The sequence below is a fragment of the Syngnathus typhle genome, linkage group LG16 (genome assembly GCF_033458585.1).
Source record: "Syngnathus typhle isolate RoL2023-S1 ecotype Sweden linkage group LG16, RoL_Styp_1.0, whole genome shotgun sequence".
In the NCBI taxonomy this organism is placed as follows: domain Eukaryota; kingdom Metazoa; phylum Chordata; class Actinopteri; order Syngnathiformes; family Syngnathidae; genus Syngnathus; species Syngnathus typhle.
The window spans coordinates 2,496,594-2,598,823 of NC_083753.1; the positions used below are offsets into that span (position 1 = coordinate 2,496,594).

The window sequence follows — 102,230 nt, forward strand, 5'->3', positions numbered from 1 at the left end:
ACGGAGGATGATGCGTCCTGTCAGCTGGCAAATGTCATTGGACAATGTCAGGGTCTATCATCTCAGCACTAACTTGTTTTCCGCTCGATCCTGTGACATCCCCCCCCCCCCCCCCCCCTCCATGTCTTGGTCTGGCTAACCGTTCAGCTTGAAACTGCCTCTGTGAGGTGCGGAATGAGAGGCAGAAGGCCTGCGGGGTTTGTGCAGGGCAAAACTTTTATCTGGACTTAAATTTTAAATCTTGACTCAGACTCAAAACTTTCAATTGAAAACCTAACCATCAAAACCGTGATTTCAGCTAATATGTCTTGAATCCCAAGCCTTGCTTAGAACCCTAACCTTGGTTTTATACATCTCTCCCGGTCTTAGAACCTTAATTTGAAACCCTATCTGTTCTTTGAAAACGACTCATTGTGTAAATCAATTTATCTAGTCAAATCGTGTTTGTGGACTGTGTTCTAGTGATGAGAAAAATGTCAATCATAGGCGCCCCTGTCCAATTATTTGTTGTTGCTTTTCCTTTGTCAATAAAGTTTTCTGAAAAATCTCCTTGACTTGCCCACCCATACTTCACGCCGCCTCGGCTCCTTTTATGACGCCATCAACCCGAAATAGACTATCGATTCCACTCAGATTGCATTCTGCGAACTGACCGGGCCAGAGCATCCCGTCCAGGTGAGCACCCCCCCCCCCCCCGAAATAAAGGGAAAAAAAGAGCGAACGCGTCGAGGAGGAGCGGCGGGAGCGCGCAGAGGCACGCGCGCGCCAGTGAATCATCCGCAGTTTCCACGCGGAGCGGCGCACGCAGGTGGCGGGGAAGGCAAGGCAAAGAAATTCAGTTGAGGAATTTGCAGGGATGCTGAAGGAAACCTTTTAAGGCCAAACGCATTCGCGAGCTTTTTGTTGGGTTTTGTGCCTTTTGGTGCGGTTTTGCCCCCTTGTCCAAAGTTAGTTGAAATCCCCACGATGCTCCCCTCCACGGCTGCTGTCCTCCTCCTCCTCCCGCCGCCGCTGCTGCTGTTGCACTTACGTGGATTTACCTCATCCGCCGCTTTTTAGCTTCACATCGTTCCACGCATACCATCATGGACCTCCTCCTCCTCCCCCTCTTTCTCGGACCCCTGCAGCTCCTCCTCGCCCTGCTCGGTAAGTTGGCTAAAATGAGAGGGGGAAAAAAACTCGTGGAGAAATTATCACGTTAAAAGTTGTGCGCGGACCCAATTGAGGTGCAGCGTTAAGTTGTAGACGGGCTCGCACGCACACCTGATGCAAGTTGAGCGAGACAGTGAAGAAGCGCGTGCGCGCACCTTTCCAGCGGACACTGCGTGTAGGCGTGTGCGTTAGTGGAGAAGTGCATATGTGCGCTCATGTGCGGCCTTTGGTGGCAACAAAACATGTGCATGAAAACGCACGCGCGCGCACGCAGATTGAGACATGGCTAGTGCGAATGTGTGTGTGTGTTTGTGCGGTTACACACTATTGTCAAACAAAGATCTAGATATTAGAGTGTAAAAGTGTGCGTGCGTGTGCGTGTGTGTGTGTGCGCGCGCGCGCCAGTTGGCATTATGAGGACACACATGGACAACGATGCAATGTTGTATTCAACCTGTTTGTGTATTTGTGTAATGCAACAAACACGATTAAGAAAGCACACACAGTCGGTTAATGCAAGTGTGTGTGCATGTAGGAACGCACCACCCACACATTAGTCTGTGCTTGCCAATGGTGTGTATGTGTGTTTGCATAATTAAGACACAACAATCTTTCCATCCCCAACAACACAATGTTGTACTGATCATGTCAGTGTGTGTGCGTGCAAGGCATGTTGTCAGGCGCCTCTGCATCCGTATGTCGCGCTTACGTAGGTGTGTGCGCGTCTTAGTGGATGTGCTGTGTTTGCGTCATTAAGATTTATGACAAACGCTATATATATATATATATATATATTAGGGGTGTAAATCGCGGGTTTTGTCACGATACGATATAATATCGATACAAAGAACTACGATACGATATTTGCCGATATCTTAAAGCCTGCTGCAATTCATTCACGATATATCGCGATATAGTGCTCTACGATTGATTCTTTTTTTGATAAAAAATATAGAACAATATCCTGATTTATAACAATTCATACGCAAAATCAACAAGTTACTGCAAACTCAGAGTATTGCAGTATACAAAGTGCTTATTTTAACACTGAACTTTGATATCGTGTTTTTTCTTTATATGTGCGGCGAGATTTGTGCTCCCTGAATATTTGATCACCGCATGGCAGGATTTACAAACTGCACGTGTCTTGTCCGTTGAGCCATCTTTTCTTTGGAATCCAAAGTGCTTCCAAACGAATGACTTGAAGCCTAAAGGGGAGCAAATTTCTTCGTCTTTTTGGACACTAGCAGCCCAGGAGCCGTGTACTAGTTGTCGACTCCCCTTTCACGTGCCTGCTCTGCTCACAACACAACGCCGCGCACTGCTCCCGGAAAGAGGAAGCAAGCAACAATGAACTGGATTTCAAAATAAAGTCGCGTCTAATGTCCGAAGTCAAACACGGCGATATAAATCGATGTTTACGTTTAGCATCGATGCCAATAAATCGTAGAGCATTATATCGATTAATCGATGTGTATCGATGTATCGTTACACCCCTAATATATCTATCTATCTATCTCTCTCTCTCTCTCTCTCTCTCTCTATATATATATATATATATATATATATATATATATATATATATATATATATATATATATATATATATATATAACAATGTGTGTGTGTTTGCCCATGTGTGTGCGTGCGCTTGTCGGTCCGCACCTTGGCAGCTGAATCTCACGCTTACGTACGTGTGCGTTATGTCAGAAGGTGATGCTGCAACAAAAGTACAAGACAATAACATTACGAAATATTTTGTCCTTTGATCTTTGGCTATTGTATTGGAAAGGGTCCTAAATCCATTAGCACATTTTTCTCTATGGTAATAATTGAAAATGATTCAAAACATCCAAATGTATATGGCTTAGCTATTTATGCATTTTATGGGGTCATACCCTTTGATCTTGGGATGTTTTTTGGGGGGCGGGGGTCATACAAGAATCTGCCTGTCCTGTAATCTTGGGGAGTTGTTTTGGTAAGGGCGTCATGAATCAACCAACAAACACCCGCCTGATTAGGGCAGACTACATCATGTCTCTCTTTAATGTTACTCCGCTTTGGGAAGGAGGGATTTATGGGCTACATTGTTTTTCTGTTTCATCTTTTTTACGTGGTGGCAGGGGGGTCATAGATCTTCGGTCACTGATGGTCAGATGAGTCATAAATCCATCAGCACATGTCCTATTGGGCATAATTTGATTCATTATCCTCTGCTGTGAACCGAAGCATGCTGAGTAAAATGCAGGCCTTAAAACAACAACTGTTATGTCCCAATTGACGGTCAGAGCGCATTGATTTGTTGGTGACAAAAAGCTTTCCAAAGGTGGGGGCATCTGAGAGCCTAGCGTGTTAAACTGTTTTGGGACCTTTGGGATCAATTTATCTCTGCAGGTTAGGGGCTCAGCATAAGTGAGGTGTACCAATTGTGATGTATAAAAGCGACAAGGTCCAAAAGAAAAGCTGGTCTAAGCTAGCAATCATCAATCATCCCTGTCCCGTGTCCGCGTAATCTCACCATCAATAGAGCTGCAGCAAAATGTCGAGGTGGCGTTCAAAAGGCAGCTGAAAATGGGCACAAAATTACCCCCAAATTCCTGCTCCAAATCAAAATGGCTGACTCACTAGAGAGGCTCCTTGAGACTTTTTGGTGCTTAGTGACAAAAACAACTCATTTTATGTAACAAAGTCGAACAAGCTTTGCTGGCGGAATTTTCAAAAACATGACAATGAACATGCATGTATGTATGTCTCTTCATAAATTACTAGCATATTAGCTAACACTGAATCGTGACGTAAAACGTTAGCTTTGTATTTGACTTTTTTTTTTATACATAATGACTCAGTGTAAACAAAAAAAAAAAAGATGCTTCTTTCTGTGCATCCACTTGATGCCTTGTGCTGTGCATGCTATCTCCTTCGGGCAAAGCAAAAAGAACATCGGCGATTGCGTCCAAAATGACGGCCCGATATGGAGAAATACATGTGTGGCAGAGTGAGTGAATCAAAGTGCAGCAGTGACAACGGCGGTACGGGAATTACATTTTTTTTCAGTTTTTTTGCTCGGCTGCTTATTATGGTAAAACCCTGTCATTTTCCACCGGCTTTTATCAAAGGACAATTATGTCATCAAGAGAATGAGGCTGCCCTTGCTAAAGGATACGGCATTTACTGGCAGAGCCCCGCATTTAACTTTGTCACCAAAAGGCTGCTGGCTGATTGTGAGATGCCGAAAAGGTTGCAGTTAAGTACAGTACGCGCGTGGGAATATTTTGCGTGTGAATGGACGTAACTGGTGAGGCTTCAAGGCTCAACTTGTACTTCCAACGTCCGCCGTCTCATAGCAACAAGTCTGGAAAAGTATTAGCCGCAGTGGTGTCATAAACGCTTCTGTTGTGTGAGCCTGGATCATCTTCTCCACGCTGTATAAAGTCTTTTGTAGTCGGAGATCGTCGAAAACGCCTCGGTGGAGTTTTGCCTAAGCGAATGTGCATGGACAGATCCACTCCCACCAATTGACAAAATCCGGCAGCTTGGCAAGTGTTATGAGCGAATGAATAGTTTTACCTTTTGGAACACTGTGCTTGAAAGTCAGCCAGCCTACAATCCAAATGCAGGTATGGCTATTTTTGTTGTTGTTTTGGAATAGTAGACTCACTACAAGATACATTTTCAGAAAGAGGCAGATTAAAAAAAATAAAAGACAGAGACCAAACTACTATGCAAATGGACTAATTGTATTAAAATGTGAGATTTAAATCTTGATCTCTTGGGTATTTTCAAGAAAGACTTTTTGTTTTAATGAAAACACATGGGAACTGTTTCAATTTGCAGAAAGACTTCTCGCTCTGTTTTAAATGTAAGACAAAGGCCAGAAGGAAATGAGACGTTGAAAGGAGGTACAAATCTATTTTGGTAGTATTCAGGCCAGGCCACATTAAAACGGGTCTTCCTTGATAAGTGAGGCGAGTGTGAGGTGTCCCGATCAGACCTTGAACACGTCTCCCCTCCGCAGGAAGAATCTAGAATCAGGTCAGGTTCTCGTTCCTTCAAATCACTAATCATGTGCAGCGTGCCATTTCCAAAGGGGCCACGAGATCGCTACGAAGCCAATCAATCCACCTCCGATCGTCCATCCGAATCCTCAAAATGCTTAACACCCCCTCCCCTTGACGCAGAAGAGAAAATGGGCCTCCCCATGTTGGCGGGATTTAACTCCTCACCGCATGTCATTTCTGTCATATTGCGTTGCGGCTGCAAAACCTATTCACCGTTGCGCCTTTTGATGTTTTCCCGCTCCTTTCCTGGCATCCCTCTCAAGGATAATCGTCATTCTTGCACAACAAATCCCTCATTTGGTCTTTTTACCCCCCCTCCCCCCGATGGTTACTGTCACGATAGTTGCTCATGAATTCAGCTGGTGATACGAGTACGACCCCTTGATGGGGTCCTTCATCTCGTGTTTGGCAATTTGACTAGGGGTGATAAAAAAAAAAAGAAAAAAAAAGACTCGCTTTGATGTTGCCTCAACCGCCGGTCGCCGGTGAGTGATGCGTCCGCAGTCGCAAACAAAATGGCAGCGTGTAAGGAAAAACCTCTACAACAGGTGTCATGAAAGCTCAGGGGCTTGACTTGGACCTCCCTCTCCTAATCGGTATCTTTTATCAGACAATTCTGAATGGCGTTCCTCAGGGAAAGGTCTGTTCATCTTAATGCGAAAGGCTCTTGCTGTCCATGCCGTTAAGCACCACCTTAAGACCGACGCGGCCGGCGAATAACGATCCGCTGGCTTTGGCGTCCCTTCACTTAAACCGGCACTAAGACGGGCGGCAACTCCTTCTTACTGGAGCCGCTCGGATCATCTCCCTTTTTTACTAAGCCCCTAAATCCTTGGCGCCGAGCTCTTTTTTTGTTCCAGCGCCGCGCTTCTGCTTGAGCTCGGATCCAAAGCGAGCGACGAACGTTATTAGCGCGCTGACATTGGCTCTGGAGTCAAGTGCTGTGTGACACCTGAACTTTCAATTGACATCAGATTCATTAAACAGGTGGAACTTTCTCAACAAGATGGAGAGATTACCCCTTTCTCACTAACGAAGCTTAGCCAGAAGAAAAAGGCATGTAAACACAATTGTGGAAGACATAAAGTCCAATTAAAATCTCCTCGGGCACCACCTTCGTCTTCTTCGGCGGCCGCCCGCTGACGTGTGGGTCAATGCACCGAGCGAGCGCAGCCAGATGCTTTCTGGCAGAGAGACACTTGATGGTAATATCAACGCCTCATTTAGCCGATGCACGGAACGGTGACGGCGCGCTTTCGTGAGCGGCCAATTAACGGCACTCTATAAGACAAATTGAACGCGCAGCGCAACATTTCAAGTCCAACAGCAAAGGTCTGGTGGTGGCTGTGTATCCCCTAAAAGCTGTTTGAAGTTTTGTGTGAAAGGTATTGACTGGAATGAAGCGGAGCCACAAATTTTCACGGGTGTAAAATTCAATTACCATAATTTTCGGACTTTAAGTTGCGTTTTTTTTCATAGTTTGGGTGGGGGGGCAACTTATACTGAGGAGCGACTTATATGTGAATTTTTTCATACATTTAAAAAAAATCCGCGATAAACGAACTGCGATGTCGCAAGGGATTACTGTAATTTGAATTTCAAGTGACGGTGCGGCGCGGCGGTTGTTTACATAAAGGACAAAGATTCGATCACGGGATGACGAACGGCTTTGTTTGTAAGTGACACGGAGGACGAAGAGTTTGAAGGGTTTAATGATTTGGAGTGACACAGTAGGTTTGAAAAACTATTATGGCTTTTACGCAAGCCCGGTCCTACTCTACGGAGCTCTCGTTCACCTCCGTGGATGGAAGTCGGGGGCCGGCGCTCGGCCGGGTGGATGGGGCTCGGACATGGCTTTTACGCATGCCCTGTGATGTCTCGTCCCCAGTTTTTTTGTGTGTAGATTGTCATCGTCTCTGTGTGTCTGTGTGCTCGCCCCCTCCCATCCTGTGTCCCCATGATTTAGTGTAATCATACTCACCTGCCTCTTGTTACCTGTGTTGTATTTAAGTTCTGTTTGTGTGCCACTCGTTGTCGGAGCATTGTTGATGTTGAAGTCTACTGTCATGAGGTTCATTTGGTTCCTGTCTTTTTGTTCCACGTCTTTGTCGGCCAGTCCTGTTGTTGGTTTTGTGAGAGAGTTATGTTAGTCTACCAAAGTCTACCTGCGTTTTGAGTTTGCTTCAATAAACCCTGGTCCAAGCTGCACTTGGCCGCCCTGCTCCATTTCCACCATCCGCTCGTGACATGCCCGATCCTACTCTACAGAGCTCTCTTTCACCTCTGTGGATGGAAGTCAGGGGCCGGTGCTCGGCCGAGTGGCTGTCCGGGGACGGTGGATGGGGCTCGGACATGGCTTTTACGCACGCCCGGTCCTATTCTATGGAGCTCTCTTCCACTTCCGTGGCTGGAAGTCCACGCCGCCACACGCCTGAAAGTTTGTTTTGTTAAATAAAGAGCCGTTTACCAAACCCACGTCTTTCCTTGTACTTTGTTAATGCTACAATATAGTTATATACTAGATCTGTGGAATAACGACGAAGTTGATGTCAGGGCGCATGCGCGGCGTTGTTGACGAAGGACGAGGAGTTTAATCGATGGGTTTAATGATTTGGAGTGACACAAATGGTTATTTGATATATAATTTATATATCGTTATATGGGCCTGTGGAATATTTTGAAGTGCAAACGCCGTCAGCGGCGCGCACCCATTGTTGACGTAAAGGACGATCGATGAATTTAATGAATTGCAGTGACACAGATGGTTTTGTAAACGTGTTACTCAAAATGTTACGTCAGGCCCGTTCTCAGCGCTTCGTTTGTGTTTATGTCACAGGTTTAGCATACCTATCGTTGAGCCTGTTGTTGCTCGTTCCTGTCTGTTCTTGGTGTTGGATTTTGTCGAATAAATTTCCGCCAAAATGCGACTTATACTCCGGAGTGACTTATATATGTTTTTTTTCACCTTATTGTGCATTTTATGGCTAATGCGACCTATATCCCAGAGCGACTTTTAGTCCGAAAAATACGGTCGTTAATTTCGCAACTTTGCGGTCTTTTCCTCCCGTGTCATCAATGTCAAGAAGACCAAATGGGGTTGAAGTCGACCCTTGAGTCTCCAGCTTCCTTGGTCGAATGCGCTCCCCGAGAGTTTTCATCTCAGGTCCGCCTGACGACCCGTGGCATACACCCGTGGTTTTGAAAGAGAGATGAGGAAGTCCAGGGTGACCCGTCGGGCCAGGAATCGATCACGTCCTTCAAGGCTGCTCTGAACTTGACCAGCAAGCAGAACCAACTAAGAACATGCCAATATTTTAAGCAGCAGATTGGATCAAAGCCTCCGAGACTTCGATAAGATTGGGGAGGCTGCACCAAGCCAACAACAAAGTGACACGCTTCACCTTGTTGAGATGAGTGAAATCCCGTCACACTTTCACTGATGTCATTGTTTATATTTGTCAACCAGAATAAAGTTTGAATGCCCTTTATTGGTGTTTATAAAGGTAAGAAGTGTGATATCATCGTGGTCCATCGTTGTTCCCGTGTCACTATTTCATGTGAAAGTACACAGAGAGGGGCTTGAAGTCAAATTTTACAGCATCCGAGGTGGAATCAGCAGCCTGACAATAACGGCAGCTGTGTTGGCCCTTTCACACAAACCGCCTTTGATATATTCCCCGATCACTCGAACAAATCAAGACGTACGGGGATCACCTTGTTCAAGGTGGACCCCGACGATGTTCCGCAATTCCCGCGCTCTCCGGGTAGCGTCCCACCGAGATTGCCTCCTAAATCCCGCCAGTCAGACTCGTTCGGGCGCTGGTACGCTCGGCTTAGCTCCCCTCATCCGTCGCTTGGCCGACTGACGCTTTTGTCTCTCGTTAGCGAGCCCGCTGAGCCGCAAACCTACCGGAGGGGGGGAAATAGCTGCGAGTTCTTGAGGAGGGATAAAGTGGAGGGAGAAAAGTGGACTCCTGCAAATGGACAGATGCTTTTGAGCAGACAGCAGTGCACGCTAATAGCACACATCTGGCAAGCTAGCAAGCTAATCTACCATCTAGTCAACGGCTGTACACACCGACCGACCTACCTACCACCCATCAATCTTCTCTGCCCATTGATCGTCTTACCTGCGTTCATCTACCTAGCTAGCAGTCTATACAATTACCTATCAACCTCTACCTTGCAAGCTAGCCACCTCCACAGCTACCTATCTATCCGAGCGCAAAGAGACAGATGCTTTTGAAGGGAGCGCAGTGTGCTCTAATACCGGCTAAGTAATGGTCCGTGTATATATTGCGCCGTAAAAATCAATGAAGCGTCACCTATATAATGCGCAACCGTTGCGGTTTTAATATCCCGCCATGTGCAGGTCGGTTTCCCGGCTATCACCATAATTAGCCCTGGTGGAATCTGGTTTGTTGCTGACGTTGAACGGACAGAACTGGGGAAACAAAAAGACGGATCGGACCTGCTGGGAAATCTTCACAAGATCAACGATGTTAATTATTCATGCCTGAATCCCGCTTATTTTTATTTTAGAATGCAGCTGCGTTAGTGCATGCTCTGCACATGTGAAGATGTTTTCTGATGACCTGCTGGGTTGAGACGCACTGTCCAATTACAATGCTGTTTATTTAAAACCAAGCTACCTCCTACCTTTCATCTTGTTAGTTAGCCAACTACTTAACTACTTGTCCAATATCAGTAGCTACCTACAATATAATCAACTGACTGATACATTTTACTGAGATCTACCCACCAAGCCATCTCCCTATTTATTTCGGTTGACTGACCTACCTACCTAGTAGCCAAACATATTGATGTTCATTCTGAAGGTGTGGCTAGGAAAGCATGTGTCGTTTGAGCCGCAGTGCCTCACGAGCAGCGGTTCTGCAGCGGTGCAGAGATGACAATGAAACATTGATTAAGATGTCTTTTCAAGGTGAAAAGATCTCACTCCTTCTTCACATCCTTGCCTGCTCACTCCACCTCCAACTCCTCTGGGGAGATGGAGGGAGGTGAGTTAGTGAGTGAGTGGGGGGGGAGGGGGCGAAGCAGCGGGAAGTTCTTAGAATGAAAACCAAAAGCTTTTCTCTCACTGAGCAGGTTTTTCACGATGTAACTGGAAACACTTCTCACTCACAAAAGGTCACTTGTACATTTTACTTGCTTGTTTACTATGTCACACACATTTACCTACCTTCCGTTCATCCAAAAAGTGATCTCAAACCCAATCTTTCTATCTTTTCATAAAATGATATGTGTAGGTGTCCCAAGACTTTTATCCATTCACTGAGTAGTGCAATGTGAGCACAGCAGGGCGCCATCCAAATTTTGACCCTGGTAGACCAGTTCCAATTGCTTCACAATAATCACCACAGATAAATCATTTGCACTTGTGTGCATCCGCGGGTGTCCGTGTGTGAGTTTTGGGGTTTGTGTGTTCCCGGTTTGTCAGCTCTCACGCAGCAGGTGGACATATAGTGCTCTCACGTTGCTACACTTCTGTTTTGATAGACATTGTAAGTCGTTTAATTAGAACTTTATTGACATTACTTTACAATGATTATTATTGCTGTGACCAGAGAGACATATTTAGAATGATTTCAAAGATTAGATGGCTAGATAGTTGGCAAGTACATAGATCACAGGTGGGTACAGTAAATACTACCGTTTTTTTCTGACTAAAAGTCGCTCCGGAATATAGGTCGCGTTAGCCATAAAATGCACAATAACGTGAGAACAAACATACATAAGTCGCTCCGGAGTATAAGTCGCATTTTGGGGGAGATTTAATCGACAAAATCCAACATCAAGAACAGACATGAACGAGCAACAACAGGCTAAACGATAGGTATGCTAACGTGACATAAACACAAACGAAGAGCTGAGAACGGGCCTGACGTAACATTCAGAGTTATTCAAAAAACTATTACATAAATAACACGGCCGGTAAGATTATTGGTGCTTCGCTCCCCTCCTTGAAGGACATTTACACCTCCCATCTCACCCACAAGGCGACCACGATTGTGAGTGATGTGAGTCACCCCGCTCACTCTTTGTTTGAGCTTTTGCCCTCTGGGAAGAGGTACAGGAGCCTGCGCTCCCGCACCACCAGACTCTCCAACAGCTTCATACTCCAGGCTGTTTGGATCCTGAACTCGCCCCCCCTTTCTGTGTAGCGTCCTGTACTTTGCGCTATGCTTACTGTCTGCTGTACGCACACTGACTCAGTTTTGCTCCTCTTATTTATTGGGTTGTTTGTTTATTATTTATTCATCACTCATTTTATTTATTTATTATTTATTAGTTATTGTTTGTGCCTTCTTGTTTTTATTTTGTGTCGTCTACTTGTATGTTTATCGTGTACTGTGTCTCGTCACCGTGGGATGGAGGAAATGGAATTTCGGTTTCTTTGTGTGTCTCGACATATGAAGGGATTGACAATAAAGTGACTTTGAACTTTGAACACGTTTATAAAACCATCTGTGTCACGCCAATTCATTAAATCCATCGAGCGTCCTTTGTCAACAATGGGTGCGGCGCTTGCACTTCAAAATATTCCACAGGCCCATAAAACGATATATAAATTATATATATATATATATATACATAAAGTGCCTTGCGAAAGTATTCGGCCCCCTTGAACCTTTCAACATTTCGCCACATTTCAGACTTCAAACATAAAGATATAAAATTTTAATTTTTGGCAAGAATCGACAAGTGGGACACAATCTTGAAGTGGAACAAAATTGATTGGATAATTTAATTTTTTTTAATAAATAAAAAACTGAAAAGTGGGGCGATCTCCAGTTCAAATTTACAGTGAACAACTGAGGAGCAGTCGTCCATTTACTTCATTTTCCATTCGTTTTTTTTTTACATTTCATTTTACAATGGAGGATTACATATCCAAACGATTTTCAACTATGGATGGTTGAAGCAGGAGGTCATCGGTAAAGGAAGAGCAACTCCGGAGTTAAAAGGTTTGATTCGGACAACTAAACTTCGGAACGAAGAGGTACGCACAATCGAAAACAAGTTTTTGATTCCATGTGCTTTATTGAGGGTTTTTATGTGTGAAGACTGCTGATATGAGATTTTAATTGAAATAGTTCAAATTAAATAATGAATAAGCCACACTAGAGTAGCGTTCCCCAACCTTTTTTGTGCTGAACAAATTATACCTTGGGGGGGGACGTCAGTGCTTCCCCAGTCATGACCCTCACCGCACGTCACTGGTCCATACAGTAGATATTAGATAGATAAATAGTAGATAGGTAGGGAGATGGATAGGTGGGTTAGTGGCAGACAAATGGATAGTCAGTAGAAGGTTAGATCGTAGATGGAGGGTAGGTGGTTAGATAAAGGGATAAATGGATAGGTCCGAGATATATGGGTATGTCAGTGGCGAGATAAGTAGGAAGATAGGTGAGAGACAAATATATAGGTGGTTAGGCCGTTGGGTATATGATGAAATGGGTGGCCTGCTAGGTAGATAGAAAGGATAGGTAGGCTGACAGATGACGAGGGAGCTACAAAGTCAAATGGATAAATGGAGGGTAGGTAGATGCTGTAGGCACATGGCTAGAACGGTAGGGCGTAATTAGACAATGGGTAGCGCAGTAGATGGATAGAGTGCAGGAGTTCTACATCATTCCTTAGAAGGGGAACGAGAGGTGATCACAAACTGAGTGAGCTACGGTGCCTGTTTTAGTTTCCTAAATGTTTTTATGTAAGTTGTCAGGGATCAAGCCGCAGCAAAGCTTTCCGTGAGTAATCCTGGCCACTGGAAGGCGCTCATTTGCATATTTACCTGGCAAGGGATGACACGTGTCAAACCTCCCAGACGACAACGCCGGCGACGCCGTGAAACCCTCCGCGTCGACACTTTGCTGCTTTCACTTAGCTGCAACGTGACTAAATCTCCGCCTTAAGTGTGTTAGCCAACGAGTAGCACCTTTGAAGTCGCTGTGCTGCTTATTCACACACACACACACACACACGAGTATGTGCACACCTACGCCAAGTTCAAAGAGTCAGACATTTTTTTATCTGCTTGTTGTGAGTCTGTTTTGAGGCCTTTGAACCACGTTAGCTTAACTTAGCATCACAAAAATGGCAAATATCTTTAATGCTCAGGATGCTAAAGCAAACCTGATGTCAAGTTCGCATCGCAAGACATTAACTGTTAGTTAGACACTCTTAGCTCAACATTTGCTAGTAAATGGATTGATTTTAGCATGTATCAGTTGTTAGCCATAGCTTACAGTTTTTAGTTAGCTCGACATTTGAGACAGTTATATTATACGCATTCGATATTAGCTAGATATTAGATGTTGGATAGACATCAGCTGGATCCGCTACCTAAAGAAAAAATCTGACATAGAAAACAAAGACTGTTGAAACAATAAATAACATAAAATAGTAAACAGTAAAACAATAAAATAATGACGAGTCTTACACTGAGAGGAAGGCCAAAGAATAAGATGTGTGCTACTGACAAGCTGGTGTGTTGTGCTTAGTGGAAGTAAAATTTAAAAAAAGGTCTCCACCGATATAAAAATGTCTTAACAAGATGTCATTACAAAGAAATGCAATCAGCCTTGACTTCATCCATTTTCCATTTTCTATACCACTTGTCCCCACAGGGGTTTGGAGAAAACCCACGCAGGCACATGCAAACTCCACACAGGGAGGTCCGGAGGTGGAATTGAACTCGCACCCTTGTAACTGTGAGGCGTACGTGCTAGCCAGTGCCCCACCGAGCTACCCGCCATGACTTCAGTTAATTCCTTTTCTATTTATGTCTTTTTCAACATTAAGATGAAGACGCGACAGATCGCTTGGCGTCCTCGTTGCAGCTGGGAGGTCTAACTATCGCTTAGGTGGAGAGAAAAAAAATCTGACAATAGCACTTTCCCCCCACAAGGACCTGTCATTCATGATTAAAAACCACAGACGTGTTCCCTTTGTGGACCCGAGGACCTGTCTTTCATGATTAAAAACCACAAATGTGTCCTCTTTGATGCACGACGGCCATAAAATTCCATGTTAGAATTTCGGTTGTCACCTTGATCTAAGGCTATGGCTAACAATTAACATGCCAACCAAACATCTGTCTTACTACCAACTATGGTGTAGCTAAGAGCTAAAATCTAGTGAAAAAAACAATTCAATCCAAGCTCATATCGATTTTACCACCAACAATTAACAAACAACTAGCTAATATCTAGCTCAACCAATCTAGATGGCAAATAACTAACGAGTAGCTAACGACTTACTCCTAACTGTCAATGAAGGTGGCTGACTCAAGTAGAATTTCCTGTCTGGTTGAAAAACCTCTCCGGAGACACCGCATTTAGGACAAAGATGGCACTTTCTGTTATACCGACGAGTAGTGTATTTGTAGTTTTGTCCCAAATAAAAGCAAATGGATCTCTTGGTGACCTGTTTATGCACTTGTTTTTGTTTTTCTTTTTGTTTTTTTGTCGAGTAGTTGCAGACAAAAACACCCGAGGGCAGAGAATAAAAATAATCAGTCTGGCATGTTGATGAGGGAAGAGAGGAGGCAGCACCAGATGGGAAAAGACAGACGAGAGAAGACGGAGAGACGGGAATGACACTCACATAGACGCATACACACTTTTCATGGCTTACGTAGCATAGCATGGGAATGTTGCGGCAAGCATTCGGCATATTCATCAGTCCAGGACAGAAAGTGGGCCACCGACATCCCAAACGGTCGCTGTTGCCCGTCGCTCACTGGCCGCCAGACAATAACAAAGCAGTGAAAAAGAGGAATAAAACACTGACAGTTTGATTGACAGCAGCCCCGGCACTTGGGAAGAAAACTTGAACAAACTAAACTTAGTAGCTAAAATTTCATTCATTCCATTGGACGGTCTCCATACTAACATGAATCCAGGACCGCTGACGTAACTGTGTTCCTATTTATTTGACAGGCTTCATTTTAAAGGATGATTATTGAGGGTGCTACCAGGGGGGCTTCCAGTGGGGCTAGAAGGAGGCTGCCAAGTGGACGTGATCACCTTGATGAGGATGCTCAAGGTTTGATGCATTTTAGCTAGCAGGCAGGAGTGCGGCTCCTCCATAGAGCTACACTAATTGGCCACATTGGACCCTCTGTTGGGATTGGCCTACTCTGCCAGCTCCCTCCCCACGTCAGCTGCAGTTAGTTCTAAGCGAGACTTTAGTTGTTGGCTATATGTTACTTTTTACTTATGTTGGTAATAGTTAGCGAGGCTTTTTTATTCGAGATTTTAGTTGTTAGCTTCACATTATTTTGAAGTGTTAGCTAATGTTAACGTTGATGTTAGTCGTTCACAAGTCGATAGCTAAAAATCAGTTTTTTGAGTAGATGATTGTTAGATATTTGTTAGCTCGTTTATAGCTATATGTTGTGAGTTGTTTGCCCGATGTGAGTTTTCACATCGATATTTGTCATTAGTTGTTAGCTTATTTGTCATTAGTTGTTAGCTTCAGGTTAGTTGTTTATTTTTTATTTTTTTGCTAGTTTTTTACGGTTTTTAGTTGTTAGCTGTATCTTAGTTATCAGCGTCACATTACTTTTAGCTATGACCTTACTTGTTGGATGAAATATAGCTTTTACACCAGTTGTTCCTCGACATTAGGTAATTATACCCATGTTTGTAATTAGTTGAATAGAATTTCCTACTAACGTTTGAGGGTTTATTTTTCTTTTCTTTTCCATTTGGCTTCCAACGAGGAGGAAGGAAGCTTCCCCATTCTCTTCTTCAGCGTACGGTACCAGGCAATGCTGTACACACTTGTAATGATTTGTCAGGGAAACACGCATAAACAGGTATCATCATGTTTCATTTTACTAACAGCCTGCTCGACGCTACTCAACACAGCCAGCTGGACATTTTTTAGTTGTTAGCAAGACTAGTTGCTAATTGGATATTAGTAGTTCGTTGTTAAGAAGATAGTTTGTTTTAGTTTGACATTTACCGCGGGCTAAATGTTGTGAGGAGAGAGAAGCAAAGGTAGACAGTTTCCTCAGTAGCCATAGATGCAAATTCTGAGCTGTTGCCATTAAATAACGAGGATAACACTGGATAATGCGTCGCAGCATATCATTGCATTCCTTAGGTAGCATGCAAATATTTCCTCTCAGTATTCATCAATGAAGTTCCCAATCCGAGTCGGCCCATTAAAGGGAGAATGGACCCGTGGGAGCACCGTGTGTGCTCCCTGGAGATAATTGGGACCTTTTCCCAAGTGATTACCTTTCCCAGGGAGTTAGCATCAAAGCCAGGACGCCGCGGTGGCCCGTGCGCTAATCTTTACGGATCAAGCCAACTCAGAGAAACCTCCCTTTCGTGTCGCCTGCTTCCCCCGAGGGGTTCCGACCCACCCAAGTACGATGCGATTCTCAATTGCCCTCGCCGCTTCAATTAGATTGCAAAGATTAGATGAGCGTCTCTGTGTGGGCTACCGACGTCGATCAATGTTCATGTGGTGGGATTTTCCCGCCGGGGAAAAATAAGATGCAGGTGTATGCATTGGACTCGGGAGCAGTCAGAATAACGATTGTTTGTTGATCTGCTTGCAGTAAGAGACGAATATTTCTGAAACGACAAGTACTCCGACGCGTTATTTCACCTTTGAACGAGTCGGAATCCATTTGCCAGAACGTGTGTTGTAAAAAATTCAATGAAGAACAATACCAATTAAATTTCCCTCTGTAATTGAGATGATCAGATGGATGTGTGGTGTTTCAATGAGGGAAGAAAAGAGCAGTGCAGAGCTGAGACAGAAGATGGGAGTGGAGGCCATAGTGGATGTGGTGAGGAGAGGCAGACTGCGATGGTACGGACATGTAGTGAGGAAGGACGAGAACGACTGGGTGAAGAAAGTTATGTCGTATAACGTAGAGGGAACAAGACCCAGTGGCCGACCTAAAAAGACCTGGCAGCCGACATGGAGGCACTCGGCATCAACCACGAGATGGCCATGGACCGTTCCCGGTGGAAGAAGGCCATATCGAGAACCCAGTCCAACCCAGCGGCGCCTGGAAAGCGGACTTTAAACCGATGATGATGTAATTGCGTATGAGGGCACATGTATAAATATTTCATCGTATTTCTTTTTGCCAACAACTAATTCCACACTGACCGATAATATGGGTTGTCGGTAAATTGAAATCCGCATAGCACAGGCGTTGCTATTAAATGCAAAAACAAAAAGAAATACTGCTAATCATAACAACCGGAAGAATATGTATGTCCTTGTAGTGTAGCGCACCTTTAATGAGGATGTACATAACAATATATTCCCGGCAGTTGTTAGCCATCCGAGCGCTACCGCAAGGTTCTGTCTTTGTCATTCTCGTCGTATCCCGGCTGACATCTGCTCACGGACGCCGCGCTTTGAATGCAAACTGTCCGGCTCAAGGCCGTTTCCCGGTGCGCCCGCCTCTGAAGGGAACGCCGCAGCCAGGCTGCATTATTCACCGGCGCGATTGAAGCAGAAGCCTCACGAGAGCCGGCGGCCCATCGGAGGACGTGCACCCGACCTGGCCTTCTGCTCGGCGAGCACATCCTTTGCCGTCGATAAATCCCGCCGCCGCTGAGGCGCATGCTGAACAGCTACCCGCTCGCTTGACTCCGGGTAGGCTGTGAGCTCACTTTAAAGGCATGCAAGCGGTAATACAGTAATAGTGTGCAGCCACGTGGTGATAAAAGCGGCGGCAATGTGCCCTTGACGTGGCGTTTGCCCTGATGCTGGAGGAGCTCAACGTAGAATTTTATACACATTTACCGCACGGCTGCAAGAGAATGGCTCCGTATGTGGCGTCATTACCTTTCTGTCTGATGGGGAAACAAAACTGCGGCGGGAAATCATTTTGAAGGTGGCGGCACGTGGCTCGTAATATGACATCTTCAATTAGGAGGAACATGCTCGAGGCAGCGAGACATCAAAGATTTTTTTGGGTGCGTTTGAACTGAGAGAAATGAAAAACGAGCAGAACTCGTTCGCTTCTGTGAATGCGCTGGAATCGGTTCGGCGGTGTCGCCCCGATTTAGAACGAAATTGTGAAATGAGTTCAAACTGAACGTACTTGTAGTATCAAAACATCAAAGAAAAATAAGCGTAAATAGAGAAAAATGCCACAACAGCCTGATAGAGGCACACATTTTGGTTTTTGATTGCGCTGGACTTCATTTTGCGATGCTAAGAGCATCGTTGCTTTATCGACACAGCAAAGGAAACGATTTATGTTTGATCACAGAAAAAACAAAACCGATGGCACACATGCCCTTATTTGGTGTTTGATTGTGTTTCAATCCGTTTAATGACGGTGTGGCCTTTTAGCTCAAATTGAATTTTCATCGTAAACAAAAGATGAAATGCGTTTTTTTTAAATCAAAATAACATCAACAAAACATCAAGAGAAAATAATGCACATTTGAGCTTAGAAAAACAAAAATAATTGAATGCACGTACTAACTGAGCCAGACATTTTGTTCTTTATATGTGTTTGAATTTGTTGAGCAATGGTGAGATCATATTACGAAGAAGTAAAATAGCAGAAATGGCAATCCGTCTGAATGCTGAGCAAACACGTCATCATCACAACATCAAAGCTTCTCCGTCCAACCAAACGTTACGTTCCAGGATTCCGCAAGAGTAAAACCGAGGCCGGATTGTTGTTTTTTTGCTCAGTCCACAAGTGTCCACTGTGTGATGGACGTGCTTGAACATTAATTTGAAGCGCCTGAGAAGGTGGCAGCTCCTCGCGGAGGACGAGCTGTCAGCACTCAGGCACTCAGCGGCGCGCCGACGGGGCGGGCGTGGTGCACCGTCTGCAAAAAGCAGCCAAAATTCACACACACACCCTGCAAGTCGATGCTGGAATGCTAAAATGCGCGGTCATGCAGGATTAAAGCACAGCTGTTTTGGGGATACTTTAAAGCCCTAAAAAGACAAAAAATAAAAAATAAAAAGGTAACATTTCGAGACTTTTCTCCGCAATCACTGGGCGCTGATGAATAATTACTGACGTCAAAATTCAACCACCCCGCACATGTTGCGTTTTTTCTCTCTCCACCCATCCCAGCCCAGGGTGACTGGAGTAATATTTTATTTAGCTTGTTTATTATTTCATGTTAAGCACACAGCCTGGAGATACACGCGGTAACAAGCGAGGCTTACCGCCTCTCCGCCCTAAAAAGTTTGAGAAGGCCTGTTTCAAAGTGTCACGTTTAAAAATACCGTAACAAGAATCCAGAGATTTGTTTTTAAATACCGTTTTTTTCCATGTATAATGCGCACAATTTAACTAATTTATTGTCCAAAATCTGGGGTGCGCATTATACATGGCTACAATTTTTTATTTTATTTTATTTTTATCCGGATTTCATACGGAGGCCGCCATTACAGATGCGCTTTCTTCTCTGCTGTTCACTTCAAACACGCTCCATACGAACACAATGCTCTCGTATCATACGCTTGCTCGATCACCTGCTCGTTTGCTGTCACAATGTACCTACCCTACACAAATCCGAAACATTTCTTCGCTATTGAGTTTGCTAGTCCATGCGCAGTGATACTGACCGGCAGAATAACATCCGGTTGTTCCCAAAGATGATCTTTTTTCTGAAATAATTTTACGTTTACTGACTTAAGTAGGAGTTAAAATTTGGGTGCGTATTATACATGGGTACAGGCTTTTTTCCAGCATCAACATGCCATTTTTAGGGTGCGTATTATACATGGGGGCGCATTATACATGGAAAAAAACGGTACATTATGCATGTAGGTTTTATTTTACCTGCCGAGGCACTATGAATGGAAATTAGTCGTATGCTAACATTGGCATATTCACGCAGGCATTGTAGTAACAGAACTCACAAACCTGCATTGTCCCTTTCAAATAAATAATTAAAAAGACCAAATCCTTCCTGGGCACAACACAATGCAAATGTGTAATTATACTAGTCCACCATTACACTTTTAATCTTGCGCACCCCCGGGGGTCCACTCACGTCGGGTTGGGGGTTCTCGGTTTCAATTGCATTGTTATTTGGAGAGAGAAAAAAAATCACACTTGGGAAAAACTGTAAAACTGCAATTGTTATACAAAACTGCCATTACGCTGTTAGCCTGGCGCACCCCCTGGAGGGTAAGCATCCTACAGTTTGACAATCCCCGGTGTTGATTCAATTTGAATTGCTTATATGTATAAAAAAAATAAAATAATTGATAAACAATGAAAACATAAAACTGTTACAACCGCCACTAGACTGTTCGGCCCCCCTTGAGGCTCCATGTGCACCCCACTGATTGGGAATCCCGACAACCTATGTACGGATAAAATGTTTGCCTAGCGGCAATGTCACAATTTTGGAGAGAAGGGGAACTTTTGTGCGGCTCGGTGGTGCACTGGGTAGAACGTCCGCCTCACAGTTAGGAGTGTGCGGGTTCGATTCCACCTCCAGCCCTCCCTGTGTGGAGTTTGCATGTTCTCCCCGGGCCCGCGTGGGTTTTCTCTGGGCACTCCGGTTTCCTCCCACATCCCAAAAAACACTCCACTCCACTCCAAATTGTCCCTCTATAGGTGTGAGTGCGAGTGCAAATGGTTGTTTGTCTCTGTGTGCCCTGCAATTGGCTGGCAACCGGTTCAGGGTGTCCCCCGCCTACTGCCCGATGACGGTTGGGATAAGCTCCAGCACACCCGCGACCCCCGTGGGGACTAAGCGGTTCAGAAAATGGATGGATGGATGGGGAACATTTGTTTTGTGAACTGCAGTTGAACTCTGAATCTTAATTGAAGGGCGGCAAGTTGAGCCGACAAGCGCCCACTTGCCTCCCGCGCCTCTGTTCTTGTATGGCGCTCAAAAAAGAAGGTTAAATCTTCAGGCCGCCGGCCGCTTGTCGAGTACACCGTAACCTCCGACACGCAGTTTGATGTTGCATTGTGTGAGCCATCGCTTTTCATTGCTCTCGTGCTCGTACAGAGCATCTCCAAGAGCTTGTGAGTTAAAAAAATCTGTCTGATGACTCTGCATGTCAAGGACCCCTTGAAATGGTGAAAATGACCATAAAATGTCTGCTGCTTCAGAAAACGGAGGACTTTCTGTATCTTTTGTTTGGCACGGGTTTTTGACGCTTGTGTGTGGGTCTACTCGTGCGTTTTCCGAGTCACATGTTGAGCTGCTTTTGCAGAGTCGTGATTCTTGGCACAGTCACATGATCATGACGACGCAACTTGTCCCGTCCCTAGCGAGGGCATTGAGACACCTGTCAGACTTCATTAGCATGTGAGCTAGTCCGGACGGCTTCCCTCCTTGTCAGACGTGGCCACGATGAGTTGTATTATCCCTCATTTATTCTGTGCTAATATTAGCTCCAATTGCTAACGCTATGCACCTGGCGTGAAGCTCGTTTGTTATGCTGTCGTCTGGATTGCCAGTCAATCAAACACGTTGCTCTGCTCCAAGGTTAGCAACCTTTTAGTCTCGGGAGTCTTTCGAAAGGGTGAAAATTGCTGGTCTAATATTTGCCCGCGCGTTTGTGCAGTTGACCAGATAATTGTGGGTTGTTAGCGAGCAGGCCCTATTTCGCTTTTTCCGACCACAAATTGTCAATTTAAGCAAAGCGAGACAAGCAGTGGTCCCCGCACGGGGTCTCTCACCTTCAGTGGCGACACCATCATTGCGCTTTAGTCACTTTTAATGAGCTTGACATTTGATTTCTACACATCGTTTGTCTTGTTAGATTGTCTGCACTTCATGCTTGGACAGATTCGGAACGTCGAGCTGTATTTCTATTTGTACATATTGAGTGATAGGACGAGAAAAGACAAAGCAAAGAATTATCATAAACGTTTTATTGTTGTCATTTGTAAAGAAAAAATACATATTTTGCAAAATGAAAAAAATGTAAATATGTCTTTGTTTCTACAAACCGGATTCGATTGAATTTGGGAAATTGTGTAAAATGAAAATAAAAACAAAGTACAACGATTTGAAAATCCTTCTCAACCCATATCCACTTGAATACACTACAAAGACAACATATTTAATGCTCAAACCGATAAACTTAATTGTTTTTTGCCAAATAATAATTAACTTCGAATTTCATGGCTGCAACACGTCCAGTAGAAGTTGGGAAAGGTGGCAAAAAATACTGAGAAAGCTGAGAAAAGCTCATCAAACACCTATTTGGAACATTCCACATGTGATCAGGCTAATTGAGAACAGGTGGGTACCATGACTGGGTATAAAAGGAGCCTCCCCAAACATGCTCAGTTATTCACAATCAAGGATGGGGCGAGGTTCACCACTTTGTCCACAACTGCGTGAGAAAATAGTTGAAAAGTTTAAGAACAACATTTCTCAAAGCAAAATTGCAAGGATTTTAGGGATTTCTGTGAGAGATCGGACAGTACAGCCAAATGCAAGTGAAGCATTTTTTCATTTGCGCATTTTTGTCCGATCGCGCAACTGCAGCGCACCGCCGAACGCCCAACCGTATAGCGCATCGCCGACCGCGCAACCGCACCGCGCAGGTCGCATTATTGTGACAGAGCCGTCGCTGAAATTTAGAAAATATTTTTAAAGTCGTCATGTACTTTCCAAAATTTAAGTAGACCTCAGTGCGCAGGGAGCTTAATTTAGTCCGATCGCGCAACCGCAGCGCGCCGGGCGTTCACTGTCCCATTGCTTTAGGAGCGTCTTTGTGTTTTAGGATGGCTTTACTGCTCCCACTTGCTTCCTTTGGAGGCATGATTAGAGTTGATGCAATCCTCAGAGTAACGAGAATGTAATAACGAACGGAGTCAGTTGGCATGCGGGTCTTTCTCTGCTCATCTAGCGTGGTTCGACAACCGAATTTCGTCCGACATCCGAAGCAAAAAAATCTCGAATATTTAGTTCGAATACCGATTTGTTCGAGAACCGGGACGTTCGAAAACCGAGGCTCCACTGTATTTTATTTTTATCAACATTTTACACAACTTCCCAACTTCAACCGAATCCGGTTTGTATAAAAACATTTTACTTCACCGCTTGCCATATATGACATCGCGCGATCGCTGCTCTTTCATTCAAGGATTCCTCTACAAAGGAAAAAAATAGTTGCCGCAGATTTTTCATCCTACAGCGAAAAATCTTTGCTGCATTTTGTGTTTATAAATAGTCATTGAGGGCTTTTGACACCTCCTTTTGTTATTTGGCGGATGGGGTATTTGAGTGTGAAACACTCACAGAAACAGCAACAGCAGGTAGAACAAATTCCAAGTATTAAAAAAAACAAAAACAACAACAATCACAATGAAAGTGCATTTGAGCGCTGACGCTGAAGGAAAGCAGCAGAGCTGAAAGGAGTCGGCGGCGCAGAGCCGGGCTGGAAATGGAGGTCATCGATGTGTTTGTTTGGGGATTAGAACCAGATTACCACTCTAATTCCCTGCTAGAGTCTGCATAATTGAAAAAAAAGATGCCGCGAGGAAGAAAAAGAAGAAGGAGGAGGACAATCAGTCCAAGTTCAACATCAGGATTCTGCCTGGAGGCTCTGAGAAAAACCACGTTGTTAGTCGTGCTCGCATGTTTTGTTATGGCAGCATTTATCTCCTTGCTACAGCCAGAAAAAAAAAACTAGCCGAAAACCGAATTTAGTACTGAATGGTACTGAATATAGGCCAAATACGAAAAAGTCAAAATGAGAAAGCGGGCTTCCCCGATTTAACCGGCGCGGGCAACTTGATGGATGGCTTGAGTTTCTTTCCACGAGCCGCATGAGATTTTCAAACGGTGGTGATGTTAGGAGAGATTAGCTTCAAATTGGCGCGCTCGTGGCGATGCGCGCCGCCGCAAATATATGCGCAAAGAGAATAAACGCCTCTCGTGAAAAGTGCACGCGTATATAACGGCCCGGGGGTTCCTTCCGAGTGCCAAGGTGGCGTTTTCAGCTGTCATTTAGAAAAATGGATTCTTGTGGGACTTGATTATTGTTGCTCACGGCGCCCTCGAGCATACCGAAAAAAAATGTCGTACGGACAATAAAGTCATACGTCTGAGCTAACGAGCTTGTTTTTTGAGAATGGGGGAAGAATAGTGCTGTACTTTTTTTTATTACTATCATTAGTTTTGTTACTTAAAGGAAACACACATTTTTGGGATTAAAATGAGTTTTTACGCTATAAATTCCGTAGGCCAGATGATTGATCGTCATATTAGTTGTCGTTAACATCCCTCAGCAGTGGCGTAGCCAGGAATTTTTCCAGTAGGGGCGCGCGCCCACAGGAAAAAAAACGAACATCACCCACGGCGTTCGCTGATCACTAAAACAACATCCGGGTCCGGGAGGCAAACGGTGAATGGATAACATCGCGCACATAGAATAGCGCAAGCACATTCGCGCAAGACCGAAAGAAAAGAACGGCATGAACATGAAGAATCGAAAAAGCTAAATTTTTTTTCAACCGGGGCGCAGGGAGTCCTTACCGGGGCGCCGCCCCGGCTCGCCCCGGCTTGGCTACGCCACTGTTCCTCAGGTGGAAACATTTGACAGCTGGCTACTTGCAATTGAGGGGCGGCAGAAAGCGAGACGGACTGACGCGGTCGCTCTGATCAATGGCGACAAACTAATTAGAGCGCCAGTGATTAAGCTCCTCATCGATTGTTGCACTAAAATGCCGGCGCGCGGCGCAGTTCACCAAAACGCACGCAAAGATCAAAACGTCAACTGTGAGACTGCGAGAGACGTTGGGACCAGAGGCGTAGCCAGGAATATTTCCAGTAGGGGCGCACGCCCACAGGAAAAAAAATCGAACATCACCCACGCCGTTCGCTGATCGCTAAAACAACATCCGGGTCTGGGAGGCAAACGGTGAATGGATAACATCGCGCACATAGAATAGCGCAAGCACATTCGCGCAAGACCGAAAGAAAAAAACGGCATGAAAATGAAGAATCGAAAAAGCTGGATTTTTTTCAACCGGGGCGCAGGGAGTCCTAACCGGGGCGCCGCCCCGGCTTGGCTACGCCTCTGGTTGGGACGCACGTCTCCAAACGTCCCCGCTGTTATCGTCTTCAACGGGGGCATTGCAGTGATTCGGCCATGTGCAATCTGGCAAGTATTGCGTCATTATTGTTTCCCGAACACTATTGATTTTGCTTTCCCACAAATGGGTCCAGAGGTATCACAGTTTCACAGTTCAAAGGTCGCTCCACGTTCTGCGCCGCTGCCCTCAATTTTGAAGCCACTTTCTTCCGGATTGTCACTCGTCCACACGGGGCGGCTGATTGAATAGATTCATCCGATTCCCGTTTTACTGAGCGTGTCCTGCCTTTTAATAACGTGTTGCGCTGACTCATAGCTCAATAAAGCAGGGAATCAGGTCACGAGTTCAGCGACCGTCATCTGTAAGCGTGAATGTGTGTGGTGGTGGTGGGGCGTCGGTCTGTGTTGGCCGCTTTCCGGACATTTCAGGGATGTGGAGAATACCTCGCAAATTGGCAGCTGCTGTGAAAAGCGCTTAGCGGCCTGACAAACATGTTTAGCGCGAATGTCGGCACACCGCGAGTGCTCCATTAAGAGTGACGGCTGCTAATTCACATGAGGATCGCTGCTTCTCCAGACAGCCAAAAATCAATCATGGGAAGAACTTCAATTCAAAGTCATCCGACACACCTAAGATTCTAAATTGGACTCCTGAACATCATTTTTCAGTACAACTTGAAATTTTGAATTTCATGGAAATTAATAAGTTAAGGAAAGAGTTAGCGTAACCCCACCCCTATGACCAGTTACATTATTTTGAAATAAAGGACCGGAGTCATATGTTCGATCGCTTTGTTCTGGTCAGGTGAGCTGCAATGTGCTAAGTCAGCTGGGCTCCTGAAGAATTTGAACCGAGGATAACATATAGAAACAGAACAGAAAGGGCTCAAGGGGTGACCCGGGAGGGACTCCATGTCATGACCATGACGAATTCAAAACTTCCAATCATCACAAAATAAATCTCTTCCTCTTTGTTTAATCATTAAACAATTCTAAATAACCTGGGGGTGATTTATGTATTAACCTCAAAGAAAACATTTCTACCCAATTATTTGAATAATTAATGAAATAATTGATCAAATAATGGATCCTAAAAATATACAATACTGTACACCCAAAATAAATAGCAGATAAGAACCAAATAGTTCTAATGAGTACCAAAAAAAAATCTCTGTGTCCCAAATGCTCTTGGTGGAAAGCGACATGGCGTGGTCTTGGATGCCCTCGATGAATCTCGGCTAGCGTTCCCCGCTGAAGTCATTTGTAGCTGCAGAATTGGGCCAAGCGATGACTTACATGGAGAACATCCTGTTCCACTTCAACACAAAATCACCGCTTGCCGACAAATGACACATACAGTCGTCTCTTCAGTGGCTGGAGAGTAGACACATGTACACACACACAAGAATTCCCCCACCTGCTTAATTTTTCATCAGCACCGGTCTCACAATCCATCACGCACAAACGACAACACTTAGACACCGGCTGGCGGTTCTTTGATTTGGACACTGCAAGGCCACATAAGTCGTCCTCTTGAGCTTTATTTGAATAAAGCAAAGCTTGGAGGGGGGGGGGGGGACACTCAGCTTTATCCACCTTGTTGCAAACTCAACCTTGACTTTATAAACTTTAAATAATGTTTGACTTTTTTTTTTAAATTATTTTTATGGATTTTTTTTCCCTCGCTCCAACCTCACAGATAAGCTGTGATGAAAAATCTGGGCTGTTCTAACCCTTTTTCTCAACATAAATTGAAAACATTTGTCACCCTCGCGGACCTCTGTGGCATCATTTGGATCCACGGCAGCACATGCATCGTAGGTTAAAGTTGCGCTTGCTTACATTCAGCATCTTGCACTTCAATTGGAGAAATAGAACATAAACACATTTCCTTTACACAGAAATGGGAACTTAAACGCTTATATTAAATTAGATGTAAATTGATCGTTGTCTGCGTAATTATTGGGTAAGAGGCTGGGCTAAACATAGATGGACGTTTTACACGTCAAAATCAACTTTTCATACATACCAACTGCACATTAAATTCACAAATTTATTTCGTTTTTCACTCGAGTTGAGATTGTGACACGAATGAACATATGTAGGAGTAAAACTGTTTTTTTGGTCTAGTTTCTGTTACGTAACTAGCACAAAAAACAGGTGGCAACTACAGGGACTGCAGCTAGCAGGTGGCTAGCTGGTGGCTAACAAAGACAAGCGACCCGTGTGGGTGGCAATGTTTGCTGTACACCAAACTGTGAGAATAAATTGTGAAAAACAAGTCGTATGCAATATTTACCGACAACAGGCTGGAAGCTTACAAAGGGCTGCAAGGGGAGCGATTCAGCCCCAGGCTTACTTTACACACACGCACGCACACCCACACACTCATCCATCCATCCATTTTCTGGACCGCTTAGTCCCCACGGGGGTCGCGGGTGTGCTGGAGCCTATCCCAGCCGTCATCGGGCAGTAGGCGGGGGACACCCTGAACCGGTTGCCAGCCAATCGCAGGGCACACAGAGACAAACAACCATTTGCACTCGCACTCACACCTAGGGACAATTTGAAGTCTTCAATCGGCTTACCAAGCATGTTTTTGGGATGTGGGAGGAAACCGGAGTGCCCGGAGAAAACCCACGCAGGCCCGGAGAGAACACGCAAACTCCACACAGGGAGGGCTGGAGGTGGAATCGAACCCGCACCCTCCTAACTGTGAGGCGGACGTGCTATCCAGTGTTCCACCGAGCCGCCCACCCACACACACACACACACAATCGAACTAAATTTTCTCTCCTCCCTATTCTGTTTTCAAGCGTCAAATAGCTTTGTGCTACCTTCAGGGGGAGACATTTCCTTTTATTTCAATAAGAAGCATATCTTAACAAAGCACATATTATCGACTTGCTTGGATTCCTCAAATACAAGCAGATTATTGGCGTGTGGAGAAGTTAGCAGACGTTTTGTTTTATGCACACCAACTGTGTCTAGCGCTCATTGTTTTATTTTTATTCCATTATCGCCACCTATAGGATTGGAGGGAAACTAGTTCCAAAGGAGAGGGTGTCATTTAGTCTCTCTCGCGTGTTACTTTTATTCGTGTTTAACCTTTCAATTCTTTTCAAGCTTACTAATGTGTTGGCAAAATTGAGCTGTAATGCAGCCAAGTCCGTTTGAAGCTCTTTGGAGACAGTTTTGGCTGATGTGCTTGCGAGGTACTGTATAACGTGAATATTTGTTGTTTTCAATTCAAGCAAAGAAATGGCGCCAACAGAGACTTTCTCAGTATGCTTGGACACGCAGAGAAGCTTTTTTTTCTCTATGGCTCGCTCTGCGTACGGAGCCCAGAAATCCACAGACGAATCCGCCGATCGCTTCTGACATCCAAGAGAGAGAGGCCGGACCAGTCGTTTGTGTCCAACTCAGTTTTCCTCTGCTGGGGCCGTTTTGGCTCAGCTTGCCCAATGCTGACAACCCCCCCCCCCAATACCACCCTCCCCTCGCTCGTTAAAACGACGCCTCCGGCTGCAAAGGCAAGACCTGCCAGTGAAACGAATTAATACCCTCCTCTTCCCCCTCCTCCTCCTACTCCTGTAGCGGCACAAGACCTGGACAAAAACGCCCCAACAATGGACAGAACGGCCGCAACGAAGTGTTTCAATTCATTTCAAAGTTTAGTGCTCACGTATTAGGCTAGTCGTCACTTGGTCGATTTTTCTTTCAGCAACTATTTTGATAACCGATTAATTGTTTTGAAACATTATCTAGATTTAAATTGTCACAAATTCAGCGTCTTAGCATCTTGACAATAAATATTCTCCAAATTTTGTAGACCCCCATGAAACACAACATATCTTAGATAATATGTTTCAATTTGAAATAAAGTCCACTTTCTGAATAAAAAGGATGGAAATTAAAGATGATTTTAATTTCACTGTTCAATTCAATTTTGATTCAATGATTTACAAAACTGTTCCGCAAAGAAAGAAATATCAGTTTGAGCCTTGGGCGTGTGACTAATTTAACGAATATGTCAATACGCATTATTATCATCATACAAAGTGGAGATAAACCTAAAAACCAGCCGAGCGTCGAGGAATCTGCTTGCCCATGTCACCGTCAAACATTGGCCAGAGGCATTGTCAAAGTCAAAGCAACATCAAAGTCTATTTTTATCTCTTGCCAACAACACCCGCTAATTAGCTGCTAATCGCTAATGAATGCAGTGTAGATGTCTGAGCCTCGCGCGGCATCATGATAACTCACTAATGATGCGGAGTTGCGCCGGTTTTATCGGTTAGCGGCCTGTGTCAAGGTTAGCGTGTTCGCTCGTCTAAAACTTTTAACCCCGCTAATTGTCAGCTGACGGACTCATTGCAAGCCCTCCGGGTCCAAAAAACCACTTTGTCGGAATTTTAATCGGCAGCTTTTTGATGCATTCAATTGACAGGAAAAGCTAATTTTCAGGGGAATTAAAGACGCGACGAATTGCAGACGGCAGAACGAAATACTAATTCGCACACGCACGGGCGAGCGAGCGATAGTCAACATATCATCTTTGCACTTTTTGTCACCACAAAGTCGTTCAAGATGTTTTGTCAAAACTTTTGACACATGCGTCAAACATCATCCCTCTTTTCCACCTAAATTATTACCCAATTTACATTTGAATAACTGATAAGAATAGCAACCTAAAAAGTTTACAAATATCCGTCAAACTGAGCAAGATTGGATGAACATGTCACGCATATTTACAACGGGCACAGTTTGATCTGTGGTTCAAAATAGATGAACTAAAAGGCTGGAAAATGATTTTTTTTTTTGCTTCATACCTCAACACTTTACAATGAAAATCAATGCAGGGTTTTTTTCAGGTTGTCCTCTGTCATATTTTAGCAATTGCCAGAAATGTAACCTGAGATCAACTCAAGCCGATTATTTACAAAAAAAGCTCTCCAAAATATTTTGTTGTCAGTCAGAAGCGGGGGTTGGCTTACTGCTGTGTTGGAAATAGACGCTGACACCGGGATGCCAGCGGGTGAGTGCTGGGTAAAATAAATAAATAAATAAATAAATAAATAAATAAATAAATAAATAAATAAATAACTCACAAAGCACATTTGGCTCAAAGAAGCGTATTCAAACAGGCATGCAAAAGGCAATTGCGCATCCAAATGCATTCAGCCTTTTTATTCTCCAGAAGGAAGGTAAAGTGCGAATGCAAGGTTTTGACAGATGCAAAAAAACGCATTTCTCTCACCTTTTAGTCCAAATGTTTCTTGTTTACGCTGACTGACTAACTTGCTGAATAATCAAGCAAGTGCGCATTTAAGCAATAAGTTTGTCATGTGTTACCTTGATTCAGCTCTTTCATTCATATAACTTTATCAATCTAATTAAATGATCAGTGATTGCATTATCTTTGCCGCTTATCCTCACGAGGGTCACGAGCACCGTGGAGCTCATCCCCGGTGGCAGGACACCAAGAACCGGTTGCCAGCCAAAGACATTTGTGTTTGAGAATAAATTTGTAATTTTAGTAAGTCATTTTATAATGAAATAGCAGAAATAATGCAGTACAAATAATATTTTGAAGTGAAACATTTCAACTAAATTGTTTTTTGATCATGCATGCAAAAGTGGGTTACTTATCCGAAGCTCTGTTCCAGGTAAACAATTGCCTGTTTGTAATCTCTACGGTAGCACATGTTTGCCAGTGTTTATTAGTGTCATATGGAAAATATTGCCAGGGCACAAATCGTATTTTAGTCGAAGAACAAGCGCATGTCAGCTGATGAAAGACTTCCAGTTCGCTAACTTCTTCTTCCACTTATGTCAGTGAAATGACGTTGTTGTAATAATGAATGAGCTCATAATAACGATGTCGGAATGCACAGTCCGCTTATCATTTTTTAATCGGCGCTTGCAATATTCGCAGTCATATAAGCGCTTCTTCATTGCTCCCGGGTCAGATTTATTTCCTTCCAAAATATCCGTAATTATCGGGTAATTTCATTTCAACCGCTCCACGGCACTAATTGGGAGTCCGCCAGTTACGTCTTTTGTTTTTCTTCTGAGCCACTTGTCAAATTTCAGCCTCATAATTGCATCATTTTCCAGAACGGAACAGCACAAAATCAACTTAGAGAGCTTGCAAATCATAAAGGCTCGACTGGTGTTGTGGCGATATTTTCTCCAATATGTCAAGTGAAACAAAATTGGAGAAATGAACTGCCTATATCTTAGCTCGGATTTATTCTGATTTTAGTGAGTTTTTATTCCACGTTAGGCAGCTCTCTTTAAGCAAGCAGCTTAATGTGCCTCACCTATGTAATTAACAATAAGTCATTGATAACAATCATACAAAGTTGCTAAGATTCACACGCACCCTCAAGGCTACTGGGTGGGTGGTCATTCAAATAGAAGAGCTTGGCACCGACCAAGTCATCGAGGAATGTGTTGGTTGTTGTTGGTCTGAGCCCAAAGACGTCTTAAGGGTCTCAACAGTGTTTTTCCATTAGTGCGAGTGTGCGCATCTCTGTGGCGACCGCAACGCAACAAAACAACGCAGCTTCCAGCAGAGCCACTGAGTCACCGCGGTTAAAAAATGCACGCTAATAAGAAAATGCAACAAAGGCATTCTAAACCACTTTGAGCAGTCAGACAACCTTCATTAGCTTAGTGCTAACTAGAATGAAGCTAGTAGCAACAACAATGGGAGCAAAGAGAAGCCACTTCCTTTGTTGTGCCACTATGTCGTGGCACCGTGAAGGCTAAAGAAAGTTATTTGAAACTAAAAACCTTCTTGGGTGTTGATATGCTGTGTCCACATGCCCTTTGGTTTGTTTCAATGAGATCAGTCAACATGCCATCAAGATTGGGTGGCACTATAGTCTGCAAGTGCACGCCATTTAATTTTTATGCCAATCTGAGCTCCAGTATTTATGTGTCTATTAAGAATTTACATGCTTCCCAGCCTTGTAACAGCTTGTTGCACTTAATACATATTAAAGATTGAACTTTCTGAATGGAAAATTGATGAGAAATATAGCAAGGTACACCCGCAATATGTCTGGTCACAATTGAAGAGGCCCTGATGGACTGAAAGAGCAGAGTTGGGCCAGAGTTGGTCACCGGACCCCCCAAAATAGTTTAAGCTGCCCTTCATAAACAGGACGATTCCTTGCAAAGCGTATATGAGGTGACACGATGTAACTCGTTTTGCATGCAAAGCAGCTCCTTCTCCTCAACCATTGTTTATCCGCTGTGGGTGGCGTGAACGACGTGTGTGGGTGGTTGGCATAAGATTCACCAGATTGGGTTTGAAGACGAAAAGAAATCTGCAAGGCAAAGCCTCCTTGAGTCCAGATCACATGTCATGAAGACCACTTTGACTTTGCCACGTGAAATTGCCTCAATGTGTCAATTATGAGTAGAGTCACAAAAATGGCTCACAGGAAGTCAGCCATTTTGATCGGGAGCAGATATCCTGCCTCGCTAGTGCCCTACGGAATTCTCTTTTCAGTCACTCACCAAAGCCAGTTTCACTTGAATTTTGGTAGGCATGTCCAAACCCACCAAAAAAGTAGTGCTCTAGAAATATACAGAAAGTCTGCCGTTAGTTTTCAACGTTAAGATTATTTGGCGGCATCCTTCAAAAGAGGACTTCATCACCAGCAAAGCCTGTTTTGCCTCACCAAATGAAATTTGGTAAGCATTTCCATCTTGGGTAGAGCCACACAAATAGTTTCAAGAAGCCAAAACTTAGGAAGTCGGCCATTTTGCTTTGAAGGTGACTTTTGAGGTTGATTGTGGACATTTGCAGGAGTCTTTGAAAAGTAGACAGCTCGGATTTCTTCTAATTGTTACCAAGTTGGAACCTCCAAACGAGACAGATGGGCGACGGTAAATGACAAAAGCCTCAAGTTTTTATCCTTGAGCGTTGGCGGCAAAATATGTGCATCGCTGTTTGTCGGCAAAGGCAAAAAGATATTCTTGTTGGAAAGTTTGCTTAAAGTTTTCTAACCCCAGGGGAAAAGACAAAAATGATTAATGACGACGAAAGAGGGAAGAGGCTGATGTTATGAATGATAATGACATTTAAAAAAGAAAAAAAAGAGTCAGACAACCTTCGAGCTCAATCACTGTCACCCAAAACCTTAATAAACGTCATCGGCTTCAAGGTTGTGAAATGACCACAAGGAATCCGCAAAGAAAGCCAGTAAGAGTCTTTACTTTTTTTGCTTTGACAAATAACATCATCAAATTGCCTCCATTTTCATTGTTTTGGAAATCATCATTTTGAAATGCGCCAAACACGCACAGACGCTTCGGGAGTATACTGGCTCATGGCGTTGTGATGTCGTTGCAGGTCCCGCATGGGCGTCGGCGGGCGAGGGCAGCTGGGACTGCCTGAGCGCGGGCGACGCCTGCTCCGGGGACGAGGCCTGCAGCCCACGCCTGCGCACCCTGCGCCAGTGCGTGGCCGGCGACGGCAGCGTCAAGCTGGGCCCCGGCGCCCGCAACCAGTGCGAAACGGCCATGACGGCGCTCATGGCCACGCCGCTGCGAGGCTGCCGCTGTAAGCGCGGCATGAAGAAGGAGAAGAACTGCCTCAGCATCTACTGGAGCCTGCAGCAGGCCATACTGCACGGTCAGACCGCAAGCCTCCTTCTCGTGGCTCGCTTAGATGAGACTTGCCTCAGGCGCCCCGCCCTCCCCCTGCACATCAACACCCTCTCCATTAATGTGTAATTGTTTCCAAGTTTGTTGCTTCCCTTTCGTTTATTTTTCGCCATAAAACTTTAATTGTAGAAAAGCCCACTTTGAAAGGCGAGGATTAATCAATAATTGTTCATTTTCTGCTGACGGCCCAAGGAAATTTCCACAAATGGCCAGTCGCCAAGGGTGGGTGATGGCAAGACAGTTTTTACCTTTTTTTTGGGGGGGGGGGGGTAGCAAAAAATTATTGTTGCTGTGGAAATGGCTAAAAGAAGAGGAGGGAGGAAGCATAACGTTCCACCCACAGCCGTGGCGGCCGCATTCATCAAACGTGCGCCAGCGCAGGAAAACGACTCTCAACAGGATGCGTGAAATGCCCAAGATGACTCTGAAGGCGTGACAAACGACACACTCACACACATTTTGCTTTTGGCTTCCCGCTCTGCTGTTAGCAGTGAGCTGATGAGCTCCTGCGGACAAATCGAGAAGACCTCAACTCCTCAGGTAGGTGCCGGGAGGGATTGCTGGCAACAAGTGGCTGTGTCCTACACGTAGCAGCAATCTACCATTATTCTTTCAAATTAGTGCCAGAAGGCAAAGTGTCTAGCTAGGGCTGGGATTTCGAATTCGACTCTGGGTCAAGAGTTCAAGTTTCCAATTTAGGATTTGAAACTCTGGTTGAGGTCTTCAAAGGTCATCTTGCATGGTCAGGCTTTCCCGCCTGCGCTGATGTCACAGTCGTTGCGCAAAATCTACTTTTCCTTTGAGCTTCATTTTCACTCTCTCGCAGTTTTTTCTCTGTGGTCGCCGTTGTGTTGCCATGGCGATGTGACCGACGGGCTTTCTTTTTTGCAGGCCTGAGACTGGTGGAGGACTTCCCATACGAACCCGAGGAGAGGGGCTCCGACTACGTGCGCTTGGCCTCCATTGCCGCCGGTGAGTTTTCAGGCCACGCTTGCGCCTCGGGTGTCATCATTTATTCCAAAAAGCAAAACAAGAAAACGCACACACACACACACACACAAGGCTCACATAAATGACTGCTTTCCTGGAATGTACGTACGAGCGGCGCAATGGACACTTTGTTTGCTCTGATGAGATCATGTGACGTCCATAAGTATTGGGACACGATTGCAATGGCTCAGGAGTATTTACATCCAAATCACGTGTAGAAATGAGACACATTATTGGTGATTAGTCGATCAATTGTGACAGTGCCACTCTTGGGTTGATGAAGCAGTATGTGGCTCAAGGTAACACTCTATTCCTGCTCTCAAGTGGCGACCTGAAATTGTTTGCACTGGAAGGAATGTCCGCTCTTTGTTAGGCGTGTTGTTCACGGCCAAAACCTATTTTTCAACCATTTCTTCAGTTTATTAACGCTGGAGCGTCAAAGTAATCATCAAGATCCGCCACTTGACTAGTGACGGCTTTTGCTAATTAGCCTAATGACTCGTTAAAAACGTCTTTGGTGTGGAACAGCGCTTAGCGACATTAGCGTGAGCGATGAATCAAGACAAAGGATGACGGAACAATGCACACAAATATGCTGAGGAGGCAATGCCAGCGAAATCGCTGACCTCCTGCCGCTATGATTTTATCACACCCAAATAAAACGCAACTGCTTTTTTTTTTCTCCTACGTATGACCTTTACTTCGTGGCTTGATGCAGGTGATTGTGGCAACCATAAACATTCAAACTAAACTCCTCGTTGTGTACAAAGAAAGCTGATTTCATGGGCACATTAGACACATTTTGCAGGAGTGGAAATGAAAGGCACAGGACGGTGAGGCAAAGGGCAGCGGTGGCACGTTGCTAGGCAAGTTCAGCGGGCCTGCTGTTATTGTTCAACAGCTGCTTTAGATTGGAAAGTAAATCTGAATGCTCAAATGAAGCTGCATCCTTCTGACCCCTTAGAGTCTAAGGGTTAGGGTTAGGGTTAGGGTTAGGGTTAGGAATCTTCCCTTCCTGCGTCTAAGGCTTAGACGCAGGAAGGGAAGATTCCAGTAGAGTCGCTTAAGCCAATAAAAAATATGGGGGACAAAATTCCTCCCGCTCTACGTTTTAAAGTCGTCGCCAAGCGTAAGAATCTATTTCTGGCATTTTTGTGCAGACTTGGTGGCCGGCTGGGTCTTGGAGAGCCCAGTGAGAGTCCGCCGTACACAAGTCAGCAGGAAGAAGTGACGGTGCGCGTCGGGTTGTTAGCTGGCTCTCCGTGGCCCATCCATATTTTATACGACAGCTCCGAGAGCGCCCCAGTGCAGTGGCTGAGGCGGCCGCGGGCACTTTGCACACTAATGAGCGGCGCTATCTGCTATTGTGGCCGGATTGACAAGCGGGTCACTCGGGGCGAGGGGTGAGCGAGGCAGGTCACGCCAGCTGAAATTAGTTTACGTAGCAGGGTGGCGCTGGGCACGGAGGTGGGTTGCTGGCTACAGGGCGAGGTCTTGCTTCCCCAAAACATTCTGAAACCACTCAGGCGGTTGTGCCTCGAGGCTAACGATAAGTTGGTCTTTCCTCGTGGCCCAAAAGCAACGACCGCCACCGTGGCGATCTGTCCTCTTGACCTCTTTGTTGACGCTGTCGCTCATCAGCAGCTGACAGGTGTGTTTGTCCGCCATTTGCGATAAACGTATAAAAAATAACACCATTATTCTCCCGGATAGTACGATATGGCACACATAGTAAGGCACGATGGTTGGGGGGGGGGGGAGTAATTCCGGGCAGGAGCGAGGGAAGAGCCACTTTTCTCTCTGGATTAACCCAGCAGAATGATGTATTCCGCCATTAGAGGTGTCTCTGAAAGGTATCCAGCCCGGCCGCCCACTAGCTCGCGCTGTGCCTGGCGCATGCAACATTTACCCGCTTTTCATCTTCTATTCATGGCTGAGCACGGCCGTTATGTATAATCAAGTTGTTGGCTCACTTTAGCATGCAGAAGGTGAAGAGTGTCAAGTCAACAACATCTGCAGCCGCACACTGGAGTCATTGCTAAACATTGGCTGGGATTTCACCCAGCGCTCTCCAGAGATGAGAGCTTCCCCGCCGCCGTTTCCGTTTCTGTTTGTGACGCTCTTTCAACAGACGACTCTGGCCCCGACATTTTGTGTGCAAGGAAGTCTGGCGGCCAAGTTTGATGACTCGCTGTCCGTTTCCTCATCTCCCCGGCAGAGTCGGAAGTGACGACGGTCAACCGCTGCTTGGACGCCGCCAAGGCCTGCAACATTGACGAGACGTGCCAGAAGCTGCGCACCGAGTACGTGTCGTCCTGCATCCAGCCATCGGCCCGCTCGGGCCCGTGCAACCGGCCCAAATGCAACAAGGCTCTGCGCAAGTTCTTTGACCGCGTGCCAGCCGACTACACGCACGAGCTGCTCTTCTGCCCGTGCACCGACACAGCCTGCGCCGAGCGCCGCCGCCAGACCGTGGTGCCCGGCTGCTCCTATGAGGACAAGGACAAGCCCGGCTGCCTGGCCCAGCTCAGGCTCTGCAAAGCTGACTACGTCTGCAGGTCATTAGCCATTTTGCCTCTTGAATAGTTTTTTTAGCAACTTCCTGTAATCCGTATCAGGGAGGGGCTCGACCACCGAGCTCACGCTAATCTTGTTTAACAACAATGAAGATCCTTGTGGCCTTGGGGAGCCACGACGCTGATGAATTTGTTCTCTTGTCTCAGGTCCCGCTGGGCTCAGTTCCAGTACGACTGCCAGCCCTGGCACGGCAGCTCCAGCGGGTGCAAGCAGGAGAACCACGCGGCGTGTCTGCTGGCCTACACCGGCCTCATTGGTAAGAACACGCGGCAGACGGACGAGTGCTGCAAGCGTTTGGCCTAGTTATTACCATATCATAGTTTGCGGGCTGACAATATGTCTGCAATATGACAATGTGCTGCTGCCACTTTGTACTCAACGTGCGAAGAATAAAAGCGAGATGTGTCAAGTCATGGTCTTGACTTATTAAAGCTTTCATTATCGGAGCCCGATGAGGCAAAAGCTTTCTGTGCATGTCAAGCAAAAGAGAAGCGGCGGCGTGTTGCCATCGATCCGCCGTCAAACAAAACACTTAGATCAAAGAATGCCGAGTCAGTAAAACACACCCTGGCGGCAGATGATGTCGGCAATAATGAGCCGTCGCCGCGGATCACACGATGGCTTCTGATGCTCTTTTAATCATTTTTCTATATTTCGCCCGTCTGGCCAGGCAGCACCATTACTCCCAACTACCTTGACAACTCCACCTCCAACGTGGGACCTTGGTGCTCCTGCAGTACCGGCGGCCACCAGCGGGAGCAGTGTGTTGGATTCCTGGCCTTCTTCCACGACAATATCTGCCTCAGTGAGTAAAAAGGAGACTAAGGGACAAAGGAGAGCCAAAAATATGCACATCACCTGATTTTAGTTGGTCCAGTACAAAAAAGATAACATTATCTGCAAGTACTCATTTTGGGCTTTTTTTTGCCCTCTAAATGTTCATATTAAAAACCAATTAGGCCTATTACGTTAATTACAGACCAAAAAAAAAATCTGAAAACTAGTGCAGCAGCATGACACTTCGCCGCAAAATTTGGCAGCGTGGGCAGCAGGCGTCCCGGGGGACGTTCATGCCAACGGCGCCCCTCGGCTCCTTTGCTCACTCCAACGCCTTCACTGAAGTGACTTTGATGGCGCGTAATTAGCGTCAATTGTTCTCAGCCAGAACAACGAATGCTCACTCGTGTGGTCTTTAGTCATTTGCACTGACCGCAGCCCAAGAGTGGCAGCCATTTTAGAGCCTTTGGCCAGATTGAGATTCAATGTTTGTTTTAATGTTTTAAAAAGTTTCATTTAATTCACCAAATGAAACTTGATCACTTGATAACCTGAATGTTTTGATTCCAATTGGTGACTGAAGTCATTCTTGGCAATTGAGTTAAATGAAACGTGGCCATGGAAGGAAAGCGTACACATTTGCTACTTTTAATGATATTTTTTTACGTTTGACATTCATCTGTGAAGTTACACATTAAAGTTGACGCCAAGTGAGCTTCTTTTAGTATGATGATGGTGATGACGATGATGGGGAGAGACGAACAGCAACAAGCGGTTCGTACGTCACGTGGAATTTTGCAGCCATTATTCATCTTTTGCTGCAACACACTTAATGAGGGTTTAATGGCCTCCTGGCTTTTTCAACGACGAGCACGCTAAACGACAAGCTCCTCATTCATTTACCTGCAGACTGGGACCTGATGGTAATGCTTGTAAATGGCATTTTGAAAACTTGTAATATGTCAAAAACACACATTGCTAATCGCCTCAAGCTCAACCGGGGTGGGGCTCTCATCAGAATCCGCTAACTAAAGTGCACCTTGTTTTTTCAGAGAAGGCTATGTTGGCTTTTGGCAACAGCTCGGACGTGAAAACGGGCGGCATCGCCCCAAGCCCGGCTGCCGATAGTACAAACGCTCCCCGGGCCACCGCCGTTCCGGATGTCTCCATGGAAACTGCTCTGAGAGCACATATTCCCACTCAGGTGGGTGACAGTATCAGCATTCTCCACTTGAAATGACCCCTAAATCCTTATTAATTCACCCTGATCTCAAATCTAACCCTAAACCTTAGCCTTAACTCGAAACCCCTTCAGACGTGTAAAATGGAAAAAGAATGAAAATATCGCCTTAATGTGAGCTGTGGGGTATGCATAACCTTGCGGCTTTGCCTTGAAGGTCAACGGCAATGAGCGCTTTTGGGGCGACTCGAGCGATTCGACGCTGGTGTCGCCCGACCTGTCAGAGCGCGGCGGGGCGGCGGCCCGCCCTCTCCTACCAGCGCTCCCACTAGCCCTCTGCTGGCTTCTGATGACGCCGCTTCTCCTCCACCACCATTAAAGAGCGGTGCATCGCCTCGCCGCCAGCCAATGCTGACTTTGCACTTTTTGCCCACGACCAGGAAGTGCACCACAACATTTCCCGCTTTACCATGTGACACACGGAAGAGGACGGTTAATGAAAAAACACTTTTATCAGAAACAAATTATTTTTGTTGTCGTCGTGGAAAGATGATTGACAATGGTTAGCGCCTGTCGCTAAAGAGCTCACGTTACATGTCGTCGTTATTGTCATGTTGCGGAAAAAAAACAAAAAACTAAGCGCAACCTTTTGTGGACACTTTTTAATGGACAAAAAATGACAAGAATTTGTGTTTGTGTGGCTGCTATGGATATTTTCTGTGTTCTTGGCGTGCTCAGCCATCCTTCCTTCTCATGTTAAAAAAAAAAAACATTTTTCTGAGGGCATCTTGGTCCAAAAAGCACAACAGCGCTTCAGGTTGCAAAATAGCAGGAATTGTTTAAATGGAAACTTTCCATGGGAATTAAATGAGAATTGACAAAATTGAAAATCTCAACTAAACGCAACCAGATTTCACACAAACAATGTCACTGTGAAGTATTTAATATTTATAAGTCAATGGCCTTAGTTTGGGCCATTTTTTTGCTTTGTGTTGCAACGCACAATTTGTGCAGTGATCTTAAGTAATAAATAAATAAATAAATAATGGCACAATCAAGGTCCTGTGATGCTCTTGCATGTTGGCAAAGAGAGCAATCTATTTTGCATGGAAAACTAAATGTATGTATTTATTGTATGCCTTATTTAAGACATCTTTCCATAAAACTGTCTTTAATTCCTACTTAATTCCCATTGAAAATTTCCAATTTGGAAGATTTAAAAAATTACCCAGCTAAAATTCACATGAAAATTTATTGCAAACTTTTTGGAAATTTTATTAGTATAAGTTTCCACCCCTTTGCAATCCAGAAAGAGTTCTGCCGCTTTCCAAGAGCACACTGAGAAGGGGGGGGGAAAAAAAAAAAGAACAAACTCGTTCGTTAGCTTGTTAGCGTCACAAAATGGCCACGCTGAAGCTGGAACAAAAGACTATGTTGGCTGTCACATGAGATTTTGGTTTTGGGATATTCAAACAAATGTTGCTGCTGGTTTGAAAAAGATTTAGGTTGCCACGACAACCCCGAGGTGATTGACAGCAGATCAAAAGCAACGTGAAGACTCTCACTCTTGTGTTGTTCAACACTTTCACTCAATAAAAGTCAAACAGACTGGTGTCACCGTTGTCCAGTGTTATCAATTTGATTTTGTTTGTAATGTTGGAAATTTTTAATGCATATTTTTTGGTAATTGAATTCAAATATTTGTAATTTTTCAAACATTAAGTTTTCTTTTGTTGTTGATTGCATTCATAATATTTATCGTTCTCCCTCGTTCTCTCCCTTTCCCTAATAATTCCGCGTCAACTTGTTTCATAAAAAAATGACATAGCATTTCTTTCTTTCATCTTTAATTTCCACACATATAATCATTCCAAAACATTCTCCTCCTTATGTACAATCAGTAAATTACAAGCTCTCTAGTTCACTTTTACAACATTAGCATAGCAGCGTAACTTAACTTGCCGTCTTTATATACAAAGGATGCTAATTAATAAACGCTAGTCATGACATTATTCTTTTTTTAAAGGCGCATAAATTACTCTTGGTGTTTAAAAGCATTCAACAACAGATCATTCACAATACTTTCCCATTATGTACAAAAGACTTATTGGCAATCATTATACATATGAACAAACTCGTAATGCCGCAACCAAATGGAGGAGACGTTCAGCTGCTTCAACCAATGTGTTAGCGTTTAAATACGTGTTTCTATTTTAGAATATAGAGCGCAGAGAACACAGCCAGTGTTTTTCACTAAAAATCTCAAAATTATCACAAGTTGTTAAATATTGTATATATGTACAAGGACATTTGCCCACCCCCCCACCAACAACAAAAAAAAAGTTTTTTTTGTCTCTTCCTTGGAAACATCTTGGAATTATGCTCCTTCTACGTTGCTTTTTCTTGTCATCATAGATGACAAATGACAAAAATGAAATGTCTGTGCCTATACAGAAGCTTCCAAGATGGGACGTTAGCATTTTAGTTCACAGCTAATCGCTAACTTCTACAGTATGTCTGCATTTCCTCGCACAACGTTGAGCTTTGAAAATTGAACCACTACGCATTATTATATGAAAAGCTGCAGGTAAATTCATAAAAAAAAAAACAGATGTAAATGTAAAAAATGGCTTATGATGCAAGCGACGCAAAATTTATTTTGATATTTTATTAGAAAAAAATGAGGCTTGGCTAATTTAAAATAATTCAGTCGAGCACAGACTACAAAATTCACTTGTGCATAAAATCAGCCATTCCTATTATTCTTGCGTAAAGGGACAAATATCGTGCATCAAATTTTGCAACAAGTACAAAACAGTGAAACAAAGATTTGAAGAAACCAGGGTTCAATTTTGTCGTTGATATTTTTGCACTGCAGTATTGATGATTTTTTAACTGGAATTGCGCTTATCAAGGACAATGTCAAGGACGATAACACTTGGATTAAAAATGTTTTTTTTTTAAACTTTCAAGCATTCCCAGTGGTTGGGAAAAAATCCAGATGGGAAACCCAGCTAAAACAAGACAAATACGTCCGGATAATTAAAAAACTTAAGTGTTCTGACCTTTGCCACAAAATTTGTAATCCAACGTTTTGCTCAAGGGCAAGATCTGTTATTTTTAGTGTTATGAATTTGTTTGTTTTATTGACTTGTTTTCTCTCAGGGTGAAAAGTGAATAGCGTCATGTTTGGAGTCATGTTTTTTTTGTTCCAAGCCTGCACCCGATGTTTGTGCGTGCCATGATAAGGATGTTGGTGGATAAAGAGGAAGAAAAAAATTATCTTGGGAACACGCTAATAAATTAGATAATTGAGTATTAAAAAGAAAATTGCATTTAACAATGGAAAAAAAAAATGCCAAGCTCAAGATTTGGCTGGCGAGCGAAACTGGGGACCTGACATTACCTATAATCTTGTTTTACATGTGAGCAGGGAAGAAAAAAAAAAGTTTTAAATGTGAAAACCTATTTGAAAAAAAATACTCAGCTTACATGGAAAAATGTGCTGTGTTTTTTAACTATTAAAATAAACAACAAGCAAGTTAAACAGTCACAAACAATTTCAGCATTTCGACAGGTTAACACAATTATCCCCAATTCCGCTTCCTAATTTTCCGTGCGAAACTCACATTTCTTTGACAGGCAGCTTTCAAGCGCAACCTAGTGTGTCAAACTGGAAATGACAACCGAGCAACGGTTCAGCTTTCCAATGTGTAATCGCCGTTACAGCAGAGCAGTTTTACGCAACCACATTTCCCCAAATGGACACTCCCCAATTTACGGGGTCCTCCAGACATTTTGTGAGCTAGTTCCGGCCATATAAAAACGGTGGCAAAAAATGAAAAGTGCAAACAAAACAAAAGATTTGTCAACATCCCATTGGAAGTCTTTACGAGTGTTTTTTCTCGATTAGAAAAAATGTTGTTCAAAAGCTAACGAGCAAAGCTGGTATTGAAGCTGAGTCGCGTTGAGATGCTTTTGCCCACAAAATATCTGCAATTGCAACAAAATTGGCCAAATTTCTATATTTTCTTCCTTTAAACCAACAATGAGGAAGTGGAATTTGCCTGAAGTACCAAAGAATAATTATATAAAAAAAACAACGCTCAACATTAACTGGTGAGTTGCTAACGAGTTAATTCAGCTTATTTCCACACACACACTATTTATTTCCTAAGCCAACAAACAATGTGTAAAATTTGCATGGGAGAAGAACTGGAATCACATGAGATGCTAAAATGTGAGTTGTTGTTTCTCCACCCCGAATAGAATCAAGCAACGCTAATATTGCTACATTCCCCAAAAAATGCCGAACCGCGCTGGAGCAATCGCAACGGTTACCTCTGATCCGGTGGTCCGTCTGTCGCAAAGCGTCCGTCCTCCAGATGTCTACAGCTAGGAACCAAATGGACTCTGAGGAAGCTTGCGAGGAGGTCCCGGGATTCCTCGGGGATACTCCGTTGAGTCTTTTTGCCAAGTCCACCGTCACAAAACGAGAAGAGGAAAGCGAGTGGTCTTGGACGGGATGAGATGAACATCTGTTCTAGCAACATGAAAGTGGGGACAAAAGGTTTGGAATCCCATGTCCCAGCATGCACCTCTTCCAGGTGAGAAGTCTATGAAGAAGGGAGGAGGCGGGACCATGCGAGGTCAGATGCAGGTGGAAGGCTGAGCACTGGGCTGCTGCTTACGGCTTCTCAGGCCACCCGACTTCTCCTTGAAGCCCAAACACATCTGCTGCGAAACGTCTACCAGTGCGCTCGCCACCGCCAGACCTGAGCAAGAGGAAAACCGGATGAATTTCAAAAGCAACATTTGCGAGGCATTAATGGGTGTCATCCTCTCGCATGTGTTACCCGATTGTCCCGGTGGCGGAATTCCTCCGCTGCCTCGTGGTAGACGAACAAAGATGGAGAGGACGGCCGCTTTGTTTCCGAAACACGGCTCCAACGCGATCGGCTTCGGGACGCACTGGAGACCAACGTAAGAAGGTTAATGGGAGGAAAAGGTTTGTGTTACACACTCGCAGGTTCCCATCATTCACTGATTTTTATTTTTTTCCAATGTTCAATCGCAGAAAACGCTTGTTAGAGGATTAGGATTTGTCAACCCACAGGACAACCTTCACATATCGTGCAATGCGATTATTGGAGCAGAATTCTGCTTATCTTGGATGCGGGATTCATTATTTGCCATATTTGAGCTTGGCCTAACGTGATTCGAGTTGTTCCATCAGCGGCAAACACCCACCCACAAAGTAGCAGGTGCCGTAATGTTATTCGCGTTTGACCTATTTCACTCTTTCCCATATTCCGTCTGTGTTGATGTTTACTTTCACCAGCAGCAGTGAAAAGTGTGCGTGCGTGTGAGTGTTATAAATGTGTTTGGTTTGTTTTATTAGTCTTGCCTGAAGGCAGCAATAAAGAAAGGACCAACTTGTTGCCTGTGAATTATTCAACGATTGCCAATCATATATTATGTGGTTTGATTCTATTTTACCACTGGGATTTCTTTCCATTTTATTATTTGATGCGGGTTTTTGTTGTTGTTGGGAAGGGGGGAGGGGTCTACTATAATGTTTACTCTTCCAGTGCATGCCTAAAGGTGTGCTTCTGCATCCAACTCATCCAGGTATGCAGTGTGTGCGTGCGTGTGTGTGTTGCTCTTCAGGTTGTTTGGAAGTGACCTCAGCCCAACAATGTGATTTATTGTTCAAATGCAACACTGTCAGCATGGATGATGTGAGTGTATTTGCAGCCAGTCAGCCAGCGCTTGCGGCCATAATCTCATTTGTCTGCACTTGAACTCGTTTAGCCTCTGTCAGCTATCAGACACACGCACACCCTTCCTCCTTCTCACGCACTCATTTATTCTTTCTTCACCCACTCTTTCTTTCTCACTTTAACTCACGTCAACTTGCTCACTCATTGAATGTTCACTTGCTCCCCGTCACTCACTCATTCATTCACTCACTGGCAAGCAGTCAGTTGTGTTTCCCTCTGCACGAAGGCTCAGTGAAGTTTCTCCCAACAAATTTATTTACATCTTTCTTTTGGAGCGCCCGAGTGGGTCGGCCGCCTTTGCTGCCACAAGCACGCAAGACGCAGGAAGCAGACTTATTATCTGTCGGGCGCAGGCCGAGCGACGCGTCCTACTTCAATTAAGCTCCAGTTATTAGGCTCCCCCCGCATGCACACGGGCCGCTGCACCGCTTTCATCGCTACCCGCTTAAAAATGAGCATCGGGAATGGCGACGAGGTGTCGAGCGATGATGACTTCCCGTTGCTACAGTTTGTCAACACGCATAAATGAGGAAAAAAAAATGGTTTAACCAGAAGCAACTACAATCGTTGATTGAAATCTGTTTGTGCCGTTGGCTAACCAAAAGAAGAGCGCAAGGATAAGGCCGGGAGGACACGATGATTCATCAAATATTGTTCAAATCGCTTAGGTCAGTGGAATTTAATTGAATTAATGTTGATATAAACAGCTCAATTAAATGCCAATTTTGGCTGTTTTGACGCCTTAACAAAGAGATCAAAATGTTTCCTGATTGATATCTGGAGTTAATATACGCAAGCAAAATGTTCACTTGACAATTTTTAAGACACAAGGTGTCGCTTAAAACATTGCAAAGGGCAACACCCTGCCAAACTCGCTAAAATGCTGTCATGGAGCACAAACTTGAGTGGCTTGAATGCTAAGTGCTAATGGTAATTTATCTCAAGAACAGAGTTCAAGTGTAACCGTTAAATTGAGACCACTGACACATTCTTTTCAATCCCGTGTCGTCGTGTCAGTTGTGTCACCTCAAGAAGCTTCCGCCGCCACTTTGGACGGCCATTTAAGGCCACCAACAACTTGTAATGAATGCGAGCGGGCTTTGCATGGCGTCGCCTTTCAAACGCCAGCGCAGCAGTGGCCTGATAAACGAGCGGCAAAACAAGGCCGACGAGGCTCCGAGAAGCTCAATCTGAGCCGCCGTGCAGATAGGCCGGACGCACAGACGCCGTGTGCCCCGGCGGAGGCACGGGCGGGCGGACAGGACCATCTAAATTGGATCTTGGCTGGCGCGAGAGCGGGAGAAAGACGAGGAAAGCGCGGGCGGAGAGAGAAGAAAAGCCAACGCGCAGATGGAGCGGCGGCGGAGGAGTGGGCTGATAGCGGCAGCGAGCTGCTGTTTTGACTCAGAGCTTGTAGAATACACACACATGCAAGAAAGCAGATAAGGCCCACACAGAGGAGCAGATGTCACTTGATAAGATCAGCAAAGGGTCACTAAATTTGAGGGAAACACCAAACACGTGTGACACCAGGCTTGGTGACCACAGTACAAACCAAACAGAATCATTCAAATGCTTGTTTCAAGCCAAAATGGCAACTATGGCTATGGAGTTTTTTTAATATATATTTTTTTACGCTCATGGCAAACATTTCCCGGTTTAACATTGACACCTGGGGCAACTCACTTTTGCATCTCTGTTCAGCAATTTTTACCACTCTCCAACAAACATCTGCTACGGGGCATTTTTAGTGAAGCGGCACGCAGCAGTAACAGACAACATCGCTGACATCCGAGACTTGTTTGTTTGGATGAACTTACAGTGACATCTTCAGGCTCATAAACAGCAAGAAGAAAAGGACGAAATAAACACTAAGAACAGAAATAACCCACCGTCCCAAAAAACGGCCCTCTGCACGTGGTTCACAATGCCACCTGGAGAAATGAGCCCACCTTGACATTTCCTCCAATCAGGTCTGGCGGCTCCTCATCCATCTCCAAGGCCACGTTGATGGTGGCGAAAGGCCGGCTGGCCATCTGCTGCATCTCCCTCAGCAGTTGCTATGGCGACAGAGCAGACAGTCTATGGTTAGCCAAGGCCGCTAATCGTTAATATAAACAGTTCGGTAATGTCATCTTATTTTAGCCACAGTATATCATTTTGGGCCCTGTTAAATTACCCTGGAACTCAACTGAGAAAAGAGCTCTTGCTGTCAAGTTTGATGTATTTGTGCAGGTACACTGGTTCCTGGAATCCAAACATCCTGAACAAAACAAGAACCTTAGTTCTCCTGGTCCAGCACCCAATAATCTTTCAATGTTCCAAGTTCTAGGATGCTCAGGGACAGGTCCTGGAAATATCAGGTGTGAATTAGACATGCAGTCCCAAAGGTTCCTGAACTTCCTGAGCCTGTGACCTTATCTGAATTTCAAAACTGAATTTAGACAACAGCTTCTGTGCTCCAAAAGTTCCTGTCTCAGAGGTAAAGCCAGATAAAAATCTTTATCTGGTGCTGACAAATCCCGCTCTTGGATGAGCGCAGATTTCTCCAGATCTGCACTGAAATGTACCTTTGCGTAAGGGTGTTATTTTTTTGTGGTCTTTAATTGAATCTCAGCTGCCTGCCAGTCAAAAACTGATAAGACTTTCTCGCATGTCGACCCTAGCAGTTAGCTTATCTACTAGCGTTGATGTGTAGGTTGGGAATGGGGGGGGGACGCTCATCCTGCCTGAAGGACCAGGGATTGGGGAAGAGCTTCGTTGTGGGTGAACGATGGCTGATGATAAGTCTAATGAAGTAGCAGGCCGGCGAGCGGTCAACACGTGTTTAACTCGATCTCACGTATGAGAAAAAAAAAACACGACTGGGAACTAAGTTCCAGGAAAAAAACTACAGCGATACAGTACAAGGGTTCACCCTGGGGATTCCAAGATGCATGAGCCTCTGGAGCATGTCCGAATGTTAATGATATGCTACATCAACTAAGTGAACGAGATCAGCAGGATTAAGATGCATCATGGGAGCCGTGAGAGACAAAAAGAAATGCGTTCACACGCGTCTCGCTAACGTCAATCATGCTAACAGACACTCGTCAAAATGAATGAAAAGGAATGGGAAAAAAAATTGGAATAAGCTAAAGAGTTGAAAGCTGCGTGTTGTGACGGCAAGCTCTTGGGGGCTTCTGTTGCTTGCTACACTACAGTTTTTTTTAAAATAATCAAAGCCACATGAAGAGCTTCAGGAAAAAGGGTAGCCATTGGTTGGTGGGCCAAAGTGACGGAAACATTTCCGTGGACAAAAAGCCAGAATTCAATTGTAGTTTTTGCGCAGGTCATCCTGAATGAGTCCTCGACAGGCGAGGGGGCGGCAGCGAGAGGCGACCGCTGAGAGGCTCTCCACGCCACGCGGCGCGCAAACAAATCGAGTTCACCACACGCTGCATGCTACTGGATGACCCCCCCCCAAGCAAGCGGTCACCTGGCCGGCTTTGCTTTTGCCACGCGGCACTCTGACGCTAAATAGATGGCGTGGGACAAACCTCTCGTCTCCGCGACGCCCAGCAGCTCTGCTTGATCTTCCAAACCACGGCGGCCACCAGCAGCAGAGACAGGAAGCAGCTGCGCACACACGAGAAGTCACGTCACTGACAGAAATCCAGCCAGTGTGCACGAACCAATGCTGCAGGTGGCGCTGTTGAGCACAACCCGAGCCCCTTTCTAAAGCATGGGAACAGTTTACACCAATTAATCAGCCAAAACTAATACTGGTTATATCTAAATTGCACGAGTTGAATGTGTAATATGTTGGCTAAAAAAATAATAATTGCAACAACACGTTTGACAGGCAATAATACGTCGACATTGACGATGATGTCACTTGTCGAACAGACTCTAGGGCGACACCGACAAACCTGTCAAACATGAAGCACTTGAAGAAAAAAAAACACCTAAATACATTTTTAAATAAATAATAAAAACGAACAACGTTTTGCACTTTTACACCAAATCCCCCAGAGGTGGTGTGACAGGTGATGACGCATCATGTCACCTTCTGTGTCAGCAACACACACACGCACGCACACCCAATATGTGCCATGTCCAATCCCCAAAAGATGTTGAAGCATTTCCATTTTGATGAGAGCACCTTTCAACTATATTGCACAAATAAATTCCCTCAGTTATGACACATCAGAAGTGCGAGCGTGCGTGCGAGCAAACGCATCACAAGCTTCGGCATCTCTTTGCGATTCCAAACTCATTGGGCGAGCGTCACGCCTTGATTCCCTGTCACCAGTTCCCGCCGTGCCATTCTCGCAAGTATTTTCTACAACAGGTTTCTTTTGGATGCATTTACAGGAAGAATAAAAACTTCTACTTATGACATTAATTCATTACACTACAGATTAAATTATTTGTGGAGGTAAAAAAAAACATGTTGACGAAAATAAAAATGAGATTCTTGACATGGCCTTTGATGTGAAGCGATATGTATCTGTGTGTCTTGAGCTCGAGGGGATTTCAAGTGAGCTTGCTCCCCAGCAGAATGGGCAGAGCGAGAAGAAAGTACAGCACTGCCGAGAAGCCTGTCGGGATGGGCCGACAGCTGCAGAACAGCCACGGGGCAAACGGTAACGGAGCAAGTACAGCGAGATACCGAAAATCGTCCGACTAAGATACTATGCTGGGTGGGCAGGGTCAGCACGACCTTCTCTGCTGCTCTGTGCTGACCTACATTTCCAAGCTACATTCTAGTATTTAACGGCGTTGTATTATTTATTAACAGCCCCCCACCCCGAAGACCCAAGTACCAAATGCAATCCCCCGCCGACCCCCACCCGCCTGTCGCAAAGTGTTTGAACAGTGCATCTTCAAGTTGCTATTTGCTGCTGTTTTCCGAAGATTGCTTCTCCTCTAAGCGCCCTCTCGCGTCGCTAATTAGTCTAGCGCCGGCCGGCGTGACACCTGACAAGAAGGGAGGGGCTTTGTCCGCCCGCCCGCCAACTGCTATCAGAGTTATATTAAAAAAACTTTTTCTTGAAGACAAACTACTTTAGAGGGCAAAGAAGTGAGAAGAAAAAATGTCTTCTGGAATGGAATAATTTGTTTTTAAATACTTGTCATCTTTCAGAAATTTGTCACTTTGGTGCCATGAATAGCAAATAGGCAGTGAGGTTCACAAATACGTGTAGATTTGGTTTGTTGGAGACCAGCTGACAGTTTGTGACGTCATGTGCAGTTCGGATTCATTCAAAGCTGAGCTTGAACATTCGCGTCATTAAAGACATGTTCAGAATCATGTTCTCAGACGTGTGTGTGTTTAATTTAGTGCAATGCGTTAAGGGTTGTGTGTGCACGCGTGTTAGAGGAGCACCAGGCTAACCCACTGGGACGGCGTCGTGCTAAAAATACTGAGTCTCCCAACCGCACCTTTTTCTTTTTTTTCCTTTATCTCGCTCTCTTTTTTTTTTAATGGCAGCCGCAGTGCGCCACGACAAGTTTCACTCTCAAGGGAAGAAGAAATGAGAATTTTCTGGAACATCAGGCCTCACCGCAGGATGGAGTTTGAAGGAATCAACTCAGCAGGTGCAGCAAAGACAAAAACTCACACTTCACCTGACTGCTAATTACGACTCTCCAAGCACAACAACACCGACGCCGGCTGCAAAGCGCATTTTCAAACCGCGACGTGATACCTTCACATGGCCTTTCAAGCTTACTTTGTGAAGCCTTTGCCCGTCTTGAAACCAGACTGTGCTACCCAAATTTTATGGGACAGCCACATTGCAAAGCATCATATCGTCATTTTAAAACCCTAACTAAAAGCCGGGCCCTGGGAAGACGAATCGGAAAGCCGATGCAGAAAGTTACACCTGTCTTGACAGTGAATTTTGGATCTCATTCACTTGTGTCCAGTGAGTGAATGTCCAGGGACATGGCTTTTCCTGGCGGAGGCACATAAAGGTGTGTGTGCGTGTGTGTGTGCGCGTGCGTGTCGAGCTAGCTACTGCACATGCACGCAATCAAGCACGCAGTGGACACACCTCCACACTCAATCTCTTGTAGTCATTTTTAAAATCAATAACACATTAGAGCACTTCCTGAAGAGATGCCACGCAGATCACTGAGCCTTCAACACATACGTGCCTGCCCGCCCGCACATTCACACACTCCAACTCTCAACATACCCCCTCCCCACTTGTATCGTGTGCTTGTGCGCTAACCTGAAGAAGGTGACAAAGAACTGAACAAGGTCCATGAAGTTGCTGTGCTGCGAGAAGGCGATCTGCGGAGGAAAGGGAAGATGACATCAGCACGTCTGGAGACCAAATTGTGTCGGGATGACGAGGAAAACCATGCAGTCATTTGGAAACTTTTTCCACGGTGAATGTAAGCTATGAGTCGAACAGCTGACTGCTGACATCAGGTTTGAGTGACCTGCATAATTGCACTTGTGGTGGTCAGACGAAAAGTCACTCCTGATACAGGTAGTTGTATGAACTAGCTCCTTAATCAACGTTGCAGTTAGTGTGCCACTAATCTCCAGCCCCCTCTCCCTCCCAAAAAAGAAAACCCTGCTCCAACAATGACACCGCAGCGACCCATTCTGGCAGCCTTGTGCCCCTGCGCCCCCGCTAAATCGTCCGTACCGGTGCTTTTTATTCATCAGCATCGGTGGGATTAGCATAACGTGTGGGATTAACCCATGAATATTTCATCTTTCATAAAGGTTTTTAGGGATGCATTTATGTGGAGTTCAGAGTGCGCCGTATAAAAGGAACAGGGGCTGCAGTTGGACGCCGTTCAATAGCTTGATGACGAGTCCCAGTGTTGACAGTCTCGGATTTTAGAAAACAAATTTCCTCTCCAAAAAAAGGACATTATTTGGACCGAAAAGGCAGAAAAATGGCGAGGAAAGTCACAAAATCGTGCAGAGAAACTGAATTAGATAAAGTTACGGCCACAAGGGAAAACCCGCGATTGAGTGAGGCTGCAATTACGAACCGTGAAGTAGCAAGGAAACACTGCACTGTTATTTTGCTGGATGATAACTTTGTTAGATTGGTAAGGGAGAAAAAATAAGAGGGATTTGCCGACCATAAACACTAAGCGGGAGGGGCGTTGCTGGACCAACACATCAACAATCATTTTGATAAAGGGTCCCAAATGAGTTTATTACTTTTCAACTAAACATAACTCAGATATTTGACCAGCTATCGGTGAGCTAGACTGTGACGCTAATGTAGCATACCTGTCGTCATGGAATTTACGCTGACGGAGGCCGTTAGTCAACGAGTCGCAGTCAACGAGTCGCAAACCGCTCGCTGCTGTTCTTGCATTCCCGATTTGATCCAAAACATCCAAATTCAATAAGCTCCAATCCAAATTCAATAAGCTTTAAATCTCTGCTGGAAAAGCTAACCTGTCCGAACCTGCTAAAAGCCCGCCGTGTTTGGACTGAACCATGGGTGCCTGACTGACTTTGTCGTTGGCAAACTTTAAGGGCGGAGGGCGGATTTGCTGGGAATGTCAACGGGCCGAGCGCCGCTAGCCGCCGGCGAACACGCAAAGCGCTTCCGCCGAGGCATGAAGACGCACATTCAAGCCGGACCGACCGCACGGTGCACCAGCGCGGACAAGAATCCTATTCATGCGCTTCAGGTGGACCTTCCGACCCAAAACAAACAGGCCCGCCAGCAAAAAAAGGAACCAAGGTCGTTTGGACGCTCGCAGGAGACAACATTCCAAGAGCTGTCCGAATTCTAGATTCGTTTTTCTGGCATTTTCTGGCAAAAAATAATAATCTGGTGGCTGTGCAGTGTTGCAGGTAAAGAGCCATCTTTGTCCAGTTGGCTGCTAAACAGCTCCTTCATTTTAGATCAACATTGTAGTTTTGGGGGTGGGGGGGGGATTGGAGGTCATTTTGTTTAAATTTCAGTGTCAATTTCTTTATTTCTGTTCTAGTTTAATTTCCTTATTTTACCGTCAGATAATTTTCCTTTGTTTCATTTATGACATTTTTATCTTTTTGTAATTGTATCTTTTTATTTGTCTCATTTGGCCAAGATCAATATTAAAACACTGAGATCTGATAAGGATTATTGTACTTGAAACCATTGTTTTCATCTTCGTTATTGTTGCTAGAGGTAATTATTTAAGGGAAAACAGAATTCTGATATTTTGTTGCGGAGGTCGCTCACACCAAAGAAGTCGGAGCGTGAGCTTCACGGTTACCGTGAAGCTGTGATGCTAATGCTAGAAACAAGTTTTGGGGACTAACGCTGCGACGTCCTCACATGTATCTTGATGGGCCAGGTGAAGTTGCTGACGTAGACAAAGAAGGTAATGTTGGGGCTGTTGCGAAAGTCAAAGTTCTCGTTGGAGAACCTGTCCTTGAAGTCTTTGATGTTGCTGCGCGACACGATGGGGATCTCCTCGCCACTCTGCGTACCTGCTGGATGACAACAACAAACGCAGGTCAGCCATTGCCCAACTTGTCAACAGATTCTCCAAGGGCTCACCTGTGAAGCTGGTCGCCCAGGTGATGTTCAAGTTGAAGTTCTTGGACGCGTTGATAAACATGTCTAAATCTCGGTTGGGCTAAAGGGAGAAGAGATGAGATTTTTATCATGAAACACTAAGTGGCGCAAACGAAGGCCTAAGCCAGACTCACCTCCTCCGGTGTGGCCACAAAGTTGATGGCGGTGTAGTAGCGGTCGTCCTCCTGAGACAGGCTGAAGGTGAACTGGTAGTCGATGAGCAGGGTGTCTGTAAGCAGTCGGTTTTAAAAAAGAATTTTGAGTCCGTGCAAGTGTCAACTGTCGTTACTCTAATTGCAAAGATGAGGATCCTGAAGCTTTAAATGCTGAAGATTTGAACATTGACGAGGGTTGAATTATTCTTTTGTTTCAGTGACCGCGGGAAACTTAGCTTCAAATTAATGAGCATGTCAAAGTTGAAATGTTTGCTTCTTTTTTCGTTTGCCTGGCTGTCAGACCTTGCATTATGTTGTGATTTTTCTTTTCTACATTTGTCATTTACTTTTTAAAAAAAGTCTTTTCACTCTTTCATGTGCATAATTTTGGTGTTTTTGTTTTTTGCAGGGCTTGCAGTGAGAGTTTATTTTAATGGAAAATAGGCTGGGTGACCACCACCCGCCTGTCACTACTGTCGATTGTTCTCTACGTCGACCCTTGGGCTTAATGAGATGCTTGATGCTAACCTGCTGCTGCTGCTGCTATAAAAAGAAAATGACTAGCCGGGAAGAAAACCCAGCTAAAAAAGTTTAATTGATTGACTTTCAGTCGAACTTTGAATGCAGACAAGCGCCATCTGCTTCTTGTCGCATCTGCCTGACATCAAACCCAACGAGACGCTTCGATTCAAGTGGAGTCTAAGTATGTGTTAGCATCGACCTTCGTGCTCCCCAGATAGCGACGTATGAATTTGCTCTTCCCCTAAAAGTCACAACACACCATAGCCGTAAATCAGGGGTGTCCAAACTACGGACCGCAGTTTTTATTGGACCGCAGCAAATTCTGAAAACATTTCACTCTAAATATCAAACTATGCGTAGGTCAATTATTTGTATTAAGTGAAACTGGATCATTTGCCGGCACAAGTGCTTAGGATTGAGCGCTCTGGCGGGTACTTACAATAACATGTGCCTTTCAAAGGGTTGCCTTGGTAGCGGTTTTCCAGCTCGCACCTGGAACACAACATAAAAACCGATGAACAATCATGAGGTTATGAAAGCTTACTTCATTCTGCTCCACTGAACCAAAACGCTGAAGATGGCCGTTAACTGCATGTGTGTGCGTGTAAAAGTAATCACAATTCATCCACAGGCGTTAATGAACAGATGCATAATGTCCAGCATACTGCGCGTGAACGTGGTCTTCTCGGCGTGTGGTCGAGAAAAATCATGCTGGGCCTTGAAATGGTGTGCCGCCGTCCATTTGATGGCACTTATTAAATGACAACGCTGTGCCACAACTGGCGTGCGAGTGGGCGCGATGACAATACGCAGGACAGAAGGACTCACGAGGGCAGCGCTTCTCATTTATTGCCGTGGTGGATGTGCAATTGTACTTTACTTGAGAACAGCAATATGGTGGCAAGTCAAAGGATAGTGAAGCTATTTGTGTTCTGGTTCTACTTACAGGTGACAGCGGTCTCCTTTGATGCCCTTGGTGGTACAGAAACATTTGCCGTTGTTGGGGTTACACATGCTGGCGTGGCCGTTACACTTGCACGCTGTGCCAAAAGGGACATTGGAGTTAATATCAACTCAAGCTGACAGTGCTGTTGCTAAGATGTTGTTTTCAAAGCAATTGCAAAAGACTGACGCTGGCAGCCTCCGCCGTTGGTGGGGTCTCCGTAGAAGCCCGAGATGCAGCTCTCGCAGTGGCGGCCGGTGGTCAGGTCTTCGCACTTCTCGCACACGCTCTCGTTGACGCAGCGGCTGTGCCCGTTGCACTGACATGCTGACAGCAAAAGGGACAATTATTGCCAGGATGCAAAAGCATCTTGGTACTGCAGAATTATGTTGGAGTCAGTCAGGCAATAGCCCTGTCTAAAGTAAAAGCATTTCTTGTGACATATTAGTGTCAAGCTTCATTGAGCCTTTGCCACCATCTTACTGGTTGAACAAATCTACTCTAAAATTCAATAAAACTAAATTGGATACGCATTTTTTGTGCTACTTGTTAAATTGAATTACAAGTGGGGATTTTTGACTAGAAGTCCAGCAGCCGGTCCTACCTGGGCAGTGTATAAAGGACCAGTTATAGAGAGCCTCGCTGGGGCACATGCTGGCGTTGAGGGCGGGCGGCGGGTTGGCAGGCAGGCCCGGCAGAGTGGAGGGCGCTGGCACGGAGGTCTGGAAGGGTCCCCGGTACGAGCCCTCCATGCACTGGCCCTTGCCCGTGTTGCTGGCATCTGTGCACCAGCCGCAGCTGGGCTGCTCCAGACATTGGCCACACGTGCGGTGCCCGGAACAGTTCTCCGCTGCCGGCAAATAAGAGAATTCACAATCCAAGACGCTCCTTCATACTGGTGACTTATTCATGTGCCGTTGCTATGCTCGATTTACATTGTTAAACTAGATTATTTACGGTTTGGCGAGTCTTACGCGGACACGTGCTCATGGTGTACCACTCCATGCACTGGCCGAAGGGGAAGGAGGCCACGTAGGCGTTGGAGTCCACGCACTGCTTCATGTTGCTGCACCACATGCACTCCGAGCTACCGCTTGTGCACTCGCTGCAGGTGGCGCGCGTGGCGCACGGCGTCCGGCACTGCTTGGCGCTGTGGTTGGCTGTGGGAAAGCGACACGGAGCCGTTGACTCACATGAACACTCACCACACTAACTTAACACTTGATCGTACTAAATAATGTTGCAAAGTGGTCCAGTGTTTCCTGATACATTTGCGATGAAAAATACCGAGGGTCCAGTTTTAAACAGAACAGTGTGTATAAATAATGAATAAATGGTCTGCAGGGGCCTTAAAGCAAAGAAGAGAACACGCAGTGTCATGTGGAATCATTTTAGCCAGCATGTGAGTGACCCATTTGAAAGGCGTCCATTCCAATCAAAGGAGGGAATGATTGCAACCCTCCTGACCACTTGCGTTTGATGAGGCAATTAGTCAACATTGTTGTTGGCAGAGTAGAGCACTCGGCCCCCAGCTAGCCAGTTGCACTGAGTCATTAGCAATTAAATAAAGTCAACGTTGTAAATGGATTGTTTACAAATCGAAAAAAATGAAACGCAGTCAAGTATAAATAATATTTATACACTAGCTAACACACACACAGGCCTTGTCGGCTATTATTCTACTGCTTTTAGTGTTGTTTTAATTTCTGTAGTGGTATCATTGCAGTATTTTGCAAAGTTATATTATCCAGGTATTGTGGACGGAATTTTGATGACAACACAATCCACAAGGGACAATTACCGGCTACTGAAAACAAGCGTTTGACATTTATGCTGTTAAGGGAAGCATTTCCACCGTGTTGTTTAGCTTGGTTCAAAACAATTTAGTAATGGTGAATCCTGTCGCATCGTGTGCTTGTATGCAGAATGACCCAAGCTATGAAACTTTTACTGTTTGGTGGATATTCGGTTTTGGGTTCGCCACTGACGCCGTCAAAATTCATAATACGCTAGCCTGCAAGCATTGTCGTGCGTGCCGCGAAGATTGGGTACCAATCGGTCAGCGGCGGTCCTGCCTAATTTTGCACCCTGGGCGAACCATTCATTTTTTTTTTTTTCTTGAGAGTGCTCGTGCGGCCCACGTGGATTGCGTCCTGGGTGGTCGCTCATATTGCCCACAGCAAAAACCGGCACTGCAATCGGTACAACTTGGGGCTGATTTGATAAATCATCATTTCAAATGCTAGTTTCCAGGAACTAAGCCGCTAACGTAGCATGGCAAGGTTCGGTGGACTTACCCAGGCGCTCGCAGAGGCTTCCGTTGACGGGGTTGATGCAGGTCTGTGCCTTCAGTCCACTGGAGGCGGGCTCCGCCAGGTAGCCACAGAACCCGGCGTCACTTGGCTCACCGGGCAGCCACTGCAGCGACGTGTTGGTGAAAGGTGACATGTCCTCCCAGCACCAGTACGACACGTTGATCTTGCGCAGGCCCACCCAGGGAGTCACCATCGCCTTGTACTGCAGCGCAGGGATACAAATGCCTTTTGTAAGTTCAAGTTTCAAGACTCTCTTCCAGAATATCCCAAAAATATATTCACGTTGGTTTGGTCCAGTAACAAACCACCACCACCACCACCACCACCACCACCACCACCAACAAAAGGACATGAGAGGAAACTTCGCCACGCCATCAATTTCACAGACTGGGCCAGGTGCAGAGATAAAAGCTGGCTATCGGCCAATCATGCCGTCAACAAATCAATTTCCATGGACCCAAGCTTGGCGCGCGCAAAGAATAGAGCTCCATCTCTCTCAAACACCGCTCCAATTGCACTTTCTCCAGCACGGTGATCTCGGTGCAATTCTGGGATTGATTGATCGTGTCTGAAGGGGGGCTCGTGACATCAATAGCCTTGATCCTGCAAGCCCAGTCTACAATCTACAGACAGCTCCAAGACTGACATTTAGACTATTTGACTTCAGAACGGCTTGCTGAAAATTCAAATTATGACAGACGTTTCAAAGGTTTAAAAATGGTAATCCATAGACTATAAACAGTGCAACGAGGTTTCAGTTTTTTAAAAAATACATCTATGTAAGAGTTGTGTAATAAAGACAGCAGAAACCCCGTCTTGAAGTTTTTCAGACTTTTCAAGAGTGACTGATCATGTCTGGCTAAACGCAGTGTCAATCGGCCCATTCTCACTGCCCTCGTTGCATCAATGCCTTACCACCACACTCATGATCTGCAGCTCCTTGAGGACAAAGTCGACCTTCTTCTGCGTAGTAAGGGAGGCCAACACGGCGTTGTGGGTGCGACATGCCAGCTTGGCGTTGTCGTAGGAGTCCTTGGCCGTCAGGAACTTCAGGCAGGAGTTGCCCACCAGGTGCCAGCTCTCGCCGCACACGTTCTCTGCAAGGCGACGATTAAACTTTCTCGTCACAACTTTTGCACCGTGCGTTAGCGACAATTAGCATCGTTAGCTTTGTTAGCATTACTTGGTGCTAGACTTTAGCCACGTCAACACAGTTACCTGGCAGCGAGATGCACTCCTGGTTGCGTGGTTCCCACTGGCAGTTTTGGTCCACGGCACAGCTTTTGCAGCTGGTCTTCTTGTTGCAGACATAGGATGGGTTGTCTTTAGGGCAGCTGTCAAAGTCCACCACAGGGCCCTCAAGAAAAGAGCAAAGTGGCATAACTTCAGCATCACAGCGCTGGCGTCGGCGTGGAGCGTTGCGGTTATTACTGAGACGGCGGTGCAGTTGCTTCCCAGGGAGACGCACTGCACAGAGCACCATTGGCACCCGTTGGTGTTGGCCGTGCAGCTGAAACAGTCCGTGTACTGGTCGCAGCGCTCGTTGTCGGCATCTGGGAGCCAAGTGCATCAACGCATTCGTATTCATTTGAGTAGTGCAGAGTTTAAAAATATGTTACGCAATCACGTGGTAAATTTCGAAGACAAAGTGATATTGGGAAGGGTAACAAACACAGGCTCAGTGGCGCCACCTACAGGATCTGCTGTTGCAGGATGCGGGCGTCTGCTGCTGCTCGGGGTTTGCGCTGCCCTGCCAGGGCAGACAGGAAGCCTGGCTGCTGTTCCACAAGCAGTGCAGGCCCACGGCGGCCCGAGCGCACGAGGCGGCGCTGGAGAAGGCCGAGCAGCGCGGAGACGTGTACGCTAAAACGTCGCTCAGAAGGAGACTGTTGAAGCCGCCCAGCACGTACATCACCCTGCAAGCATGATGCATCAAAATCAATTCAAATAATTCAATTCTAAGTACATTTAGGATTGATTTTTAACGTTTAAATTTTATGAGTGAAATGACAAAAAATTATATAACCATGTCCATTTTCTTAATAATGAATTCAGATCTAAATGCACGGCTGGTCGACTGAGTCCACGCCATCTGGCAAATTTTGTGTGCGACTCACAGCTGCGAGGGCGCAAAGTGACGAGAAGAAAACGACCTTGGGGTCGTCACGTCCAGCTGAGTGCTAATTAGCCTAGCCACAATCTTGAGAAAATGTGCAGTCGACTGTCCTCAAAAGGTCACACGCAAGACAAATTGATGCCCTTAAAACATGACATGACTCACATTACAAGTGAAAAATCAAGACCCTGTCACAAAATTTCAACTCTGTGTGCCAAGTTTAAAGACATCTGAAATCCTAACGGGTATGCTTGATGATTAATTTTCAAGATACTGTGATGAAGTTTGATGGCAATGAGCCAAAGTTTCACAGGTGATGGTTTCAAATTTCCAAGATGGCATGATTGACTTCTCAAGCCTGAATGAATTTTCACCGCTGCCTTTTAGGTAATTTAGCCAGAAGGCTGCGGCACAGATGTCGCCGCAGCCCAGCGTCAAGTCCTCTGGTGTGAAATATTGATGTTCATGGAGGAACCGCCACGTTTGCATGGCATGTTCATAGCGTCCTGTACTTTTACTGTCTGTATGCACACTGGCTCTTATTTGTTGTGTTATCTGTTTATTTATTATTACTCTTATTATTTATTGTTTGTGCCTTCTTGTTTTTTATATTGCGTCGTTTACTTGTATGTCTATCGTGTAATATGTCTTGTCACCGTGGGATAGAGAAAACGTAATTTCGATCTCTGTGTGTCTCGGCATGTGAAGACGTTGACAATAAAGCAGACTTTGACTTTGATGTGTCGCAAAATGCCACACGTGCATTATTCACACACACTTTCGACCTCATTTATACTTACACACGTTGAAAAAAAAAAAAAAACCAGCAAGAACACATACATGACATGAATATTCTATTATATGTCATAAAGATTTACCCATCACTGGCGACCGCCGTATGACCGAAGCGGTTTAGGTCATGGAAAAGATCAGGCCGGGGCAGTGGGGTCCATTCGTCGCATGCTGGAAAGAAGAAAAATGTTCATACGTTTTCTTTTATGGCTAATTGTCGGCCGCTAAATTCAAGCAGGTATCGCTGCACCATCAACTGTACAAAGGTAAACAGTGACACCTGATGTAGAATGGCAGAACTGCAAGGAGGTCTATGACGTCATTGGTGCAAATGCAGCAATCTGATTGGCTAGCAGTCAGTTGACAGTGATGACCCACAATGAATATTTTAGGAAATCTGCTCGTTGTTCCATTGCACAGACAAAAAATGACTATACCAACCCAGGCTGTAGGCCATAAAGTCAGACGAGAAGCACTTGGCGCCATGACTCATGGAGGTGTCGTTGTGCGTGTTTCCACCAAACACCAACATGGTCCCGCTCACAATCACGGCCGTGTGGAGATAGCGGAAGGAGCCGCTGTCCTTCAGGATGGTCCTGCCGCAAAAGCAGCCATCGTCACATCACAGCACGGCACGGCACAGCACAGCTTGGACACCTCGCCGCCGTCCACTCACCACTTCTTGGTGTCCACGTCCAGCCGGTAGAGGTCTCCGGCCAGGCCACACTTACTAGCGCTGAAGGCCTTGTAACCTCCGTGCGTGTAGATGGCTCGGGTGGCGTCGTCAAACACGCTGCTGTGGCCATAGCCGCCCTGGATCAGGGCCCCGTCAGTGGGCACCAAGCTCCACTGGTTGCGCTCTGCAACCAACCAAAGACACTATGATGAAGTTTCAGAACTGTATGGCAGTGTTGCAAGGAACTATCCTGCATTTCAAGACGCCATGTCAAGACCGCAACTGACAGCGGTTGAAATTTTAAGACCGCGTGAACGGGTTCCAAAACGGTCCAGCTCGTTTAACTTACGAATGTTGTACTCCTGAACCAGGCTCATGTATCCGTAAAGAGGACAGTGTCCAAAGAGCACCAGCATGACGGGACTGTCGCCCTCCTGCAGGGGGGGCACGACGTGGGCCGAGTGTCCCACCACGGCGTACTGCTCCTTGATGCGCGGGCTCAGGAGAGCCCAGGTCTGGTTCTGGACATGGAACACCCACAGCTGGCTGGACACGTTCCCCGTGGAGTCCATCTTACCACCATACATGTACACTTTGCCCTGTGGACCAGAAAACATTTCACTTTTTTTTTTCTTGCCATCAATAATCTTGAGAACATCAAATAGAAAAACAAGTCATCTTTGATAACTTGGGCTTACCTCGTACAGCGCCACCGAGTGTCCGTATCGAGGCGGGACGATGTTAACGGACGGGTCAAGCGTCAGCCACGATTTGCTGCTTAAATTAAAGCTAGGAGAACAAGAAAATCACTTCTTATCACCACCACGCTGACCATTTTGAAGTGGAGGATCGCGACTCACGCTTTGACCATGTGATAGGCGGAGGCATTGAAGACGTATCCCCCGATAACCCACATGACGTCCCGCTCCACCACCGCCTTGTGCGAGGCCCTGGCCAGGCCTGGCTCGGAGGGGAAGGCTTCCCGGCTCCAGAAACCCGAGTCCGCTGGGACAGACACTGAGCAGTCGGGACCTGGAGGCCAAAAGAAAACCGAGGGCTCGGATTTGGATCACGGGGGCGGGCTGGTGCACACGAGCCGAGGGCTTACCTTGCCACCCGCGCAAGCAGTCACACATCTTGTCCCGGCACCGTCCTCGCTCGGGGAACCCACAGTCTTCACGGCAGTAGGGCATGTCGCAAGCGTCGCCTTTCCAGCCGTGTCGGCAGCGGCAGCGCGGCGCCCCCGTGGCATTGGCCAGGCGGCACTCGCCTCGACCCGAACAGTCGTTGGGACACGAGTTCACCCTGCGAGGGAGGACGCAATTGCACGTTGCTGGAAAGCAAACTCTGAATAAAATATCACAGGGCGTCTGATGAATTATTGACGGTCACATCTGCTCTTGTGGAAAAATCTTGGGGCTGCTTTTGAAAGAGTGCAACACACTAAAAAAAAGAAAAGGCCACAGGGGGAATCGTGAACATTTATTTGCTCACAACAAAACTCAACTTTTGCCCTCCAGCATGAAAACAAATCTCGTTCGCTCGGGTCAATAATTAACTGTGCGTGTGCACTTCATACACAACCTTTACAAATATTTTAAGGAACCCTCCCACGCAGCCATTTTTTATTCGTGACTTTGTGTCCGGGGAATCTTCCACCATCAGCCTATTTCCTTACTTTGTCTATTTTTTTTTTTTAAACATTTCAACGTTCTATAAAACTATTACGCAACCACATTCATGTAATGACCATGTTAACATCGCCAGGCCAGAGGTTAACGGGCTCAGGAGTAGAAAAGATTTTAAGTCACCATGGTAACCTTCAGTCAGAGAAATATTCAACCGAAGCACACGACTAGGCTCCAAAATGCCTTCGATCATCACCATTTGATCATAGAGTAGGAATGGCATTTGTGTCAAAATGGAGCGCACCGCCCAGCGTCCATAGTTTCTCACCTGTATGAGATGTTGAAACCGGTCAGGTTGTAGGCGGCGTCGCTAAAGAAGTGCAGCAAGGCGAAGCCAGACTGTGAGGCCACCTCAGGAACCGTTTCGTTGCTGGAAGTCTCGGGAATGATCAGACCGCTAAAACAAATAAAGTCGGTTAGCGGAAAAACTTTCGTCGACAGCGGTTGCCATACCTAAAGGCGGCAAGCAGGGGGGCGTAGATGGAGTCTCCGTCATAGATATAAAGGTGGTCCCAGCTGCACTCGGTGGCAAAATGCTCAAAGCGTAAGCGAAGAATGGAATTTGGACTGAGAAAGAAAGGAAGGATCACTGTTAGCATCCCATTAGTAGTTTGGAGGAATGTGCTAGCTTACCATTAGCTCCCTGGCAGCGTATGTTTGTCAGTTTCCCTGACGAGTATGCTAGCTTCCTGTTCATTCATCCTCAGCAAACAACTTGAGATCACTGTTAGCTTCCACCTAGCTTCCTGGCTGGCTATGTTAGGTTCCTGTCAGTTTACTCAAAGAATATATTAGCTTTCCATAACTTTAACATTGGTAGCTTCACTTTAGCTCCATGGGGAAACATGGTTAACCTTCTGTTAGCTCCCCAGAAAGGTATGGTAGCTTCCTGTTAGCTAACTGACTTGCTTATGTTAGTTTCCTTTTGCACCACTGATCTAGAATCTATTCCTCAAAGGCAGAAACCAACCATGATAAAACACAAGTGGATAAAAATAGAGGGAAAAAACAGAGTGAGAGAATTGAGTTCTCAAATTTGTGTTACTATCTTGTTTTTTTTTTAACCGCCATTTCCTCATCCCTCAATCAGTTCGCTTCTTGATTCAGCGAGTCGTGACTCAGGGTAAGTCGGCTTTCCCTTTCTCATGAAGCGGTTTGTTGGTAATCATTGAGCCCATTTCAGCTTCCAGATTTCTGCCATTTTGGATGCCACTATCAACACCAATCCACTCTTTAAACAACTTCGGACAACAAGACAATCTTATCGGGCATATAGCGTTTAAAACATCAAATCAGAAGTAAAATGGCTCCTGTACTTTTTCTTGTTTTTTTGACTTCATGTTCACCCCAAGAAATGGACATGGGCTCTGTGGAAGGGATTGCTAAAAAAAAGTATTTTTCCTTTAGCTTCCAGGACAATGACATTAGCTTTTGTACTCATTTTAAAAACCAAACTTGGACATTAAAATGTGTCCGCAGTGTAGTGTTGTCTTTGAAACGCACTGCAGGTTGATGATTAACTGATTTATAGTTTTGCATGCGGGCGGCTCGGTGGCGCAATGGTTAGCACGTTCACCTCACAGTTTGGAGGGTGCGGATTCGATTCCACATCCCCGCATGGAGTTTTTTATATTCTCCCCGTGCTTGCGTGGGTTTTCTACAGGCACTGCGGTTTCCTCCCACATCCCAAAAACATGCATGGTAGGCCGACTGAGCACTCCAAATTGCCCCTAGGTGAGAGTGTGGATGGTTGTTCGTCTCTTGTGTGCCCTGCGATTGGCTGGCAACCGATTCAGGGTGTCCCCCGCCGACTGCCCGATGACTGCTGGGATAAGCTCCAGCACATCCACGACCCCAGTGGGGACAAGCCATACAGAAAATGGATGGATAGATGTTTTGCATGTGCAGAATACTTCCACAACAACCTCAATCTACCTTTGTCAATTATTAGACCAGGGGTCTCAAACTCCAGTGCTCGGGGGCCGCATTCCTACATGTTTTCCTCGTTAAACACACCTGATTCAATTATCAGGCTCCTGCAGAACGTGAGGATGAACTGATCATTTGAATAAGGTGTGTTAAACAAGGGAAACTTGGAAAACATGTACGAATGCGGCCCCCGAGGACTGGAGTTTGAGACCCCTGTATTAGACTATCAAACTATCCATGTATCAAATCAGTGTTAACACTCAAGATTTTAGGTTGCCAGTTGAAAAGGGAAGGTACGGCGAAGCGAGACACCGATTGGCCTGCCTGCGGGACTCACCGTCCTTCAATGAGCCAAGTGCACTTGGTCTTGTATTTGTAGTTGCCAGGTCCGTCTGACAGGAAGCCAAAAGGAGCCGTCAACCTGGAAGCCAAAGACACAAGGCTTGTGGGAAGAAACATTTACCCAGTAAAGGTTTGAATCCATCGATTATCGATGCCATCAGGTAATGATGATGTTGTCATCTGCGCATATCATATCTGTTTCATGACGTCTCCACAGTTTGCTTCGTCTTCTAAGGAAGATGTCTTGTAAACAGGTTGCGCCTAAGTGATCTTGCAGTCATTTACAGTTTTTCTTTGAACGTTAGCGTCTTCTTTGTCATTGTCTTTCCTGGGTTCAACAGCTAGTATATTCTTCATATTTTATGTAATTTTCAAAGAAATAAACCCAAGGCTCCCGCTCCACCCAAAAATGGAACCACTTTCAGCATCCTGATTGGAAATGTATGCTTGCCCCCCCCCCAAAAAAATCATCAATGAATTCAGTCACACATTTTAAACAAAGTTGCATTTAAAAAACAAGCCAAATAATTGAGGGAAACTTTTTCAGGATTACAAGAATAGGGTCGTACTCTTCCACCGATAATTTTTTTAATTCAACGATGATTAGAATGCAGCGAATGTTACTTTTACGTGCTTAAGGTGATAAGAAAGCGCCGCCATGTTGCTCAGGTAAGACAAGCGGCGCGTAAATCCCTTCAATCGGTAGCGGTACACCTGAGCGTCTCGCGGGCGCGCGGTCTCGAATTCGCGTGCCCGCCGGTGCGAATCGCGTGCGGAACTCCCTACCTGAATCTTCCTCCGCAGTGCTGGCACTGGTCCCCGACCCAGCCGGGGGAGCACACGCAGCCGCCCGTCGCCGCGTTGCACTCGCCGTTCACACAAGGCTTGTCGCACTCCTTCTCCTTCGCCGCCGCCGAGCGTCCGGGAATCCCCGCGGCCGCCACGAGGACTACAAGGAGGCCAGCCGCCAAGCTCCGGTCTGCGGGGCCGGTCAGCGAGAAGGCCCATCGCCGAAGTCGCGTCGTCCCGAACATTTGTCTGTCTAAAAGATGGCTGCTCGAGCCCCCAGACGCTCCGCTAGCTTCGCGGTGGGCGCCGCTACCGCCGCCGTTCGATGCCCCCGTCGGGGTAGTGGAGCGGGAACGCGTCGGTCGTGGAGGTGACGAGGCGGGCTTTAACATTCCATTGCGGGCTTCATGTTACATGTTGTGACTGTTCGTGGTGGCCAGCTCGCCGCCGCACAGAGATGCATCTTGACGACCAGAAGTGACGTCACGGCGGCGGAAGTTCGAGAAGTGGAGGTGGGAGGGTGGAGCAAAAAAGGGGGTGGAGACACATTGCAAGTTGTTTTGTTTTTTTCAGTTTTATTAAAGTCAGACTTGTAAGAAGTCATATTTTCTCGTTAATAAACGCCAACCACAAACGGATTGATCAACAGCGTAGAACATAAATAAAAAGCTAAATCAACATATTTACATTTCTGTATGGACAGAGAAGAATGTGTGCCTTTTCAACCCTTTTTTAAGCACTTATGCCTTCACATTTTTCCCCTTCTCTGTCAGAGCCAAATAAACGGCAAAGAAACCTCCGCAAACAGAAGAACAATCAGTGACGACTCGACTTGGACTTGATGTGGTGATTGTCCGCAACGCAGTGTGCGTGCGCAGCGCAAAAGGCCAGCCCGTGAACGGCACTTGACTTTCCACGCTGGATATCAATTAGAACAAGAATAATGACAAGATTAAAAAAAACGCTCTTATCTCCAAAACGTTAGAAAACGACAATCATGTGACTCACAGCACTTGACCACGTGACCGACCTCAGGTCCAAAATTGAGGGCAGGCTGACCCGCCGGGTGTTCAGTGGCGGCTTCGTTGGCCCACGCTCAGCGCCGCAAATATTACAATCAGAATTACAAAATAAAGTCAGGTGTGTTTAAAAAAATAAAATGTTGGAATATTTAGAGAAAGAAATGCGTGTTTGCCCCCCCCCCCCTTTGAGTGCTTGATGGTCGAATTAAATCTTAATCTTAGATTCTATGAGGAGTTATAAAAATGTCTAAAATTGCGATTTTTGTGCATTTAGTGGGGGCAAGTCATTATTTTTCAAAAACCAAAATTGCAAATTTGGAAAAAACACATTAGGGGGAATAGTCAAAATTCTGGCATTTCATCCAGAAACTAAAAAAAAAATGTTTTTGTGAATCTATCGATTTCAGATTGGCTCGAAATAGTTTGGGTCATGTCCACACAAAAATGGCTGGATTTACAACAATAGTAACAATAATAATAATGGCACTTTATGAAATAGATTATTTTTCCAGAATAATCGATTGCAGTGTTATGTCAAAGCACTAGGGGGCACAGTAGGACCGAATCACAAGGGCGTTTTGCAACTGAAGAACAAATCCAATTAAAAAAAAAAAAAAAAGAACTTTAGTAGCAAAAGTAACAACCGTGTAGACGCAGGCCACAAAACTGCAGTGAGCGAGCCGAGCAGTCACTACAAAAAGCAAGCCGTCGCCACCCTCCAGAGGTCACGCTGAGACATTCTGAAATGTCCTGCTGACTGCTATGCTCCTATTTACAAATTTCCTTCAAAATGGAATGTGGCCTTATGTACACCCAACAGCAAACAAGACCGAAAGAACCCTTTCACACCGAGCTGCACTTGGCTCTCTGCCAACAAGAATGAGCAAACAGTCACAATTTTGCCAGAAAAATGTCAGAAACAACAATTTAGGGTCTTTCAGGCAGAATAGTGACATTTCTAGTTATATTTTTCTGTCAGTTTTTCTGAAAACTGCTATTAGGCAAATAACAATGTGGAAATAGCTTGTCAGAAAGTACAGATACAAGCTCAGCGTGAACGGGGTCTTAAAAAAAAAGCAGAGTGGTAGTAGTCAAAGCACTGGCTTGGGCCATTCATTTAGTCGAAAGGCAATTCAGATCTTCTCCACCCACCGTACATTTAGAAAAAATAATGTCTCTGTTATCTTTTGGGGGGTCTTCCAAATCAGGCATGTGGCTGAAGGCTGAAGGTCTATCCTCGTGCTTGTCGTACCTGAGATTTCGAGACTGATGCGTGACAGGAAGGGAAAACATGTTCCAAGGCGCACTTGGCTGAAATCAGTAGCAGTAGTGTAAAAAAAAAAGCCGTCTCGTCTGTCGTGTTGGCGGGGGTGCGTCAGGTGGCGCTGGGCTGTCGCGAGGTAAGTCCTCCTCCCCCGCCCCCCGTCGACGAGGTGCTGTACGTGCGCGAGCGCTGTCGCACCACGGCCAGCCGGCACGGCAGCTCCAGGTCCCGGAAGAGCGGCAGGCCGGTGATGTCGGCCGCCTCGGGACGGTCGCCGGGGATGAGCGACAGCATGCTAAGCACCATGTTCAACTAACGCACAGAGACAACAAATCGGCTTGTGACAAAAATACATCCACAAATGGAATGAGGAATAAATTTGAATATTACAAGAACAAAAGTTGGAGTGGTGTAGGAAAAACAATTGCAATATCAGGAGAAAATGTTTGAATATGCTTAACCAAGATACAGACAAAAAGCATGTGATCAGGTGCTACAGTAATGCTAATGATTAGAAAAAAGAATAGTAAACCAAAACGCAATTTTACAAAATTAAGTTGCAATAATCTTGTGAAAAGAGAAGAATTCTAGCAATTTTCCCTTTGATATTAAACTAATTTTCCTGTGGGTTGTAAAATACATTTGAAAGTAAAAAGGTGTTTTGTCACCACTAGATGGCAGCAAAGGGCCACTGACCTCGTGAAAGTTGTTTTTGGAGAAAGACTCTGGGAAGCGCAACGATCGAACCTCCATCAAGGTCTGCAGGAAGACATGACAACTCACGTGAACACCATGCCCAAAGAATTTTTTTTTATCAAATAAAACAGACATCAAAGCAAAAAACGATCCCTTAACAATATCGTCACTTACAGTACATCCATTTGTGTCAGACATAGGCTAATACAGTTTAAAGTATTTAATCGATTACATTATTCACGGACCAAATTGGCTAAAATGATTCCAAGCGTGGACCCTACTTGTACCCGCTGTAAGCAAGCTGAGGCAACCTTAGGGCATATGTTCTGGACATGCCCAAAATTACATACATTTTGGTCTAGAATTTTTGACACATTCTCCTACATATGTAAGAGAAGAATTGACCCAGATCCAGTCACGGCAGTATTTGGGGTTGTACAGACAAAAGGAGTCTCGAAGGCTCAGTCTCAGATGATGGCGTTTTCCTCATTACTCGCTCGACGTTTGGTTCTTATGTGTTGGAAATCTCCATTGCCCCCTAGGCACTCTCGCTGGGTGAGTGAGACCATGTCCTTCCTCCAGTTGGAAAAAGTTAGAACCACAATTCAGAAGGAGAATTTTAGAACTGTATGGCAACCTTTCCTGGATTATTATGAGGATGAGTTTGATGCAAACTTATTGGAGTAATAGCCCACTCTCACCCCCCCCCCTTGCTCTTCCCTTTTCTTGTTTTTTTTTTTTTTTTTTTTTTTTTCAAATTTAATTTTGTTTATTATTATTATTTTTTATTATTATTATTTTTTATTTTTTATTTTATTAATTAGGTAACAATGAGGTGTTTTGTATGGGTGAAATGTTTGTTTAGTAGGCTGTATGCAATGCAATGTCTGTTCCCATGCGAATTGTTCCAGAACATATGCTGTTGTCATTTCTGTGTGAAAACTAATAAAAACATTTTGAAATTTAAAAAAAAAAAAAAAAAAAAAAAAAAAAAAAAAAAAATATCGTCACTTTTGTTAGCTTGCACCCCTCATGTGACTGGCCCAGAGTGAACGTGATGAGGTTTCTTAAAGTTACGTTTCCGTTAACAACACAACTGAGTCATCCCATAGAGTGAACGGACCGAGGCTCCTCAGGCAAGTCAAGTCAGAGCAGTGCTTCTCAAATAGTGGGGCGCGCCCCCCTTGGGGGGCGCGGTGCTATTCCTGGGGGGGCGCGTCTGACCCTGGGGAACAGGCTTTTTTTTTGGCAGTACTAGAATAAAGTGTAATTGCGCGTTTACTACAGCAGGGGGCAGTGGCGCTCTCATTGTTACTTCTGTCACGTTTGCGACAGTGCAACATTTTACGACTTACAAGACAAGTTAGGATAGTCACGGTGGGGAGGGGGGGCGCGAATAGTTTTCTTCTTGCTAGGGGGGGCGTAACAGAAAATAATTGAGAAGCACTGAGTCAGAGTAACAACACAACTGAGTCATCCCATAGATCAGGGGTCCCCAAACTTTTTCCTGTGAGGGCCACATAACCTTTCCCTTCTCTGATGGGGGGCCGGTGTCAGTTTGTAACAGAAAAAGTGTGACGATCGTAGGGGAGCTTAAAAAATTGATTGTTTTCCAGAAAGCCACACATAACCAAATAACGGTTATTTAATAACCCTTTCCAGGTTCTTTACAGAAAAAAAGTCAGGAAACAAATAATAACACTATTAATGAAATAAATAATAACTAAATAACCCTCTCTGAGTTCTTCACAGAAAAAACAACTAAAAAAATAAAATAACTATCTCTGGGTTCTTCATAGAAAAAAAACCATGGAACATTAACTTTCTGTTGTGCCATGCACAATCTTAACAGATAAAAGTTCAGCTCAGTTGTCAGAGCAGAACCTCTCTGACACATATGAGCAGTCTCTTAAAGTTCTTGTGTTCCTTCCTTATAATCCTTTTGTAGGTTCCAGTAGGCTTGTAGACACCGCTGTCTTTTTTGTTAAAGTTTGATTTGAAATTTGTTGTGGCAATTCTTAGGCGAGATCCGAGGTGTCGGTCCGTTTACCTCGATCTGTGACGGGTAGATGTTGACGTTCATGTGGCTGAAACTGCATCTGAAAGCTCAGCGCGCGAATTACAAGAATGCTGTCGTCACAGCCCACGCTCTAAATTCGGGACTGATACAAATAGAGCGCGAGTGCGCCATGTCCGTACACGCACGCACTTGTGAGTGTGCACCGAGCTTTCTGACACGGCTTCCGGTAGTAAATGCGCAGGCGAGCGCTTCCCCATCTACTGGGGAAACGCAGTCATTGCAGGCAAAATGACCCAAAAAAAAAAGTTTAATAATACAATTTGTTCAGGGTTGGCGGGCCGGATTAAACGGTCCCGTGGGCCGTATTCGGCCCGCGGGCCGTAGTTTGGTGACCCCTGCCATAGATTTTCATTTTTGGCTCAAAACTGGCACAGAGGTTCTTCAGGCAGGTCAAGTTAGCACGACATTTGTTGACTCACCCTCACTCTTTCCATCTGCGTCCTAAAGGGGTTGAGCAGCTCAAACAGGATCAGGCCCAAAGAGTAAATGTCCACTTTGTGCGAGTACAACTGCCCGGAAAGCTGCCAGGCGAACAACAACAACAACGACAGAATGATAGTAGGAACGAACCCATGTTGGAAGCACAAATGCTCTCGCTGCAGTGACCCACCTGCTCAGGGCTCATGTAGAGCTTGGTCCCCACCTGGCCCGTGTGTCGTGTGAGGAGCGGCGCCGGTGTCAGGGCGTACTGCTCACACTCGTCCTCCTCGTGCTCCATGGCGGTCACCAGGCCCAGGTCGCCCACCTTCACCACATCGTCCACCGTGAAGAAGATGTTGGACGGCTGAGAGACACCGAAAAAAAGCGGCTCTGAGCGGAGCGGCTCTGAGCGGAGCGGCTCTGAGCGGAGCGGCTCTGAGCCTCAGGCCGTTGCTGGCTGCGTTTACCTTGAGGTCCCGGTGCATAAGGCCCTTGCTGTGCAGGAAGTCAACGGCTTCGGCAATCTGGAGGAAAATGTCCAGACACTGGTTGTGCTCCCTCTGCTCGGGCAGGCAGCGCTGGGCCATCCAGTCCTTCAGGTTCTCCTTGCGGCACAGCTGCATTTGGATGTACAGATACACCTGCAGACGGGATGGCACAAATTAGCGGCGCTAAACTAGATCTTGCAGGTAGTTAGAATACAATGGGGCAAAATACCCGTTAAATCAGGGGTGGCCAACCAGTCAGAGACTAAGAGCCACATTTTTTTACTGTGTACCGCAAAGAGCCACATCGCGAGCCGAACGTCAAGGAGCCGCATGAAACCCGGCAAAGAGCCGCGGGTTGGCCACCCTTGCGTTAAATTGTATGGGGGCGGTTGTAAGCCAAAATAGCAAAACAATATAAAAACTAAGAAGTTTTTAGAGTCTGGAAAAGCAAATCAAGAAGCACGAGACAAAAAGAAGCATCAAAATGTTGAACCTTGGGAGACGGCTGCACACGTTGGCCAGCAGGAGTTGGGGATAGCGCCAGGGCCAGCGAGTTGGGCCGAGGTGGCGAAGAAGAGGAGGGCTGGCCGCTCTCAGGCTGTCGGGTGTGCAATGAAGACAAACCGGTCCTCCCGACGCCGGATGGGTCTGAACGGGTGGCACCGGAGGCAGAGTCCTCCTCGGCATCCACCTCAACGCCGGCGTCGCGGTCACATCCCGAGTCCTCAAAGACGATGTCAAAAGAGGACGAGGTGCAGTCACTGGGCCGGTGAGGCAGGCATAGATCAAAGGAGTCGGGTGTGTCGGGGCGGTCTGGCTCGGTCTGGCTGTCCGGTTCGGACTCGAAGCTGCCGTGGCCCAGAATAGGGTAGAAGGACCGGTCGCCGTTCAGGCCCGAGCCTGTTGTGGTGTCGCAGCCGCTGAGGACCTGGTGATGATTGTACCCATTCACCGGCAGACCGCCGGCAGGGCCGCCGCCCGAGCCGCCGCCCAGCAACACAGAATTGGACACGGGTACTTTGACGGACAGCGCCTCCATGTGGTCCACAAAGCTCATTGGCGATTCGGTGGCACTAAAAGACAGAAACGGGTCAATTCGGACCTTTGTGGCAACAATGGTTCTGAGCTAGTCTTGCAACGCGCTGTTGCACACAAAATGCTTCAGTTCATGCACGGCTTTGAATCGGCCGATGAAATGGTCCAACCGTGATGTCAGTCTTACCTGGGGTCTTGCAGCCACCTGTAGTCCATCTTCTCCTGCCAGCCCTCGGGGGGGCTCTCCTGCCATGCGTTGAAATAGCGGATGATGCCGGGGTGCTCCAGCTTGGCCAAGGCCTTCACCTCCCGCATCACCTTCTCACGCGCCACCTCCCTGAAGGAGCCAGAGAACGCCTTTGAGCAACATGGCTCGCTCGGCTCGGATTGGCGACTGCACCTGTTGGGCAGTCGGATCCTCTTGATGGCGTAGTTGCAGTCGTCCACTTTGTTGCGCGCTTCAAAGACCACGCCAAAGCCCCCGCGGCCGAGGCACTGCACGGGCTCAAAGTCTGTCAGGTACCTGAAGATACACACATGACACCATCTCAGCTCATTTAGTGAAACCACATACAAGTTGTTGTTTTTGTTGTCGTGGTGATGGAAAGATATTTTTTAGCAGAGTTTATCTGATTGCATATTTCTATCCTTATTTCATTTTACTCGATTGTACCGTTACAATTGTTCCTTGTGAGCTCCTTCACTGACGATGGTAATAAAGCCAATTCTGCTAATGACGTACCTGGACACATATTTGCTGGAGCGCGTTCCCTCTGCGTCCGGCTCTTTGGATTCAACGACCTCGAGGTCGGTCTTGTCAGTCTGGCACTGCGTCTCGGACTCTTTACGTTGCTTTGGAGGAGAAAAAAAACAAAAAACACGGATCGACCAAGATCTACTCGCAGAAAAGACAAAACCGGCCGTGTTTGCTTTGGTAGAAATCCAATCAAAGCTACCTGGGGTGGGCTCACTTTATTTGTTCCCTGTCCCACCCGTTGTGTGTACTTGAGGGTCCTTTTTGGGCTTGGGGTCTTACCCTGCCGCTGACGGACGCCGACGGGTGAAAAAACTTGCGCACCACGTAGGTGGTGGCGGCGATGCAGAAGACTATGGTGCCCAGGATCTCCTTCCACCAGGGCAGGAGCAGCACGGGGTCTTTGTTCCTGCCGCTCTCGGGCTGAGCCTCGCTTCTCTTGATCACACTCACCGCGCTATCCCGCTTCCCCCGGTAGCGCTTGTTGAAGTAGCCGTTGTCTACGGAAGGAAGGGGGAGGGGCGGATTAGATGTTGACAAGGCCAGCTTGCGGGTCCCGGGTCTCACCGTAGGGATACTGCAGGATGGACAAGGCTCCATTGCTGTACTCGTCATGGGAGAACTTGTCGTTGTTTAGACACTTGTCAAACTCGTCCGAGCCGACCAAGGCCGGAGTCCGAGACGGCGACTCTGCCGAAGAGCAGCGGCAGGGTCAACCCGTGTCGTCATCCCGTGTCGCCATCGCGACTTTGCGAGGCGCTAAACTCACGGATGAGAGGCTTCCATTTGACGGTGGGGAGCGGAATGATGTCCTTCTCGGACCCGATGGCTTTAGACGGAAACTTCTCGGTGATCCTCACGGAGGACTGGAGGTAGAGCTGCCCGTGGAACATCCCTTCAAGAGGGCACCCCAAAATATTCATGATCAATTTCAAGTCATTGTTACGCCCCTGCTGCTGTGTGAGCTTCAACCACATGGGAGCGCAGGTAAACACATACCCAGGTAAACGCTGGATGCCGAAGCATCCTTGGCTGCGTCCGGATTGTCGTCGTCGTCGTCGTCCTCCTCGTCAGTTTCCGAATGGTTGCTGTAGGCCGTGTCGTCAAACAGGCTTATGGGAGTGACTTTACCACCGCCCACCAGCCAGGCGGAGGCAATGGGAGTGCAGAACTAGAACGAGAGCAAGCCATTTTCTAGCAGACTTACTCCCAAAGGTCCGCTACCTGCGTTTGAGCCAGGCAAAGCCGTCTTTTCTCACCTGGTGTTCCCAGACAAGCTGACCATCAGCCCCGGTGCTGAAGGCCATCACCTTCCAATCAGGGACGGACACCTTGATGACCAAGTCCAGGTTGTAGTTCTTCTTGTTGTCCGCCTGCTCTTTGGACTCCTCTGTGATTATTTGTGGACGCTCCCCTCGCCACCAGGAGTTCCCATTGGCCATCTCTCCGTCCAGGAAGCTGATGGCTGACTGCGCCTCTGGCACGAGTTTCAGCTCAAAGTTTCCCACGCTGAAGTTCCACCTGAAGTCCCGAAAATAAGCCACACTTGTCATGTGATTTGATACTTTGAAATAAGGCCGGCGTTAGCCCGATACCGATATCAGGATATGGTTACTCCCCCATGCCTTGAGAATACTACGCACTTCTCCATTCCTGAGCGAGGTCTGATGGCTCGGACGGTCTTCTGGGTCCTCTGAAGCAGGAGCACGTCTTCGCATTCCGTTTCTTCGGCACCCCAGTGGCTGCAGCCCACCGCAGAGCAGATGTAGCGCAGCTAAAGATGACGAGGCAATTTTTGTCAATGAATAACAAATTCAGAAAACAAATAAAAACTAATAAAACAATAATATAATATACAGTGGAGCCTCGGTTTTCGAACACAATCCGTTCCAGAAGGCTGTTCGAGAAGTGAAATGTTCGAATTCCGAATCATATTTTCCCATTACAAATAATGGAAAGAAAATTAATCCGTTCCAAGGCAGAAACAAACCCTGCCTTTTTTTAAGCATTTTTTCATTTGTGCATTTTTGTCCAATTGCGCAACTGCAGCGCACCGCCGAACGTGCAACCGCTGCGCGCCACCGACCTCGCAACTTCACCGCGCTGGTCGCATTATTGTGACAGAGCTGTCGCAAAAATGTAGAAAATATTTTTAAAGTCCTAATGTACTTTCTAAATATTAAGTGGACCTCAGTGCGCTGGGAGCTTAATTTGGTCCGATCGCGCAACCGCAGCATGTCGGGCGCTCAGTGTCGCATTGCTTTAGGAGTGTCTTTGTGTTTTAGGATGACTTTACCGCTCCCACTTGCTTCCTTTGGAGGCATGATTAGAGTTAATGCAATCCTCAGAATAACGAGAACGTAATAACGAACGGAGTCAGTTGGCATGCGGGTCCTCTCGGCTCATCTCGCAAGGTTCGACAACTGAATTTCGTCCAACATCCGAAGCAAAAAAATCTAGATTTTTTTTGTTCGAATACCGATTTGTTCAAGAACCGGGGCGTTCGAAAACCGAGGCTCCACTGTATATAATAAGAACTATAAAAACTGAAGCATTTACAAAAAAATTCTAACTTGTTCTGGTTCATAAGAAAGAAACAAAAATCTCAAGTTGAAAAAAGTCCTGCGTAATTGCGTACCTTGCCGCTGTAGGCGCCCAGGCCGTAGGTGGTGAGCGACTTGCCGCCGACCAAGACTGTGTCCTCTCCGACGCGGTAGGACGACTCTAGGAGGGACTCCACGCTGAAAGGCACCGCCTCCATACTCTCACGATCGCGGTTCCACTGGAACAAGGCGCCGTCCAGAGACGGGATCACCATCTTGCTGTCAAACACCTGGTGCCCGGGGACAAAGGAAAAAAACGCAGCCATGATTGTCGATGCTTTGGGCTGCTTTGAGTCATTTTGGCTGAATACTTTAGTTTGCTCCGCTTCGTTTCATCGTGCTTTTCTTTTTGATTTTGTTTACTTTCTGCATCTTCAGCAACAGTGCATATTAAGGCAAGCCATGATGACATCATTACAACAAAAAACTGACCCCAATCCCACCAGATCAACAGTTTATATGGGATAGATAGTGCGTGCAAGGCTAATTTAGTCAACGGAATCTCAATATTTACATTCAGGATAGAGATTCTTCCCCCCCCCACCCCCAAGTCAGTCAGACTTTTGTTTTTTTAAACAGTTTAGAACAGCGAGAGAGGAAAATTGATGGTCGATGGTGATTAAGTGGGCGGTAGTCAGAGGTGATGTCATCCCGTCAAGATGATGAGATTTAGGGATCTCATTAATGAAGCAGGTGGGGGGCACGCAAGTGAGTCACAGAGTCGCCGATACTTTAATCCTCGGCTATGTTCCAACACAACTTGTAGAAAAAGAGTTTGTGAGGAAACCTCGCTCCAAGTTTATTTTTTTAAATATTCTCGGAACTATAAAGGAATGCAATTCCGTTGGTTGCGTATCTTGGACGTTTTAAGTACAGAGCTGATTTTCGTCTGATCATTGCACTGACGCGCAATTAAAAAAAAAAACAATAGCTGGAAGCAAATTGGAACAAGTGGAGAGGCAAATGTAATTTTTGCTAAAAATATCGGCACTTTGACTCCTCCACTTCCACCGGGCCGGAAGACAAATGACGTGCCGACCGATTTGGACGCTCATCCATCACGTTGCCTGATCGGCTCACGGTGTGTGAGTTGTCGTCTGTGATGACATCATCTCTTGGCCCAAAACATTACCTCACTCTCCTAATCTCACACGCGCACACACGCGCACACACACACACATTATTCATCCCTTTACACTCACCAACATGAGTCACTCCACTTTGATTGACAAGCTTGCACTGACCTTTCGACACACACACGCACGTGCCCGCACAAACACGCACGCGAACGCACAAACACGCGCGCGCGCGCACGCACAAACACACACACGCGCGCACGACAAACACACACACACACACACACACTTTTTGTGCAGACAAAGCTGTTTTGTGTCTGTCGATGTAAAAAAAAGAGCTATAAAAAAAAAAAAAGACAAGAAAGGGGCGCAGTGCGGGGGCTGGGCGGCGGCAGGTGACTGGCTGCCTCCTCTCACGGCGTTTCGGGGGGCCAGCCAATTGCGCGGCGGCAGAGCCCTCCCTGACGGGAGCCTAATCGCCGAGCAGACTGAGTACACGCGCGTGGGCCGATGTAAACGCGTTAGCCGCGGCCTGAGGTGGCCAAGCTGCATTCAGAAAGTAAGGACTTGTGGGGGTGGGGGGGACATGAATACAAATACACACATTCTCGTGGCAGAAATCATAACAGATGACGTCACGGCAAAGTCAGCGTGTTGAGAGGTGAGGAGCAGACTTCTTTCTGCTCTGGCCCACTCCAACGCAAACAGGTGAAAATTTAAACAAGCTCAGCAGCTCACTGACACGCACACACTTGGGTACCTTTTGACGCTGTAAAGAATTTGAAATTTTACCACAAACATCCTGCATGTGTGTGTTTTGTAATGACACGAAAGGAGGAGGTCTTGAATTGAAGGCAGCTGAGATGACAAAAACCCGTCACGTTGAGGATTAAAGCCTCCGTAAAATCTTGCCGCCAAGCCTCACATAATCGTTGAAGGACCAGTGCAGCTTTTTTGTTTCCTCTAATAAACAGTTTGAGGAGAAGGCGGAGAAGAAAGACACGTCCATAAAATAGCGCAAATATAAACGAAAATCTTTTCTTTACGGACGAGACAAGCGGCGAGGGCGACACGGACTCGCCGCAACTGTTGTCGTTTAACGTTTTGACTTTACTTGAAGACGAATGCAGGCGAGCACAAGTTGCTCTTGAAGGTGACATTGGGGCCGAGGTGCAAATGCAAGTTTGTGCCGCTGCGAGCTACCTTCAGGGGCTTTTGACACTTTGGAGCCTCCGAGGAGTGCACGATCACACACACATAGAAACAACATGAACAAAAAGCTCTCCTGAATTTTTACATCTCAAATACAAAAAAAAGTGAAAACACTTTAAGTCTGAAGCGGGATTTTAACATCTAAATTTAGAACGGCAGACTTGACAAGAGTTGCTCATATATTTTGTGAAATGTTGAATTCACACCACGCCAGGTTGTGTTTTGATCACCAGAGTGGTTGGGTAGCTCAAAGGGGCAGGGCGGGGCTAGGCACCGTGATGGATGCTGATTGGTGGCCATAGAACAAACACTTACACAAGACAAAAACAAATGTTCTTTAAGTTAACAAGAAATCTAAAACAAAATCCTAAACGAGACCACACAACTTTCATCAAATCCCAATTTCAAATTTTTTAAAATTATTTTAGAACCCAACCATCACTAAAAAGTCAAAACCAAACAAAAAATACCTCGATTCTCATCAAATCCAGAATCTAAAACCACCACTTAATCTCTGAATCCCGAATTGAGCTCGCAAACTTTATAACAGACCGCAAGGCGTACTCCGAACTCTGACAAGAGCATCAGGGTTTCAATCCCGGATTAAGGTGTCAAGCAGGGGTTGATTAGCCATCCCATCCACATGCACATGCGGGGGCCAGATTTAAACCCCCCCTCCCCTCCTGAGAGCTCGGCCTCAGTGCCGCTCCGATGTAGGCAATTTTAAGACGGCGTGTGCGCGTGTACCGCTGTCTGTGTTTCTGTGTGTGAACCTCAACGCTCAACAAAAAGTGATAATCTCCTCCAGGCCAAACCGCTCCTCTTATCAGACCGAAGAGGGGAGGGTGGGTGTCGCGGCATGTTTACATGTTTCTCATGTAGGCAACGCCAACGCCTGCTCGACTGTTCAAAGTGCAGCGAGTTCAGCGGCTGCTCTTAAAGAAGGGGTGCCCTGGGATTAAAGAGGGAGGGGCAAAGTGTGTGTGTGTAGGGGGGGGGGTGTCTTTGAAGAAAAGACGATTCGTATTTTTTTTTCTTTTGTAACGTGAGCTGTTTTGTAACTTGACGCTGTTTAGGGATAGCTTCAATTTTTTTGGCCTTGAAGGCCTTTATCATGTAAAAATTGACTTTTTTTTTTTGCTTTTAAAACAATTTTCTTGAGTATCTGGAGTATCCAGGAGAGTAGAAAAGTGTAATACAGTGGAGCCTCGGTTTTCGAACGTCCCGGTTCTCGAACAAATCGGTATTCTAACAAAAAATTTGAGATTTTTCACACAAAAAATTCGAGATTTTTTTGCTTTGGATGTGGGACGAAATTTCGGTTGTCGAACGTTGCGAGATGAGCCGAGAGGACCCGCATGCCAACTGACTCCATTCGTTATTACATTCTCATTTGAGGATTGCATGAACTCTAATCATGCCTCCAAAGGAAGCAAGTGGGAGCAGTAAATATTAATCGCAAAATATGAGTCCGGTGTGCGTGTGTCAGAGTAGGCGCGGGAGATTTGCATGGCAAAATCGAAATAAACTCGATCCTGAAAAACAAAGACGCTCTTAAAGTGATGTTGCGAGAGGGGCGACTGTGCTTACCTTTTTGAAATTAAGAAAACGTTTTTGCTGTTTTCTTTCACATGATCTTTGAAATGTCGTCTTTCATTTGTAAAAAAAAAAAATGTTGATGTGCTTTTTTCCCCTTACAATTTAAAAAGATATATTTTACTATTAGAATGAAACACAAACGAGTTGCTACAGATACGGCAATACATTCCCCAGCCTAGCCTACTCTATTAATTCAGTTTATTATTTATATTATTTATTTATACATTACCTACTCACTTATTTATGCAGTTTATAGTGTAAAATAATGAAAAAATGCTTTAAAAAAGTGTTTTTTGCTTAGAACGGATTATCTTTTTTTTTCATTATTAGTAATAGGAAAACATGATTTGGAATTCGAACAATTCACTTCTCGAACAGCCTTCTGGAACGGATTGTGGTCGAAAACCGAGGCTCCACTGTATATCCCTCCAGGTGCTGCAGAGGTACAGTTGAGGAAAGCGACCTCTAATGCTGGACTTTAAGGTAACCACTACATGGCTTCTGTCAGTTTTTTACATCGCATCCATTGGGGCGGAACAAACCAAACAAGGTAATGGGTGTTGCCAAACAAAAATCAGAGTAATAAACATGGCGGATTAGCCAACCCGCCTTGTATAAAACCAATCTGCCTTGTTTATTACTCGGTAAGACTTTTGTAGTCCAAACAACTCAAGGATTCCAAAGTGAAGAGATCAAAATGTCCCCTTGTTGGATGCATCAACACTGTTTTCACTTCTTGTGGGTCTATTTTGAGTAGTTGTATCAGATGAATTGCATCGAAGGTGCTGTATTATTTTTGGGTAACAAGGTGTTTAATGCATTCGTTGGCTTCTTACTAACGGCAGCGCTAGCATTAGCTTACGTCGTTGCTTGACAGTGCTTGTTTACAAGACGTTCATAAATATTGTGAGGGGATTTATTTTATTATGTGTCATGTATGGTTGTATGGACAAGTCTTCGGTCGTTGATATCTTTTAATCAATCGAAAAGCTTGCGGCGCAAGTAAACACTACCTCGTTTAAATAAAGCAACAATAACAAAAAAGTAAACGCTACCTCTGCTAAAAAACTACAAATATGTTAACTGGAAAGGGAGGCGCGCATCTTGCAGCGTGTGAAGTATCTCATTTGCATTTAAAGAGACCGCACCAAAACGGCTTGCTCTGAGCCGCACCTCAGAACAAGTAGAAAAGAGGGACCTGTGATGGTATCAAAACGAGGAATTCAGACAAAAGCATCGTTGTTCCACTTTATATAGACCACAACGAAATGAGTAAAATAGTAGAATTTATTACCGTGATAGTTGGGCTTTAAGTATCAATTGCTGGTATCGGCTGTCTACACGATTACCCAATATGTTCAACTCAAAATTACAATTACAAATTTGAACTTGCATCAACATTGCGGTCGGTCGTCGTAACCTTTTGGGCAAGTGACTCTCAACCGGTCCGTGAGGACCCAAAAGTGGGTTGTGGAGTGGTTTTGGGTGGGTCGCAGACAGGCAGTAAAAATTTGCAGGCATTCCTCAGGTACACACACATACACGACAGTTATGTCAGTACATTTGCACGCTCTCTTATTATTGTCACACACTGGATATGTGAACACAAATGATGGCGCAACACATGTGAACAGACACGGTAACAATCGTGTTACCTCAGGTTTGCTGAGGCTGGAGGACACCAGGCAGCCTGAGCCGACGTCCAGGTCCCACTGTTTGCGCCCCTGGTTGTGCGGGTCCAGCGCAGAGATGCGCCCATCAAGGGTGCTAATGATCACCAGAGACCTGCGTAAACAATCCAAACAAACGTCAGACTACACTAAAGCTGAGCTCAGGCATTTTCTTCAGAACCCTTTAACCAGCTTTGTGGCTTCAAATTCTTATTTGAAATGCTTGGTAAGACACTCAGGAGAACATTTGGCGAGCGGCGCCCTGTTGATGGGCGGGACTTTGCGGTGAACATCGCCAAAGCCTGCCGGTCCCACCCATTGTGCCGCACCGGCTGTCATTCAAGCGTCGGGACGCAGGGGCGGACTATCGATTGGATGGCTGCTGCTGCGGGACAGAACCTTTCCAATGTGATTCCTCTCTCCCTTTTCTACTTCAAGGGGCTGAGGACAATGCAGAAATGCCGCTTTAGGAATGATTGATGACTTGATCGGGCTCGATTCTGACTGGAAAACGGCTTTCTCGGTCACGGCGGGCCCGCACTCAACAGAGCGCACCAACTTGAGTGGCTCTGAACAGCCGCTATTGATCAGAAGGAATCCGTGACGGATGCCGGCTATCGAACAGCTCGAGCATCAAGGAGCGCCGGAGCGCCAGAGGACATGTCGTCCCGCAGGCAACTATAGGCGGGATTGTTCCCGATCGATGGGAGGAAGTTTCCTCTGATTGTGCACATTGCCTGTGAAGACCGAACGCTGTGGTGGGGAAGGAAATGAAATGAATATTCGAAGGCAAAGCAAGTAAGGCTTTCCCGTTGAATGCTGAAGAACTCAACAGTCAGAAAAAGGTTCAAACGTTTCCAAAAATACAAACATGGTAACAAGGCGTCAAAGATAAGATGATCGCCGCCTCCCGCTGGAAGAAAAAAAAAAAAATCAGCTCCTGGCATTATCAGGCGTGCTAAGAAAAATATTGTTTTGCCCTTCTCTCGGCCGCCAATGAGAAAAGGAATTGACTCGCCCTTTCTATTGGCTCTTGGGCCTGCTCACGTAAAGCCGGTTGGCTGTTGCTAAGCAGTGGGTTGAGGACCGGCCCCTTTCCAGTCTTGCCGAGGAAGGAGAAAAAGAAGTCACAGAGTACAAGTGAAGATGGAGATCAAAAGCTTTTGTGGGGTGCTGATGAAGTGAGGGGGGTCGGAGCGTCCTCACATGGCGCTGATGGAGCAAATGAGCGGAGCGGCGGCCAAGCCAAACAAAAGACGATACCCTAGAAAAAACTCAACACAAAAACACTACAACAGCCCCACGCAGCGAGTCCAGCTGCGGGCGGTTTATTTCTAAGAGCGCTTATCAAAGCTATGTCAGCCGCATCTTGGGGCTTCGCAAAAATAATTAGCGATAAATCACTCCGACAGACGCAAGCCGGCATGCCGACATAAAAACAAACGTCTTCCATCCAGCAGTCATTTTGTGCTTTTAGTTGGCAAGGAACTACGCTGGAATGAGCGCAGGAGCTTTAGTGAACAAAAGTAGCGCTTTGCCGCCCAATGGAGGCATCTTATTGGCAAGGCCTTGAAGTGAGTTGAGGCACTTTTTTTAGACAAAATTAGTGCTTTGCCACCATCTATGGGGTATCTTGTGACTTGCGGTGATTTGTTTGGACAAACGCGGAGATCCTCCGGCAGTTGAGGATCTTAATTCAGACCAAAGTAGGAACTTGTTTCCATCTTCCAGCATCTACAGGCAATTCTAAACGCAAATGAAAACACTTTCACCTTCATCACACAATGCAACGGCAGCAGCGGTGAGCAACTTTTAGCAACAAATTGACCCGGCGGTGAATAGGGAAGGAGGTTGAGAAGGGGCGAGGCTGCCTAACAGCGGCTCGTTAGTGTCGCGCCATCATCGTGTCCTCATGGCGGCGGAGCGTGAGGAGCCAATTAGCCCGGCGCTCAGCCGCCGCTCCTCGGAGACAAGCGCACGCTCGCAGAAGGTGCTAAAGTGAGCTGTAAACACACTCCATTCAAAGAAAGCGGCACAGCGCGGCGCAATGTTTACATCTGGCAGGTCTCCAAGGAGAGCCGCCGCAGCCGCCGCCAATCAGGAGGCGCCGAGCGCCGGCCGCCAGCCAACGGGGCCCGTGTTGTTCTCTGGCGCTCAGTCCAATGGGCAGGCGGCTGTGTGTCGAACCGGCCAATGGCAGCGCGGGGCTGCTTGTAACCATGCGACAAGACGAGTGGCGAGGAGCGTCCAAAATACGAGCGCGTGGGGAGCACGTGCCGGGGAGAAAGTTGAGAATGCGGCGACCTGCGCTCGGGCGGCCGCACCCAAAGTTGAGAAGGCGCACTCCAAATTCCTTGCACCAAAATGCATTTCAAAAGGTGAAAAGATTGTTTGAAACCCGCTTGTCAGACATTGACCAAGTGGCAGAAAATGTATTTTAAACGCAGACAGAGAAGTTGTGAGGCAATAACTATAGAAAATTTAAAATCCAAATTACAATAGGCCATAAAAGTGCTGATAATTGTTACCACTTAACTGGACAAGGAGACGCATGAAGCAGGTCATGTTAAGTTATTTTCAGATTTAAAAAAAAAAAAGTCACTTTATAGGGCAAGAAACCTGGCGACGAGACATGATGCAAACCAGAGGTGGCCACATTAAAAAAATGATTCTTGTCATTACAAATTTAATTCCTGTCTGTCTTTGTCCAAGTGTCAAAGTCAGGGGAACTGCAGAGTCAACTGCAGGTGTGGTTTTTAGGCAGTTCAAAAAAACACACAGAGACACTCGTCTCTTCTTGCTTGCATAAACGCGCTGAGCTCCGCATGGTGCTCTCTTGCCATGTCGGCTCGCACGTGCTCAAATCCAAACGGCGTGGCGCCACGCTCCCGGCAGCTGATTGGCCCAGCCGCCGCCGTGCGATTGGTTGTTGCCAAGCAGTGAGTGCAGTAAAAACAAGACAGCGTGCTCCATCCATCCTTTGACTGGCTACCGGCTTGTTTTTCCTCCTCGCTCGCCTTCTCGGAGCATCCCACCTTTTTTTTTTTTTCCTTTGCCCCACCCAAAGTGCTGCAGTGCTGCAGGATGCGTCCTGCTGCCAACTTGTCAAAGGAGCTCGTAAATTCAATCTGCTGCCCGGGAAACAACTTTTCAAATCACAATAGACGACTCTTCCATCTTTCGGAGCTAAATGAGCACAACATGGCACCGCAATGCAAAATGCAGAATCTTGCGTATGCACGGGCATGGCACCTATAAACTTTTTTGTGGGTCTATGTATTCATGAGGGCGATGTCTAACCAAATTTCATGTTGCCAATTGAAACTGACTTTAAGGGGACATTTTTTTTCCAAAACTAAAATGGCAAACCTCCTGCATGTGTGGTTCCAAACATTTTTACACACAATTTTAAACACAATTTTTACCAAATTTCCACTGTAAAATGAAACGAGCTTTGGATTTTAGAATTTAATTCAATTTGTTCAATTCTCTATGGTGCTAACGATTCAGACTTGCGTTGACTTTTCGGATTCTTGAGATTTTTTTTTGTGAGTGAGTCAACTCCCGATTGACATGTTTACCAAATTACTTGGTGATAAATCCATCTGCTTTTGGGGGCTCGTTCCCCCCCCCCCCCCCAAGTCAAACGGCAATAAATCAGAATTGCCAAAACTAGCACTTTTCTGTGTTTTAGCAGAACTAGTGTGTGTGAAGACACATGATCGAGAATGGTTTTGTCCTGAAAAGGACATATTCTGGTTAGAGAAAAAAAACAAAAAAAAAACAAGTCCGCCTCACGCGTGCTAGAAAACTTTCTCTCACACTTCATTCTCATCCTCGACTGGCCTATCATATTGAGGACAGCTCTATTAATATACTCTCCCTGGTTACCCGCCATGCGACCACTCAAACTAAGTCAGCAGGACTTTTTTGAAAAAAAAAAAGCATAAAAATATGAACTTCTTCCAAAACATGAACACCTCCTTTTCCTCCGCAAGCTAACTATAGCCAGACCCGTGTGGCCCTGCCGCTCAAATGCTGAGCAGCGGCCCGTCTCTCAGACGCCATTGGCCGACGGGACGGCCAGCCCGGCCCATTGACTGTTGCTAAGCAGTGGGGTTGCCGCACGGGATCTGGAGCTGTCGGAGCCCTGAGGGTGTTAAGGGCGGCGGCGCAAAGGAAGGTGGGGGAGCAGGTTCAAACCTAACCTCCCGAAGGCGGGAAAGGTGACAGTGGAATCGGGTGAAGGATGCTGTGATTTTTTGTTTCCGGTACTACTTAGTGAAAAAAGTTGGACAAACAGCACTGCAGCCCTTCCGACTTGCTGCGATGGTACTACAGATGCTATCTTTGAGTTTTGAACAAATATTGAACAAAAACATTTGAGTGACTCAATTTGTCAACAGGGGGAAGCTACTTACAATACGCAGGGGGGCCCTGTCAGTCTTGGAGGTACAGAAAGGTTTACGCATGCATAATTCACGCGTGTGCATGTAAACACGTCATCTTGGGGGAGGGGGGGGGTCCTACATTTACAGGTGAGCCACTGACAGCAGCAGCTGCTGATCAAAGCGTACAACTGCAAAATTAATAGGCGACGGGAAACAAAGCACACAAAGAAAACTTTCAAAATATCACAGGAACATTTTTAAGGTGGTAAATTGACAATTAATACGCAAAAAAGTCTGATATTCAGCTGGGTCAAACTTTTGATAACCGATTAATCAACCGATTAAACTGTACATTGCAGCCTATTGCGCTTTGCCGCATCGCGTTTGATGTGTGCACGACCTGGGCCAAGTTCAGAGGCAATCCTCCTGACGGCTGGATGGAAAGCAGGCATGCAAACCTCAGAGGACGTCACACGAGGGAGCGACATGCTTCTCCTGTGAACCAGCTGAACGGGGCATAGCTAACAAAGAACACACGCAAAGTCGAGTGTGCGTTCTTATGTGTAATCTGTACCATTTTGGTGCTGACTGACGCGTTGCAGTAGACGCAAGCGATGCGCTACAAAATCAGCCTGCAGCCTCAACAGGCTGCCGCCCATAGCACAATAAAAAGCCAATTGGGGCACACTGACATTTCACACGTAACAACAACAACAACCACCACCACCACCACCACCACAGGGAATTGGATGTAAATATGTCAATAGATGTAGACCAGGGGGTTTCAACTGGTTTTGTCCAAGGGTTTTTGGTTACTTTTATAACCAAATGACCACTGCGTTGGCAGAATATTATTTTATTTTGCACTGAATGAGGATAGACCTATACAGGCTATTTATTTGTATCTGTATGTCTATTTTGAGAATCTCAATTACCTTTGACATAATTTGGATGGGTGAATGATTCACAAAATTAGGTGGACAATAAATTAAAATAATAAATCGATTTTATTTTTAAAAATGTTACAATTATTTTTCATTTCCAATTTCGCGGACCCACATGCAATACCGCCACGGACCACTAGAGGACATAGGACCACCGGTTGACAATGGTGTGTAAGAACATCAACTGATGGAATATGAACGCTAAGTTGACATGTTTGCTACTCATGTTGACATGATCTGATTTTGATTTACTCTGCGCCATCTTTTTGTTCTGACATTTTGTTGGGTTCCTATACGAACTCGTCAAGATCTCACCGTATACAAGAGCTAACAGCTATAAATGAAAATTATAACCACAACAATAAGCATGTTGATTAAGTAGCGATAAGGCCGCTAATGAGTGACATTTTATGGAAAGAAAAGATTTTAGGACGATATTGGCTTCAAATTGTACCTCCAGCAACGACAATTCATATCACTTTTGACAAAATGATTTTTATTATTACACAATTGTACAGTTAGTAGCACAACAAACATTTAAGTTGTCGTGGTTCGCCTAAAGATCCAAATTGCGCCCAGCATGCCTCAATCATAATCGCATGCAAAAACTCATCACAATCCTTAGTTTTTATAAGTAATCTCCAATGAGGCGCCTTTTGCGACAAGGCTCTCTGGGCGTTATGGCAGTCATGTCAGGTTTACCTAATGACGTGACCGGAGGGGGCTATTTATATTTTGTTTGGGATCACAGAGAAGACAAGGAACACAAAAACATTAAACAACAACGTAATAGCAACAAAAGAAATATTATGGGGGGGGGGGGGCTTGTCTGTTTTATGTGCTTTGGAAGCAAACGATTCTGGGGCGGGGGGGTTCCTTGCTGGACGTGTTGTGATGTCGCCCCATCACAGCTGCCACATCACCCCCGCCCACGTGCGTTGACCAGAACATGCACCAAAAAATCTAAAGACAAATATTGCAATTTTCAATTTTTACAACTTTTACATAACTTTCATTGTTTCACCGCTTGCTTTCCGTTGCTGTGCAATTTGTCAGCTGTCTAACTCTCGTTTTAAGAATTTAAATGGCACGATAAAAAAGTTTGAAATACAGTTAGAAAGTAAAAAGAAAAAGACATTGTCCGGTTGATTGTTATTTGGGGCTGCAGGGCGTCTTTAAGGTTATTTCGGTCATAAGAGAATATAGGAAGGCGAAAGCTTTGAAAGTTGTTTTATATAAGCAATCGGTGGGAAGGGGGGATGTGTTCATGAGGTTGGCCAGCTCGGCATCGTCGTGTTCCGTGTCACATCCGCCTTGCTTACCTCCTCATTGGGAAACTTCCGTGACGTTCTCCGCCGCAGGACGCCTCGTCTTCGGCGCTCGGCGTCCCGTTGTCCGCGACGTCCTCCACGGTCACATCCGCCACCGCCGGGCGTAGCTTCACCGCTCGGTGTCCATCGCCCGTGCCCCCTGTGGCAAGCCGGGGCTTCCCGTCGGCGACGACCGAGCCCAAAGTGTGCAGAGTCCCGATTCCGACGAGCACGTTGAGGAGCAGGAGCGCCAGAGAAATGCTCGCGTTTCCAAAGCGAAGCCCCCTTTCCATTTGGAAGGCTGGCTCATTAGTGAAGCAGCAGATTTACATGCCACTGCTCGGCCGTGTAAATCTTTACATCCAAGAAAAATAATCGTTTGTGTTATGAGTGTCAATAAGTTACGTCGTAGTTTGCCCTAAAGTGCCCTCTCTTCTTCTCATTTATGTAAACACAGCCACGGGAAGAGAACGCAGCGTTATCCTCTTTATACTTGATGCAAGACTTGCCGTGGTTACGATTCGAGGCTCCGCCTTGTTTCCATACAGCGATTGGACGATGAAAAGCATGCGTTCGTTAAGACCACTTTTCGTTGACTGGAGAAGTGTCAATCAAAAGGGGCGGCATACTCAGCACGAGCTTATTGGGCCGACTACCCGTCACTCAAGACGAAGCCCGCGGAAACGACCAACTTCAATATCAGTGCATCTGACTGGCCGAGTCTCAGACGTCCAAGGCGTCCAATCGGAGAGGCGATTGTGGTAAACAACACCGCGATTGGCTCAATGTGTTGCCCTGTTTACAAGAGGAGATAACTGCATTGGATACTCCAGTCGTCAATCAGTAGTGGTTGTCGAGTCGCCCGATGCAAAAACATCAACGTGGCTCCCACTACACAGTTGTCGAGCTATATTCTCTTCCTGTGGTCAGGGGTTATCTTCCGACAGTTATCAAGTCGAAACTAAATGATTAATCAAATTAAAAAGGGAACGATTGACGTCGAGATTACAAACAAAATAAAAATCTAATTTAAGTCGCGTAAGATACAATGGAAATAATAGCACCAATAATAGCAGTATAAAAAATAGATGAACAATTGGCCTATATTTTACTTTTTGCATTGGCAGTTTTCATTGAAGAGACGACAGAGACGGAATTATCTTGCTGAACAAAAAATAGTAAATAAAAAATCTACTAGCTCACAGCTAGTATTGCACCAAAATAGTGTTTATACAGTGAGTGAAGCAGATGTTTGCAAGTACAACTCTGCAGAAACAGTCCAGCCCACCAGAATCAATCCCTCCCATCAGAATCAAGTCTCCCTCGTCGTACACTCAGATTTCGAGTGGGGTCTGATGATTAGGGATGGGCGGATCGATACCGAAATATCGATATATCGATCCAGGCTGCTCATGTTTGAGTATCGATCTTCCTAGCTAAAATATCGATACTTACAATTATTTAATAATATTTTTCCTCATTTTTTTTCTGCTCCAATTTGACGACTTGCACTCATGCTAGCACTACTTTTCCTTCCGCCTGCTGCACCGGCGTGTCCTGCTCTGCTCTGCTCCCGCCCCCTTTTCTCACAAGCCAAGCCCTCCTCCTCCGCCCCCCGTTCCAATCCAAACAAACACAAACAAGCATGGCCACGGTGGCGGCCCAGTCCGAACGCAAGAGAAGTCTGGTTTGGGGATATTATATTTTACTTAATAACAACGAGGCAAAATGTGAAATATGTCAAATATATAAAGTTTTCCCCTTTTCAATTTGTGGTCGAACGCCATACGTTTTATTTGTAACTCCACTTCCTATAAACAACACTAAAGTATTACAATATTAAATGTAAGTATCCAGTGGCTTTACAAATTGATAGTTTTGCTGCTCATGACGATTAAGCCCTGCATCTCTGTTGGTACCATGTCTCTTTTTAGATTATACTAAAAGACAAAACTTTTTCCCAATAACAGAGAGAGAGAAAAAAGTAAAGAATAGCTCCTTTTTATTAAAGTTATGTGGTGTGCAAGGACTGGAGTCGGAGGCGGAGTGGTAAATGACGGTGCCAACGGCAGTTGTTTTAATGACATTTATAATTATCTTCTCGCAACCACGGGCCGACTCTTTTTCCCTCGAGATCCTAACGCACACTCCTCAAACAGGAAACTCCCACACGTGTAAAACATCCCACCGGAACTCGGCAACGTGAACTTAGGTTCCGGGTGAATAATGTCAACCCACTACAGTTATACTATTAATATGCATCTTCCACTAATGCACTAATTTCTAAAAAGGTTAATAATTCATGTACATGACGTAATACTTTTTTCTACAGAATTCAATAGATGACTCTCCAAGAGCAAGAATGCCACTGCATTTAAATTGTTTTTTTGGCGGGAAATTACACTTCCGGTATCGATATCGGATCGAATATCGGGTATTTTGGGTAGGAAATACTTGGTATCGGATCGATTCCAAAATCATTGGTATCGCCCATCCCTATTGATGATTGCAGAACGCAGAAGGGTATCACTCCTCCCACAGCCTGCTAAATCACACTCCGCCCCTGCTCTCACAACGCCCAATTGGAGTCTTCTACAGCCTGCCCTTAAGTGGAGGCAAGTGGTAATCGCTGGGGTGAAAAGTGAGCGACTGATTTGATTGACTGAAGAGGCGTGAATTGAGAGACTGCTCGCTGACTTTGTAAGTAACATAGCACAAACATAATGCTTTATTTATGGTGCATTTGTTTGCGTCCTGGAGCAGTCACAGAACCCTCCTTCTCCTATGAGTGCGTTCAGTTGGACTGAAATGGGGCTTCTGAATGGAAGAATAAACCGTCTGCATTGTGACTCGCGCTTGTTTTTACATTTTTTGCACTGTTCCAGCTTTACCTGCCTGGGTTACTTCACAATGTTCCCTCTACCGTTTTTTTCCGTGTATAGTGCGCAATATTTTACTAATTTATTGTCCTAAAATCTGGGGTGCGTATTATACATGGGTACAAAGAAAAAAAAATTTTAATTTTTTTTTTTTTTTTTTTTTTAAATAAAGTCATGGTACAACAAAACCAACAACAGGACTGACCGACAAAGTCGTGGAACAAAAAGACAGGGTGACATTACCAAAGACAGGAACAGAATGACAGTAACACATACAATGATCCAACGGTGAGCGAGGGGCAGACAGGACTTAAATACAAAACACGTTACATCGATTGAGGTGACACAGGAAGAGCGGGGTGACACGAACAGAAACTATGGCAACCTAGACACATAGCAAAACTGGGGACGAGACATGACAAATCTCCCCCGAAATAAAACTCACCTTTCTTCTTGTTTGTTGTCAATCGCGCATCGCATTCAGCCATCCTGCCCAACACACTTAGTAAAATTCATAATTGACGACACATCGTTTGATGCGATGGTGCAATCCTCGATGGTGTGTTATTGTCAAATATTGTTTGTTTTTTAATCTCCATCGCGGACCGGACGTCATACGGAGGCCGCCATTACAGATGCGCAGAACGGTTGCGCAAGACACGTCAGCTATATAAAGAGCGAGAGTTCAGTTCTCCACCTATTAGTTTCAATTCACAGTTTAATTAGCAGTTTCAATCAGCAAATAACAAAATGCGTATTACAGGTAATATTTTATTTCACAACACTTTGCCTTGTTCCTTTCGTCTCTGCTGTTCATTTCAAACACGCTCCATACGACCGCAATGCTCTTGTATCAGACGCTCGCTCGATCACCTGCTAGTTTGCCGTCTGTCACAATGTACCCTACACAAATCCGAAACATTTGTTGCGGCTCCGAGTCACGACGAGGGGCAAGTTTTGGTTTCCAAGGGTGTTTTTATTCCTCTTCAACGTCTCTCCCATACAGAGCCGCCGTGTGCGCACGGAGCGCGGTGGTGCGTTTAGGGGCAGTCGGAGAAATCAACGCCAACAAAAAAAATGACATCCAGCCTAGTTAAGACCATACCAAAGACTTTAAAAATGGGACCCATTGCCTCCCTGCGTGTGTGACGATCTTTGGGACTTAAAAAAAAAAAAAAAAAAAAAATTAAATTTTTTTTTAAAAAAATTCATAAAAATTGGGTGCGTATTATACATGGGTACAAGCTTTTTTCCAGCATCAGCATGCCATTGTTAGGGGTGCGTACTATACATGGGGGCGCACTATACACGGAAAAAAACGGTACACGGTAAATCTAAGAGAATAACAACATGGTAAATTGGACAAAGTAATAATGCATGGTAAATCATCAGATGGCGTAATAATAATGTATGGTAAATTTAACAATAAGTAATTGAAATATAAGAAATCAATGATGAAAATGCACGGTAAATCTAAGAGAATAACAACATGGTAAATTGGACAAAGGAATAATAATGCATGGTAAATCATCAGATGCCATAATCATGATGCATGGTAAATTTAACAATAAGTAAAATGAAATATAAGAAATAAATGAGGAAAATCCACGGTAAATCTAAGAGAATAATAACATGGTAAATGGACAAAGGAATAATAATGCATGGTAAATTGTCATTTCACATGTTAAGTCATGAAGAAGAAGAAGTAAACAGAATCATAACACTTGGTAAATCTAACAAAAAGACTAATGCATGGTAAATCAATCATAATAGAGCATCAGTCAGTCAATCAAAATGCATGGTAAATCAAACAGAACGATCATGCAAGGTCAATTGCATTCATATGATTACTCGCAGCTTGCATTGGCGCCTTTATCCAGCTCATAACGCTCCGTGGGCATCTTACACATGTACCCGTTGAGTTCCGCGCACGACTTCATCTTCCATTTTCCACCCACCTGGCTCAAGGCGGCCACGCAATTCTCCAACCCCTCGCCAGGTTCTTCCGGAGCCCAGTTGGTTAAGGTCACCTTCTGGTGGTCCAACCACGCGAATTCGCCGGGAACCACCGGGGCGTTCAGTTCGATCCATGTGTTGCCGGGGGCTGCAAACAGCAAGAGCGCTCTCATTTGCTTTCCAGATATGGCAGCGATCAAGCAGTTGCGACGCTTGGCGAGCGCGCACCTGACGTCAGGAGGTCTTGCAGCCAATCCTGCTCAACCTTGGAGCGAATGGACACCAGCTTGGCCTTCAGACAGGAGCAGGATTGTCGAGCGCCGTACCACGTCTTTCTCTCATCAAAACGTTTGTAGCAAAAGTCCGCAAACTCCTCCCATTCAGGTCCCAAGCATCTCGGCTCTGCGTGCAAGACGGCGTCACGTGATGAAGTATGCTTCCTATTCTAGACAGCCTACTCACCCTGTTCAAGAAAAGTGAAAGACGGAGACTGAGCCAAACCGCCACCATCCCTGCAGACAGTAAAGTGAGAATGAGCCGGGCGTCTTCAAATAGACGCTGCAGTGAGAGCCAACCTCAAGGTGATCCCGTTCCTGGCGGAGCTGCTGTAGGCCTCCTGTGGCTTTTTCGTCACCAAAGTCACAATTCCTCCGAGCGCGTTCTCAATGACGCCCGAGTGAATGGCAGCCGCGCAGATGTTTGACTCCTGCACTCAGAGAACATCTCGGATAAAGAACAAGAACTCCGCTGGCAGGTCGTGCACTAATTAACATACTTGTTTGTAGATCTTTGTTCCATAGACCGTGTCGATTCGGGCGCAGCCCGCCGGGCATCGGACCCTGCGGGAGACCTTGAGTTACGAGGAGGCTTTTCCGCAAGAAAAATTGATGGCGGGTTTGACTCACGTCATTGAACCGTCGAGGCCGAGGCTGGTGGCTGTGCTGCTGCATAAGATGTCTGCGGGTCAGAAGGTCAAATCAAAGGCTGTTTCTTGCTGGATTTTCCACTACCCTCCAAACGTCGGTACTCACCGCGAGAGGTGTCGTCAGGCGTGCACCCTAAGACGTCAAAGCGAAGGCCAGTAAACCTTGGCAGGAGGCGGACGTACTTGGCGAACACGAACTTGGTTAGCATGTGCGTCCCCACAACAGGCTGGAAACCAAACACGCGCGTTTCCAATGAATAACAGCCTGGATGACAAAGTTGGAGTCGGCTACCGCTCGCTCACCTCCTCTGAGTGGCGATACCAAGTCTCTCCGTCACTACTGAACTGCAACTCAAACTTGCTGGAAGAATACTCTTGGTACATACACCTCTGGGTCACAATGCCCGTCACCTTGTAGGTCTGACCGAGGTTCACCTGGATCCAGCTGCCGACTGAGGGAAGGCATTCCATTGTATTGCTCAGGATACCAAACGACCAACAACTAGGACGGCGAGCTGTTTTTTTGTTTTTTTAACATACGTTTGGACGGTCTCCAGCAACCGCTGCCCCCCAAACGTGCTTTGTGAGGTTCGCCATTGATCGCAGAGGAAGAGGCTGAGAAGGAGGAGTCTGGGATTGTCCCGTCAGCGATGCCCAGACTGTCAAGACACACTGAGGAAAGACAAAAAAGTGGAAGGAACGATCGCTCATTCACTCTCATGTCTGGCCAGCCGTCCGTCCCTAGCCGGCGCGCTTTCTGGGGATCTGTTGGATTCTGTCCTTGTGAAGCCCACCTTTCTGCTCACAGCTGTAGACGATGTGGTGGTATTTGGAGACACCAGGGCAGGGGTCCGTACCCGTAGGTTGAATGGGGCAATGCTGATGTTTGTCACACAATGCTCTAAAGTGAGAGAGAGCCCCTTTCATCCTGCAGCGACCTGCAAATGACAACGCAGCGCCATTTGATGCACATTTCATTCACATACTTCAACTGGTTGCAGGACAAAGGGAATTTCAATGGTTAATGACGCTTTAAAGCGTCTAAGTCCATGCATATTGATATTGAATTATAGGTTACAAATGAGTTACTGGACTGCGTGTGACACTTCGCGACAGAAACTAAAGCTAAAATCAACAAAGCCACTGGAGGATTCTTACCCTGTGATCCGGCGCCGCCACTCGGACAAACGTTGCTATGCCTCCGTCCATGGAAAGCCGACTGTACGCGGATGACTCTTTCATCGGAACAATCAAGGACTTTCAAATCGTCTTGGCAGAAAATTTCCTCCTTGTAGCCTGAGAGCAAGAGAGCACAACCATTGACTTCTCTCCGTCTTTTTTTTTTTTTACAGAGACGTTGAAGGCGACTTACCGTCATGTAGCAGCAGCTGGGGTTTTGCTGTCTTTCCTAGAAGCGGGAACCACAACGTGTGACGAAGGTCCACCCACCGTGGGGCGTCACATCTCACTTACCTTTTCCTCTTTTCTTGCAGACGTAGCCTTTCCTGTCGTCGCACTTGTCACGCTTCCAGTCACTGCTGCCGGTGAGCAAGGAAAGACATTTCCCCTCTTTGGCGTCACCTGGAGGGAGGGAGGGGGGGGGGAGACAAGATCTGAGCGAGCGCTCATCCGTTCCTCCAAAGTGCAGCTGACAACCGCCTCAGCCCGACCTTCACTCGAGTGGAGGTAAGAAAAGGGGGATCCGTCAGCCCACTTGCCGCCGTCACCCTCGATGCCTCCGTTGGCGCCCAACCACAGGGAGGCGTCATCGCCCATCAGAACCTTGGCGATACCTTTGGATCCCAAAGAGAACATGCACGATTCCAAAACGACTCACACATGACTACAACTTGACGGGCGTGGCACAGCCATGACAAAGTGCTAACAATACTGCAACAAAGCGTGAAGCCAAAAAACAAACAAGCAAAGCTGGCCATATCTCAGCTTGATCACGTTTCGAATGGAAAGGAAGGTGAAGTAGGGGAAAAAAAAAAAAGTTTCTTTCTCAGGTCATGCGCAAATTCACGGCCAGCCTACTCTCTATGATGCCCTGCTCATGCGAGTCGGTGATGCTGAGCAGGTCCCCTTCCAGGCGTTTGCAGTCGTCTTGCGCCTTCTGCCAGGTCTTGGTGGGCTGGCTGATCATCAGGTAGCAGAAGTCGTCGGTGGGGTTGTCCAGCCACCAGCCGCATTTGTAAGTCCAGCCTGCGAGCCAGACGGCGTAAGACGGCATAAGACAGCGGCAGTGCGGCATGAGACAGCGGCAGTGCGGGACACCTACTGACTAGGCTGACTGATGATGCCAGCCTTCGAGTCCCTCCGTGCTTGGCTGCAAGGAAAGGGGTGGGTGGGTGGTTGTCGGGCGGGGGAGGGGATTTGTGGTCAAGTATCAGCAAATGCAATGGATGCGTCCAAAAAGGAGCGCTCGGGAGCGACGTTTGCACCTGTTTTGCAGAAGAATGGCCGCGTCGTTGAGCACTGACAGCCACTCAACTCCCCAACAGAATTTGGGAACGCACAGTCTCCCGTGGTGTCTTTTTCCCACCGTTTGTACTCCTGCGGACGACACGCGTGTATTGGACTCCCAACGCCCTTCCTGGGCTCACTCGCGCCCACGTTTTGCCCATTTTCCCTCCAAAACAATCCAATCGTTGAGCGGCATTTCTCCCCTTTTTTTTATGCTGCTCAAATTTGGACTTTCCCAGCGCAGCTTTTGAAAAATAAGCAATTCACTTACAAAGGTTGTTCCGTCACTCCACTTGTAGTCGTCGCCCGTCGTTTTCTTGAGTCCCACCAAAGCAGATTGTGAGGTCTGCGTGTGGTCTTGAGGAAAAGAAGGAAGGAAGGAAGGACAAGAAGAGTTTCAGGGCAAGAAGAGCTTCAGGCAAATGACGAGTGCGGAGGTTCAACTTGGTGCTCACCATACACAAATTGGGCCTCTTGCTTAGAGTGGACGCTAGCCAGGTGGCCTCCCCGGACTTGACAGAACTTCTCGGCATCGTCATAATTTTCATGCGTCTTCTCGTAACGGTAACAATAATCGTCATAGTGGAAGGAGTTGTCGTCGCAGTAGGCAGCTGGGCCCGCAAAGAAAAACGTTACCGTGACAAGACGGCCAAAGTGCAAATAAGTGTGCTGCAACTCACTCTTCACGACAGCAGGACCATGTTTGGGGGAACACGTCTGTCCCTCTGGGCAGCCTGCACAAAAAAAGACCCGTTTGCTTCTTTCATTGGCAACGTGAGCACGGACGTGCAGGCTTACTCAGCGGCCGTTTGCACATGTAGGCCAACGAGGAATGACAGGAGCCAGACCTCCACTTGCCGGGCTCACCACTTCCCCCTTGGTTGACGTAGGCGCACGACGCAACGGCGGCGCTGTCGGGAGAAAAGAAAAGGAATATTTTCCAGTTTTTATTTTTCCTCCCAAAGTGTCCGTCTTCAAAATTGGTTCCAGAACCTGCGCCTGACAACAGCATGCAGAGTTGTGAGGTCTTACCTTTTGAGTTGATTTGGGGCCCAGTTGGTGTGCTTTATTGTCTCGCCATCAGACCAGGCCAGCGTCTGGCTCCCGCCTTCAAAGCGACACCAGGAGTCGTCGCATTTCTGCAGGGAAAAACAACAACAGTCCCAGTTGTTTCTCCAGACTCCACTGCCGCTTCCATCTCACCTGGTTGGAGAGTCCCAGCCAGAAGGGGGTGTCCTTGTCCATGGTCGTTTTCACAAAGTCTTCCTCGGCCGAGGAGGTGATCGAGACCAGGTTGCCGCCCAGCCAGACGCAGTGGTGCCAGGCCCCCAGCCAACCGTTGGGCTTCACCTCCTTCTTGTAGCAGCTGGAGTCGTTCTCGACCCACCCGGGATCACACTTGCTGTCTGAGGGCACAATTTGGGGAACAGGCGGACAGATCAGAGCACACTCCTATTTTTGCCATGCAGTCCACTTTTGAGCAAAGGGTCATTTTCTCGGGTCGGGCAAATTGGAAGATCACTCGACGTGGTTAAGCTCAGCCCAGTGCATTTTTTGAAATGATTCCGCAAAATTCACCTTCACGCTTGAGAAACAACCCGGCCGCACACAAACTGCCGCTGTGCAAGTTAAGACGATGCAAAAAGCATTCAACATGTGGCTGAGTACTTCACAAAAATGAACAAAAAACTGCAAAGAATTTGTCGGTTGGCATGGTGTGACTCCAGGATCATGTGTTTTTGACGCTCAGTCTGACTTACCGTCAAGAGTCGGCGCTGTCAATCCTGCAAGAGGAAACGAAAAGACAGACATTAAGGCACAGACGGACGTCAAGGGGCGATAACGGTCGGTGGGGCGTCATGCCTCACTTACCTTTTCCTCTTTTCTTGCAGACGTAGCCTCTCTTGTTGCCGCACGGGTCGTACTTCCAGTCGCCGCTGCCAGTGAGCAAGGAAAGACAATGCCCCCCTTTGGCGTCACCTGGAGGGAGGGAGGGAGGGAGGGAGGGAGGGAGGGAGGGAGGGAGGGAGGGAGGGAGGGAGGGAGGGAGGGAGGGAGGGAGGGAGGGAGGGAGGGAGGGAGGGAGACAAGATCTCAGTGCTCCTCCGTTCCTCCAAAATGCAGCAGACAACCGTCTCCGACCAACCTTCACAATGGCGCTTGAACGTGAACGAGGAATTGTCAATCCATTTGCTGTCATCGTCATCGAGTGAGACATCGGCGCCCAACCAGAGAGAGGACGCTTCTCCCTTACTCTTGAAGATAACTGTGGATCAAAAGAGAACATGCAAGAAGAATAGGGGGATGTTAGCCAAGATGACGAGTAGTAGAATCAACACCAAGCCAGCAATAACCGTGTGGTATACTGCGCTCAAACTATTATTTCATGTTCTAATGATAACATATGCACTTATTGATACACAAACAATGTATGTTTAAAAAAAAAAAAAAAAAGGGTGACACTACTTTGCGGGTGGTCTTGAAACCAATTATCCGCGGTAAACGAGGGATTACTGTACCATCAAACCTGTCCTGTAAAGAGATATAAAAATAATACGAAGGGGATGTGGAAGGAAGGTATTAAACACTGGAGCTAAAAACAAAAACACAAAGTACCCGGTTTATTGTATTGAAATCGAGCGATCGATACACAATATGAAAGCGGTGGTCAATGAAAAGGTTTTTTTTTGGTCAATGTGGGTGGGACCTGCCAGCTGGCAGGAAAAACACAGGATCCAGACAGACTTGGCTGCTCAATCCATATATTTCTTGGTGTAGAAGTAAAACCTCAACTGATGACAATGATATTGATATGTGTAGCATCCACAAAAGTTCTTGATGAAATTGCACAACCACTGACTCACATATGCATTATGTCTTACATCTGGTAGATTTCCAAAGGACATGAAAATAGCTACTACCACTGTAGAAATAGACTAATTACACGCCATTCTCTCCCTCTCTGCTCTTTCAGTACTCCGAGATCCATGAAAAAGTTTCACAGAAAAACTCGACAACTTAGTTGAATAAAGAAAAGAAAAAAGTCAATATGGATTCTCAGCGCAACATCAATGGCACTAATGGATCCTATCGAGAGCGTCACACACACAAAAAAAAGGTGATGGGTATTTTCACAGATCTAAAGGAAGCATTTGACACAATAAATCATGGCATCAGAGTGGACTGGGTGAGGAGCGACTTAATCAACAGGCAGCAATTTGTAAAAATTGGAGATCAGACCTTTTGCCCATAACATGTGGAGAACCTCAAGGGTCGGCATTCCTTGCTCCTAAACACGATCATCGGGCAGTAATGCATCAAAAATAATGAAATGCATTTTGTTTTGCTCGTGATACAAACATCTATTGCGCTGTGGACAATGGACAGCAGCTTATGGAAACAACCACAATTTGAGTGAACCAAAATTCGCATGATTTGAAAAGTACACATCTTGAACCTCATTTGGAAGGGAAAATTGACAATCTTATGATGGAAAGAGCTTCTGACATAAAATTCCTGGGTGTGACTGTTGACAATAAAAATCTGCTGGAAATCATGTCAAAACAAAAATGTCAAAGGCAATTCGGAAGCATTGCGGACTCCAGATACCGACATCGACTCAGATTGCCATATCTGAACTACCGTGTGGGGAATATGGGGTAACACCGAATAAGTCAAGCAATAAGAAAAATAACAAGGAGAATAAAAACGCACTTTTCATGATACCAGACAAAACTTTTGTCACTCAGGGATCCTGATCAAACACAAGACAGCTCAAATTATGATGTACACAGCAAGATATGGTGACCTTCTTCCAAGCGGGAGACACTTTTTTTTTTTTTTTATGGAAAGGCAGGCAGGGTGGCTATCATCTGAGAAGGAAACTGAATATTAGGCGTGGAAAAGTCTGCTGAACAACCATACAAATATGTATAACTGTTTGTGGGGTGAAATTGTGCAATGGTCGAGAAAATGAGCGCACGTAAAAACTGCTCAAAAAAGTGTATCAAATCTGGTCTCTTAACATGCAAGAAAAAAGACAAAGTGACTACACGCAGCCAAAAAGGAATCTGAAAGTGTGTCTACTTCTGTTTTTTTGATTTGTATGTTGAATTATTTGTTGAATGGATTAGGGTGGGAATCTAAAAAGCTCTGCTTCCTCCTACTCCAGCATTCTTTGTTGTTTTTGGGTTGTTGTTTTTTCATTTTGGGTGACTTCGATATGGCACTTTATTTTCCTATTTACCGTTTTTTTCCGTGTATAGTGCGCAAAATTTTACTAATTTATTGTCCTAAAATCCGGGGTGCGCATTATACATGGGTACAAAAAAAAAAAAAAAAAATTTTTTTTTTTTTTTAATTTTTTTTTTTTTTTTTTTTTTAAGTCCCAATGATCGTCACACACGCAGGGAGGCAATGGGTCCCATTTTTATAGTCTTTGGTATGGTCTTAACTAGGCTGGATGTAATTTTTTTGTTGGCGTTGATTTCTCCGACTGCCCGTAAACGCACCACCGCGCTTCGTGCGCGCACGGGACAGCAAACGAGCAGGTGATCGAGCAAGCGTCTGATACGAGAGCATTGCGGTCGCATGGAGCGTGTTTGAAGTGAACAGCAGAGAAGAAAGGAACAAGGCAAAGTGTTGTGAAATAAAATGCACAGAACGGATGCACAAGACACGTCAGCTATATAAAGAGCGAGAGTTGTTTTCTTCCTATTAGTTTAAATTCACAGTTTAATTAGCAGTTTCAATCAGCAAATAACAAAATGCGTATTACAGGTAATATTTTATTTCACAACACTTTGCCTTGTTCCTTTCGTCTCTGCTGTTCATTTCAAACACGCTCCATACGACCGCAATGCTCTTGTATCAGACGCTCGCTCGATCACCTGCTAGTTTGCCGTCTGTCACAATGTACCCTACACAAATCCGAAACATTTGTTGCGGCTCCGAGTCACGACGAGGGGCAAGTTTTGGTTTCCAAGGGTGTTTTTATTCCTCTTCAACGTCTCTCCCATACAGAGCCGCCGTGTGCGCACGGAGCGCGGTGGTGCGTTTAGGGGCAGTCGGAGAAATCAACGCCAACAAAAAAAATGACATCCAGCCTAGTTAAGACCATACCAAAGACTTTAAAAATGGGACCCATTGCCTCCCTGCGTGTGTGACGATCTTTGGGACTTAAAAAAAAAAAAAAAAAATTTAAAAAAAAATTAAAAAAAATTCATAAAAATTGGGTGCGTATTATACATGGGTACAAGCTTTTTTCCAGCATCAGCATGCCATTGTTAGGGGTGCGTACTATACATGGGGGCGCACTATACACGGAAAAAAACGGTAATTTTTCAAGTGTCTGTGCAAACACACACGCTTCCTGTG

General features: G+C 45.9%; 4 protein-coding genes across 5 annotated transcripts; 1 reads left to right on the forward strand and 3 right to left on the reverse strand.

Annotated features, from left to right (window-relative positions):
• Positions 1 to 33,163: 33,163 nt before the first annotated feature.
• gfra4a (GDNF family receptor alpha 4a) lies at positions 33,164 to 41,085 on the forward strand. Its single transcript, XM_061301927.1, has 8 exons — positions 33,164 to 33,173; positions 33,640 to 33,921; positions 34,845 to 34,925; positions 37,162 to 37,501; positions 37,667 to 37,776; positions 38,191 to 38,325; positions 39,350 to 39,501; positions 39,695 to 41,085. Exons 1-8 carry the CDS (start codon positions 33,164 to 33,166, stop codon positions 39,854 to 39,856), a joined length of 1,272 nt encoding a protein of 423 aa, XP_061157911.1. The 3' UTR covers positions 39,857 to 41,085.
• A 222-nt stretch (positions 41,086 to 41,307) lies between these two features.
• On the reverse strand, positions 41,308 to 66,560 carry atrn (attractin). 2 transcript variants are annotated; one of them, XM_061300530.1, is made up of 29 exons: positions 66,062 to 66,560; positions 65,271 to 65,354; positions 63,458 to 63,571; positions 63,273 to 63,401; positions 62,425 to 62,621; positions 62,177 to 62,348; positions 62,015 to 62,105; positions 61,666 to 61,915; positions 61,317 to 61,500; positions 61,082 to 61,236; positions 60,727 to 60,811; positions 59,428 to 59,648; positions 59,164 to 59,285; positions 58,951 to 59,089; positions 58,648 to 58,829; positions 57,715 to 57,934; positions 56,392 to 56,577; positions 56,022 to 56,267; positions 55,607 to 55,744; positions 55,421 to 55,514; positions 54,914 to 54,966; positions 53,932 to 54,026; positions 53,780 to 53,858; positions 53,555 to 53,709; positions 51,482 to 51,543; positions 48,800 to 48,878; positions 47,213 to 47,320; positions 44,334 to 44,448; positions 41,308 to 44,252 (listed from the first exon to the last, which is right to left on the reverse strand). In XM_061300530.1, exons 1-29 carry the CDS (start codon positions 66,454 to 66,456, stop codon positions 44,128 to 44,130), a joined length of 4,275 nt encoding a protein of 1,424 aa, XP_061156514.1. In that variant the 5' UTR covers positions 66,457 to 66,560; the 3' UTR covers positions 41,308 to 44,127. The 2 variants fall into 2 exon arrangements, with proteins under 2 accessions (XP_061156514.1, XP_061156513.1); XM_061300529.1 differs by having other exon boundaries at positions 53,555 to 53,712; positions 66,062 to 66,559.
• A 59-nt stretch (positions 66,561 to 66,619) lies between these two features.
• Positions 66,620 to 89,177, reverse strand: eif2ak3 (eukaryotic translation initiation factor 2-alpha kinase 3). Its single transcript, XM_061300532.1, has 18 exons — positions 88,641 to 89,177; positions 81,969 to 82,098; positions 76,462 to 76,656; positions 75,467 to 75,597; positions 75,083 to 75,344; positions 74,823 to 74,994; positions 74,593 to 74,718; positions 74,391 to 74,513; positions 74,106 to 74,323; positions 73,812 to 73,921; positions 73,470 to 73,592; positions 73,257 to 73,406; positions 72,528 to 73,107; positions 72,014 to 72,187; positions 71,737 to 71,910; positions 71,546 to 71,647; positions 69,047 to 69,109; positions 66,620 to 68,662 (listed from the first exon to the last, which is right to left on the reverse strand). Exons 1-18 carry the CDS (start codon positions 88,919 to 88,921, stop codon positions 68,462 to 68,464), a joined length of 3,315 nt encoding a protein of 1,104 aa, XP_061156516.1. The 5' UTR covers positions 88,922 to 89,177; the 3' UTR covers positions 66,620 to 68,461.
• Positions 89,178 to 91,718: 2,541 nt separating this feature from the next.
• Positions 91,719 to 99,726, reverse strand: LOC133169589 (macrophage mannose receptor 1-like). Its single transcript, XM_061301928.1, has 26 exons — positions 99,719 to 99,726; positions 98,727 to 98,791; positions 98,615 to 98,638; positions 98,058 to 98,260; positions 97,887 to 97,993; positions 97,653 to 97,765; positions 97,535 to 97,588; positions 97,310 to 97,465; positions 97,126 to 97,211; positions 96,833 to 96,944; positions 96,670 to 96,717; positions 96,426 to 96,593; positions 96,059 to 96,181; positions 95,862 to 95,969; positions 95,761 to 95,796; positions 95,547 to 95,684; positions 95,183 to 95,326; positions 94,929 to 95,060; positions 94,692 to 94,840; positions 94,495 to 94,615; positions 94,369 to 94,420; positions 94,239 to 94,302; positions 94,039 to 94,169; positions 93,926 to 93,975; positions 93,692 to 93,865; positions 91,719 to 93,611 (listed from the first exon to the last, which is right to left on the reverse strand). The coding sequence occupies exons 1-26, from the start codon at positions 99,724 to 99,726 to the stop codon at positions 93,355 to 93,357; spliced, it is 2,823 nt and encodes a 940-aa protein (XP_061157912.1). The 3' UTR covers positions 91,719 to 93,354.
• Positions 99,727 to 102,230: the final 2,504 nt, after the last annotated feature.

Excerpts from the sequence above, each read along its gene's own strand:
- eif2ak3 (XM_061300532.1), bottom strand. The coding sequence starts at position 88,921 with ATGGAAAGGGGGCTTCGCTTTGGAAACGCGAGCATTTCTCTGGCGCTC. Across the intron at positions 82,099-88,640 it reads GGAAGTTTCCCAATGAGGAG|GTCTCTGGTGATCATTAGCA; the intron begins GTAAGCAAGGCG and ends TTGTTTACGCAG. Across the intron at positions 73,593-73,811 it reads TCCAGCAAATATGTGTCCAG|GTACCTGACAGACTTTGAGC; the intron begins GTACGTCATTAG and ends GTGTATCTTCAG.
- LOC133169589 (XM_061301928.1), bottom strand. Across the intron at positions 98,261-98,614 it reads GACAGCGCCGACTCTTGACG|ACAGCAAGTGTGATCCCGGG; the intron begins GTAAGTCAGACT and ends TTGTGCCCTCAG. Across the intron at positions 95,797-95,861 it reads CTGCAAGAAAAGAGGAAAAG|GAAAGACAGCAAAACCCCAG; the intron begins GTAAGTGAGATG and ends TCCCGCTTCTAG.
- gfra4a (XM_061301927.1), top strand. Across the intron at positions 37,777-38,190 it reads GGCCTACACCGGCCTCATTG|GCAGCACCATTACTCCCAAC; the intron begins GTAAGAACACGC and ends CCGTCTGGCCAG. Across the intron at positions 38,326-39,349 it reads CCACGACAATATCTGCCTCA|AGAAGGCTATGTTGGCTTTT; the intron begins GTGAGTAAAAAG and ends TTGTTTTTTCAG.
- atrn (XM_061300529.1), bottom strand. The coding sequence starts at position 66,456 with ATGTTAAAGCCCGCCTCGTCACCTCCACGACCGACGCGTTCCCGCTCC. Across the intron at positions 62,622-63,272 it reads GGTTTCAACATCTCATACAG|GGTGAACTCGTGTCCCAACG; the intron begins GTGAGAAACTAT and ends CCTCCCTCGCAG. Across the intron at positions 53,713-53,779 it reads CTGGGCGACCAGCTTCACAG|CAGGTACGCAGAGTGGCGAG; the intron begins GTGAGCCCTTGG and ends GTTGTCATCCAG.